The 131,716-nt window shown below is 39.9% G+C and overlaps 1 protein-coding gene across 1 annotated transcript; it reads left to right on the top strand.

Annotated features, from left to right (window-relative positions):
• The first annotated feature begins 13,253 nt into the window (after positions 1 to 13,253).
• Positions 13,254 to 110,362, top strand: spata17 (spermatogenesis associated 17). Its single transcript, XM_061963539.1, has 9 exons — positions 13,254 to 13,499; positions 16,586 to 16,675; positions 17,686 to 17,767; positions 19,099 to 19,149; positions 30,179 to 30,282; positions 49,541 to 49,664; positions 51,254 to 51,490; positions 59,079 to 59,209; positions 110,236 to 110,362. Exons 1-9 carry the CDS (start codon positions 13,432 to 13,434, stop codon positions 110,297 to 110,299), a joined length of 951 nt encoding a protein of 316 aa, XP_061819523.1. The 5' UTR covers positions 13,254 to 13,431; the 3' UTR covers positions 110,300 to 110,362.
• Positions 110,363 to 131,716: the final 21,354 nt, after the last annotated feature.

Genomic DNA, 131,716 nt, shown 5'->3' with positions numbered 1-131,716 from the left:
ACAATTAATCGAAACAGATTTTTTCTAATCAAATTAATCAATTTAATCAATTAATTGTCGCAGACCTGATTCAGCCTGACTTCAAAGCAGCGACTCAAACGAAGCCTGTGCAAGAATATACCACAACATGGTAGACTTATATACAGCAAAAATTAGTGAAAAACTGATGACACGTCATGGAAGAGTTTGATTATTGTATTATTTTATAAAAGAAGATATAAAATAGTTGATGTGGATACGACCTCAATAAAATTGTAAAAACAGGCCCCTCCGACCACCACCAATCATCCATTCACCAGTGTGAGTGGCACTGGGGGCAAGGGTGAAGTGTCCTGCCCAAGGACACAACGGCAGTGATTTGGATGGCAAGAGGCGCGGAGCGAACCTGCAACCCTCAAGTTTCTGGCACGGCTGCTCTACCCACCACGCCATGCCGCCCCCTTTACTTGTTTAAACCCTCCTACCAGCAAGCTCCCTGCGATAGCGTCTTCGCCATGTCAGCCATGTTTTGTTTTTTAGCGCTTTCATATGGAGTCTACTGACAGATATAAGTTAGAACTATACATTACTTTTTATTAGAAATGGCAACAGAGCAGGATTTTAGCATGCGTGTATATGAGCCAGTCTGCCACACAACGAGAAGATAGAGAAAAATAAGGAATGTGTTGACAACAACTTTGAATATCAACAACATCTGAATAATAATGGTCGACTCGCGGAAAGATCTCTGGGTAACCCTCTAAAATATTAGGAGAAATAAACTGATGTAACAAAGGGAAAATGTCTCATTTAAGTCTCAAATTTCAAACAGAACGTTTGGAGCAAGTTTGGAAAAAGGCAAGATTTTTTTATAAACATCTCCACCATGCCTCTATGGTTTGATTTAAAATTTTTGGGACTTATGGGAATCCCAAGTACACAAAAAAACAGTACCAACAGGTAATACACATTGGTTATGCAGATGAGGACCCCTTTAAATTCCAGAAACTAAGAATTCCAGAAACTTCAAATCCTTGAACTTTGGTGGAAAAGTGGCTATTTATGTTCATTCTTTCCTCTGGAAAACTAGTTTTCCCATGGTCAGAGATTGTGGCTCCAATATAACATGGCAATGTAAAGTGCCACTATGACGCAGACCACAATGTTTTTGACCAAACATACGCACTCATATCTGAACTGATGTCACAAAAAATAAGCACTAGCAGAGTCTAAAAAAAAACACACAGACCTTTGAAAAAGGAAATGTTCTTTATCTGCACCTATTTTAACTTTAGTTCAATACTCCTGCTGTAAAGTAACAATCCTAGAATAATTTCGCCACACCTAGTGTGTGTGTGACAATCATTGGTACTTTAACTTTACTTTAACTATCATGATCTATAAAGAAACAACTGGCGACTAACCGCTGATTATTGTAAAGCAGGCTCTAAGCACAAGTTAAGCAAGCATAAAGAAACAGGAACTTTGACAAAAGCAACATATGTTGTTGCAGATGTTCACAAGAGAAGTCATCCAATTCATCATTTCACATGTCACATGTATCTGAGCCAGAGCCGCGATACTTTTCCTGTGTGTGCATGTCGCTGTTTGTGTGTCATGGCTGATTGCTCTTGACTTCATTAATCTCTGCAGTGTGGTTATGATTAGCTCTGCGAGGCATGCCAGAGGACATCTGACACGCTCACACAATCACCGTTTGGTCTGGCCACCTCGTAGGTCTGCCTCTCGCACGATGCAACCAATGAGCTGGGAGCGAAGACGGAAAAACAATCTTGCGTGGGGCAAGGGCCATGTATGTACAGTTCATCTTTTTGACCTGTTTTTCATCCGCTTTCTCCTCCCACATTTTCCATCCGAAATTAAACCATTCCGCTTTCAAAATTTTCGGCAGATTCAAGACACAAGGAATATCATTTTTGTATTTTCCAAAAATGACCCATATTTCCTGGCATTCAACATTGTCCCATTCGAAAGGAATGGAACATTTTTCAATGGATTAAAATCGTTCCACCATCAAAACATTCTACTTATTAAATTGTCATGGGTAAAACATTTTACCAATGTTTTTCTTTTTCTCCTGTCCAACCACTCAGGCAAAGCCTAATGTTGATGTAGATGCCCATATATGCTGTACAGATTTACTTTACAAAAGAGAAGTGTGGGATACTTCTCTTGATGCCTTATTTGTATTTGACTTTATTACATGGATTTATATTAATGTTTGGCGCAGCTGGACCAGAGCAGGAAGGGATAGAAAGACGAAAAAAGAAAGACCGTGGGGGAACATGCGGGGACAAGAGGGGGATAAGACAAAGAGACAACAGCAATAACAACAGCAACAACAACAACTACAAAAACATAATAACATCAGAAAATACGATATGTACAATTATGATACGAAAAGTGATAGCAGAGAAGCAGTTAGTGAAGTAAATATCAATAACACAGAAATGACAAAGAACATTATTGCACTACAAATGGAGCAATAAAAATAACAATAGAAATAGCACTATTGATAATGAATAATAATAAAAAATATCTATATTACCAACAATACAATTGTTTCAAATGCAACGATACATATATGTAATGATAACTTGAATGATAAAAGAAAGCAGATAAATGGAGAGGAAGACAGAGAAGCAAACGGTATTAACCTTGTAGATTGTTATAGTATTATTAGGTTAAGGTTTGTCAGTGTGCCGTGTTTTACCCAGTTTTCCCTAGGGCAGGGGTCGGCAACCTTTACCAGTCAAAGAGCCATTTTGACCAGTTTCACAAATTATAGAAAACTATGGGAGCCGCAAAAAATTTATGAAATTTTAAATTAAATTACACTGTATACAGAGAGATTTTTTTTTACTTTGAGTTATGTTTAAACCAGGGGTCTCAGACACGCTGCACACACCTTTATATAAGATTTGAAAGCTGGTGCGGCACGCGGGTTTTAACTGAATGGCGCTTGTCAGCGTCATGCGTGCCGTGTTGGTACAGTATATAGCACCCACCATGAATAGCGTGCCTGGTCAGTTTCACGTTGTATGTGGCTTTTGATTGTTCACGTAGGTGACAGCAACGCATACTTGGTCAACAACCACACAGGTTACACTGACGGTGGCGGTATAAAAATTTTTTTAACACTCTTACTAATAATGCGCCACACTGTGAACCCACACCAAACAAGAATGACAAACACATTTCGGGAGAACATCTGCACCTTAACACAACATAAACACAACAAGATAAATACCCAGAATCCCATGCAGCCCTAACTCTTCCAGGATACATTATACACCCCCGCTACCAAACCCCGCCCACCTCAACCGAAGCACAGAGAGAGGGGGGGGTTGATGTGTGAGGGAGCAGGGTTGGGGTGGGGGCGGGGTTTGGTGGTAGCAGGGGTGTATAATATAGCCCGGAAGAGTCAGGGCTGCATGGGATTCTGGGTGTTTGTTCTGTTGTGTTTATGTTGTGTTAAGGTGCAGATGTTCTCCCGAAATGTGTTTGTCATTCTTGTTTGGTTTTGGTTCAAAGTGTGGCGCATTATTAGTAAGAGTGTTAAAGTTGTTTTATATGGTCACCGTCAGTGTAACCTGTGTGGCTGTTGAGCAAGTATGCCTTGCTGTCACGTACGTGTGGAAGCAGAAGATGAATATTGTATAACAAGTGTTGGGCTAGCAGGCTGTTAATATAGATGGTAGAAGGCACCAAATGTTGTACCATCATGGTACGCCCTTATTATAACTGTAAGGGTGAAAATCGGTGAATATTAATCCCGGGGGAGTTTTCTGCGAGTGAAACTGAAGTCCGGAAGTCTCACGGGAAAATCGGGGGGTTCAGCAAGTAAGCTGCTGAGCCGCATCAGAGTGATCAAAGAGCCGCATGCGGCTCCGGAGCCGCGGGTTGCCGACCCCTGCCCTAGGGGAACAACGTTAATATGTTTGATGAAACGTGATTATATGCATGAGTGTATGTATGCATATGTGCTTGTATATGTACAGTATGTGTATATGTATTTCTGTACCGTAAATTTGCATGTGGATGTATGTACCGTGAGTGTGTATGTACTGTATGTACTGTATGTGTTTATGAAGGTGGGAGCGTATGTACTTATGTATGTAGGTAAGTACCAATGTGTGTGCGCATGTATGTATTAATGAATGTACGTATGTATGTATATATGTATGAATAATTGTGTGTATATGAGTATGTATGTGTATTTGTATGTACAATATATTTGTCTCCCAGTGTGTGCGGGAGCCAGAGAGCCCAACCGGAAAGCAGCACTTAAGAGTCATATAGTTTGTTACTATGACTTGTTAGCATGCTATCGTTAGCTTTTTAGCTAATTTTGTAGTTACACACCTGAGAGTCTAATATTTTGTAATTTCACATAGGCTAACTGTTTAAATGCTAACTATTAGCATGCTTGTTTTTTTGTGCATTTTATTTGACAGATAGACAGACACTAAAGGCGAGTTCCAGTTGCACTGGGAAGTCGGAATTTATAAGTTCGAAAATTTCAACTGGAACGCCCGGAGGTCGGAATTCTTACTCGGAAAGTTGGAGAGGCTTCAAAGATGCCTGCTTTAAATGTAAGCACTAATAGAAAATTATGAAATATTGGATATTTTCACTTCTATTTTTGTTGCACTAAATCAGCCTATACAAAGAAGCATTGTCGGACGCATTGTTCATCCATTGTGTTTGAAGGTTGCAGAAGGAGAGCATATTTGTTTAGAAGTTTGTATGTTTGTATTCAGATAAGGAAAGAGCATGAAAAAGCTTTTGTCGATGTGGCAATCTTGAGTTCCGACCTCGTAACTCTGCTGTGATGTAATTCCCAGCTCCGACTTTCAGCTTCCAAAGTTAATGGAACGAACCATAACAGTCATATTATATTACTTGGCAAAGTTGACTATCTGCTTAACGTGCTAAATGTTAGCATTTGAATTTGGTTTCTGCTTTTCGGCAATTGTACGCAATTCCTACTGAAATATCCCACAGCACATCAACTGCCTAAAAAAAACCTTTCAATTTGTGTCATTTGATGCAATATGCAGCAAGTGACCAACAAATGTATTTCTGATCAAAGTATAACACATGATAATACATTATAGCATACAGAAAATAATGTCAAAAGTAGTCAAATACAAAGACAAATCAGAAACTATAAAATGCAAATCAGCATTATCACAAATTTAGGGTCAAATACAGTAAAGAGAAGTGATAAAAGCATCAGTGGTGAATAATATAGAGGGAAAAAAATGTGTAATGGTTGCTTATACACAAAATTGAGTCAACGAAAACAACTAAAATGTGCCCTTCACTAACGGAATTAATGGTACTAGCAAACAAAGAAAAAACAATTTGAACAACTTTTCCTTGGGGTAACTGCTTTCCGCTTCCATTTGCTTTTACTTTGTGACAAACTCAAATGCAGTGCTTGCAAACCTTACAAAAACACATTTTCTATGTAGAATTCTCTAATAGATATTAGTACAGTTAAATTTAGCCATTCGGCTTATTTGGTTTGAGAGTTATCCTTGAAACAACGTTTGTATTGCTCCAAACGACTTTTCAATCGATTCTAAGCACAATACTGTCATATAAAGTTAAAGTACCACTGATAGTCACACACACTAGGTGTGGTGAAATTACTCTCTGCATTTGATCCATCCCCTTGTTCCACCCCCTGGGAGGAGAGGGGAGCAGTGAGCAGCAGCGGTGGCCACGCTCGGGAATCATTTTGGTGATTTAACCCCCAATTCCAACCCTTGATGCTGAGTGCCAAGCAGTGAGGTAATGGGTCACATTTTTATAGTCTTTGGTATGACTCGGCCGGGGTTTGAACTCACAAACTACCGATCTCAGGGCGGACACTCTACTGCCACTGATTAGGTTTTTTTATTTTATTATTTATATTTATATACAATTATATGTATATATCATATTTATTTTTATTTTATTTTATTGTGACAAACTCAAATGCAGTGCTTGCAAACTTTAAAAAAACAACACATTTTCCATGTAGAACTCACTAATATACAATAGTAAAATTAAAGTGAGCCATCGCTCAACAAAACTCACTAAAATCATATTCAATCCCTTTTTCTAATATTTCCAGAATACACAAGATACTGTTAAACAGTAGGTGCAGTGAAGACTCACTGAATTCCTTAAAAAATTAACTAAAATGAACTAAACTGCCTTTAAAAAAATGGAATGAGTAATATACCTTCAATATTTTTTTTAAAAATCAATAAAATGATTTTTTTCAAATTCTTGCCTTGAAAAACACACACACACACACACACACACACACACACACACACACACACACACACACACACACACACACACACACACACACACACCGCATCGCTATGCAAAACTATTAGTGTGGTTGCGCGTCAACACAAGACAGTAGGCTGACAAACGGTTGAAAGGATGAATAAGAGGAATAATGATGGACAATAATGCCACATGTGTACTGTAGTAGCCAGTGTGTGAGAGAGCATGTGTGCCGATGAATCTCTCATGGTGACAGCGGGGCCGGCAGCAGTGAATGTCCTTCTGGGTGGGACACACACACGTGCACGCAGACACACACATACACGGAGTCACACATACACAGATGGAAACAACCACACTAATGGATCACCCCTGTCTGCACACAATCCGCCTCAAATAATGATGAACCACCACTGCATTTAACTATTTTACACAATGCTCAATTCATTACTTTGCTCCCCCGGCCCCCTTTTTTCTGTGCATATAGGTGAACTAATGCAGGTAATGCTACTTCTCCTCTGCCAGCACAATCAGTTTTTATCCATTAATAAGATATTACGATGGGAAATGAGGAGAAGTGTGAGGATAAGGATGGAGAGGGGGTGAAAAAAAGATTGGTTTAAAATGTAACAGAAGGTCCTTTTCGGCCTTTGGTGAGCTTTCGGTTTGAAGAAATGCTGCATTTTCTTAGGATTTAGGACTGAAATTAGAGATTGGAATCAGTTTTGGGGGGTGAATGTGTGAATATTATTGGTTGAAACATCATTACATAAATTAATATACTATATTAGGGGTCTCCAACCAGTAGCTTGTAAGCTCACCAGCTGATTTTTAGTAGCTTACCAAAGGGTAAAAAATATTTGCTTAAACTCAAAGTATTTTTGCAACTGTTCAATTCAGACATGATACCTCTATTTAATGAAAAATTACAACACAATAGTACAAAGACAGTGACTGAACTGTTTCAATAGAGATCTGCTTGCTACTTAAAGTACAATTAAATGTTGCCAGTCATAAAAATAAGACACAATCGCAAAATCTATCTATTTTGTCAAAGTAGATCTAATAGTAATACAAAAACAGAACTAGAAAGAAATGCATATTGAAATACAAGATGCAGGTGAACAACATTTTTTGTTGTTGATATTAATATGTGGATACCAAATTGTAATGTTCTGGTAAAAAAATCATATTCTTTTTATTTGGGTTGAAATAAGCTATGAAAATAAATATTACAAAAATGCGTAGCCCTTTAGCTTTTGTCATCTTGTAAAAGTAACTCAGAAGAAAAAAGGTTGACGACCCATACTATATAAACTTATTTTTTGGGGGAGTGATTTTATTTTGTTGATCTTAAATTTAGTTTTCTGTTGCCACATCTGAAAGGTTTGTCACAAAATTAAATGCTATTGAATAGCTGAGACGTGTGTGATTAAAAGTACACTTTTATTTTTTTTTTAACCTATAGTATTGTTTTTTGAGGGAAACAAGGATTTTATCTTGTGTTTACCTTTAGTTAAGGTATCTGTTACGATGCCTCAAAAGGCATGTCACATATGCCTGGGCCAATAGTCAATAAATCAAATAATTGAACGATAAATGAAAATGAACTCGATAACTTTGGAATCAATAAATTGTCATGTTCGTGTGTTTGTTTTCTTTGTCTCTCGCTTCCAACAAAAGGGTTCACTCTGTGCATCCCAAAATTAAATGAACAGAGTTAATATTCTTGTCAGTCGCTAGTGGTGACTCGCGAGTGAGAAGCACCGCAAGGTAACAAACATTAAGAGGAAAAACGATAATTGCGAAACCAAATGTCCGGGAAATATTTCTGTTACATCTTCGGGGATGCATAGCTGCGCTGGTAGCGTTCCTTCCAATACAGAAGACAAGCAGGAGTATCGTGGAGGTAAGATGAAGTATATTTAAATATTTTAAGACAGAATCAAAAATACAAGACTGAAAACGCTAGCAAGCGTGGAGCTAAACAAAACATAAAATGTCACCAAGAGTGATAAACAAGGAATGCTAGCGTGTACAAACTTACTACAGCGAGGAGAAAAAACAGGAGAACGTAAATGTTGCCTATTGCAAACATTGACCCAGCAACTATTGCTGGGTGACAGGAAACTATAAAGGGGAGTGATTAACCAAAACACCTGGTGGGAACACTAATTGCAAAACTAAGACAGGTGAGGAGAATCAGTGCCCATGGAAACCAACAGTAAACAGGGAAAGAGGGTGCACCCAGGAAACAGACTAAAACAGAAACATAACCAACATAAATCATGTCATGATCCGGGAAACGGATCATGACAATTTCAACTTTAAACACATGAGAGAGATGAGCCCATCACCAGGGACGAACGAGCCAGTATGCTAAGTTTGTTGGAAAGTAATGGCAACATAAAAAGAAGACAAAACAAACCACCTGACCCAGTTTATGAATAAAAACTGCACATGAAGATGTTCAATATTTATTGAAGTGCAATTTTTGCTAACAGAGATTGAGAGTCTGTTTCTTTTTTTATGTGAGTTTACTTATTAAAGATGTCATTGACCTTCCAATTGCATTGGTAAAAAAACGTTACATGCATAATTCGTATTACACATATTATAAAGAAACCCGTGCTTAATTTGGTCTCAAAATAATGCTTACAATAATATTGTTTATCAATAATTTGTGGGACAATAAATGGACCAGCAAAATTTGATATCGGCCCAGGCCTCGCCACATGGCTAAAGGATATTGCAATAGCTCATCAGACTCGCATGATTAAAAACACCCTTTATTTTGAGCTGAAATGCATTTTCCATCCTCCCTTTGCTAAGCACAGGAGAGAGGAGAAGAAAGAGTCATTATGGATTTCAATTAAGTGATCCCTGGGCAGAGAGGGATGCGTCAGAGAGGGGGGATTAATGTGCTGCGGACAGATGTTTAATAATAATGGCCGAACTGGCCCTGCCGAGAAACACACATCCACCCTACTGTGGCACGCGCACGTATAATCACTCATACACCACCACACACACAATAATGATTCACGCGCAGTGGGGGAACGGAGTGTGACAGTCTTACTCACACATATACTCATCCATAGACAGGAGGAGTGTGTGTCTTTATGACCAGTGCTGGCCACAGTGCATATGGCGCTCATTTAGGAACAATGGGCATGGAGAATGACTGCTTGGATGAGCTTCCTGACTGCGAGAGGTGACTGGAGGCGTGTTAAATGACATGCCCCGTATGGAGAGATGGAGCACGCGGCAGACAGAGCAAAGAGGATGCTGGGTAATTACTGACTCACTTTGGGGGAAACAAAACATTGTCTTTTCAGTGATCATGATAGGGCGAATAAAGCAAGCAGACAGTCTGATGTCAAGAAGGATGAGTGGAGGAACTTGATGGACGAGTGCAATAGAAGGAGAAGAAGACAGTCTGTCGGAATCTAGAAGTGGGTCATTAGACGGTGTGTAAACAGAGCATCTTTCCATGAAGTGCTCTCACTCTCCTTTTTTTGAATCACCCTCTCACCTGGTGACACCTAATCAGAGCAGACAGGACAAATGGCTTCCTGCCGTCATCACAGCCTTGTCAGAAAACGACACTTCGCATTCGGTGTCCGTGCTGTCTTGTCACAACAACGTACCTCCAGTAATTACCAGGGCGGCCGTCCTCCAGCCAAACCCCCTGGATGGATGGGATGAAGTGCCACGGGTTCGCCCCGCAGTCATAACTCTGCGTAGGACGTCTGCCTTCTGCTCCTCGCAACCGCTGTGGCCCTCGGACAGCAAATTAGCCTGGGAGGGAAAAACAGAGGCAAGAGAAAATGGCACTCAAGTATGAAGACACACACTCATCGACTTGCAAGATTTGTGGGTTTGTCTGCCTGCTCAGGAATAATCTATAATAGCTTCGCTAGACAGATAGCTTTGCGATCATTTCGACAGGTAAATATGGCTGAAGAGGAGTGGCAGGCAAAATGAGGGAGGAAGTGCAGAAAGAAATAAACTGATAACTGCATGATGAAGAGGAAAGATAAAGATAATGTCAGGAAAGAGGCAAAATGGATGATGGAATGGAATGGAAGAGTTGTGGCACTGGCAGATCAATACACAGATGCACAATCTGCATCCACAGAAGAGGAATTTTTTTCATCTGATTTTTTTTCTTCAAACTATTCCTGTTTTCTTGCTTTAGTTTTTATCAAATGCAAGGATTCATGTCGAGCAAAACAATTACAACAATAATTACTCTAGTGGTTTCAGTGAAATATCACAGAAGCAAAATCATTTTTAAAATGTGTAAAATTGTATAAAAAGAACACACGTGTTACACGGTTCTTTACGCATACTGTACATGTGAATGTGTTCATGTAAATAAATACATTTTAAACATAACCACAGTTTTTCTAGTACCACTCAAACTTTTAGAATCAACATTGCAACTTTTCATTGTTACATGAAAGTATACTCTTTGATTCCACTTGTTATGTTTTATTTTCAATAGTATTTTTAGAATATGCATATGTATATATTTTTAATTATTACTATTTGTTTTTTTCAACGCTTAAATCTCGAGATCCACTTCAGATCAATCCGTCGAAATTGACATTTTTTTATGTTTTATGCGCATTTTGCTAAATACATTTTGGAATATTTGATATGTAGTAATTGTAGCCTTTTATAGGTCAATAATTCATAACAACAATGATTTTGATTAAGTAATAATATAAATCATAAAAGTGTTAAAAATAAGTCTTTTTTTTTTTTTTTTTACTTTTAACGCTTGAACCTCAAGATCAACTTCGGATCTGTCCGTCGATTTTAAGTTTGTTTTTTTTATATTTATTTGTTTTATGCACTTTTTGTCATAGAAAACTTAGTTGTTTTTTACATTGCAAAGACAAAATAAACACACAAAATATGTAATAATTTACCCAAAAAATATTTCAAAGTGGAATGTTTGACGTGAAGTAATTGGAGCCTAGGATAAGTTAATCATTCATAACAACATTGATTTTCAATAGTATTTTTAGAATGTGCATATGTATATATTTTTATTATTATTGTTTATTTTTTTCAATGCTTAATTTCTAGATCAACTTCAGATCAATCTGTCGAAATGTTATGCCCATTTTGCTGAAATTTTTTTGGAATATTTGATGTGTGATAATTGTAGCCTAAAATTGGTCAATAATTCATAACAACAATGATTTTGATTCTGTAATAATATAAATCAACACATGAATTCTCAGCGATCCAAAAGGGTCCCACTCATAAAAGTGTTAAAAATAAGTCATACATTTTGTTTTACTTTTAACGCTTGAATCTCAAGTTCAGATTCAGATTTTTCCATCGATTTTAAGGTGTGTTTTTTTATATATATTTATTTGTTTTATGCACTTTTTGTCATAGAAAATACAGTTGTTTTTTTACATGGCAAAGACAAAATAAACACACAGCATATGTAATAATTTACCCAAAAAACACTTCAAAGTGGAATTTGATGTAAAGCATTTGGAGCCTTAGATAAGTTAATAATTCATAACAACATTGATTTTGATTTATTATTATTTTTTGAGCGATGCCAGTTTTAAAGAAAAAAAAAACCTACCAGCTGGAAGCGTTGTGTTATTAAAATCAACATCACAGGCAAATCATATTTTTGATGTAGATGCCCATATCAGCTGTATAAATGTACTTTACAAAAGACAAGTGTGGAATAATTCTCTAGTTGCCTTATTTGTATTTGACTTTATTAAATGTATTTATATTATTATTTGGTGCAGCCGGGCCGGAGCAGGAGGGGATAGAAAGAGAGAAAAAAGAAGACAGAGGGGGAAGTTGTGGGGACAAGAGGGGGGTAAGACAGAGAGACAACAACAACAGCAAACACAACGATAACAACAACAACAACAACAGAACAACATCAGCAAATATGATATTTACAAATTTGATAGTAAAAGTGATATCAAAGAAGCAGTTAGTGAAATAAATAATAATACAGAAATGACAATGAACATTATTACACTATAAATGGAGCAATATATATACCAAAATAAGTAGCACTATTGATAATGAATAATAACAATAATTGCCTCTATTATCAACAATACAATTGTTCAAATGCAACAATACATATATGTAATGATAACTTGATATACAAAAGAAAGCAGATAAATGGAGGGGAAGAAAGAGAAGCCAACTATATTAACCTTGTAGATTGTTATAGTATCAATAGGTTAAGCTTTGTCAGTGTGCCATGTGTTACCCAGTTTACCGTGGGCCAACAACGTTAATATGTTTGCTGAAACACGATTATATGCATGAGTGTATGTACGTATATGTACACTATGTGTACATTAAGTTAAGTTAAAGTAAAGTACCAATGATTGTCACACACACACTCGGTGTGGTGACATATTTGTCCTCTGCATTTGACCCATCCCCTTGTTCATCCCCTGGGATGTGAGGGGAGCAATGAGCAGCAGCAGTGGCCGTGCCCGGGAATCATTATATGTTAAGAAGCTAGCTGGACAAAAAAATTTAATAAAATCAACATTACAACTTTTCATTGTCACAATTCAACTGTATGCTCTTTGATTCCACTTTTTATGTTTTATTTTTAATAAGTATTTTTAGAATGTTCAGCGGGTCGATAAAATAATGAGCTGCAGGCCTTGGCTCCCGGGCCACACTTTGGACACCACAGGTCTAATATATACTTTATGATAGTATATTGACATTGAAGACATGAAACTAAATATAAGACAAACATTGGTAATTAGACACATGTGTTGTGAAACATTAAGGTTGGACTCGCCGCATATTCAGTAGATGCTGACGCGAGCCTTCATGAACGTCCATTACTTTGAAACACAACATCAGCAAATAACGTGCGTAGCTACTGCTAATTGACGTAATTTGACGGTAAACTTTACGCAGACCACAAATATTATAATTCATGTCGGTGCTTTTGAATATTGTTTGAGGAAACGTGAAGAAAACACACACAAAAAACTCGATCTTCAATTTTTACCGGAAGTAACTTTCAACCGGATCGGATCTTCTTTGTTGATTGACAGCTTGGTTTCCCTAGCAACAGTAAACGCAGCCCAGTGCAGGGGGGTGGCCATGGCGGAGCTCCTCAAGATTAGGTGTAAAATTGAAGAGTTCCGAAAACAACAGTTCTACAAACAGAGGTATCAGTAACGATTATTTTTTTTCTGAAGGCTTTCTAGTTAGCTACACGTTATTCGGGTGTTAAATAAGCTAAAACTAAGATTTAGGCTAAACACGCATAGTAAACTCTAGCTAAGTTACCTTAAAAAATTCACATACGGTTTTTTTGTGTACACCTATATGAATAATACGCGTAATTATATATTTACATATATCCACCTTAAACTTGATTCTACCGTAATGTTGATTAGTTTGCATTAGAGTGCACGTCCGGGTTGTGCAGCGACAGTTTATTTTGGTTAGTTGGTTGAGGTATATTTCTAACATGTACACAATTTCAGTAGGATACATAACACATTTTCATTTTTTCTGTACAGCATGTCCGAAAAGGAGTAGGAAAATGCAGAGTTTATTTAATCCTACTCCTTTTCTACCTCAGAGCAATTCCGGTATTAACACATGTTCACTTCCTGTTCTTCATTGGTACACAATTTACATCAATTAATTCTGAATACAACAGTTTTTTACATAACTAGTTAGTTAGGCTTCACATAATGATATGAATATTATATATTTTTAATAATGTTCAATATGTTTGTCATAATTCTACCTCGGACTTTGTAAATTTGAACAGTTTCTTAAAGTGAATCAAATTAGTGCTTTTTATTTATTTATTTGCGTAATCCATTCCACAATTTAATTTCACATGCTGATATATTATAGAAGTAGAATTGTCTCATATAAACTTATATATATCAATATGATAAGTAGAATTGTCTCACATCAACTTATATATATATATATATATATATATATATATATATATATATATATATATATATATATATATATATGATATTAATACAAGCGGTAGAAAATGGATGGATGGATGGATTAATACATATGCATATATTGATAAATATACAAATACAAATGTGATACACAAATAAATAATTTGTATAAATAAACGCATATTTGTAAATATATTTTTGAGATTTGAAAATATATACAAATAAAATTTATAAATATAAAAATGTGACATACAAATAAATCAAGAATTTGTATAAATAAACGTGTATTTGTAAATATATTTTTGAGATTTGAATATAAATATGCTTGATTTTGTATTTGTATTTGTATTGAATTTGCATATTTGGAACGCTTTTTTGCTTTTGTGTCGATGAGACATTCCTCCCACAAACCAGATGCACAAATAAATGTGACCTACACACTCCCCTGAACAACCAGCAGAGGGCACTGCAGCCAGAGCGGTCTCGGTCACAGAGCATTATAAATGATAAATGATAAATGGGTTGTACTTGTATAGCGCTTTTCTACCTTCAAGGTACTCAAAGCGCTTTGACACTACTTCCACATTTACCCATTCACACACACATTCACACACTGATGGAGGGAGCTGCCATGCAAGGCGCTAACCAGCACCCATCAGGAGCAAGGGTGAAGTGTCTTGCTCAGGACACAACGGACATGACGAGGTTGGAACTAGGTGGGGATTGAACCAGGGACCCTCGGGCCGTGCACGGCCATTCTTCCACTGCGCCACGCCGTCCATGCATTATATGCAAAATGCCCGGAGTTCTCTGCACAAAAACATTCCACGTCTTTACAGAGAGAACGCACAACGGGCCTGAGCTTGCTAATGTTAGCGTTGTATTAGCTAATGCTAATTTATCCAGTTAAACTGAAAGACCGTGCTAGCTGCTTATTTTATTGTATCAATGCCGTTTAATGACCTTGTCCCGATGTAGATACTGATCTCTTATGAGTGCAATGTGTGTCAAATAATCATCATATATCAATCATCATATGACCCTCCCTAGTGTACCTCTGATTGGCTCGCCAGTGTCTGACCATGTATATGACCGCTCTGGCTGCAGTGTCCTCTGCTGGTTGTTCAGGGGAGTGTGTAGGTCACATTTATTTGTGCATCTGGTTTGTGGGAGGAATGTCTCATCGACACAAAAGCAAAAAAGCGATCCACATATGCAAATTCAATACAAATACAAATACAAAATCAAGCATATTTATACTTCAACAATATATTTACAAATACATGTTTAATTATACAAATTCTTGATTTATTTGTATGTCACATTTTTATATTTATAAATTGTATTTGTATATATTTTGGGGCACCACGGTGGAAGAGGGGTTAGTGCGTCTGCCTCACAATACGAAGGTCCTGAGTAGTCGTGAGTTCAATCCCGGCCTCGGGATCTTTCTGTGTGGAGTTTGCATGTTCTCCCCGTGACTGCGTGCGTTCCTTCCGGGTACTCCAGCTTCCTCCCACCTCCAAAGACATGCACCCGGGGATAGGTTGATTGGCAACACTAAATTGGCCCTAGTGGGTGAATGTGAGTGTGAATGTTGTCTGTCTATCTGTGTTGGCCCTGTGATGAGGTGGCGACTTGTCCAGGGTGTACCCCGCCTTCCGCCCGATTGTAGCTGAGATTGGCTCCAGCGCCCCCCGGAATAAGCGGTAGAAAATGGTTGGATGGATGGATGTATATATTTTCAAATCTCAAAAATATATTTACAAATACGCGTTTATTTGTATAAATTGTTTATTTATTTGTATATCACATATGTATTTGTATTTGTATTAATATATGCATATGTATTAATATCATATTGATATATATAAGTTGATGTGAGACAATTCTACTTCCGTAATATACTAAAGGTTTTAAGTGTTGTATGTGTATACAAGTGTTTTAAGTTAGATTTTTCTCTAAGGTTATATTTCTCCTCTTGTTGAGAAGAATTGTTGTACATTGTAGGGTAGCAGGTTATAGTTTGCTTGGTACATAATTTTAGCTGTTTGCAAATGCACCAAATCATTGAATTTCATTATTCTTGATTTAATAAAGAAAGCGTTTGTATGTTCTCTATATCCAGCATCATGTATTGTTGTAACTGACCTTTTTTTAGCACAGTTAGTGAATGAAGTGTACTTTTGTAATCAGTTTAAGTTTAAGTGTATAATAAATCGTACTTCCGGGTTGTGGAGCGACAGCTTAAGTGTTAAAACAAACATTCAAAAGTAAGTCGTCGTTATGAAACTGACAATTGCATGTTGCTTTAGGTTAGCTGAGGCAAACAAACGGGCAGAATTCAAGGCTGTTCTCAAAATCCAGAGCTGGTTCAGAGGCCACAGGGTGAGAATCTACATCAGGTAATACATGGTCCACGTGTCTTTATTTGTCACATGACATATTGTACCCTTTTTTATTTCATACTGTACACGTCCCACCAATTGTAGCTTTGTCTTTTTCCTTCAGGGCTTATAAAACATCTAGGCTATGTTAATTTACAGGGAAAATTCTGATACTGGCTCACTCCCATAATCATAGGACTTCGGGAGCTTTGCAAATGGCCTTGAGGAATATATGTGGCTAGTTCTATGTGCTCCTTTCACGCACACACACACACACGCACACACACACACACACACACACACGCACACACATTGAGCGTCTCTATCTCCATGCCTGTTCTGTGCTGCGACCCCAGTGCTATTCTGCAGGGTCAGCAGACAAACTTCCAGACAGTAGGTTAATTCAGATTACTTTAGTTAATTGATCAAAGCGTTAAGTGGATGATTAGCAACAATTTTAGCTGCCTAAGTGCAACTCTGGGGTTGTGCTATCCCACTATAAGCATTGATTTTCTGGGTGTATAAATGGCCTTTTGGAAATGGATGGCCTCATTGGAGGTGGAGATCTGCAATGGACTTGCATTTAGAGTATGTTTGAAGATGAATACAAATGTGTGCCGCTGCTCTAAGGGTTGTGGGAGGGAAGGCTCATCGGACATGATAGAAAGGCCTGGAGGAGCAGCAATTTCCTGTGTGTGAAGAAGCATAATGATTCTCTGACCTTTTAATTCCATTACTTTACATCATAACCTTTTGTGAGCAAGCAAAATCGCCGTTTTCCTTGCTTTCAACAGTTTATTATTGATTTATTTTTTTTGTTCTCGTCAACACCTAATTTAAATACATTTTTAGCAGGATATTCATTGTTTTTTTTAGTTATTATCATTTGCATCTCAATAGGATTTATTGTGTTTTTAGGTTTTATTTGACCCACTATCAAAAGACATTCAAAATTTAATTTAAGTCCCCCCCATTTAATGTGCACAAAATAGCCATCTAATCCTCTGCCCAATATGACTTTATTGCAGGCATCTGCACGAGAAGGCGGTCATTATACAGAAGATATGGCGGGGCTTCAGAGCAAGGGCACTTTTCAGACAAATGGTGACGGTAAGCCCAAACCAGGAACAGCTAGAGATGTATTGATTAGGTTATGATAACAGGCATTAGAATTCAATTGCTATATACCTAAGTCCCTGCATCTGACCTTAAGAAATATAATTCACTCATTACACAACGGGGAATTAGCACTTACGATATATGATGTAATATGAGATATAATTTTATCTGCAAGGCAATTCCTGGGATGCATTTAGAATGAGTGTGGAGATAAATGGTAGAAGTAGTTAGTGTGGTGCACCTGTGTGTGCTTTAGTAAAACAAGGCCACATTTTCAGCATATTGCCTCCAACTGCTTCCTAATTGAACAGATTGTTGATACCGGATCCAATACCCAGCGCTCTCACATATAATTTTCCCCTGGATTGAGTTTTGTAAACGTATCACAACAAGCTATTTATCATGCCCCTAAATTGACTGTTTGCTAAAGCATAACTGCCAGCCACCGTTTGGGAGGCGTTCAAAAAAAAAAAAAACACTGCTAGTGTGGTGCGGGGTGGGTGGATGGCGGCGAGGGGCACTGGTATAAACGATGAAGGATGTGTCACATCGCATATATGGGCTAAAAAGAGGCTGTTTGGGAACAGACGAGTGGCAATTTGAATCTCTCACACGTTCCACAGTTCGAAATGAGCCCAGAGAGAGGCTTCGTTCCTCAACTGTCTTAATCCTTCCACAATTTTGGACTTTATCATGTTTAATGCGACTTCTGCAAAAGCCTCATCTCCGAACATCAAGCTGAATTTACAGCCTCCTTTCAAGTCTCCCGTCTCCTCTGTCTCTTGCCTGTCGGTATTAAAAAAAAAAAAAAAGATGTGCTGAAATATGGATCCCTTTATTGGCCAACTCTTCAGAGTGCTCCTGAAATGTGCCCCGACTGGTTGACGGTGTGTGTGACGGCCCGCATATTCTCTGGCCTTTTGTTAGTCTCTTCTGGCGAAGCTGTCATTGATTATGAAATCCAGAGGAGCGCGTTGGGCCGTCATACATCTCCATTAGCTCACTGCTTCACCGCCATAGATTTTCTTGGCCTTAGCGCGTGTTGGTGTATTAAGAGAGCACTGTCCTCCCCTTGATACAAAGTCCCCCTAATCACTCTCTTTTTCTCTCTCTCTCTCGCTCTCTTCTACCATACCCTCGTGACTCTTTGTCTTTTTCTTTTCTGGTGCTTTCCCCCCTCTCCTCCCGTGGAGTGGCCCTATCCATGCTGCCTGTGTGAAATGTATTATGTATAAAGAGCTCTTTATCTTTGACGCCTGCTGTGGACAGATCAGAGGGCCGCGAGACAACATGTAACGCTGTCTATTCCTTTGTGTTCACAGGCAGCATATTTTATCATGAAGATGAATTTCTACAACGAGATGGCTGTTAGGGTAAATATCGCCACAGTGTCTAGTTGAAACAAATAGGATGTCATGGTGGAGGGACATGCCATGTGCGTGGTGACGAGACACCGGATCAAAAGTGACCATTGTGACAAAATGTCCATAACAGCAACCAGGGTTTCCCCTTAATATAATTGAAAGTGATGTACCGCCGCAGCATTTTTATTACCGCCACACCTTGAAAATGAGTTGTTTTTTTTACTTGAAATAACATTTTAATAATATAATATATTGTAGCCCCAAGAAGAAATTACACAACGTCTGACACTATTTCTAACTTGTATTACTAATCTTATGATAACAAATGGAACAATTCCAACAGGTTTTACCTTCTGTGTACACACTTTCGTTTCCGTAAGTCCGCGCTTGCCTGCCGGACACACAACAGCTCTTCGTCATTCTCCGCCAATCACATTTCAGGCACGGACAGTGTGTTTGCAAACATGGAAAACCTGACATTAAATCCAAACCACATGAACATTAAACATTACCACCAGCAGGTCGTTACAGTATGAATGGATATATATATAGCCTATCATTTGCGCACTATTGACAAGTGATATACAGAAAACTTGAACAGCGAAAAAAGGCTTTAATTACCGAAAACAGTGCTGGCGAACCTCAATGTAAACAAGACGCACAACATTGTCTGAAACGTTGTCAGCATGTCTGTGATGTGGACGTAACCAGATATACCCGCGGAGAGCGATTTACACAATGCGCAATTATTAAGAGGACAGTGGCGGCTTTTAAGAAGAGAAAGTTCAACTGGAGCAGCGCGAAGCAAGTGTGACGTCATGCTTGCTGTCGCTAGCCTCTTTTGTCAGGGACATTGAGGGACAGAAGTCAAGAGTCTTTAAACACGACTACATTTTATAATAACACCAGAAGAAGATTAGATTTGTTTCTTGTAGTTTTTAATTTAAAAAAAAAAGGCATTAAAAGTCTCCAGAATGACACTTGAAAAATTCTCAAAGTACGTTGTCCAATAAGCAACAAAAATTTAAAATATGCCAAAACGATATACAAATATATCTTAATACTAATTAATAATAGCAGATTTGTTTTACAGTATGTATACATTTGTTTAGCCTTGTTATCCAATCCAGTCAACTTTATTTATATAGCACATTTTAGAAAACAATAACAGTTTCACAAAGTGCTGCACAGGAGTTAAAACACATATTTAGAAGCAGGATATAACTAAGAGTCAATTTTAAAAAACACTAGTGAAACATTTTTTTTTAAGAAAATCACATCATAGCAGATAAGGCTAATTATTCGATGATGTCATGGTGGCCACGTCCATGGTCACGCCCCCGCCGCCACAGGTATCTTGGCAGTCTAGGGGAAACCCTGGCAACTATCCTTCCATCCATTAATCATCTATCCATATATCTGTCCCAAAAATCATTCTAGTCGTGTTCAATATTATCTGTCTCCAGTGCCGGCCCAAGCCTCCATGGGGCCCTAAGCTAAATTTGATTTTGGGGCCCTCTATTTCTGCCAATAATATTGATTGTTGATCATTCACACACCTACTATAAACTCATTGTGGCTCTGGCAGTGTTGTTTACATTATCCTATTGTCAGCCTGGCATGTCTTTACAAATGACATGTCATTTATAAAGATATGGGGGTGGCCCAGTTAAGAACATAAATAATACCAATGAATGAACGAATGATGTCCAGAGTGCCACATATGGTTCCTAATCTTAAAATGTAGAAAACATTCAGCTACAAGAGTGGCCTGGGGTTGAACAGTCCAAGTGATAAAGCTTTGTATTTACAGTAAAAGTGTCATCTTGTCTCATCAGTCTTGTACTTATTAGTCTTTAATTACTAGTTTACATTTTTAGTTAATTGTTCATATTTAATGTTTACTTTGTACAAAGAGAGCGCAGTCTACTGAAGTTAAATTCATCAATAGTTTTCCCCTTTGAAAGACGCAAGGCAAATTCCTTCCATTTCACCATGTTGCTACAATGATCTTCACTGTTTTCATGCTGTTTCAGCAGTGCACCTATGTTGACCCAATCCCGCTGTCCCTCGGCTGCCAGTTTTAAGGACTTTTTGGAAAATAATTTGCAGCAAAAGCAATAGACTGCATCTTTACTTCTTGAATAAGTCAGCCAGCTACGCTTGACTTTTTCCCCATTGACTAGCTGTCTGTAGGTATAATGATAATGAAAACTTCGGCCATCATGCCGTTTGGGGAATGAAAAGTTCTCCTTAATAGACAGTGGTCCTCTGATCACCTGCTCAGTCCTGTCTGAATCTGAGAGGAAAGATATGGCGTCACATTAGTGCCAAAAATCCGAGCGCATAAAAACTGTTATCGCGCGCTGATTCTCCACTTCGTGCGCGCGCGTGGTGTCTTTTTGCGCGCGCGCGGTGCCTTTCTGCGCGCGCGCCGTCTCGGTCTGTGCGCTCTCTGTGTACTCCTGGCATCTCTCCTCGCGCTGTCATGTTTCTTTTTGGCACTTTGGGGGCAGGTATGCTTAGACGGCCCCTCCTTTCTGATTGGCTCTGAGCATTTTTCATAAGACCAATCATTCTCCAGCGTAGCAACGTTGTAGCCATCTTACCTCGGACAGCTAGCCTCAATCATTACATTGATGTCAAAGCAAGTTATGGTAATTTAATTAGTACATGTACCAATTAAATTACCATAACTTGCTCGATTTTCAACCAATTTACAAACGGTTTGCCTTGTTACAAATCTTATTACATGTAGATATGACATAGGATGCTGCACCTGTTGAAATCACCTCTTTCGCTATAAAAAAAATGACTTAATTGTGCAACATAGTTGTGTAGGGTCAGTGTTAGTCAGTTCTCTGATTATTTTAAACTGTTTCAGAATACATTATTAAAAGGCTATTTTTAACATTTTAAAAACAAAATTCAAAGATTATTTCATTAATTTTATGGCTGAATCAAAAGAAATTCCATAAATTAGAAAACAAATGTTCAAGAAGAAGTGAAAACTTTGCGCCTATAACAAGCTTGATACATATTGACGATGACCCGCCCTGCTATACTTCTGATTATCTCTGAGCATTTTTCGCCTGGCCAATCAGAAAGAAGGGGCCGGCTAAGTGCCCCCAAAGTGCCAAAACTAAACATGCCAGCGCACAGACCGAGACGGCACGCGCGCAAAAAGGCACCACGCGCGCGCAAAAGGGTGTCGCGCGCGCGCACGAAGTGGAGAATCAGCGCGCGATAACAGTTTTTATGCGCTCGGATTTTTGGCACTAATGTGACGCCATAGCAGGCGGCAAACGTCACAGGTGCAGCAGAGGTAGCTTTACATTTAAAGAGAAGCAGGAAGAATCACTAAGCCTAGATCAGCAGCAGCACTCTGTTGACCTAAAATTGTGTTTTTGTACAATAATATATCTTTGATCATTTAGAAATCATCAGTCAGACTCGTACATGCACAAAATAAAAAATAAGAATTTTTTGTTAATTGCTTTTGGGGGCCCCCTGGTGGCCGCGGGGCCCTAAGCAAGCGCTTAGTACGCTTATGCCTTGGGCCGGCTCTGTCTGTCTCCACATCTACAATACTTTTTTTTTTTTTGTGTGTCTGTTTTCAAGCTATCAGACTATACAGTATATATATTTTTAAAGCTATAAAGGCAGTGTTTAAATTAGATTATGCTGGAGCAGGGTTTAAATCTACGCTTGAGCATATCTGTGCGGAGTTTGCCTGTAATTCCCTGTGTGTGCGTGAATTTATTATTGGTACTCTCTGCCTTCCTCCCACATTCCAAAAACATGAATGTTTGGCTTATTGTTGAAACTAAATTGTCCATAGGTGTGAGTGTCTATATGTGCCTCCATCTCTCGCTTAAAGTCAGCTGGGATAGGCTCCTGTAACACGAATGAGGGCAAGAATGGATAGATGGAGGGTTGAAGATGTCAGTTTTAGGCAATTATGAAACATTTCATGCATTGCAATGATATCCTTTTATTCATTCATATTAGTCCAGTTCATTTTGCATGTATTTGATTGACTGTATACATTGTCTTTTGTTTTGTAGGGTAATGGTAATTGACAAGGTTTCGCTTATTTCGAAGATGCTTTAAAAAATTAAATTTGAAGTATATCACATGTGTACGCTTCCACAAAGTCTTAAAAGAAGTAAGAAGATGCATAGCTTATTTAATCTTACCCCTTATCCCAGTTTCAGCAATTACTGATTTCACTACCATGAACATTTGTTAACATGTACCAGGTCTGCCCCGTATTTAGGCAAAAGTATTGGGCCACTTAACTCTAAAACTTACACAAAGCAGTTCAAAGTGTGCAATGAAAGTATAAAAGCTTCTACTCTTCGGGATACATTTTTTATACCTTGACTTAGGAAAGGGCTTTCGGACAATGTTTTGCTTTAAATGGGTCATATTATCTACACCTTGTGGTCCATAACATATACTGTAATGGTGGTTCTATGGTCAAAATGTTGCATGGATTATGTTTGACGGACCGTTTTCAAGCTGCTTTCTGACTGTCTCTTTTTTGTGGGGGTTCTTATTTACGTGCCTCCACTTAAACAGCGTTTTCTGGCCGTCATCCATGTTGTAGATTTTAGCGTTTCCATATCGAGTCTGACAGATATAAATCCCAACTATACTCGACTTTGTATTAGAAATGGCAACATTAGGGGATGCATGTGCATTTATGAGCCAGTCTCCACCTCAACAAGAGAATAGAAAAAAAATTAACTTGTTGACTACAGTGCGGACTACAATGTCAGACTGGCGCAAACACTCTCTGTAAAATTGTAACTTCCGCTGAAACCACCAATGGGAAAAATGTCACTAATGAGAGCAAATTCCAAACGGATTGTTTAGTGGAAGTATGAAGGATGGCATGACTATTTTATAAAAATCTTCTCAACACCTCCATAGTTTGATATCAAATTTTCAGGACTTACGCAGATCCCAAATACACAAAGGCAAGTGCCAACAGGTAAGAAAAGCGGGTTTTGTATAATAGGGTCTTGCCTGTTGGCAGCTGTTTTTGTGTATTTTGGATCCCCAGAAGTTTGAAATTACACTATGGGGGTGTTGAGAAAATATTCAGAATAAAATATATTTTAGTTCAAAAGAAGCCGTTTGAGGTCTGTTCCGACTTGTAACGTATGTCATTGCCAACTCGTGGCGTCAGCGGCTCTCTCCTTAAATGTTTTCCAGCTGACATGTTGCGCCATTACTCCATTTTTATTTATTGTAGCGTGTTTGTAGTCCAAACAAAAACATGTCTGCAATGAACTCCAGAAGTAGAAAGTGCCTGGCTATTAGAATCATAAGATCCATTTTAAGTTAAACAAAAATGTGAGTTACGAGCCAGCTTCAAATACCTCCCTACCACTAGTTGACGTAGCAAATACTACAGTTAACCCTGCAAGATCCACCAAACATCGAGTGTCTTTCACGCTAGCATTAGCTAATTGTAGATGGCTATCTTTACAGATAAAACTTTGTTTTTATTGCTCTGGGTTGGAAGAAAGTCAGGGTAAATGGCAGTGCTGAGAAGAAGCAAATGATATCCATTGAATAAAATAATTGAAAGTAATTGAAAACATTAATTTTAATGGAGAAAATTAAATTGAGATATGAGTATTTTGAGTTACGAGCTCCATCACCAAAAATAATTCAACTTGTATATCCAGGCTCCAATGTACAAATTGGGAGTCTTCCTGCATAACAAATTGTGTTGTCCATTTATTTTGTATTATGTCAGAGGTCACTGATGTATGACCTTAACAATGGCTTATAGAATTGGCTCACCATCTCTCTTGCAGTTCTTTCCAAAATGTTTAATGTGGGTTTTACCCTCAATATCCTTCAAAAATGCCTTTATGAACCTTGCTATGTGTGTACTTAAACCCCAGAAAGAGTAATTGGAATCTTATTAAACGAACAAACTTAGAACAGAAAAGGGGCTTCCTTAATTGCATATAATTGTCTAAAATTGAATTATTAGAGGTATGAGTTGCTGCCTGCAAAACAGGTTTACTTTTGCATACTAATAAAGTAACCTTATTTAAAGGGGAACGACACTTTTTGGGGAATTTTGACCATCATTCACAATCTTTATGTAAAACAAGAATACAAGTTTGTTATTTTATACATTCTATATTGTAAATAAATGTAAAACCTCCATCAATGTTGTATATTCATGTTGTAGTATACAGACCCTTTCCTTGTTTATGTGTACATAATTTGGGCTTCCACCTCATAAAACCCACGAAAACAGGATTTCAAAAAATGTGAATACTGTGAAGAAATCACCATTTACTTCTCTGCCAGATTCATGAATCTTCTATGTTTGATAATCCGCAGAAGCCCACAGTCCGCTCTTCTGCTGGTGCTTCTTCTCCACATTTTGCCCTTCCACTGGACTTTCCATTGATATGCTTGGACACAGCACACTGTGAACAGCCAGCCTCCTTAGCTATGAACTTTGGTGCCTTACCCATCCTATGGAGGGTATCAATGATGGTCTTCTGGTCTTCTGCAGTCTTCCCCATATTGATCCTAACTGATCCTAACTAATTGAACCAAAGTGAAGCAATTTAATGACAACCTGTGCAGGTGCTTTAAGTTTAGTAGATGAGTAGTATGTGACACTCAGTTTAAAACATTCATGCCCTGTAAAATTTGGGCCTATTTCTTCACAGAATTAACATTTTTTGAAATCCTGTTTTTGCGGGTTTTGTGAGCTAGAGGCCCAAATTATGTACGAATACACAACTAAATGCTTGAAATTGTTTAAGTTGTGGGCCCTGAATCTATAATCTATGGAAGTTTAACGTTTTGAATGGAATTATGAAAATAAATACACTTTTTCATGATATAAAACTTTTTTGGAAAGGATCTGTATATGTAATGTAATATGTGTATTCATAATAACATGCGATTTTTACATATTATGCTTTTTTTAAGTATACGGCAGCGTATTAATTTTACAGACGCATCACAATGTTCGCTTTTCCCTTCAACAACAACTACTACTACTCATGCAAACTTCATGAGAGCTAACAACGATTATTTGCGACAAATGATGATCCAGAACTATCTTTTTGAGCCTGAACATAAGGAGGATGATCTGCAAGTTTTAGAAGCTTTGTGCTTAACAGATCCAGCTCTAGTTAAACACTAAGAACACTAAGAATCATGTATCACTATTACTAAGTGCTAAACAAGAAATAAAAACTACAAACGTAATAAAACAATCACTTACTGTACAATGTCTACTCTCACTGTGATGCCGACTGATGGGATGTTCACATCTTCCCGTTTAGATTAAGATGTATGGTAATCATAATAATCACAAAGGGTAAAAAAAAAAGAAAGGTGGCCGCAAACTAGCGTTTCCCGTGTCTTTCTCGCCATCTTTCAGTCCAAGTTGAACAATTACCAACTTCTCGGTTTATGGCTAGAACCTTCTACTATCCAGGTGTGATGCCTGATTTATAATCTAGAATTCACTTTTACCAAGTCAGAGGCGATGAAACAGCTCACTGGCTCAATATGTCATTAAAGCAGCACAAGCTATCTGTGTTGGGCATGCGATGAGGTGGCAACTTATCCAGGGTGCACTCCGCCTTCCGTCCGACTGCAGCTGGGATAGGCTCCAGCACCTCCACGAATCCAAAGGGACAAGCGGTAGAAAATGGATAGATGAATGGATGGAGCTATAGTTATCTCACTGTGATCAAAAATATTGTTTCCGCGTTAGCGATTATAATAACAATAGTACTTCGTCAATATTCAGGTCACAAGATGTAAAAAGTGTGTTGTTTGGATGTTTTTTAGGGGGCTTCATGGGCAGAATAGTGTACTCTCATTATCTGCATTGTAAGCCACCTTTACGGGTCATATTTTACGACTTAGAAAGCATAAAAAAGTAAGAACATATGTGTACCTATCTTACATAGAGATTGTGAATGATAAGCAAAATTCCCCCCAAAAATGCAGTTCTCTTTAACCTAACATGAGTGTCGTCCAACCATGCTTGATTGAGATATTGTATCTCTACACTTCACCTGCATGTCTGTAAGGTGTATTTTCTGCCATCTTAGATTTTGCAACATTTAATAACTCTGCAGTGTTGAATTGTTCCCAAATGCTGGAGAGCAGCTGCTCCTGTGCAGCCAATATATCATCTCACTCTGACTATGACTGATGTTTTGGCATTTTTACACAGGGAATTTGCACAGAAACCTTATATTTGTTTTTACAATTCCATACAGCATCTTCCTTTGCGTAACAACTTCATTCTGTGTCAACCCTTAGGAGGTTTTATAGACCAGCAAAAAAATAAAATCTACCAGCTTTTATTGAAGAGGTTGTTTCAATGAACAGCTGGACAAAATAGCTTGAACCTGATGTGGAAAGGCTTGGAAATGGAAGTTTTACACTTTTATTGCAAAACAAAACACTCGAAGTGACCACCCAGTGGTTTCAGTAAATGTCACATTAAAAGGACGTATATCCAGGAGTAGCGTTTGGCACAGCTGGTGCAGGTCAGGGGTTAAAAGATCAGGGGTTGCTGTCACCATGTGGAGCGGAGCAGAAGCTCCTTCAGGTGGAGGAAAAAGCGCTTTATTACACCTATAAAATATCACAGCTTCCTTTAGGATGCAATAGCAATTTTAATGGAAGATAAGTCAACGTGAATGGAGCAGGGAATTGGATCTGTGGCTGGTGATGTAAGAAGGATCTAAGTTTGAACCCCACAAGGGCCAATCCAGACTTTACTTAGCAAAGTTCCTATTTCACTTCTTGAGTTTAATATGAGTTTTGTCTGGATTGTGTCATGTCCTCTAAACGCAGAAGTCAAAGTGAATCTGAGAGAAAAATGGTATCAAGTATCAAGGGGTGTTTATGTACTTAACTGCAGAGAATACCATCCCTCGGCATTGTACTTTAACTGTAAACTCCACCAAATGCAGTGTCCATTTCATAGGGCAGCGTTGTTCATGTGGTAATCAGTAGCCTTGTGTGATATAAAGGATGTACGATATAAATTATATACATTTGGTCAACAATTGCACTTTTAATACTATCGTTATATTGTGATAATTCATGTTGATGACACATTCTAGCTGTGTCCTGCATATTTGACAGCAGCAAGTGTAGGAACACGTCCTCAAAGCATTGCAGCATTCTTCCAAGCGGCTAATGTCCTTTACAGTGCAAAGCCACTTTTAGTCAGTAATTCTCGCCTTGATGGCAGCAAATTAATTATGTTTCTTATAAGTGTCATCCCTGGAGGACAAAGAACAGCTAAACATGCTACACTACATACCAGGAAGTTATGCTAACTGAAAACTAGAGCTCTTGAATGTAAACACAATTTGGTGGATGGATAAAAACATCGACAGTAACGATAGTATAGTATCAGAATATGTTGGATAAAAACAGTAGTTAGATCGATATTAAATATTAATATAAATAAAATATTGCTGAAGTGATACCGCATACGTCAGCCGCCAAATTGGGAGCCTTAGTAACCCGTTTCGAAATGGTTCTATTATCATTTACCTAACAAATAATACATTGGGATGTTGTTATCGCATGATGATGCAATATGTATCACGATATAGAGTTTAGGCCATATCGCCCATCCCTATACAGCAATGGTACAGAAACCTGATTTGAATCTGGCTTCCGCCATCACTGCCATTGTGTTCTTGGGCAATGCACTTGACCCACTTTGTCTCCAGTGAATTAATGTTTAGTGTTATTTGGAGAGGGCTTTGGCGCAAATTGGACGCCAAGTTTCCGTCAGTCTACCATAGGGCAGCTGTGGCCACAAACATGTCGCTTAACACCACTAGTGTGACTATACTGAAATAATAATGGGTCTGAAATATGAAAAAGTTCTGTATAAATCCTATCCATTCTTATTAATTAATCTGCATGCGGTATGTGTTGTGGTAGTAACATTTACTCCAACACATGGCAGTATCAGTCATAGTAAAGGTAATTACACCCACTTTACAGGCGTCTATTTGAGGTGTGGCATTTATTTTTTCAATTGAATAATTTATTGGTGCACAGCATCTAACCGAGCAGAAGTCACAATCTGAGAAAACACTGTAATTCTTTCTAATACTTGTTTGTTTAAAAGTAAAAAGTCCTTGTATGTATTTTATGCTGCAAAAACTTTTGCATTTCCATGGCCACCACTTTGTATTTGCAAGAGTGTGTGCACATACGAATGAATCAGAAATGGAGTACCAGTGACCCTTAGCAAGAACGAATCAGTGAAGAGAGTCGGTAGTCGCCAGCCCTTTATTGCCACAGAAATATTTGCTGATGTGTGAATGGGAGCGAAAAGACACAGTGGGAAAAACAATCATCCCAGAATCCCCCAGTGACACTTCTTTTTGAATCATTCTCTCCCCTCCTGTGTATGGTGCCGTGCTAAGCTAATGGAGGATAATGTATTAAGGCCGTAATAGAAACCAATGTTTACATGCTGCACCTCGGATTTGTATCAGATTCAACAGCATCGATTTCACTTGTCAACAAAGGTCAGCAAGAACTTGAGAGGCGGCAATTACTTTATTTAAAATTATCTATTGACTAGCAGATCAATGCTAATTCTCATTTTGCTCTTTGTTGTTTTCCTTCCCGTGCTCCATCTATCCTTTCTTCTATTTCTTCTTCTTATAGTGTGATGATTCTTTTACTCGCTGTTGTTTTAATCTCCTAATTAGTCTGAAGGACATTCGCCCTTCTGCTTCAGAATGCTGTGCTCACATGTGTGGATGTGTGCGAGAGGAGGCTAATCTGCAGCCTCCACGATCAATCTGCAGCGACGCAGTAAAACGTATGGAGCGGCTGTGACAGCTGTCCATCCCACCTTGGCTTGTCCCTCCATCATGACAGGCAAAAAGATTCATAATGATACGATGTGTGATTTAAGGCTGTTGTTCACACCATTAATACAGTCATCTGTTTAATGTGTCTTCCGTGCTTTGCTTGTCTGCAGATCCAGCGAAGGTGGCGAGGATTTTATGTGCGCAAGTACATCCATAGCTTCTATTCGCGCAAGAGCTATCTGACAAGACTGTCCAGAAAAAATGAAGTAATCAGGTAAAAAAAGAAAATGACTATTTGACCTTTTTCTGCTGCAAGTTTACTGTACTGAAAGGTTTTGGTAGCATACTGCAATTGTTTGTATTTTATTATTTAATTGAATTTAGAAAAAACATAAAAAACCCAAAACCAGTGAAGTTGGCACGTTGTGTAATTCGAGAATAAAAACAGAATACAATGATTTGCAATATATATTCAATTGAATAGACTGCAAAGACCAGACATTTAACGTTCGAACTGAGAAACGTAATTTTTTTTTCGCAAATAATCATTAACTTAGAATTTAATGGCAGCAACACATTGCAAAAAAGTTGGCACTGGAGCATTTTTACCACTGACAGTGGTTTTCTGAAGTGTTCCTGAGCCCATGTGATGATAGCCTTTACACACTGATGTCGCTTTTTGATGCAGTACCGCCTGAGGGATTGAAGGTCCGTAATATCATCGCTTACGTGCAGTGATTTCTCCAGATTTTTCTGAACCTTTTGATGATATTACGGACCGTAGATGGTGAAATCCTTAAATTCCTTGCAATAGCTCGTTGAGAAATGTTGTTCTTAGACTGTTGAATAATTTGCTGCCACATTTATGTTATGGTTGGACTAAGGGGAGGTGACGGCGACAGACACTAGAAGGCAGTAATGTTCAATCATTTATTATATATATATAGTCCAAATATATATAATAATAAAACAATACTAAATATACGAACTAAGGAAATGGAGTGTGACAAAAATCCAAGAGTGTGTATGGTGTAAGACTATGTGTAGTATTTAACTGGAACGCTTTACCGTAAGTGTAGGAGGTGCGTGTTGAGAGGAGCGATGCTGTCAGACAAGGGTGGTCCAGGGGCGGAAGCGTGGTCGAGAGGCAGGAGCGAGTCGTCGTTGTCCGGGGCGAGCGAGGAGTCGAGAAACCAGGAAGCGCGGGGAAGGCAAGGAAGATCCGGGAGCACAAGACGCACAGCTTGACTCGGGGATGCACACAGGGAACTGCGGGGTGAGGGAGGACACGACAATCAACGCAGGGAAAGCACAGAGAGGACAGATAGAGAGCATAAAGCGAGTTGCATCAAGCAACAGTCCCTTGATGTGCGCCGCGGTCGTGGGCGTGTCCCGCGGTGTGAAACGCAGAGCGCAATGATGAGGGCGCATTCCAATGCACCCTGGCCATGACAGGAGCCCCCTCCTTATGGACAGCTCCCAGATGTCCTCTAGCAGGAACCACGAGAACACAGAGGTCAAAAGTCAAGGGAGGGTGGAGGGGTGAACTGGAGGTGGGTCGCCGTCCCAAGTGTCCCCGAATCCAGCGGGGACGAGTCTGGTGGCGGCGGCGAGTAGAACGCCGCAGCAGCCTGCGAGGTGGACGACCAAGGAACGGCCACCTTCTTGGACGTCCGGAGGGCGGACGCGAGTGGCGCCAGAACCACAGCAGCCTACGGGAAACATATCCATGTTTTGGGCATTGCTGTTGGCGCAGAAAGTGTCCCTGCCCTGGCCACAGAGGGCGCCGTGTGCGGGCGCCTGTTGGCTGCCTTTGCGGCCGGCCAGCTGGAGGTCGCGGTAGCGACGATGCAGGAGACAAGGCGCTGTGGAAAGGCCCGCCAAAGACGAGTAGGATGAAGACCTTGGAGCCAGAGTCGAGGAGGATGATGTTGTCGGAGCCAGAGTCAAGGAGGACGATGTCGTCGGAGCCAGAGTCAAGGAGGACGATGTCGTCGGAGGCGTGGAAGCAGCAGACGTCATCGGAGCCGGAGACGAGGAGGGCAGCTGAGGAGCTGGCCGAGGTGCTGAAGCCAATGCTGCTGGCCGAGGCGCAGAGGTCGGCGGAGCAGGCCGAGGCGCAGAGGTCGGCGCTGCTGGCCGAGGCGCAGAGGTCGAGGCCAGCCTGAGAGCTGGTGGAGACGCGGGGGCCAGCCTGGGAGCTGGTGGAGACGCGGGGGCCACCTTGGTGGCTGGTGCTAGCTCGGAGGCCAGCTTGGTGACTGGTGCTAGCTTGGAGGCTAGCTTGGTGGCTGGTGCTAGCTCGGAGGCTAGCCGGGGAACTGGTGCTAGCTCGGAGGCTAGCCAGGGGACTGGTGCTAGCTCGGAGGCTACCCAGGGGACTGGTGCTAGCTCGGAGGCTAGCCAGGGGACTGGTGGCTGTGGCTGGGCAAAACAGAAGACGGGGGGTATTTGTCTGGCAGGTGGTAGCCTGTCTGGGTGCAGCTGTGCTACCACATCAGAACAGCCACCAGTGCTAAAATGGAAGCGACTAGTACTATCCCCCCCTCCGAACGCGGATGCCAGACGCTACCAGCTGACTGAGGGACTGTCACTAAGGGTGGGAGGAGGGTGTCCAGGCGACGGGTAAATTCCTTCATCCCCATATTGGAGTTAAACAGTCCCTTGAAGGAGTGTTGAGGAGGGCTAGAAAATTTGTCCAGGGTGGAAGTAAAAGAAAAAGACATGCTGAGAGGGGAGAAAAGAAAAAGAAAAAAAGGAAGAAAAAAAAAATTCCACTGGGGGCGAGGCTAAAGTCACTGGGGGCGGGGCTAAGGAACTGTGCTTGCAGCTGGCGGCAGCTGCAGGGCGGAGACACGCGCAGCGCGTCCCTGGATGTGCGCCGCGGTCGTGGGCGTGTCCGGAGGTGTGAAACGCAGAGCGCAATGATGAGGGCGCATTCCAATGCACCCTGGCCGTGACAATGTATTCACAAAGTGGTGACCCTCGCCCCATCCTTGTTTGTGAATGACTGAGCATTTCATGGAAGCTGCTTTTATACCCAATCATGGCACCTACTTGTTCCCAATTTGCCTGTTTACCTGTGGGATGTTCCAAATAAGTGTTTGTTGAGCATTCCTCAACTTTCTCAGTCTTTTTTGCCACTTGTGCCAGCTTTTTTTAAACATGTTGCAGGCATCAATTTCCAATTGAGCTAATATTTGCAAAAAATAACAACGTTTTCCAGTTTGAATGTTAAGTATCTTGTATTTGCAGTCTATTCAATTGAATATAGGTTGAAAAATATTTGCAAATCATTGTATTCTGTTTTTATTTACGATTTACACAAGGTGCCAACTTCACTGGTTTTGGATTTTGTATATTCCCTTTAAAGCACTCACACTAGAACTTACTCACTGCATTTTTGTAAGAGATGGGCCTGGGCCAGGCACAATTGTTTAAGCACAAGAACTTGCACTTGTGCTGATGCAATTGCCTTTTATTAATGATAACCGCCACCTTGTCTAATAAAAATTAATAGAAAAACTATCAAAACCAACAATACATGACGTGCCCTCCTGCAAGGTTAGTAATGTAAACCATCATCCTTGCAATTAAATTTAAGGCAAAAAGTCGGTAAAGTTGCATTATAGAGTGGTACTATATATATATATTAGGGTTGTAACGATTGAACAATACTTCGATATATTGATTTATATTCCTAAATTTCATGTATATCGATCTGTGCTCTGAAAATGTGCCTTTCATGAGATAGGTATCGACCCAAGATCGTTTTAAAAGGGAATTGATCGATTGTATTGATAAAAAAAAAAGGAAAACATTGGATTTAAAAATTGCAGACTTTATATGACGTTTAGCACTTAGAATAATAAAGATGTTCATTGTTAAGTCTATTTTCCCCTCTGTGGCGTCATAAAAACAAAAATGGCAACTATCTACGGTGGTCGAGAAAGGTCATAACAAACGCAAACGCCACAATACAATAGTGTTATATTTGACATACGTGTCTCTGTGCCTTTAAGAGGCAGTGCTGTTGTGTGTGACATTGTGAGAGTGGCAGACTAGTGAACGGACTCCCTAGAGATTTTGGGTTTCTGTCTGCTGAGTTTCTAAACATGAGTTGTGGCGAACAGCAGCTCTTGCATACATGTGTTTTGACTCCCTGAGTTTGTTACTGCTTGTTAAAGCGTCTGAGAGTCTCTCTCCTTCTCCACTGCCGGGCACTGCCATATCATAACTTTCAGCTACAGCACGATTGCAAAACCCAAATAAACACAAACAACACAACACAATGATAAAACTGCAACACAACTTTAAACCACAAAAGACGCAGCCGACACAACGGCAGTGACAGCAGTGCAAGTTACCGACTTATTGAACACACAAGGAGAAGTAATTTCATGAGAATTAAATAAATAGAAGAAATGGATCATGGAGGGTATGGGGAATTAGGAAGCGAGGTACCAACACCGTCAGACGACGTAGATGATGCAGTTGATGTAGCAGTTTGGGATTGACATATGACCGGCAGCTAACCTTTACCACTCATGTAGCGAATGTTGGCAGCAAGCTGAAGAGCAAAGACCGACTTGGGCTACAATAAGAAGACCCTTCAAATCACCTACATAGCTATCGTGAGAGCATCGGTTAAGTATGCAACATCGGTGTGGCTGCCTTGGACCTCCAACTCTACAGTGGAGACACTGGAGAACTGCCTACAATACACGGGACGGGCGATTTACAGGGCAGGTCAAAACGACACCAGTTGAGGCGATTTTGGCGGAAGCTGATCGACCAACCATCCTGACCAGGGCAACACAATTGAGCACCATTGCGATGGAGAAATCCCTCAGGATGGCACCCAACAACCTGGGCCACCAAATAGCTGTCCCAGAAGTCAGATAAAGGACCCAGAAATCCAGCTGGCGTGCCAGGCCCACCAAACCTGGAGTTCCCTCTTCGGGTCAAAAAAGCCAACGCGCGCCCCCGATCTACTCCCGCCGTGGCTGCAGATGGGCCAACACATATCCGAGATGTCAGGGCACAAGTCTGGGGATGCTGAGAAAGATAAACTTTGAGCAATGAAGCAGCTGCAACAGGACTGTAGCACCTGCGACCTAACTATTTACACAGATGGGTTTGCAGCGAACAGTAACGCAACAGGCGCAGGAGGCATCATCGTCACCACTGGCCATCCAAGTGATCCCACGAGTCATCGTTCTCTCACTATACCAACCGCCAGATGGTGCTCCTCCTTCCAAGCAGAAATGAAAGCAGTTAAAGCTGTGTTACAAGCTGTCCAAGAAGAATAAGCCATTCAGAAAGCCCAAATAGTTAGTGACAGCCAATCGTCACTGCTGAGTATCCAGAACGCCAACCCCTCCAAACTACCTCCAACAATAATTACAAATATCATCAAAATCCTTTCTGGCCTCAAAGCATGGTGTAGCTGGATTACTTTCACTTGGTGTCCGAACCACTGTGATATTTCCGGGATCAGGAACTCGCCGATAGTCAAGCTAGAGGAGCCAAATCTGACCAATCTGAAGTCGATTGCCACTCTGATTCAGCCAAGGTGGCGATACGACGGGCGACGAGGGGCAGTCTAACCCAGCATGAACAGACCAGACAAATCTACGGCGATAGGCAAGGGGAACTTAACCGTCTGGAACAGATGACGCTGAGCCGACTGCCTAGTGGGCATCAGCCTGATCTGAAAAACGTGCTCGCCAAGATCAACCCAGCCGTAGACAAGATTTGCCAGAGGTGCGGCCTTGGTAAGGAGACTGCAGTGCAGAGCATGTTGTCTATGACTGCCGGCGCATTCACCCCCCCCGCCCACCCCCTCCCCCGCCGAGTCACCACCCCCTGATTTGCTTGCTACTGAGCCTCTTCGCGTTTTGTCTACATGGGAGAAGTGGAAGTTGGCGCCCGATATCCCTGAAGTTTTCCAACAACAATTGAAGAGCCATTGACAAGGTGTTCAACAACAACAGCAACAACACCATCAACAGGAATGAGGGAGCATACATGCTTCCGCAAATCTGAGATGCTGTCCGTCATTGGCGGCGTCATGGCGGACAACAGATACTGTATGTCCAGGTCGGGGAACTTAATTTAGCAGGTAAATAAAAATGTTGGATTTTGTACTTTTATTGAAAATTGCTTGAATGTTTAAAATGAAAACAGAAAGTGTTTCCTCTTGTTAATTCAACCTAAACTGTTAGTTGCACTTTATTCATATAAGATGTGAATGCATTGGCTATTAAGTGTTGTTCACATGCTTGTTTGTATTTACAATTTATTTATACCTAATTCCCTTAAAAGAAATAACATGTTAGACTTCACCTGCAGTGTCTAGTATCTAGTATTTTATCAATCAATCATAAATCGAACTTTATTTGTATAGCACTTTTCATACATATAAAATGTAGCACAAAGTGTTTTACATTTAAAAAATGTACCCACATTACATAATCGCAACTTAAAACAGTCAACCCCCACCCCGTCTGCCACGCACATGCACACATAATAAAAGTCATGCGAAAACATGTGTATTTTATTATTTCACAGTAACACTGGTTACATTTTTTTGCTAAAAAGTTACTGAATCAATTTCAAAACACTGAATCATTTTGGATCGCATCGTTCTAAAAAATAAGATTGTTCTTAAATCGTATCGGCAACCACAAATGTCAAATCAATTGGTTGTTAAAAGGAATCGTTACAACCGTAATATATATGTATGAAGCCTGAATGCTGTAATGACAGAGGTGGGAAAGACAATAATTCAGCACTTGTTGATGTGCCAAAACATGGACAAGTTTATTGTTTGTGAAACTTCTACGTAAGTGTAACTTGACAAGATCCTTGACTCTAGCAGAGAAATGTCCTTTATGTTGCTTTAAAGCAGGATTTACTAAACTTTTGGTCAGCAGTTTAATTTGTATTGGCTCATCAAGTGTCAAAAGCAAAATGCTGCATGTTAGCATGTCTACAAGTTATTTTTCATTAGTTTATATTCAACAGATATGTTGATGTGTTGACAATACTTACACGCTTGATTGGTTTTGTAACCGAGATCTTAACTCAAAACACTTGCATTTCAAATCAACATCGCCCATTGAAATGGTTGAAAATCAATGTAATCGGTGCTTGTCTTCCGAAACAGCAACATTCTTTAAAAAAAAAACCCTCTACATAAGAAATATTGTACAAAAACAATAAATAGAATGTACAACACAATGTAGTACAAATAACTACAACATTTGTATTAAGTAATATTGTACCACAGTGAGTAATGGTATGTGGGCTCCATTTAGTGGTACACCAAATAATCCCTTAATTAAATATTCAAATAGTATTATTGTTCTAACTGTGTGTATTGGTACAGTGACCAAAAATATTAAATATACCTGTTAAATAAAAACTCTGCTTTGTTTTTAATGAATATGTAGGTTTACTATGCTACTGTATTTTAATGTTGGTCATTATGGTGGTTCTTGGAGAGCCAAGTGTTTTCTGAGGGTGGTACTTGGTGAAAAAGTTTGAGAACCACTGATGTACTGCATTTACCTTTTGCAATTTCTCCTGCCAGCTCCTTCTTCGTCAAGCACACCATTAGCAGATTCTCCATATTTTCATAGCTAAATGTCCACCGTAGATATTACTTTAGCATCCTGCTTCATTATGGTGCAGACTAGCAGTGCAATGCTCTTACCACTTTGCCAAGTCGACTACACACTTGGTCATGATGTTGATGATTTATTTCTTTAACTCAATGAATATCAATCGCTTCTTGTTCTCAGCACTGTCCTTCATACTCACTTTCTTTGTCCCAATGATTGGATAATGAAGTTATGTAGACATTTAGCTATAAGCTAATGCAAGTGAGTAAGATGGGATGTTTTGGGCCGATCTTACAGGGTTCACTGTGGCATTTGCTACGCCAATTGGTACTTTAACTTTAACTAATGGCAGGGATGCTACATTTTTTAGCCGAGAGAGACACCTTTTATGTCAAAACACTCTTAAGTTTGGGGCACTCTTAAGTTGAGGTACCACTGTCTGTACTTCATATATTTAAGCGTGTCCCTCAAAAAAAGTTTGGCAAACCTTGATTTCAAGGATTGGTCAAAATCATTGTTAGATATGCTTTGGCGTTTTAGGTTTCATGTGATCTAATTGGTTACCTCTGACGTTAAGGCATGTATGTGTGGCAGACCAAACAAAAGATGGCGGCGCAAAGATCTGTCCTTGCAGAGAAGACATTACCTCAGAGGAAATGTAAGGGAATGTACGTGACATAGAGACAAAGAGAAAGCTCACTAAGAAGAGAAAAGAAAAATCCTTTTAAAGTGCTTGAGGCTAAAAGAGGGAGAAGTGAACGATGTGAAGAAATTAAAAATTAGCCTGTGATTTGAACCCCAGCTGCTGCATTAATAAAACACCCCGTGCTCCAGGGCTTACTGCTAGACCTACACCATCTTTTACTTTTGACACAAAAAAAAACACGCTTAGCTAATAGTCATTTTTTAACATTGCTAATATATGTTACCCCAGAGTAACTTTAGGGTTTTGCTAAAATTAAATGTAAATTTGTTAAGGTGCTCCTTGGATCACTGACTTTTCTCCATACTTACCCAAAAGCATTTTTAGCTTTTCTGCACACTCTTTGTAACTGTTAGAGGCATACTTGCCAACCTTGAGACCTTCGAATTCGGGAGATTGGGAGGGGGGGTGGGGGGTATATTGTAGCCCGGAAGAGTTAGGGATGCAAGGGATTCTGGGTATTTGTTCTGTTGTGTTTATGTTGTGTTAGGGTGCGGATGTTCTCCCGAAATGTGTTTGTCATTCTTGTTTGGTGTGGGTTTGCAGTGTGGCGCATATTTGTAACAGTGTTAAAGTTGTTTATACGGCCACCCTCAGTGTGGCTGTTGATCGAGTATGTCTTGCAGTCACTTTCGTGTGTATGCAGAAGCCACATACAGCATGTGACTGGGCCGGCACGCTGATTGTATGGTGAAAAAGCGGACGCGTCGACAGGTTGTAGAGGACGCTAAAGGCAGTGCCTTCACGGCACGCCCTTAATATTGTTGTCTGGGTGAAAATCGGGAGAATGGTTGCCCTGAGAGATTTTCGGGAGGGGCACTGAAATTCGGGAGACTCCCGGAAAAATCGGGAGGGTTGGCAAGTATGGTTAGAGGGGTTAGGGAGCAGGTTTTCAAAGTCTGATAAATAAGTGTTGCCACTTCACTTTAATAACAAACAAAGACAAATCCATATCTGCACAATCTCATAGTGTAATATGATACTGTATTGCAGATAAAATGAAAAACAGCCAAACGGAAAGCAGGATGAGCCAGTGTAATAATATTCAGTATAAACGACTAAACATGGGATAAAATGAGCGACTGAGGTTATGCAAAATACATATAATGCAGTCAAATAGGCTTTTGTAACGTTGAAAATGAATATACCAATCAGCAAATGATCATTTTTGTAATTGAATTTGCATATTACAGCTCTAAACAGTGCAAATTAAAACATGTTCAGTTTCTGTAGTGCTGTTTTCACACATTCACGAAGGATCGAATTGTGACTAGTTCCTCCTAATTAGGTTTAATTGACAACTATGATGTGCCACATCACATACACATACACAAAACCCCCTCCTCTGCTGTACTTTAATGTATCGAGGTTATTTTCCTCTCAAGTTAATCACATGTTTATTTAGTGCTGCCAGGGTCGCGATCAATTAATGCCGCACAAGCGTTTATTTGAAATATCCTTTCTTTGTGAGTCGTCGAGCCCTCAGATCGCACACTGTCTGATCACTCATCCCGCCAAGGTCTGCTTTTTTTTTCCACCAACGTCTTCCCTGACTCTGTCCAGCAGTCTGAATAAATAATTCAAAGCTGGATTTACGGTCCCTATTTCGCGCTGGCTGATCGTCTGTGCATGGTAGCAGTACAGCATTGAGGTTTTACATGGGTTGTGCAATCTGTTTGTGACTCTTAGGATCTATTTCTCTATCTGTCTTTACACATGTATTTCCCCTATACTCTGTGGTAAATAGGTTCTGTCCACACATGAAGACACATTTTCAGTCTGTCAAGCACATGCCAAAGCAACAGGTGGTGCTATAACCCTGAACTATAAAGTGTTTAGTCCAGTGGTTCTTGACCTTGTTGGAGGTACCGAACCCCACCAGTTTCATATGCACATTCAACGAACCCTTGTTAAGTGAAAAATTAAAAAAAATATTTTTATTTTTTTCAAATTCAAGACAAAGTTTTTTTTTTTTTACTAGTGCACAAAATGAACCGTGCACGAACATCACCTTGTTCAATGAACAAAACCAACACAGTGCAACTCACAACAAATGACACACTTGCAAATCAGATGGAAAATTAGAGGGAACATTGTTTGGGGGTATCCATAATACTTAGACTTCTTTCTTATTGTCATTCAAATTTTAACTTTACAGTACAGATACACCAATAGGCAGAAGTTTTTATTTACACGATTGATTGATTGATTGATTGATTGAATGAAACTTTTATCAGTAGATTGCACAGTACAGTACATATTCCGTAAAATTGACCACTAAATGGTAACACCCTAATAAGTTTTTCAACTTGTTTAATTAAGGGGTCCACGTTAATCAATTCATGAGTCTGGTGTGTCTTGACCGCTGCGGCGGAGGCTCTGCCGAACCCCTTGGGTCCGATCGAACCCAGGTTAAGAACCACTGCCTTACACACATCACCATGAATTGATTAACGTGGACCCCGACTTAAACAAGTTGAAAAACTTATTCGGGTGTTACCATTTAGTGGTCAATTGTACGGAATATGTACTGTACTGTTTCATATAATGTATTCTCTTCCTTTGCAATCTACTAGTAAAAGTTTCAATCGATCAATCAAAAAACCTGCAAATCAGATGGAAAGTTAGAGGGAACATTGTTTGGGGGTATCCATAATACGCTGATAGGGAGAAGTTTTTATTTACACGATAAGTCGGATGTCTCTTTACCTCCGTGGCGGAGGCTCCACCGAACCCCTGAGGGCGACTCACCGAACCCCTAGGGTTCGATCGAACCCAGGTGAAGAACCACTGGTTTAGTCTATCAGAAGGCTAAACAAAGTAATTTCTGAAAAAAAAAAGGTACAATTAAAGTACGATTTAAGTTACTCCTGAATAATCCCTTTAAATCTGAAAATAGACTGTATACAAAACCAGAAACCATCCCCAAAAAATATACATTTAATAAGTATTCATATGAGAGCAGAAAAAATATACAGTATATAATAGTAATAATTATGTTTAAAAAAATACACGAAACGCAGAAAAAAAAAGTCAACAATAAAGCATATTAAACAGCATCAGCTGGTTAATAAAATTATTTTCTTAAAATAACTACATGTAAAAATTTGATTTAAACACCTTTTTCAGATGTTTCTGAAAGATACTGTATATGTTGGATGAAAATCATACATTTGAGGTATTGTAAAACCTCTGTAGACCTTTGTTTTGAAAATACATTTTCATAGAAATAATCTGTTCCGGAGTCAAACTGTTAATGTGTATTTTTGTGGTGTTTTATTCTGTTTTATTAAATGTCCAGACACCATATGAGTTCAGACACCATATGAGTTCAACCCTTACTTTCTTCTTCTAATTCCACATTGTTTTGCGCACCCTCGTGCCTCCTCCCGCCGCCGCCAGTGCATCCACGTCCATCCTCATTCATCTCTCCTCTCCTTCTGCATAGCCCTAATGAAGTCAAGACCCCAGCGCAGTCCCCACTCTGCCACAGTTTTCCTCGGCATCCCAACAATTTATCACTTTGTCAGCGAGACACTTAAAGTTCCTGGGCTTTAATAAGGGCATGCGGTGGGACGATGGGGGCAATTAGGAAAGCGGAACGAGACTGTTTTGCATATTTACAAAATGTGCTGGAGTCATCGCCGCTGCCACCAACACGGCCTGTTGGCTACATGAATTATTCCTCTATCTGCCATAAACAGCTGGGTAATTATTACCGCCATCATCTGATAAATATTCTCCCTGTGATGCCGAAACAACAGAAGAACATTCGCAACTTATTGTATGCACACTTATATTTTATATACACATTTTAACTGATGTAAAAAAAATAAAAAATAAATCCAGACTTGATACAGTCGAGTTACTTATTCTGCTCTTTTGTGGCGTCTCACATCCTCCAGCTACTTCTTCTCCTGTCTCTCTTTTCTCTCGCCTTCTTCATTGCTCCCTTCCCCGTGTCCCTCTCAAGGACATTGATGAAAGGCGAGCTGCTACAGTGGAGTGGGACCTGCATTGCCTACTCTCCCCGCTTCTATGCGCCACTCTTTCTTTTGCCGTTTCTTTCTGATCCAGTTTGGGTGGAGACAAGTTCACTCCCTCAGTTTGATTGGATTTGTATATTGAGTGTGTGTGTGTGTGTGTGTGTGTGTGTGTGTGTGTGTGTGTGTGTGTGTGTGTGTGTGTGTGTGTGTGTGTGTGTGTGTGTGTGTGTGTGTGTGTGTGTGTGTGTGTGTGGTGCAGCATAATCTGGCTGCTGTGCTCTCCTTGACTCTTAAGAAAATTACTTTTGAGCAGGAAACAACGAAGGGAACTAAGGACAGCTTGAGAAGGTTTTTAAACTTTTTGCAAAATAAGCTTCCAAAAGCATTTCATTGCGCCAGTTTTTAGTACTTTGCACGATGAACTGATCAATTTATGAGTCACTTATGAGGAAATTGTGTTACCGGCTCAATACATTGAGCTGGCCATTGTCTCAATTGACTGGCTGACACCCCTTTCTCCTCCTCCTTGTCGCCCTATTGAGTCATTTAATTGGAGCAATTAAAGCAGCCAATCAGGTCAAGCCTCCATTAAATATTTAGAATTTGGCCAATTAGTTGCTCTGTTGCTGGCCTTGATGACCGCAAGTGCCTCGGTCTCTGATATCCCATCAGCCCTTGACTCCCAATTCTGAACCAGGAGGTAAATTATTGAGGGAGCGGTAAGAAACTTAGCTGTACTATATTAGCCATTAAATAAGTGAACAGGTCCCCGGTCAAATGTCAGTTCAGCTTTAGCTTATTTGAAAGTACTCGAAGATGGCTTGATTAGCTCGTTTATTCACCGTCTCCATAATGTGTTATAACTAGGGCTGTCAAAAATAATGAATTAACTCATGTGATTAATCAAAAAAATTCAATTTATGCAGGATAGCACCTTGAGAGGCAGCATCTTGTTTTCAAGAGGGTCCATACCCAAATACAAAGAATTATGCATTTATCATGTGCAAACGCAGAATAATAACACCATTTTTTGTTGACTGCACATGCTCCTTTACCTTGACCGTGGATGTTTACCTGTGTTGTTATACTGTCAATGATCAGGTCAATGCAAAAATGAGTGAATAAATGCCCACTGGTGTGGTTCCTGGCAAATTTCACTTCAAAATAAAACTTCAACGGGACTTCAGCTAAAACTGTTAGCAAGTAATTAATAACTCGTGAGTAATCATGATTAATCCAATGACTAATTTATTACAAACATTTAACATTAAAGCAATAATTATCATAAGATATTTTTGGCCAGTAGAAAGCAAATACTGTAATGTTTTTCCCATGTAAAACTCAAATTATTATTATTTTTTTATTGTCTTGGGAATAAAAACTCATCAAATGTTGCTGTGCTACTTCAACAACTTCCTTAAAACTAAGGGTTAGGAAACACCAAACCATGTTTTAACAACTAGCAAGAGTGATTGCCTTGCTTCATAATTTCAAGACTGATCACGTGTTGTGCATCAAGGACAAGACTGACAATTATTATCGCCAAGGAGCAGCAGGTAACAAGAGTATCACAAACAATTATTCCTCAGCTTCGAAACGTAAGAATATTCAAAATGAAAGGAATTTTTGGAACCAATCCCAGCTGCACACGGGCGGAAGGCAGGGGATACCCTGGACAAGTTACCATATGTTAAATACATAATAATCCTTGTGATTTACACATCGTTTCATCCATCCATTTTCTACCGCTTACCGTATTCCCTTTTTGGGGTCGCGGGGACATGGTTTCATATCATTTGAAAATATTGTAAATTGTAAGTAGGTTTGATATAATATTGATTATGATTAAAATCAGGAATAAGATTATAAATTCAGTGTTAATATTTTAGTGGGCCTCAAACCCCTCTGTAGTGGAAAAGTTGGGCCCCGAGGTCAAAAAAGCTAAGAACCCCTGATATAAGCAATAGCTATATGTATTTTGTAGTTTTCATCCATTGACATGGAATCGACATTGTGTCAGTCATTCCTAATTTAGTTTTTTTTTTCCCTTCCTTTTTATTTTGCTTTCCCCGTTCAATCGTTAAACTTTTTTGAAAACACACACACACACACACAAACACAAACGTAGCAAGTGCATGTGCAGCGTGCCGAACAGGGCTAATGAGGGTTGTATGTTGTGTCGGCTGGTTGGGTCGACACAGATCGAGGTGCCTTCAGCCGTTACAAATCTGTTTGGCTTTTGTCCACTACACAGCAATTAATAATGTTGGGACTGGGGGCAGGGAAACAAAGGTCACCCATTCAACACGACACACACACACACACAAACACACACACACACTCGTGTACATAGAACTGCTCATTCCTGAACGTAGATTCTATAAAAGCTCTTTAAAATTCTCTGCATCGATATTGACACACATACCGATTTATGAATTGGCCATATCTTTTTTTAATGCATAAATGAACTTAAATACGCATATAGAGTACACTATACAGTTCATTTACACTGTCACAGAGTAAACTGCAACATCATATTTTGCAGTAATAAGTAATATCCCTGTTAGCCAGGGTGACAAATAGAGGCCAAGCAACCTCTATATTCGCATACACACTATCATGCAAAGACTTAAACTACCGATTTTTACACATACATGCAAACACATATAGGTTTGCATGTGTTGGGATAATATTCTGCATATTTCATCTATCTTGTAATTTAATCTGATGCCGAGAAAGAAATGAGAATGCAAAGACGGCGGGGACTGTTGTGATTTCTTTTTAAATGCCACTAGCCGCTGAATTTATTAACCCGCCATTACAGACCCCACTAAGAATATTCTGGTTCGTATGCGGAGGTTTGTAATTGAAAATAGAAGTTGGCTAGAACAGTGGAGTGGAAGCATGTGAAAAAGGGATGAATTGTTGATGAGTTAGAGCCAACTCTTACTGGAATTGCTCTTGAGGAAATAGATTGGCTGTAGCAGTCCTGTTTCCACATAACCGTGATATGAGTGTTTTAGTAATTGTTTCCAATTCCCTCTTTAAAGTATTACCCCTTGTAACAATAAGGCTGTGTGATTGCCGGATGAAATTGCTGTGTATGGGCTTTTAATGCATCCCATTTAAGCAGCTTGGCTTAACAGATGTCACAGACAGACCTGTCCTGGCTGTTGTGATGAAATATATTCATCATCCTCCCACTTATACCCTCATGCTCGCTCACTTTCTCCCCCCACCCCTTGTTTTTCTCCCACGGTACCTCTGCTGTCCCAGCCTCTTATTATCGGGCACTTTTTCATTCATCTGAAGGACACTTCAGGGAATTACCACCAAAGGCTGCATTGAAAATGCAGTGGCACAGTCAAATTTGCTCATTCATCTAATATACAGGAAGTTCAGTTGGTTATTTGATGCTGCCACTATTTTGTGCGTTTTATTTGGCAATTGAATTTTTTTTTTGTTCTACTTCAGACCTCTTTTTTATTTTGGATGTTTTTTCAAGGCTTTAATAACTCAAATTAGTTGAGATGTGTGGATTATATATATATATCAATACATTTGTTTAACAGCCAATATATATCAATACATTTGTTTAACAGTTATTTTGCCATTAAAAAGGGATATGGATGTACTTCAGTCTAGCATACATACCCAAAAGTAAAGATGTCATGTATGTATGGGTATTCATACGGTTTTGTAAAAAATACCAACAAATTCATATTTTCCAACACAGTAATCCCTCATGTATCGCTATTAATTGGTTGACCACAATAAATTAATATCTGCAAAGTGGGAATCATAATTATAAATTGAATATTTTCATATCTAGAGTGAATGATGGCCCTGTGGTGAGGTGGCGACTTGTCCAGGGTGTACCCCGCCTTCAGCCCGAATACAGCTGAGATAGGCTCCAGCACCCCCCGCTATCCCGAATGGGACAAGCGGTAGAAAATGGATGAATGGATAGAGCATAAAAAACCTGTTTTTTTACCTTGTAAATAAAATTTTCCACATTATGAGAGCCCTCTAGACATGAAATAACCGTATTTTTCGGATTATAAAGCGCACTGTCAATGAACGCGTCTATTCGAGTCTATTTTCATACAAAAGGCACACCGGATTATAAGGCGCATCAAAGGGGTCATTAGGTAGGGCCCAAGCAGTGGCCCCACAGGGGCAATGCAGAGCACAGCAAGGGCTGTATTGCAATTGCTGTGTTTTTTCATCTATATGTTTGCAGATGAAAAATGTTATCTTTTGAGGGTCCTGCTAAATAATTAAAAAAAAATAGCTTTTCTGCACTCTTTTAAAAGCTACTAAAAAATAGCCCCTGCCACCACTTTCACGCATCGACATGAAAATCGCTAGAGAGGCACATAAAATAACCCATAATTGAAAACAAACAGGAAGTCTGCCATCTTGGTTTCTGTCGGCCATTATTTGGTCAGAAAACTTGTACTTTAACCAACTTCTCCTAGGGACTTTGTAAAGATGAGATGCGGTTAAAATGACAGATACTAGACATTCAGCCAAGGATAAATTGTGAAAAATGTTTGCCTACGCTGTAAAATGTTAGTGTGGCAAGGAGCCAAACTTTGATCCAATGGTTCGCCAAAAAACAAAATGTTAATACCTTAATTTTCACTAGTTCAGAGATTGATCGTAATTGGTAGAAATGATAACGATGACACATTGAAGTGCCCCATGGGTAAAACTTGTTAATGCCTATTCGTAGTGGGTGGAGCCTGGCAGTGAAATCTACCCCACATCATTACCAACCAAACTGTCATTGCTGCACCGTAGGTGATCAGAGACGGATACAAAACTGATGGGCGATGATACTTTGTGATACATTGTTTGCTTATGACATTATGTGGACTTTGATCTGATGGTTCGCTACAAAACACAAAACATTGATAACTCGGCCCACAAGTTCAGATCTTGATCCTAATTGGTAGAAATGATGTTAATAACGCCCTGTTAATAGCCATTCGAAGTGGGCGAAGCCTGGTGGCGAAAACTAAACCATCATTAAAGTTAAAGTACCAATGATTGTCACACACACGAGGTGTGGCGAAATTATTCCCTGCATTTGACCCATCACCCTTGATCACCCCCTGAGAGGTGATGGGAGCAGTGAGCAGCAGCGGTGGCCGCGCCCGGGAATCATTTTTGGTGATTTAACCCCCAATTCCAACCCTTGATGCTGAGTGCCAAGCAGGGAAGTAATGGGTCCCATTTGTAGAGTCTTTGGTATGACTCGGCCGGGGTTTGAACTCACAACCTACTGACCTCATGCTGCCTTAACTTCACTGTAGATGATCGGATCTTCCTCCAAACTGGCATGAAGCTTTAAGGTCTGGTTTTGATCATGCCTGATTACCATCTCTACCTTGTGGTGAAAAGTCATAACAGTTCAGCTTTAATATTGTGATTTTTTCTACATTGAAAACACTTCATTGTGGTATAGATAGCATGTGATGGTGGTTCTTTTGTCAGCATTTTGCATAGACAATGTAATTTAATACATTAATAATTGTGGGCTTTGTACCGAGGATGTCGTTGTGGCTTGTGCAGCCCTTTGAGACACTTGTGATTTAGGGCTATATAAATAAAGATTGATTGATTGATTGATTGATTGAAGACTGTGATGTAACGTCAAGCCGCTTTCTGACCATCTCTTCAGGATGCGCCGTTTTTAGGGCGGGTCATCAGTACGCTGCTGAAGAGATTTTCTGTTTTTTAGTTTTGTTTTTTTCATGTATACAGAACATAAATGCTACTTTTATTTTGATCACATTTAATAAATCGGTGAAAATTGTTCGCTGGTTTAACTTAATTGCATTGTTGAAGAACATTAATGGTTAATGCACATGTACAGTATCATTGATCTGGGATACATTGTAGTTGTCTATGACCATGCATTTCTACCATATTTTCCAGACTATAGAGCCCACTGGTATATTAGCCGCACCCATTAACCTACTCAGTGGCCTAGTGGTTAGAGTGTCCGCCCTGAGATCGGTAGGTTGTGTGTTCAAACCCCGGCCGAGTCATACCAAAGACTATAAAAATGGGACCCATTACCTCCCTGCTTGGCACTCAGCATCAAGGGTTGGAATTGGGGGTTAAATCACCAAAAATGATTCCCGGGCGCGGCACCGCTGCTGCCCACTGCTCCCCTCAGCCCCCAGGGGGTGATCAAGGGGATGGGTTAAATGCAGAGGACACATTTCACCACACCTAGTGTGTGTGTGACAATCATTGGTACTTTAACTTTAACTTTAAAGTTTGGAAGAAAAACTTTTTTTTCCATATATTTTCCGCACCGGACTATAATCCACAGATATACATATATGTTGTGTAATTAGATATTTACACAGAAAGATTTTGTAAATGTTTAATTACATACCTTAATTGTCTGCAATCGGTGACAATTGTAAACATGTAAGGTAATGCTAACAACACTAGCTTGATTACATTACGATAGCATGTACAAATATGCATGAAAACACTACTATCAAACATATGACGGTTTAGAAGGATGAATTGTTTTAGTTGTATTTTACAACTTACAAACATTGCTTGGAGTGATGATTGAAGAACCCATATAAGTAGAAACACATTGGATGACTAGTAAACGGAACGGCTTATACGTTCAAGACACGAAACATAAAGAAATACTGTGGACTTTCAACCCATAGCACCTGTAGTGAGCAAATTTGTCCAAAAGATGGCACCATAGCACGAACAATAAAACACCTTTTCGGTGTCTGTGTTGGTGTTATTACTATGTAAGTTGTTTGTGGAGAAAAATCCATAGATTGGCCGCACCTTTGTATACGCCACAGGGTTCAATGCGTCAGAAAAAAAATGGCGTCCTATTGTCCAGAAACTACGATAGTTTTGATTTGTTGTTGTTTTTTTCAGCAAAAAAGTTTACTTACTTACTTAGGACTACCCAAAGACTTTGACATTTTCTATAAAATATTTCCATAGTGGGATAAGGCACAGGCCAATGAAGAACACATTAAAGTTTGGTGTGCATCAGGTTACTTGTTTGGATCCTATATAGTTTCTTCTCACTTTTCATAGCATTGTGATTTTACTCTATTTACTCTGCTATTTATTGTTGAATTGTCAACCAATAAGGAACATGCCTGCGCACTTATTGTTCATTTAGGATACCTAACATGTAAAATGTTGTTTTAGGAAGGAGATGGATGAACTTGAAGAGCTCCAGAAGAGAGAGAGAAGCTGTCTGAAAAAGGTGAATGAGCAGAAAACCAAAATCTTCCAAGCTTACAGATGGCACCATCTCCTCAGCACCAAGCAGGTTGGTATGCAACGCACAAACATTGGCATACAGTCTGCATAGATTTGACAAAGATTTGATGAACCAGACAGAGTGCTGTGTGTTTTTTGTAATGTAAACAGACATTAAGCTCATATACTGATATACTGTAACCTTTGACCACAGCTGCTCTCATCTGAATCTCTTGCAAAAGCTATCTGAAGTGAAATGGAAACCAGATCAATTATGTCTTTTTAATGTATTATTTAATTGATATTCTATGTAGAAGAAAAGTTTAGTTTCTCCCTTGCACTCCTCTGTCGGGCCTGATACTGTACTGTATATACCGTACTCTTTCTCTGTGTATGGCTGGGGACTCTTTCCCTTCATAGCTCTGACCTTGTCAGCAGTGAATAGATGGCTCTCCCACACAGTTCATCCTTCTGCACTTCTCGGACCCCGGCCCACACACACACACACACGCACGCACACACACATACATACACAGGATTGTACTCACAGCTTACCAAAAAGCCCCAAGTCCCTCTGACAGAGACAGAGATGCTGTGTTCCCGGGGTCAACATCATTGCTCTTCCCATAGTCTGCACGTTGCTACTATGTGTGATAGTGTGTGTTTGTGTTTGTGTGTGTGTTTTGTTGCTGTTGTATTTGTGGCAAGTGACATGTTTGTGCCAATTTCTGTGTTCTATTTGTGTCTATTATAATGTTCCAGTCTTTAGCAGACAAGGTTTTTTAAATGCAGTAATTCTCAATAGATGAACTTTTGTCTTATATTTGTTTCGGTATGATTCTTAAATTCTGGGTTATTATTATTAATTGATATTTATTGTGTTCCATTAGGGGTGAATAGTGGTCCATAGTTGCCGTGCGTAAAATACAAGTTGCAGTTTAATATGGATACCACTGAATTCTGCGTGTTTATTAGAGCACTTGAGATTTTACCATGGGCCAAAAAATTGCAAATCTTGCATCAATTTTGATAAGGTTATGAAATGTTTTTCTCACTTTTAAAAAGGCACACTTGTCATAAAAACGGCAGGTAGCAGGAGTGAGCATGTACTGTAGGGGCAGACTTTGGGCCAATGTCCTGCCTAGGTATCCAACAAGACGTTGGTTGTTTATTTATTGTTAAATGCTAACTAAATACCTCTCTATTTTTTATCAATCAGTTTTGAAATGTGATATTTTGCTTAAAAAAAAAAGCAAAGACATGATGCTTCTCATTTTCCACTTAAGCTCTTTTCTCATTTTAAGTGTCCTCAATAACAAGTGATGTTATTAACATATAAAGTAGATCGAGTCCTCTAACTCAGAGCTTTGGTCTAGTAATTAACCTGCCTGCAAAGGGCTCACTGTGATGTGAATAAAACTTGTTTAGGCCTTTTGTAACAAATTCACATTAGAAGTGTACATGTGTATTTGTGCTTGAGCATAATATGACATTGAACCATCTTTGTTTTTTCAGTGTCTACCCGTATTTGTTTGGTGGGTGAAACTGGGAGACCTTGATGTAAATGTTGTCCTTTGCTCTTATTAGCTAACATAAGCATGCCGTCTACTGTAGCTCTTTGTCGTTCTTTAATGGAGTATGCCATCTCTTCCACCTTAGTGCCCAGGGGTCTTCAACTCTCCATTCAGACTGGCCCCCCATGAGATGGAGTCACTACTGAGGCAGGTCAAGTACCAGGCCCCCACAAGGCTAGTCCCCAGGGAAAGCACTCATCTCACACCTGCAAGCCTGACGCCCCCCACTTTCGCCATGACTCCTGGATCCCCGAGGAGAAAAAGTCGAGCCTGTTGCTCCCCCGACCCCATACTTCCTCCTATCACGAACACCAAACAGCAGGTAACATAGTAAAAAAACTATATTTCAGCAGGAAAATATAGTTTACGGACACCAGAAGCAGTTGAGAAAAGTGCATCTATTGCCGAATTTAGAGAGGTTGATTTTCCTCTGCAGTCCTGTAGGGGGGTGCAATAAAATAAATGTATAGATTAGGTACGTAGGTTGTAACTGAGAAAAATGATAGCGAGTGCTGAACAGATGAGCGAGTAATAGTTTTATTGAGTGTCATTTTAGTCATATGAGCCATTCAATTTCTTCCTTTTGTCCGATGGGGAATTGTTCTTATTGAAGGCAGAGCTCCTTTAAAACTCCTTTTAAAGAAGAATTGCATCATTAAAGCATAGCACACAGCACTCTCAGGGGTTACTGTAAAGCATGGGTGTCAAACTCTGGCCCGCGGGCCAAATTTGGCCCGCCGTGTAATTTCATTTGGCCCTTGAGGCAATATCAAATTAACACTAGAGCTGGCCCGCCAATTATATACAGTGGCGGTGCCGCGGTAACACCGCATTCACCGCTAATTCTCATACTTGACAACCCTTCCGGGAGACTGCCAAATTTCAGTGCCCCTCCCGAAAATCTGCCCCGAGCTGTTGTCACGTCCGCTTTTCATCCAGTCCAACGACGTGCTGGCCCAGTCACATAATATGTGCGGCTTCTGCACGCACCAACACAAGTGAATGCAAGGCATACTTGATCAACAGCCATACAGGTCACACTGAGGGTGGCCGTATAAACAACTTTAACAGTGTTACAAATATGCGCCACACTGTGAACCCACACCAAACAAGAATGACAAACACATTTCGGGAGAACATCGGCACCGTAACACAACATAAACACAACAGAACAAATACCCAGAATCCTTTGCAGCACTAACTCTTCCGGGACGCTACAAGGTGTGTGTGGAAAAAGAACCAATTAACCTCCAAATGGAGCTGATTGAACTCCAGTGTGATGACACGCTGAAGTCAAAGTATGATGCTGTTGGCGCCGCACAGTTTCCACAATTCATCCCTGACACAATGCCTCAGCTCCGCATCCAAGCTGCTCAATTGCTCTCCATGTTCGGCAGCACGTATCTACGTGAGCAACTTTTCTCCTCAATGAAGATGACGAAAACGTCTCACAGGATATGTCTGACTGATGAACACCTTCATTCAATAATGAAGGTTGCCTCAGCTCAAACCCTGAGCCCCGACATTAATGAACTGGCATCCAAGAAAAGATGCCAGGTATCTGGCTTGGGCACATCAGATTAGAATTAGACTTCGACTTCGACTTAGACTTCCTTTTTATTGTCATTCAAATTTTAACTTTACAGTACAAATAAGAACGACATTCTGTTACATTAGCTCATGGTAGTGCAGGAAAAATAAGATTAGATCAGTGTGTTGCAAACTGAGCAGTTTAAAGTCCTGAATGGTTGGTTTATTCATTTTTATTTTATTTTCAAATTTATTAGCCTGTGGAAAAAGTTAATGTTGATATTTACCTCAGAAGGCTGCAAATAGAAAAGAGGCATTACATTTTTATTTAAATTGTATTTGATATGCCATTGATATTTTTTTATTATTATTATTATTATTTGAAACTCGATTTTGCACGTCACTATAAAGTTATATAAGACTTGCTTGTTCAATATTCAATGCAAAACTTGTTTGGGTCCCTATTAAAAGGTTAATTTATTCAACCTTGGTTCCGCGGCTTTGTTCAGTTTTAAATTTTGGCCCACTCTGTATTTGAGTTTGACACCCCTGTTGTAAAGAGACATTTAGTGTCTGCATTTTACTGAACATTGAATGTGAGTGTGAAGTTGTGTTACTCTCAAACTTTTGCACATACAGACGTGTATATTAAAAAAGGACTTTGAAAAGGAATTTCATGTTTCCAGTATTACATTATTCAACGTCATTTTGGTCAAAATTAGTTTGGTTTTCTAAAATATTTCCAATAGGAAATACTTATGATATAAATAATGTAGTTTGTACTATATAATTAGCATTTTAACTGGCATACAAGTGTAAAAATACTATTCATTTTAAAAACACACTGCCTTAATTTAAAAAACAAAGATGTTATGTAAATGTGGGGCACAAAACTTTTTTCTCCTTCATTCCATTTTTAAGATTCTTAATTTTGTCACATGTGTTAGTTAAATTCCCACAAACAGAAATCATAAAATACTTCAATTTATGAATCCCCATGTAATGCGCTGTAAACCCAACCACAAGCTCCTATATACAGATGTCTGGTACAGTTCCACAATCCTAAGGTTTTGTGTGACTTTAATTCTGAATTTAGCTTATATTACAAAACCCAAAACCAGTGAAGTTGGCACATTGTGTAAATCGTAAATAAAATAGAATACAATGATTTGCAAATCCTTTTCAACTTATATTCAATTGAAAACACTGCAAAGACAAGGTATTTAATGTTTTTTTAGCAAATATTAGCTCATTTGGAATTTGATGCCTGCAACATGTTTAAAAAAAAGCTGGCACAAGTGGCAAAAAAGACTGAGAAAGTTGAGGAATGCTCATCAAAAACTTACTTGGAACATCCCACGGGTGAACAGGCTAATTGGGAACAGGTGGGTGCCATGATTGGGTATAAAAGCAGCTTCCATTAAATGCTCAGTCATTCACAAACAAGGATGGGGTGAGGGTCACCACTTTGTGAACAAATGTGTGAGCAAATTGTCAAACAGTTTAAGAACAACATTTCTCAACCAGCTATTGCAAGGAATTTAGGGATTTCACCATTTACGGTGCGTAATATTATCAAAAGGTTCAGAAATTCTGAAGAAATCACTGCACGTAACATTGAATACCAGTGACCTTCAATCCCTCAGGCGGTACTGCATCAAAAACCGACATCACTGTGTAAAGAATATCACCACATGGGCTCAGGAACACTTCAGAAAACCACTGTCAGTAACTACAGTTGGTCGCTACATCTGTAAGTGCAAGTTAACACTCTACTATGCAAAGCCAAAGCCATTTATCAACAACACCCAGAAACGCTGCCAGCTTCGCTGGGCCTGAGCTCATCTAGGATGGACTCATGCAAAGTGGAAAAGTGTTCTGTGGTCTGACCACATTTCAAATTATTTTGGGAAACTGTGGACGTTGTGTCCTCCGGACCAAAGAAGAAAAGAACCATCCGGATTGTTCCAGGCGCAAAGTTGAAAAGCCAGCATCTGTGATGGTATGGGGGTGTATTAGTGCCCAAAGTATGGGTAACTTACACATCTGTAAAGGCACCATCAATGCTGAAAGGTACATACAGGTTTTGGAGCAACATATGTTGCCATCCAAGCAACATCTTTTTCATGGAAGCCCCCGCTTATTTCAGTAAGACATTGCCAAGCCACATTCTGCACGTGTTAAAACAGTGTGGCTTCGTAGTAAAAGAGTGCGGTTACTAGACTAGCCTGACTGTAGTCAGGCTAGTCTAGTAACTAGCCTGACTACTAATAGCCTGACTACTAATGAAAAGAAATTATGAAGCCTAAAATACAACAACACAGACCCTCGACTGTTGAACAACTTTAGCTGTACATCAAGCAAGAATGGGAAAGAATTCCACCTGTAAAGCTTAAAAAATTGGTCTCCTTAGTTCCCAAACGTTTACTGAGTGTTGTTAAAAGGAAAGACTATGTAACACAGTGGTAAAAATGCCCCTTTGCCAACTATTTTGCAATGTGTTGCTGCCATTAAATTCTAAGTTAATGATTATTTGCAAAAAACTATGACGTTTCTCAGTTGGAACATTAAATATCTTGTCTTTGCAGTCTATTCAATTGAATATAAGTTGAAAAGGATTTGCAAATCATCGTATTCTGTTTTTATTTACCATGTACGCAATGTGCCAACTTCACTGGTTTTAGGTTTTGTAGTTGTTATATACCCAATCGTTGGTGATTGACAAATTACCAAACAGAAGTTTGATAATGACAACAGACGTAGTGAACAGAATGCAAATGAAAACTATGGATGAGCAGTAGTCCCTGTGTCTTTCTTTCTTTTCTCTATCCCCTTTATGACTCCAAACCCAGTGTAAAAACTATCTGGTGGTGATGGATAAGGGTGGGAAGTGGTCAGGCCAGGCCACTGATTCCATAGTGATAGGAGCAAGGACAGGATCCCCCACACCCACCACTTCCTCGGTCTTTCCCCCAACATTGATTTTTAGCAAACAAGGTCAAGAACACGTAACAGCTTGGTGATCTATCCCGTCTAACTGAGCAATTGGGCAGGTTACAAAATTAAACAACCGCGGCAGCAAAAATACTGCCATTAAGAACCGTGGCTGTAGGCAACCTCCTGATGTCATATTTTAATCAACTTCACAATATGGCAGTAGCTGAATGTGAAGTATCATGAGAAGACGGCATCCAGAAGATTTAGCTATGCATGAGCTCTAAATTGTTGGTTGCGTAACTCAGCTGTTGGTGTTAAAGATTTGTCATAATGTTGTTTACAATGAACATCAGCAATCTGTTTCTGCTAGGAATTAAATTATTAACTGGTTTTACTATTAACCGCTATACAAAAAACACCCCATTTGCTTCGTCGCAAAGACTGCACTGTGTTTCAATCATCCTCACTTTCCATGAACAGACATTATGCATTACTAAGTTACACCGGCAGTGCACCTGCATGTACGCACCTATCAAGAGACACGCGAGTATGCTACATTAGCTTAAAAATGGCAGCAGGACAAAGCAGCACACTTTTCCCACCCTAAAAAAGCTAAAGTCAGCAGTGTGGTAACATTTCGGATACTTTAAAAAATGACCAGGGAGTCACTGAAGACAATGGGTCAAACCTGCAAAACCTGCCAAAATAGGGTTGCAGCTAAAAAGTCTATTACCGTACATCCGCCTATATTTGCATGCCATAGTAAAGGTAAGACATATTAACCAAGGTAAATTATGTTAGTGGCAAGTTACTTGAATAAATAATTGAGTTGATAGGGGAAGTTGAATAAAAACATGTCACTTACATCCAATAGCATAGCATTGAGTCAGTTCATTGTAAACAAACAGCAACAGGTACTCCTGTCAAGGGCTTCTTTTAGGGACCATTTAACAACAGAGAGTGTTTCTTCCTGTCTGTGTTGAATAAACTACAGGCATTGTAAGTTAATATAGTATGTGTAAAACACCAACATAACATCAGGAGTTTGAAAAATAGCAGCACTATACCATGGGATCTAATTATGTGCATTCCAGTTATTATTAACACATAAAATACATTATTACAAATTAATAAATGGACATGGATGACAGTTGATGACAATACCACTTGAGTTTATTACCCATATGAGTAATATTTTCCCCGGGATCAATGAAGTGAATTGTATTCTTATATTAGTAATACATTATTTTATGTATGTATCATTAATTATTTATTGTTTATATTGTATCATTTTTCTGTTATTATGTTATTGAATACTATTATTTTCAACAGTAATAAAATACACATCCAAATATCTAAGGAATGTATATGTAATTTTATCACATTTTTGGTTGTAAAATTAACCAATGCATAATAATCGTGAATCCGGGATTATTACTCAAACTATAATAATACATTCACAATGTATAATCGTTGCATCCCTAGTTGCTGCTTTGTTGTGTAATATGCTTGTTAATGAATAACCTTGGGCTTTAAAGGAAGCTATTTGGGGTATAACAATTCGTTTTAACAACAATTTGATTTGACATTTCTGGATGCCAAATACAATTTAAATGATCTCTTTGTTTTTTAGAATGATTTGATCCGAAACAATTCAGTTAGTTGAAATCGATTAAGTAACCTTTTAGCAAAAAATAAGACAAATCAACCAGTGTGACTGTGAAACAAATACTGGATACTGGACATTAAAGGTGAAGTTTCTTAAATTCTTGTTATTTCTTGTAAAATAATTATGTTGGACTATGGATACAAACAACCAAGTAAATAACAATTAATGGCCAAATGCATTCAAATCTTATTTGAATAAAGAAGTGCAACCAACACAGAAAACCTTTGCTGTTGTCATTTTCAACATTCAAGCTATTTTTACTAAAAGTACATCAACCAAAATTTTAACAGTAGATTTATCTGTTAAATCAAGTTTCCCGATTCGGCCATACAGTTTCTGTTCTTCGACCCGGCGTCGCCGATGACAGACAGTGTCCAAGGTGTTCGGAAGCATGTATGTCTCCTCATCCCTGTTGATGCTGTTGAACCCTCGTTTCCTAATTTCGATAACGTCCTTGATCCATCTCTTGTATTTATTTCTCATTAAATAACTTTTGCTTGGCTGCCAGTTGCGTGTTGTTTGTCACACCTTATGTTGTTGTGTTGCGGCTTGAAATTATTGTGTTGTCGTTTGTATTTTTTGTGGCTTTTACAATCGTGCTGTAGCTGAAAGTTGTTGTGTTGTATTTAATGATATTGTCTTGTGGCATTTGCTGTTGTTGGACCTTTCTCAGCCACCGTAGTTTTTCGCCAATTTTGTTTTGATGACATCAAAGACAGGCAAAATAGACTTAACGTTTAACGTCATTATTAAAAGTGTTTAAGTTCATATAAAGGCTGCCGTTCTTAAATCCAATGTTTTCTTTTTTCTTGCATAGATAAAATCGATGGATTCCCTTTAAACAGAATCTTGGATAGATACCTATATTCCGGAAGGCAAACTTGCCGAGCACAGATTGATATACCTGAAATTTAGGAATGCAAATCGATCTATCGATACATTGATCAATCGCTATACGCCTAGGACCTACCTATCTACATATTCCTTTCCACTATTCGAGCACTCCAAATCATTTTTAAGTGCAATAATTAAACAGCTGTCTATATTGAGTTTTCAAATTGCAGAAATAACAGCCTTTCTACAATTATCGTCTCCCTCCAATCAATCCTGTCCTCTTTAGGCAGGTTACTGTAGATACATAACCACTCACACCCGGTACCCCTGTATATTTACATTATGTTGACTTTATTTATTTATTTATTTTTTAATATGATGTTTTATGCATTTACTTGGCTATAACTAGTTGTGTGAAATCAGTCTTGATGAAATTATTCATTCCAACTGTCTATCCATCCATCCATCTTCTTCCACTCATCTGAGGTTGGGTCGCGGAGGCAGCAGCCTAAGCAGAGAAGCCCAGACTTCCCTCTCCCCAGCCACTTCGTCCAGCCACTCCCGGTAGATCTAGAGGCGTTCCCAGCCCAGCCGGGAGACATTGTCTCCTTAACATGTCCTGACCTTTAACTGTACATCCAATATTTGTCTTTACTATACATTGTCACCACTCTTCTTATATCGCTCATTTTCATCAGACTTGCTCGGATTTACTCTGTCCGGCTTTTTCTTTTTCCCTCATCACTCTTTCCCTCCTAGCTTCTCTCATGGTCTCAGTGTCACAGGAGGAGAGCTGAAGAGGATTGGCCTCTGCTTTTAGCTGTAAACCATCACCACCTGTGGGAGAGGGATCAGACAAAGACAGGGGCGGGAGTGAGGCTGAAGCAGAAAGAAACAATGATCATTATCTGATACGTGTGCGTCTCTGTGGTTATTTCAGGTCCGGATCAGAGACCCTGGGGATATGTGGGAGCAAGGCGTGTGTTTTCCTGAGTTGTCTTCGCATCTGCAGACCTCATACGGGTACCTGGAGGATCCACAGAATGAGATACGACTTCACAGTGGCACACTGTGAGTCACACAAGTTAATTTGTCTATATGTATTGTAAATAATACTTGTAATATGAGGTTTTAGGTATTTTGAGTTGCGTGAAAAATTTGCATAACCGATTGAAACGGAATTCTGCACATACGTACATACACACAAGTTAATTATTATTTGCAAGAAAAAAATAAAGTTTATGAGTTTAGACATCAAATATATTGTCTTTGTAGTGCATTCAATTGAATATGGGTTGAAAAGGATTTGCAAATCCTTGTACTCCGTTTATATTTACATCTAACACAATTTCCCAACTCATATGGAAACGGGGTTTGTATATTCTCAATATTCAGTGTTTTATTGTTCATAGTAGGGCTGGGCGATATGGCCTTTTATTAATATCTCGATATTTTTAGGCCATGTCACGATACACGATATATATCTTGATATTTTGCCTTAGCCTTGAATTAACACTTGATGCATATAATCACAGCAGTATGATGATTCTGTGTCTACATGAAAACATTATTGTTCATACTACATTAATATATGCTCATTTTAAACTTTCATGCAGAGAGGGAAATCACCACTAAGTCAATTTACCAAAACTGTATTTATTAAACAGTTATTAAGCAGTGGCACAAACACTCATGTAATTTCCAAAACAGAAAGTGCAAGATTGTCAGAGACATTTTAAAACAAGCTATTAGTGCACTTTTGTGCATGATGTCACTAAGACGACATATCAAAACAACACTTAAAAAAAAGTGCAGTTTTTGTACAGAACGCCTCTACAATAGTTTAAAACAAATAAAGTGCACTTTTGTGCATGATGTCACACAAGATTTTTCAAATAAAAATTAGCTGCATAATAGGAAATCAAATAGTATATGTCCTTCGCTATGTGGTAGGTTACTGCGGACGTTATCTCCTTCTGTTGTTGACAATTTTTTTCATACGGTGTTGATCTGGAAATGGTTGCTTCGGCATTTTGTGGGTGTGGCACCGAACGGAGATGTTGACATGCAGAGTTTCAAGCACTCTTCATTCTCTAGCGGGTGACTTTTCAACTGATGCTACAAATTAGCAGTGGTGCTACTTTTTGTATCAACACTTTTACCGCATACTTGACATAATACAGTTGTCTGTTCGACATCTTTCCGCTTGAAGCCAAACCACCGCCAGACGATGGACCCCGTGCTGTTTTTCTTGGGAATTAATTCTTCCTCCATTTGTTACCAGATTAGCACCTACTTTCTTTCGTATTACCACTCGCACCGCTCCGTTAGCACCACAGCTAACGTTAGTCATGTCTCTACCTCTCTGCTCCGCGAGAGCGTATGACGTTGCACGCGCGACAGTATGTGACGTATGTAACAAGGTGCGCTTGTTTTATGTCACTGTGAGAAGCAGAGACAAGAAAGAATGAGAACCGCCTGTAGTGTAATGCCCGCAGCTAAAAGCAACTGCGTAAGAACGTATACTCGAATATCACGATATAGTCATTTTCTATATCGCACAGAGACAAACCCGCGATATATCGAGTATATTCGATATATCGCCCAGCCCTAGTTCATACTTAATATTGTAAATCCCACATTCTATATTTGTATGTACATTCTGACTGTCAAATAATTCAGTAAAAAAACTAAAAAGACCATCTCAAAAACGGAATGAACTATAGTTTTTTTTACTGAATTATATGACGGTCAGAATGTACATAAAATATAGAACGTCCGATTTACAATATACCAACAATAAAATACTGAATATTGAGAATATATTAACGTTGCTCCTCTACTTCCCAGACCACCTCATTGGTCTCAGACGTGTCGTTGCCCCGCCCACTCTGCCCCATCCCTCGTCTGCATGAAGCAGAGTTTCCTATGGTTACTGTAGGGTTTGGTTAATCTATTAATGCTCAAAAGTGTATTCCTCCCTCCGTGAATGCATGTCTGTCTTCTTCGTTTCGTTTACCTGAACATCATTATCCAGCACCATCTGCTGGTCACATTTTGTATCACAGTCAGTTTAACTGCGTATCATGACACGTAGTAACTCGTATGTCACTCATAAGCGCACATTTTAACTATTGGAATAATTTCTGTTGTTTGAAAATATCCAGTGGGCCGCATTGAAGTGTTTATAATGTTGTATTATGCCCAGGTAGAACAGTTAACTGCTTTGTTATGCTGTTTTGCAAGACCCGTATCACGTGACGTAAACTTGACACCTCATTGGCTGGTTATAAGACAGGATCGATTGCTTTATTCTTATTTTACCGGAAAGGAGTCTTGCTTTTAGAAGCAGCAAAATTGAATTTTTTTCATACACTGATTTTCTTTTTACTCTGAATTTTTATACACTGAATTTTAAAACACTGTTTTTTCAATGAAATTGTCAACCTAATTTGATGTAAAAAAAAAAAAATTCAGTTCACAAAATTCAAACACAAAAAATTCAGTTACATAAATTCAGTGTCAAAAAATAAACTTTTGTCATGAAGATACAAATTAACCCCCATATTTTTTAACTCTCTGTTTGAATGACTGGAACACCCAAGAACAGAACAGAAATATAGCATTTTCTGCTCAAACTCTACACTCACTCTCACTTATTTTAATGCTACGCTCAAGTTGTTTGATCATCATGTCAATTAATCCGCGAAGAAGAAAAACGGATGTGTCGTCATGTGCAACCCAGCTATTAGGAGTGCTACAAATTCCTCAATGCAAAACACAACCACAAATATATTTTTCATTTTTATACATTCGTGATCATGCTTTCGTATTCTATCTGATTGGATTGTGCTGGAATGATCAATTGTGTGGCCATGTGCAGATCAGTTAGTCAACACATTAACTTTTTTAAACCAATTTTTTAAACCCAAAAATATAAGGAGAACACCACTGGCTAGCTTATGCGACTATTAGTGGTTTAACAGAAGATAATATTTTTTCTCTCTATATTTTTCATAATTACTGATTGTATTGAATAAAAATGGCTTGTCGGTCCAAGGAATTTGTCTGTCAATCCGGCATGTGTCTCTTTCACGTACACACAGGTTAGCAAGTACACTCAGAAAAAAGCAGTCCAAGAGAAGCAACTAACAATTTGCAGTCATGTTGTTACTGTACTCGGGCTGTATATTTAATGATGGATAATGTTAATAGGTAAACTTTGCTAAAATTCTATCATTAGCTGACCACACATAAAGCTAATGTGTGTGTTACATACGAGCAAAGTTTATGTTGCCTTGTGCTAAAAGCCGGATTGGAAAGGTAGCGCTCTCCATGCATCTGCGTAAAGGTTGCAACCTGCCCCTTTAAGTAACAAATGAACACATAATTATTATAAACCTAAAGGGTAAAGGCCTGGTGATTTTGATACTGCTTTAGCACACATTTCTTATTTCAGAGGCTTTTCCACGAAATTAGAAATGGCGTGCTTGTGTGTATGTAACAAGTGTAGCTGCAGTGTATTTGTGACTTTGTTAAACACTTGATTATAACCTCATTACTGCTCACGGGCTAATCTACTCAGTTGTGTGTGAAGCGCTCGTATTAACCCTCAGTTTGATCTTCCTCACGCTGTAATTTCTCTGGCAACGGAGCAAAACGCCAGCCACTTTTCTCGCCTCTGTACTGTTCTTTTGTATTTAGTACAGTTTCAATCAAACAAGAAACTGCACACACAAACAGAGAGACTTTTATGGAATATATATTGAATATCTTTTAAACCAGAGATTTGTTGTGATGAAACCAAACTTCATAGCTATGACCTTCACAGTTGCTTTGTGGAAAACGTAGCTTTATTATACTAAACAACTAACTTACCACAACCATCATTGACTGAATTCTTCAAATATAAATCGTTTGCCTGTCTTGTTTGTTTGTTACATGTTTCCATTGACTGACCAGACAAACCGAAAGTATGCAGCATTAGTTGGACCACAGCAATAACCTGTTTTCTCAGCCAGACAATGTCAAGAGCTTCACATAGTTGTCACACACTTGAGGTACATTGATAATTAGATAGTTGTGTTTATTTATGTAACTCAGTTTGAGATGTAGTAATTAGCATGTTAGTGCATGTGGTTACATGTAGCTCATCTGCCTTACATTAGGAATATTTTTGAATTTGTGTGTTCTCCTTGTGTAAGTTTACATTTGGTACTAAGGTTTCCTCCCACAGTCTAAAATAATGCATTTTAGGTTAATCCGAAGCCCTAAATTGTCCACTGATGTAAATGTGAGTGGCTACAGCAGGGGTGTCCAAAGTGCATCTCGGGACCATTTGCAACAATTTGTTTAATGTTAGTGTTTACCTAAAATCCTAATTGCGAATCACAAACCTTAAATATTTCACCCATTTGATAATCGCAATCAACAAATTGAAAACCACAAAATTGTGTAGAGTATTGATATCATACTTGCCAACCTTGAGACCTCCGATTTCGGGAAGTGGGGGGCGGGGGGTGGGGTCGGGGGTGGGGGGGCGAGGTTAAGAGGGAGGAGTATATTTACAGCTAGAATTCACCAAGTCAAGTATTTCATATATATATATATATATATATATATATATATATATATATATATATATATATATATATATACATATATATATATATTTATATATATATATATATATATATATATATATATATATACAGGTAAAAGCCAGTAAATTAGAATATTTTGAAAAACTTGATTTATTTCAGTAATTGCATTCAAAAGGTGTAACTTGTACATTATATTTATTCATTGCACACAGACTGATGCATTCAAATGTTTATTTCATTTAATTTTGATGATTTGAAGTGGCAACAAAAGAAAATCCAAAATTCCGTGTGTCACAAAATTAGAATATTACTTAAGGTTAATACAAAAAAGGGATTTTTAGAAATGTTGGCCAACTGAAAAGTATGAAAATGAAAAATATGAGCATGTACAATACTCAATACTTGGTTGGAGCTCCTTTTGCCTCAATTACTGCGTTAATGCGGCGTGGCATGGAGTCGATGAGTTTCTGGCACTGCTCAGGTGTTATGAGAGCCCAGGTTGCTCTGATAGTGGCCTTCAACTCTTCTGCGTTTTTGGGTCTGGCATTCTGCATCTTCCTTTTCACAATACCCCACAGATTTTCTATGGGGCTAAGGTCAGGGGAGTTGGCGGGCCAATTTAGAACAGAAATACCATGGTCCGTAAACCAGGCACGGGTAGATTTTGCGCTGTGTGCAGGCGCCAAGTCCTGTTGGAACTTGAAATCTCCATCTCCATAGAGCAGGTCAGCAGCAGGAAGCATGAAGTGCTCTAAAACTTGCTGGTAGACGGCTGCGTTGACCCTGGATCTCAGGAAACAGAGTGGACCGACACCAGCAGATGACATGGCACCCCAAACCATCACTGATGGTGGAAACTTTACACTAGACTTCAGGCAACGTGGATCCTGTGCCTCTCCTGTCTTCCTCCAGACTCTGGGACCTCGATTTCCAAAGGAAATGCAAAATTTGCATGGTTGGGTGATGGTTTGGGGTGCCATGTCATCTGCTGGTGTCGGTCCACTCTGTTTCCTGAGATCCAGGGTCAACGCAGCCGTCTACCAGCAAGTTTTAGAGCACTTCATGCTTCCTGCTGCTGACCTGCTCTATGGAGATGGAGATTTCAAGTTCCAACAGGACTTGGCGCCTGCACACAGCGCAAAATCTACCCGTGCCTGGTTTACGGACCATGGTATTTCTGTTCTAAATTGGCCCGCCAACTCCCCTGACCTTAGCCCCATAGAAAATCTGTGGGGTATTGTGAAAAGGAAGATGCAGAATGCCAGACCAAAAAACGCAGAAGAGTTGAAGGCCACTATCAGAGCAACCTGGGCTCTCATAACACCTGAGCAGTGCCAGAAACTCATCGACTCCATGCCACGCCGCATTAACGCAGTAATTGAGGCAAAAGGAGCTCCAATTAAGTATTGAGTATTGTACATGCTCATATTTTTCATTTTCATACTTTTCAGTTGGCCAACATTTCTAAAAATCCCTTTTTTGTATTAGCCTTAAGTAATATTCTAATTTTGTGACACACGGAATTTTGGATTTTCTTTTGTTGCCACTTCAAATCATCAAAATTAAATGAAATAAACATTTGAATGCATCAGTCTGTGTGCAATGAATAAATATAATGTACAAGTTACACCTTTTGAATGCAATTACTGAAATAAATCAAGTTTTTCAAAATATTCTAATTTACTGGCTTTTACCTGTATATATATCAGTGACATGCGGTGAGGTTCATGACTGGTGAGGCACTGACTTCATCACAGTCAGATTTACAAACATATGAACCCTAAAGAGTATCTTATTCACCATTTGATTGGCAGCAGTTAACGGGTTATGTTTAAAAGCTCATACCAGCATTCTTCCCTGCTTGGCACTCAGCATCAAGGGTTGGAATTGGAGGTTAAATCACCAACAATTATTCCTGGGCGCGGCGCCGCTGCTGCCCGCTGCTGCCCGCTGCTCCCCTCACATCTCAGGGGGTGAGCAAGAGGATGGGTCAAATGCAGATGACAAGTTTCACCACACCTAGTGTGGTGAAACTTATATCATATAACTTATATCATTGGTACTTTAACTTAACTTTAACTTTACACATACAAACTGTAGCACACAAAAAAGCACATTTAATAAAAAAACGTTATTATGGTCTTACCTTTACTTATAAGTGCGGGAACAGTGGTGTTCGTGTTGGAGGAGTTGTGAATTAATGAAATATGAAATCCGTGCTGCAGTCTGCAGGTGTACCTAATGTTGTGTCCCTGCAGCGTCATTGGTACTTTAACTTAACTTTAACTTTACACATACAAACTGTAGCACACAAAAAAGCACATTTAATAAAAAAAAACGTTATTATGGTCTTACCTTTACTTATAAGTGCGGGAACAGTGGCGTTCGTGTTGGAGGAGTTGTGAATGAATGAAATATGAAATCCGTGCTGCAGTCTGCAGGTGTACCTAATGTTGTGTCCCTGCAGTCATTCACGGCTCCTCCGGCGCGAGCAATGTTGTTTTTGCACTTTTTGGCTTCTTGTTAAGTGACTTTTTTTGGGTGGATTCAGTCTTGCACGTGGAGGGTTTGGGTGTGGGCTTTGGTTGGTGTGGCGTTCCCGTCGGGGCAGTCTGCGGCGGAGGTGTGTTAACCGGCACCAGGAGGCTGGATTACGCGAGCCTCACACAGTGCGTCTTCGCAGCAGTTTTATGATTGCTCAGCATAAGAAATACTTTACACACATACAGTTGTTGACAAAATACACTGTACATTATATACCTCAGCTAACTAAACTATGGAAATGTATAATATAATTCATATAGCAATACGTTCTCACTGCACATCAGACCAGCAGTTAGCCGAGTCCGTAATCCATGGTGAGGCACAATTGAGTGACGTGCCTCAACTGGCTGCTGATCACCGCACCGTCTCTTCTCAGTATTTGAACGGCAAATGTGAAAATTCAGCGATTTTGAATACAAATAATCTAAAACTGGTGAAGTTAAATGGAAAATAACATTATAGTATAATCACTGGATACATATAACAATTTAATTTATTTTTTTTCTTTTTACATTTTTTTTCTTTCCATGATGGCACCTGCCTCTAGTGACCGCATGTCACTGATATATATATATATACATATATAAGAAATACTTGACTTTCAGTGAATTCTAGCTATATATACATTTATATTATTATGTATATATATATATATATATATATATATATATATATATATATATATATATATATATATATATATATATATATATATATATACATATATATATGTATATATATATATATATATATATATATAAAATACTTGAATTTCAGTGTTCATTTATTTACACATATACACACACATAACACTCATCTACTCATTGTTGAGTTAAGGGTTGAATTGTCCATCCTTGTTCTATTCGCTGTCACTATTTTTCTAACCATGCTGAACACCCTCTCTGATGATGCATTGCTGTGTGGCACGCACAAAAGTGCTTTCATCAAATGCACTAGAGTCTGGAATCTTCCATCTCTCCCTAGCATGGCCCAAAACCGGTCAATCTTTGCTTCCTGAGGAAGAGCTTCACTGCCAAGCACTCGGTAATCCACTACTTCTTCCCGGAGGCTATCCAGGTCCAATCGCAGCTGCGGCTTGGAACTTACAAGCGTATTTCTTCATCTTACTCGTCGTCGGCGTCGCCACGGCTGTATCTTCCTCGTTCTTCTGCTTCGTCTCCTTGTTGTGTGCGCAGTTGTGCACTGCACTCTCTAAAAGCCGTAGATGTTATTGTCACATATGCATGTGCAGTAGATCGCAGTATTGTCCTGTTTAAGAGTGTCACAACATTGCTGTTTATGGCAGACAAACTGCTTTACGGTAGACGAAAACGTGACTGCTGTTGTTGTGTGTTGTTACCGCGCTGGGAGGACGTTAATGAAACTGCCTAACAATAAACCCACATAAAAAACCAAGAACTCGCCCTCGATCATTCTACAGTTATAACGTGATTGGGCAGGCACGCTGTTTATATTTTGGGAAAGCGGACGTGAAAACAGGCTGTCCTCACTCAGGTGCGCATGGAGCTAGAGGGGGCGTGGCCTCCAGCTCCGCCTGAATTTCGGGAGATTTTCGGGAGAATAATTGTCCCGGGAGGTTTTCGGGAGAGGCGCTGAATTTCGGGAGTCTCCCGGAAAATCCAGGAAGGTTGGCAAGTATGATTGATATCGGCAATTTTGTCTCGTTATTTACCCGGTCGATACCCGAATTTGCAGTATACCTGTTTTGGCAAACTCTACATAAGGCCAAAGCCTTCACCCAAACAGAAGGGCCTTATGTCCAAATGTCAGTTTGACTCCTATTTCCCCCCAGAGGACAGAACTGGAATTACAGACAACATTTCCCAACAGCTGAAGACCATCAGTAATCAGGAAGGCTCTCTCACCTGAAGCAATCAAATCCACTCCTTTTAAGTCTGCAGCTCCAGCTCAGACTTCAGGCCAACAAACACTGCTCGAGGAGAATTTGCCAAATGCAGTAGTGCCTAACTGTTTACAGAGACCAGGGTGGCTGACGGTGAGATGACTTATATTATTTTGATGTTTGATTTGATGTGTTGAATTTATTTTAATTGCCAAGTGATTGTTAAAATGTTTAAATGTCAAATCCAAGCTGTGAAAGGTCACTATATGTACATTTGGAAACACTTTTATGTTAAAAAATGGTTTATTGTAATTTGTTTATATTTGGTCCCTAATTGCTTTTGTATTTGACAACCTTTTCCAAAGGTTTTTCACCTTACAATGGAAAAAAAGAGACAATCAAGTCCAAAATAAAAGGATAAACAGAGATTGGTCTCATCATTGGATTAAAACAAAGAGTGAAGTCCCAGTGTAACCCCTGGTCAAAAAGTCAAAACCCTTTTCAAGTTAGGGGAGAAAACAAACAATCAAAACACAACTTGACAATACCCCACTTTTAATTCTTGATTTCCCCCCCCCCCCTGCTGGCCCCACCATGGACTGGACTCTCACACCACTCAGTATCCATTGCACCGGAGGGGGTATCTGAGCCGAGGATCTCGTTGTGGCTTGTGCAGCCCTTTGAGACATTCGTGATTAAGGGCTATATAAGTAAACTTTGATTGATTGAATGGCCTGCGGCCCATTCTTGAAAATTAGTATTACTGAAAAAAAACATTAAAAAACTGAAAACCGGTCCAATGTAATGAAAATAAAGTTAAAATGTTGACCACAAATCTGACCTGCAGTCTACTTTTTTTTCTTTAAAAAAAAAGTCAATAACGTATATTGTATTGGTTTTAAAAATGAAAAATATCAAAATGACCCCCAAATCCTTTAATTATTCAATATGGCCCTCAGTGGAAAATGTTTGGACACCCTTAGTCTACTGTATACTGTATGACCTGTGATTGACTGTTGACCCCAGCTCACCCATGACTCTGAACAGTATAAGTGGTACAAAATGATTGACTGAGTTGTCTTTGGGAGAATGTGTTTTAAAATGCTAAACTATGTGAGCCTGCCAGCTTTAGGGTTAACATCCATACAAACACATACAGTATGTAAGTATAGACTATAGATTGGGGTTGCCAGGGTTTCTGCCAGAAGTGTATCACAATATTTCACTCGAGAATAAAGGAGGGAAAACAGAGACTTGGTGCAGCCAAGCTCTTTCAATTTGAGTTGCACAAATTTGTCAAAAGTGACAGCAATTTAATAAATCGCCGCTCTCCATCATACGCATATGTACACCCACCCACACACGTGAACACAATTCCCAGTTATGCCCTCCATTGCCCCTTTTCCATGTATACGTAAATGAGGTGTATGCACGGCCGTGTGTGTGTGTCTGCATGTTGAGTGTGAGAGTGTGTGTGCGTGGGCCCCGCGGTCTGGTCCAGGCATTAGGTAATTGACTGTGTCTTTGCTCAAGGCCTTTCATGGATCACCGTCCTTTATTAGCTCACTTCCCAGCACACACACGCATACGTATACGTGCATGCACACACACACACCAAGTTCCCAGCAGTTCCACCCCAACCTCTTACCCCCCCATCGCCACCAGCACCCAGACCCAATTGCCCGGAAACAAGGAGTGAAACAAGCGAGGGAGAGAGAAAAGGAAGGAGAGAACAGAGACACGGGAATGAAGTAACACGGCCCCGGGAAGTGGAGATAAATAAGAATGGGGATTGAGTGGGTGGGTGAACGGGGGGGTCTCTTGCAGCTGACAACTGGGACTGGGGGAGTACGATCGGTTTTGATCACTCGGTCTATGCAGGCTTTCTAATGTACAGAATGAGTAGCATGTGGGCTATTTAACATAATAGCAAGATTAGCACTGATGCCAATGTATCAGACATTGAACCCTTACTATGACTTTACCTAACTTCACAAATGTTTCAACAAATAACACATACAGTCATACAAATCCACCGCCTTTTTTCTTCGTGAGAATTATGAGTCATTCTTCATCTAAAGGGGAATACAACAACATCCTAACAGTCGGCATCCCAGTGTCAGCAGACATTGCACAGTAAGTGATGTTTTATTATCTTTCTGACTCTCATGAAGTCTGCAGTGAGTCATAATCAATGGTGTAGTTAAAAAAAAAGCGAACGTCGTAATGCGTTTTTGAAATGAATGCGTTGCCATATGCTTAAAATGATCAAAATACGTAAAGGTTAAATGTTATTATAAATGTGCCTGTTAATACATCACATATATACTGCATGTACAAACCCCGTTTCCATATGAGTTGGGAAATTGTGTTAGATGTAAATATAAACGGAATACAATGATTTTCAAATCCTTTTCAACCCATATTCAATTGAATGCACTACAAAGACAAGATATTTGATGTTCAAACTCATAAACTTTTTTTTTTTTTTTGCAAATAATTAACTTAGAATTTCATGGCTGCAACACATGCCAAAGCAGTTGGGAAAGGGGATGTTCACCACTGTGTTACATCACCTTTTCTTTTAACAACACTCAATAAACGATTGGGAACTGAGGAAACTAATTGTTGAAGCTTTGAAAGTGGAATTCTTTCCCATTATTGTTTATGTAGAGCTTCAGTCGTTCAACAGTCCGGGGTCTCCGCTGTCGTATTTTACGCTTCATAATGTGCCACACATTTTCGATGGGAGACAGGTCTGGACTGCAGGCGGGCCAGGAAAGTACCCGCACTCTTTTTTTACAAAGCCACGCTGTTGTAACACGTGCTGAATGTGGCTTGGCATTGTCTTGCTAAAATAGCAGGGGCGTCCATGAAAAAGACGGCGCTTAGATGGCAGCATATGTTCTTTCAAAACCTGTATGTACCTTTCAGCATTAATGGTGCCTTCATAGATGTGTAAGTTACCCATGCCTTGGGCACTAATGCACCCCGATACCATCACAGATACTGGCTTTTGAACTTTGCGTCGATAACAGTCTGGATGGTTCGCTTCCGCTTTGGTCCGGATGACACGATGTCGAATATTTCCCAAAACAATTTGAAATATGGACTCGTCAGACCACAGAACACTTTTCCACTTTGCATGAGTCCATCTTAGATGATCTCGGGCCCAGAGAAGCCGGCGACGTTTCTGGATGTTGTTGATAAATTGCTTTCGCTTTGCATAGTAGGGCTTTAACTTGCACTTACAGATGTAGCGACAAACTGTATTTAGTGACAGTGGTTTTCTGAAGTGTTCCTGAGCCCATGTGGTGATATCCTTTAGAGATTGATGTCGGTTTTTGATACAGTGCCGTCTGAGGGATCGAAGGTCACGGTCATTCAATGTTGGTTTCCGGCCATGTCGCTTACGTGGAGTGATTTCTCCAGATTCTATTATTATGGACCGTAGATGTTGAAATCCCTAAATTTCTTGCAATTTCACTTTGAGAAAAGTTGTTCTTAAACTGTTTGACTATTTGCTCACGCAGTTGTGGACAAATGGGTGTACCTCGCCCCATCCTTTCTTGTGAAAGACTGAGCATTTTTTGGGAAGCTGTTTTTATACCCAATCATGGCACCCGCCTGTTCCCAATTAGCCTGCACACCTGTGGGATGTTCCAAATAAGTGTTTGATGAGCATTCCTCAACTTTATTAGTATTTATTGCCACCTTTCCCAACTTCTTTGTCACGTGTTGCTGGCATCAAATACTAAAGTTAAGGATTATTTGCAACAAAAAAAACATTTGTATCAGTTTGAACATCAAATATGTTGTCTTTGTAGCATATTCAACTGAATATGGGTTGAAAATGATTTGCAAATCATTGTATTCCGTTTATATTTACATCTAACACAATTTCCCAACTCATATGGAAACGGGGTTTGTATATAAAACCTTAATGGAGGTGTTTGGATGTTTTTTATGTGTTTTATAGGCAGACTAGAGTGACTCCCATAGACTCCTTTGTAAGTGGACTTTTGATTGTATTTATTTACTAGTTGGACAGCATAAGAAAAAGATATTGTGAATGATAGGCAAAATTCCCCAAAAATATGCAATTTACCTTTAAATTGCACGTTGAAAGCATTCAGACTTCAGCACTTCTTATCAAAGGGAGTGTTTATTCTTACGCTTAACAGTGATTAACCTCTTTTAACCTTTGTGTGCCAGTTGAGAACCATAATTGAGATGCATCCACAACACGTTTGTCATTCGAGTGTAAAACGATATCTCCATTCACAAGAATAGAGTTAAAAAAAAGTTATCTGTCCACATAAAATCACATTCACTGGCTATCAGTGAAGGTAATAGCCAGTGAATGTGAATGTGCGGCATTGCTCGGTTGGTAGAGCGGCCGTGCCAGCAATTTGAGGGTTCCAGGTTCAAACCCCGCTCCTGCCATTGTAGTCACTGCCGTTTTGTCCTTGGACAAGATACTTTACCCACCTGCACCCAGTTCCACCCATACTGGCTTAAATGTCACTTAGATAATGGGTTTCACTATGTAAAGCACTTTAAGTCACTAGAAAAAGCGCTACATAAATATAATTCACTTCACTTTTTAATGCACATTTTGGCTAATCAGAAGCCTGAAAGTGATATATTAAAACTAGTGCTGTCAAATTAGTGTTTTTTTAAAAGAAGATTAATCACACTTAATTTTATATTAATCATGATTAATCACAGGTTATTACTTGCTTGTATAATTTAAATCATCTCAAAGAAGACCCTGGTATTTGATAACAAATGCAATTATTTTACCAGACTGTCATACGAGAACATTTTTTAAATATTATACTTGATTGCACCCAAATGTTTTCCTTAAAACTTGGTAGCAGTTTTATCTAAAGTCCTGTCAGTGTTTATTTCAGAGTGAAATTTGCCAGGGAGCACACCAGTCAGATTGACCTGATGACTGACAATATAACAACCAGTACCGCCTTGATAGCCATCCACAATTAAGATAAAGGAGCATACATGGACAAAATAAATTCTGATTAAGTTGCAAAAGTACATGATTAATGCAATATTTTTTTGTGTGTTTTGTCACAGAAGTGTCATGATCCGTTGCCCGGGTCATGTTTTGTTTAGTTTAGTATTTCCTTAGTTGTTGGTTAATTCTGGTTCAGCACCCTTGTTTGTTTTCTTTGTTGCCATGGGTGCTGATTTTTGTCACCTGCCCCTGATTAGTGGTTGGGAAGCTCACCTGCTCCTGGTCACTAATCAGAGAGCTATTTATTCCTGCCTTGTGCCATATTCTGCCCGGCAGTCTTATTCGCAACACGCACCAATGGTACTACTTGCTTCTTGCTCTTGTTGTTGGCTAGTCTTTTGTTAAGCCTTTGCGTGATTTCTATTTTCGTATTCTTGCCGGGTTATTGGAATAAATCATCTTTCTTACCTGCACGCTGCTTCCTGACGTCCATCTGCATCTTGGGGAAACGACCACCGCACACTTACACAGAGACCAGAAGGCCTGAATGTTTTTTTTTTATACCGTAATAATTATACAGATGCAAGAAAAGCATTAGTCAACATGAGTCAACAATTTAATGTTCTGTTGTTAAATAAGGTTTAAAAACATAAGATAATGTCACACATTTCTTCTGACACAAACCAACCAGTTTCACCCTTCCACACGCAAACGCTGAGGCCAGTTATTTTTTAATCTTTTTTATTTTTTTTAATTCTCCTACCTCTAACTCCCTCTATGGGGATTAGATGGAGACTGGCTCGGCCACTCCAGGACCTTGAAATGCTTCTTACAAAGCCACTCCTTCGTTGCTCGGGCGGTATGTTTGGGATCATTGTCATGCTGAAAGACCGGGCCACGTTTGATCTGCAACGCCCTTGCTGATGGATGGATGTTTTCACTCAAAATCTCACGATACATGGCCCCATTCATTCTTTCCTGTACACGGATCAGTCTTCCTGGTCCCTTTGCAGAAAAACAGCCCCAAAACATGATGTTTCCACCCCCTTGCTTCACACACAGTATGTATGGTGTTCTTTGGATGCAACTCAGCATTCCTTCTCCTCCAAACACAACAAGTTGAGTTTTTACCAAAAACAATTATTTTGGTTTCATCTGAACATATGACATTCTCCCAATACTCTTCTGGATCATCCAAATGGTCTCTAGAAAACTTCAGACGGGCCTGGACATGTACTGGCTTAAGCAGGGGGACACGTCTAGCACTGCAGGATCTGAGTCCCTGGCGGAATAGTGTGTTACTGATGGCAGCCTTTGTTACTTTGGTCCCAGCTCTCTGCAGGTCATTCACTAGGTTCACCCGTGTGATTCTGGGATTTTTGCTCACCGTTCTTGTGATCATTTTGACCCCAACGGGTGAGATCTTAGGGGTGGGGGTGCAGATTAGAATATTTTAGTTGGGACAAGTAGATACATTTCAATACATTCTTTGTCCATTCCTGGCCCTCACATGTTGCCTTGCAGATGGAAAGCTTCTGCAAGATGTTATCCAGTATGTGATTATAAGATCAGAAATTGTTACTGTCTGAGTGGCCTGCCCATCCTATCAATCATGACGGGCAGCTTCTGGGTACCTTTAAAAAGACAAATTTGTCGATGTACCAGGGCAACACTCAATCCAATCAGCAGATGCCCTGTTATCATAGTTCCGATTATGTAGAGAGCTTTGATGTCCTCATCGTAAAGAATTGGCAGACACACAACCCTCCAATGAGTTCCATGGTTAACTTTGAAAAACAGTGCGGAGAGAGGCTAAAAGAAAAGTTGAAACAAGTTGTATCAAAAGCAGAGGGAAGAGAAGTTCCCACCTTTGTTGAGAGCAAGCAAGAAAAAAAATATGCAAGATAGACTAAAGTTTCTGACTAAAGCCTTTACACTGGTTTAACATGTCCATATTCCACATCACATATCCATACAATATTTCACATCCACACTCTTCATATTTCCTGTTTCCCGAGACTTTTCTCAAGATATTAGTGCTTTTGCAGGATGGTGTTGAGGAGAAAGTAACAATGCTGTTCCCACCCTTTTCCCAGTTATATCATAACACAGTGATTCATAGCTCTTCTAACTACATATTCATGTTCATTTCCTTCTGTTGCTTCATCCTAGTGTGCCTCTCTACGTCTATTGGCGCTATCTCTTTGCTGGCTCTGTGGTAATTAGCGCTCAAGTCCTATCGTTGAAAGCACCCACAGCTACAGCAGAGTTTTTGTCACAGCTCAGAGGGCCGATGGAGTGGACAGCTCAGCCTTGATACTCATCATCTTCATACTGTGCCAGGCCGTGCTTTGCGTCCTCTCCACCCCCCAAGCCACATTATCTGGTTATGCTATCCAGCCATGCTCCTAATTATTTTCAAATCCAGGCCGCAGCCCTATCAACCACCCTGCCACATTACCCTGCTCTGTAATCATCCCCTTAAGCCTTGCTTTGTAGCCTCCAGTCCCATCATTAGCATATCCCAATTCTTTGCTCGCGCTGCCTCTCTGGCTCGACCATTACAGCTCTGGAAATAGCCCATGACTCCTGGATCTTTTATTTACCATACCCATCTGTGTCACAGCAAGAAAGTCTGTCAGTGGTAATGTGGCGTGGCCTGTCACGACTTACAGGCATCCACACATAATCACAACGATGACAGTCCCCACTTCTCCAGGAATTCAATGGCCTTGTCTTAGACCAAAGGGGGCTGTGCAGTCTTTGCCCTTTTATCTATCGTCGACGTGTCCTTGCCCTCATTACTCAGGTCCTACGTCTAATATCAGCTTCTTGAAAGTAAGACCCTCTATCTAATGACACCCTTGTTGTATCATACTAGGCAAGGCAAGTTTTATTTCTACAGAACATTTCATTTATATATAAGAAACATCTAAGTGCTTTACATAAAACATTAAAATGTTGGCACATTAAAATAAAAATCAATGAATATAATCCTCAAGAGGAAATAACACACTGATAGCTGTTTTAGGGATCAGCAGCTTTCCATGTATTTTCTCTAGTTGGGAGTCTAATTCTTGTTGGATGGAATGCGAACATGTCTAGTAACATAAATGAAAACACATGATACAGCTGTTCTTTTTTGTAGTTTTTAATGTAAACATGGAAGAGGTGGGTGTGTCCAGTCTTGTCTGATGTCATGTCACTATTACTGTGTGTCGTTCGGGTGTGGTCATGTTTGATTGCTAACGTTGAATAGGTGAAACAGAGTCTTGTGACAGTGCTCGTTAAAAGTTGTCTCTAACAAGCCAAAAGTATGTTTTTGCAAGTAGTAATCAATAGATTATAAATAAATATGATGATATAAATAAATGTAGTGATCCGAAATAAACTCAATGTAACAGAGTAAAACTGGTGGGGGTTTTTTCACAAAAATACGAAGTAAAAGTAAAACATTTTGCATTAAAACTACTCTGACAGGTATAATTCATCTAAAAAGTCACTTAAGTAAATGTAACAAAGTAAATGTTATGCGTTACTACCCACCTCTGAAAATAACACCTGGATAGTCTTCTTTAAAGGGGAACATTATCACCAGACCTATGTAAGCGTCAATATATACCTTGATGTTGCAGAAAAAAGACCATATATTTTTTTAACCGATTTCCGAACTCTAAATGGGTGAATTTTGGCGAATTAAACGCCTTTCTATTATTCGCTCTCGGAGCAATGACGTCACAACGGGAAGCAACCCGCCATTTTCTCAAACATCGAGTCAAATCAGCTCTGTTATTTTCCGTTTTTTCGACTGTTTTCCGTACCTTGGAGACATCATGCCTCGTCGGTGTGTTGTCGGAGGGTGTAACAACACGAACAGGGATGGATTCAAGTTGCACCAGTGGCCCAAAGATGCGAAAGTGGCAAGAAATTTGACGTTTGTTCCGCACACTTTCCATACAAAAGCTATGCTATGACAGAGATGGCAAGAATGTGTGGATATCCTGCGACACTCAAAGCAGATGCATTTCCAACGATAAAGTCAAAGAAATCTGCCGCCAGACCCCCATTGAATCTGCCGGAGTGTGTGAGCAATTCAGGGACAAAGGACCTCGGTAGCACGGCAAGCAGTTTGTTCCCGCAGACGAGCGAGCTAAACCCCCTGGATGTCTTGGCTCACACCGTCCCTTATGCCACCGAAGATGATCAAGAGAAGAATATCGACCCTAGCTTCCCTGGCCTGCTGACATCAACTCCAAAACTGGACAGATCAGCTTTCAGGAAAAGAGAGCGGATGAGGGTATGTCTACAGAATATATTAATTGATGAAAATTGGGCTGTCTGCACTCTCAAAGTGCATGTTGTTGCCAAATGTATTTAATATGCTGTAAACCTAGTTCATAGTTGTTAGTTTCCTTTAATGCCAAACAAACACATACCAATCGTTGGTTAGAAGGCGATCGCCGAATTCGTCCTCGCTTTCTCTCGTGTCGCTGGCTGTCGTGTCGTTTTCGTCGGTTTCGCTTGCATACGGTTCAAACCGATATGACTCAATAGCTTCAGTTTCTTCTTCAATTTCGTTTTCGCTACCTGCCTCCACACTACAACCATCCATTTCAATACATGCGTAATCTGTTGAATCGCTTAAGCCGCTGGAATCCGAGTCTGAATCCGAGCTAATGTCGCTATAGCTTACTGTTCTATGCGCCATGTTTGTTTGTGTTGGCATCACTATGTGACGTCACAGGAAAATGGACTGGTGTATATAACGATGGTTAAAATCAGGCATTTTGAAGCTTTTTTTAGGGATATTGCGTGATGGGTAAAATTTTGAAAAAAACTTCGAAAAATAAAATAAGCCACAGGGAACTGATTTTTAATGGTTGATCCAATATAGCAGTCATTTTCAAAGTGTGGCACAGGCGTGAAAAAGTGTAGATTTCCAATATTCTAACATACCTTTTGACTTATATCTTCAAAGTTGTACCCTATTTTGATTGAATTCAGGGTTGTTTGATTGTTTGTCAACTTCGGTCAAGTTTGAAGGGTTATATGAGAAAATATTATTATATTTTTTCTGTACAAGGCCCCACATTAATGTATTAGGAGTGTGTTGCCCACATTTAAACTTGCTTAGTAATCCTTACTGGGAACAATCTTTTTTGTGTTTCTGTAGCTTTAATGCTAATGGACTGAGTTTTGTATGCCTGTCTCAGACAGTATTTGTCTCCAAGAAGTTCTGTTGTGCACTTAGTTCATTTTTTTACATATACACTATATCAGCCTTTATCCAACACAATATATGCCATATATCATATACAACAATGTAACTGTACAACTTAAACAATTCTTCATTGACAATTTTTCCACAAAGGATTCGGACAGGAGGACACAAACATCAGCATGTGAGCTTCAGTGCTAACATTAAAGTCAACATGTAAAACACTATCATACTAGATTAGTCTAGAAAAACAAAGAGATCAAACCTACAGCTCCAACGTTTGTAGCTTACTGATGGATAGTAGGCATAGCTCCAGATCTTATGTTAACCCTTTGGAGTCCTGGATATAATGTTTCTGTTTTTTTATACTTTTGTTTAGTTTTATCTTTCACTCTTAGTGATTATCTTCTCTTGGTTGGTTTCCTTTTTTTCCGACTACAACCTTGTGACTTTGTAGTTATTTTCAATGTAGACATAGTGTATTAACCACATTGGGCCAAAAATCACCCCAAAAAAAACAAAATCTGCCAAAGGTGTAAACATATCAAACCTGTATTGAACTCTTCTCAGAACTTCCATTACAAATATAAAATGTATAATTTAAAATAATATATATCCTACAGGGCAGCACGGTGAGGGGTTAGTTCATGTGCCTCACAATACGAAGATCCTAAATTCAATCCCGGGCTTGGGATCTTTCTGTGTGGAGTTTGCATGTTCTCCCCGTGACTGTGTGGGTTCCCTCTGGGTACTCCGGCTTCCTCCTATGTCCAAAGACATGCACCTGGGGATAGGTTGATTGGCAACACTAAATTGGTCCTAGTGTGTGAATGTGAGTGTGAATATCTGTGTTGGCCCTGTGATGAGATGGCGACTTGTCCAGGGTATACCCCGCCTTCCGCCCGAATGCAGCTGAGATAGGCTCCAGCATCCCCCGCGACCCCGAAAGGGACAAACGGTAGAAAATGGATGGATGGATGGATATATCTTACAAATTCAGCAAACAAAGTTAAATGCAGTGAAATACTTACTACAGAAATTATTTACCTCCAAAGCCAGACGAGGTCTCCAACAGTTACAATTTGTTATACACACGACAAATAATGTATCCCATTTCCAAAATATTGTTTTTGTCTTCTCAGGGCAGTCAATTGGTCACAACCGGACTGTTCAGTTTGTCTTAGAAGACATTTAGTTGTACCTGTCTTCTAAGTAGGCTTTATTAGTTCATTGGTCAGATATAGTCCAGAAGCTGGTGCCTAAGCCCTGACTATTTATAATCCAACACAAGGAGTTCCGCCTAGGGATGGGAATTGATAAGATGTTTTCGGTTCCGATTCCACTTTCAATTCTGCTTAACGATTAGGTTCCTTAACGGTTTTCTTATCGATTTTTATTTGGGAAAAAAAAAGGAAATAAAGGTGGATTAGCCTCAATTTTGTTTAGTTTAGTTTTATGATCTTGGAAAAGCCTACAGTTAGGTCACATATGTAGAAGGTACTTAAAAAAAAAAAAAAATTAAATTAATAATTTTCTGTAGAATTTAACAAAATAAATCATGTGGAAATAACACAAGAATGTAACATGTGATATTAACTTAATACATGCAAAGTGAGATATGTCAAACCTTTATTGGTTATAATTTTGATGATTGTGGCGTATAGTTTATGAAAACCTTTCATTGAAAATCTCAGAAAATGGGGGGTTTCAAAAAGTGTAAGCCAAGATCATCAAAATGATAATAAAGGCTTGACATACTGATTTTACACGTAATTCATTCATTCATTTTTATTTATTTCCTTCATTGATGTGCATCTTTGATCGATAGACAATTATACCACAATTATACATTTACACACCAATGCCTGAGAAGGAGCAGGATGAAGAAAAATTTTATATTTTCCTGCCCCTGTAATGAGTTAATATCACATATTAGTTTCACATTTGAAGTTTATTGCTGACATAAATGGACTTGTACACAATATTCTAATTTAATTTATAAAGGTTTCACCTTTGACTGGGAGGAAAACATGCAACTTTTCTCGAACTACAAATAAACATTCACCCAACAAAAATTAGGAGTGTCTACTGTAGCGAAGAGACCACAAACTTAGTTGCTGCTCGGTGACATTCGTCTACCGCCAGACGTGAATTGTAGATGGAACTGCCCGCCTCGGAGCCAGTCAGAATCTGTTTCTTGTCATGTTCATCTAATTGAGAAGGCATTCATTTAAATTTAACAAAAAATAGCGCTCTGCGAAGAGGTGGCGACTTATCCACAGTGTACCCCGCCTACCGCCCGAATGCAGCTGAGATAGATAGGCTCCAGCACCCCCCGCGACCCCGAAAGGGACAAGCGGTAGAAAATGGATGGATGGATGGAAATAATACCACTAACATTATGGGAGGTGAGACTTAAACCTAGACTTAGACAAACTTTATTGATGCACAAGGGAAATTGTTCAACACAGTAGCTCAGTTACAAAGGATGGAAAGGATAATGCAGGTATAAAGTAGACTAAAAATTTACCTTAGTAGCAATATAAAATATAACATATATGTAATATTTACATATTATATATACAGTATATAACATATACTGATATATTGTATTATAGGTTTATATAATATATACAATATATAACACATCCCAATTACCATGTACAATATTACAATATATGCAACAGCTGCAGCAAAAAAAAAAAGGGCAGCATAAAGTAGAGAGTAGATCCAGCAGAAATTATACATTATAAACAAAGAGAGGTAGCTAGCATAGAAGCGTTCAGGTAAAAGGCAGATGTCATCTATTGCTGTATGGCGAGTGATTATACAGCTGGATGGAGTGCGGAATGAAGGAGTTTTTGAATCGAACACTGTGGGAACGAAGCTGAAGGAGCCTGTTGGAATATGAGCTCCGCTGTCCCTCAATTGTCTGGTGGAGTGGGTGGGCAGGATTGCCCATGATGGCCAGCAGTTTGTCCAGTGTCCTCCTGTGTCTCACTGACACAAACGCCTCCAACTGCTTGCCAATAGTTTGGCCGGCATTCCGGATCAGTTTGTCAATCCGGTTTAAGTCCCTTTTTCTGGTGCTGCTCTCCCAACAAACCACTGCAAAGTACAGGGCACTGGCCACAACGGACTGAAAAAAGATCTCCAACAGTTTGCTGCACACATTAAAGGACCTCAGCTTCCTCAGGAAAAAGAGTCTGCCCTTCTTGTATACAGCTTTGCTGTCGTCCTTCCAGTCCAGTCTGCTGTTCAAGTGGACTCCCGGATACTTGTACTGCCCCACTACTGCCACCAACCGGCCCTGGATTTTGATGGGCTACACAGGTCATTTTCTCCTTGAAGTCGATGACCAGCTCCTTGGTTCATACTTGCCAACCCTCACAGATTTTCCGGGAGACTCCCGAAATTCAGCGCCTCTCCCGAAAACCTCCCAGGACAAATTTTCTCCCGAAAATCTCCCGGAATTCAGGCGGACCTAAGTGACGTGTCGACAGCCTGTTTTCACGTCCGCCTTCCCACAATATAAACAGTGTGCCTGCAAAATCCCGTTATAACTGTAGAATGATCGAGGGTGAGTTCTTGGTTTCTTATGTGGGTTTGTTGTTAGGCAGTTTCATTAACGTCCTCCCAGCACGGTAACAACACACAACAACAGCAGTCACGTTTTCGTCTACCGTAAAGCAGTTTGTCTGCCGTAAACAGCAATGTTGTGACACTCTTAAACAGGACAATACTGCCATCTACTGTACATGCAAATGTGACAATAACATCTAGGGCTTTTAGAGAGTGCCGTACACAACTGCGCATACAACAAGGAGACGAAGCAGAATGCATCATCAGGGAGGGTGTTCAGCATGGTTAGAAAAATAGTGACAGAATAGATGGACAATTCAACCCTTAACTCAACAATGAGTAGATGCAGAGCCGGCCCAAGGCATAAGCGTACTAAGCGCTTGCTTAGGGCCCCGCGGCCACCAGGGGGCCCCCAAAAGCAATTAACAAAAAATTCTTATTTTTTATTTTTTGCATGTACGAATCTGACTGATGATTTCTAAATGATCAAAGATATATTATTGTACAAAAACACAATTTTAGGTCAACAGAGTGCTGCTGCTGATCTAGGCTTAGTGATTCTTCCTGCCTCTCTTTAAATGTAAAGCTGCCTCTGCTGCACCTGTGACGTTTGCCGCCTGCTATGGCGTCACATTAGTGCCAAAAATCCGAGCGCATAAAAACTGTTATCGCGCGCTGATTCTCCACTTCGTGCGCGCGTGCGACACCCTTTTGCGCGCGCGTGGTGCCTTTTTGCGCGTGTGCCGTCTCGGTCTGTGCGCTGGCATGTTTCGTTTTGGCACTTTGGGGGTGGGTATGCTTAGCCGGCCCCTTCTTTCTGATTGGCCAGGCGAAAAATGCTCAGAGATAATCAGAAGTATAGCAGGGCGGGTCATCGTCAATATGTATCAAGATTGTTATAGGCGCAAAGTTTTCACTTCTTCTTGAACATTTGTTTTCTAATTTATGGAATTTCTTTTGATTCAGCCATAAAATTAATGAAATAATCTTTGAATTTTGTTTTTAAAATGTTAAAAATAGCCTTTTAATAATGTATTCTGAAACAGTTTAAAATAATCAGAGAACTGACTAACACTGACCCTACACAACTATGTTGCACAATTAAGTAATTTTTTTTATAGCGAAAGAGGTAATTTCAACAGGTGCAGCATCCTATGTCATATCTACATGTAATAAGATTTGTAACAAGGCAAACCGTTTGTAAATTGGTCGAAAATCGAGCAAGTTATGGTAATTTAATTGGTACATGTACTAATTAAATTACCACAACTTGCTTTGACATCAATGTAATGATTGAGGCTAGCTGTCCGAGGTAAGATGGCTACAACGTTGCTACGCTGGAGAATGATTGGTCTTATGAAAAATGCTCAGAGCCAATCAGAAAGGAGGGGCCGTCTAAGCATACCTGCCCCCAAAGTGCCAAAAAGAAACATGACAGCGCAAGGAGAGATGCCAGGAGTACACAGAGAGCGCACAGACCGAGACGGTGCGCGCGCAGAAAGGCACCGCGCGCGCGCAAAAAGACACCACGCGCGCGCAAAAGGGTGTCGCGCGCGCACGAAGTGGAGAATCAGCGCGCGATAACAGTTTTTATGCGCTCGGATTTTTGGCACTAATGTGACGCCATATCTTTCCTCTCAGATTCAGACAGGACTGAGCAGGTGATCAGAGGACCACTGTCTATTAAGGAGAACTTTTCATTCCCCAAACGGCATGATGGCCGAAGTTTTCATTATCATTATACCTACAGACAGCTAGTCAATGGGGAAAAAGTCAAGCGTAGCTGGCTGACTTATTCAAGAAGTAAAGATGCAGTCTATTGCTTTGGCTGCAAATTATTTTCCAAAAAGTCCTTAAAACTGGCAGCCGAGGGACAGCGGGATTGGGTCAACATAGGTGCACTGCTGAAACAGCATGAAAACAGTGAAGATCATTGTAGCAACATGGTGAAATGGAAGGAATTTGCCTTGCGTCTTTCAAAGGGGAAAACTATTGATGAATTTAACTTCAGTAGACTGCGCTCTCTTTGTACAAAGTAAACATTAAATATGAACAATTAACTAAAAATGTAAACTAGTAATTAAAGACTAATAAGTACAAGACTGATGAGACAAGATGACTCTTTTATTGTAAATACAAAGCTTTATCACTTGGACTGTTCAACCCCAGGCCACTCTTGTAGCTGAATGTTTTCTACATTTTAAGATTAGGAACCATATGTGGCACTCTGGACATCATTCGTTCATTCATTGGTATTATTTATGTTCTTAACTGGGCCACCCTCATATCTTTATAAATGACATGTCATTTGTAAAGACATGCCAGGCTGACAATAGGATAATGTAAACAACACTGCCAGAGCCGCAATGAGTTTATAGTAGGTGTGTGAATGATCAACAATCAATATTATTGGCAGAAATAGAGGGCCCCAAAATCAAATTTTGCTTAGGGCCCCATGGAGGCTTGGGCCGGCACTGAGTAGATGAGTGTTATGTGCATGAATATGTGTAAATAAATGAACACTGAAATTCAAGTATTTCTCTTATTTATATATATATATATATATATATATATATATATATATATATATATATATATATATATATATATATATATATATATATATATATATGTAATACTAGACTTGGTGAATTCTAGTTGTAAATATACTCCTCCCCTCTTAACCACGCCCCCGCCCACCCCCGACCACGCCCCCCACTCCCCACCTCCCGAAATCGTAGGTCTCAAGGTTGGCAAGTATGCCTTGGTCTTGTCTTGTGAGTTAGCACCTGTTGTATTCATATGACTTGCTAGCGTTACTGCTGCCTGGGATGAGATCGTAGCAGTTAAAAAATGCGACTTTCATTTATAATTATTGCATGTTGTGTGATTGTTCGGTTGGTGCATACACGCCACATCTTGTATACTTATCAATCTGGGACGGATCAGAGACATGATTGTTTTCCCCGTTTTCTTTTTCTGGTAAAATAACTGAATCATTAGTGATTTTGTCTTTACCAACAATGGCAGCTCTAAGGGTTAACTATGCAGAATGTAATTATTGCTGTTTACCAGCTTCACCATCTAGTTGCATGAATAATGAGTAGTTTTAAAAGCAGCTATGGGATATGTCCATCATAATTTTGTGGTTGTGTCATTAGCTGGGTGGCCATAGGTAATGCCTTTAACCATAAAAGATAGCTAATTAGGAGGCCACGTGCTCATCAAATACACTAGACTGAGTGGTCACGTCTGTGTTTGTCTGTGCTTGCAGCATATCCTTCTGCTCGCATTAGACTGGCACTCGTCATCATTTTGAAAAGTTAAGATCTGACCAGGACCATGGTTGCAATGCACACTACAACTCATTTGCACTGCCATGCAATGCAGTGAATGCATAAACATACCCAATAAATGTTAGCCTACCTACTGCATAATCCAATACAAAATGTATGAAAACAAAAAATGCATTTACAAAGATTTTTTTTTAATTCCCACCATGAGACAAATACCAATTTAGCGAAATGCTTATATTATGGTTGAAGTTTGCGGTAGTTTGTTATTGTTGGTCCAAAGCTTCAGCCATTAGAAAGTGTCCACAATGCATGCTGGCTTACTCTAAGAAGTCGTAATGTATCACCGCATCTAATGTATGGTGGATTTTTTTATAGGGAGCAATTTCCTTGAATATGAAATACTAGTATGGATAATGTATATTGGCATAGGGCAGGAGGAGGGGGCAGCTAATGCTTGAAAGCATGTCTACTTTTACTATGTTCCCGACAGTATATATGTTTCCTGCGTTATCACGTCTGTCCATTTTTCATCGGTCATTCTGCATAAGTGTACAGGTTACTGCGGCGGAAAGGAAAGAACGCTAATTCTCCATAATAATTTTACAGCGTGCGTAAAACTCTGCAGCCCCCTTCATTTGCACAGTCGTAAAACATTCCCACCGCTGTACTCCTCCTGTACTCAGGAGTGTGTGTTTTCCAATTAGCCTGCACTTCGCCTCCATTATGGTGGCTTTTTATTCTGAGAGGCCTTCAGCAGCCAGAATAACGTTAATGGATACACATGCAGGATTCAAAATCTGGATTACGATTAACTCCTTGTCACTCGAGAGAATGTACGGCAATCAATGTAGCTGTTGACATGACTGTAGAACCGATCAATTTGGGTCATTTACATCCGTTCTTTATGTAATCTTGTTCAAAACTGTGAATACCTTCATCCATTTCCCATTTATCCTGTTCAGGATTGAAGGTGTTCTGGATCCAAGATAACTTTGAGCAAAAGGGCTGGTCCCGTGTCAGTCATTATATTCATATTCATACTTCGAAATGACTCAAGATTATGTTCTATCGAGCACGGTAAAGGTTTACTGGTTTGAGCTGAAATTATGTATAATTACGAGCGCTGTCAAAGTTAACACGATAATAACGCGTTAACTATATATTTTTTTTAACGGGCTATTAACGCACACGTGTCTTTTTGACCCTCGGGCGGTGCCGTAGAGGGGGCACGTGTGCCGTACCAGAATATAATGAAGCATATGTAGCACTTGGCTTCACGGCGGGATACAAGGAAAAACGGGTGTGCTGGTTCCTTTAATGTTAATAAGCTTACAATGTTATGTAGAGGTATAGTTAGACATTTTTTTTAGACAAATTATACTATTCATAGTCACGGTGGAGAGTGAAAGGGGGTGCAAAATATTTTTTTCTCTCTTGGGCAGGGGTGCCCACACTTTTCAGCAGGCGAGCTACTTTTTAAATGACCGAGTCGAAGGGATCTACCTCATTCATATATATAATTTATATTTATTTATTTATGAAAGAGACGTTTTTGTTAACAAGTTGAAAGGTGTTTAATGATAATACAAGCATGTTTAACACATATAGATTCCTTTCTTTCCTGAAGACAAGAATATAAGTTGGTGTATTACCTGATTCTGCTGACTTGCACTGATTGGAATCAGACAGTAGTGTTGACAACGTCCACATTTTTTTAATGGAGGAGAAAGAAAGTCCTCCTTTCTGTCCAATACCACATGAAAGTGGTTGCTTTTTGGCATCTTATTTGTCCAGCTTCCATATTCCTTTTCATACACTTTACAAGAAATACATTGGCGGCAAACTCCGTGGCTTGTGAGCTTGTGCACGCCAGCTTTCCGAGACTCTTATTTTGTTAGCGCAGGCAGGATAGAGCAGCGCTTTTATTGTGAAGACAGGAACTATGTGGTCAGTCTTTAGGCTTTTGACAGGAGGTATGGTTGAAATAAAAAGTGTTTCTCGCCTCCCCGACGGTCTTTTTTTCCTTCACACTGAGCTCGCAGCAGCCAGCGTCATCTCACAAGACCCTCGGGTGCCGTGAATGTCAATCAAGTGACGAAAGTGACGTCATAGTGAAAGATTTCTGATCGCTAATTTTTAGGACTATTTTTTCAATGCACACACCCTCCGCGATCGACCGGTAGCTCGTGATCGATGTAATGGGTACCCCTGCGAGGGGGTCGTAACAGAAAATATTTGAGAAGCACTGTTGTAAACAAACATAGTATTGGTCTGAGAATTCTTCACTGTTTCATGAGGAAGACATCTTGTGTTGCTATTTGCTCTAAATCAGTGGTTCTTAACCTTGTTGGAGGTACCAAACCCCACGAGTTTCATATGTGCATTCACCGAACCCTTCTTTAGTGAAAAATAAAATGTTTTTTTTTCAAATTTAAGACAAAGTTATATGTTTTTGGTAACACTTTAGTATGGGGAACATATTCTAGTTAACAAAGACCTAATTTAGAGTTTTTTGGACACTAGGGGAACATATTCTAAGTAACAAAGACTTAATTTATAGTTATTTGGTTAGGGTTAGGGTTAGGGTCAGGGTTAGCGGGTTAGGCTTATAATGAGGCCATGCCAAATAAGGCATTATAAAGTACTTAATAATGACTAGTTAACAGCCAAAATGTTACTAATTTGCATGTTAATAAGCAACTAATTAATGGTGAATATGTCCCCCATACTAAAGTGTTACCATGTTTCTTTCTGGTGCACAAAATGAACCGTACATGAACATCACCTTGTTCAAAGAACAAAACCAACACAGTGCATAAACTCACAACAAATTACACACCTGCAAATCAGTGTGACTTCTGCTGTTGCCGTATCCATAATACGCCGGTAGGGAGAAGTTTTTATTTACACGATGAGTAGGGTGTGTTTTGACCTCCACCGAACCCCTGAGCCCGACTCACCGAACCCCTAGAGTTTGATAGAACCCTGGTTAAGAACCCCTGCTCGAAATGTTCTGCAAACATTCTGTGAGGATGGGAAAAAACATCAAGATTCAATACATCACACCTTATCACCCACCTGAGAAGCCAGCATCCCTACGACAGTGTTTTGTGAGCCTATTTAGATGCCTGATCTGCTAAAGAAGTTGCCCTAAAGCCAGACACAAAGAAAGGTGTGCACAAACCGCAGTTACATTTTTTAAAGTATAGCTACAAATAAGGTTTTGGTACCGGTCTTGGGAAACAGGAAGTTATCTGTATCGGTATCCGCTTGAAAAAATGTGTCATGCACTCTTATTATCTAGTCAGAGTATACATTGAGAAAGAAGACCTGTAAGATACAGGATGTCAATGTGTTAATGGGCCGCTTGTGCCTGTGTATGGATACGCTCCACTGAACCATACTGCATGTACAGTGAGGTCTTTTCACTACCTATCTGTATCTCCTGTCATCATCCTCTCATTCTTCCCCTTCCTACCTCTCACACTCTTTGATCCTATTCTCATAGAAAATGTATAGTGCATGTACTGTGTGTGCTATCAAACAACACCCACCTGCATGAGCCAGATGACAGCCAGCTCATAAACAATGTGTGGGTAAATTAACTTTGCATCTTTGCATTTATATACTGTAAATATGAAAGTATACTCTTCGCAATGTCTACTTGGATTTGCATTGGCAGATGACCTGTCTTTTTGAATACTTTTGCATTTGCGAATAGATGCTTTGTCCAGCACATGTGTGTTTCTGTGACTTACTGCCAGCCAGCACATGTTGGGTGGGGTTGGACTGTCAGTGGGATCAGTGGGATCTGTAAAGCGAAGCAATCACAAACACTTAAATTTGCAAATGGCATTGATGTCCTGTGTTAAGCAGTCTGTGTTGACTGATGAGCCTGTTAACCCTGGCTGAAACAACTCCAGCGCAGGGGATTAGACGTGCACGCTGGCCTTGCCGGCTCCTATCCCATTTTGCATTGGAATTGTGCATATTTAATCTACATTGTGTGGCAAGGAGCAAAGAAACCCCCAGCCCCACATCCCACCTCATTCTCTTCTTTCCAGTTTCTCATTATTGATGTGTAACAGCACCCTCAGCCTGTGGGCCTTAATTCAGCAGCCCCAAATCTTAATCTAAACCTCAATTTCTGCCCCCAACTTTACCTGACGGCAATCTACAACTGAAAGAAACCAATTTTTCCTGCTTTCTTTTCAAGATTTCTCTTCTCTCTGATACATCTACGAGTGTGTTTGCTGTATGCAAAATATTCAAAGTATCTCACAAAAGTGACTACACCTCCCTCACATGTCATCAATCATTTTATAACACTATATCTTCTCAAGGGACAATACCGAAATAAAACTTGAATGTACTTCAGAGTAGCCATTGTACAGCCATACTTGCCAACCCTCCCGAATTTTCCGGGAGACTCCCGAATTTTAGTGCCTCTCCCGAAAATCTCCCGGAACAACCATTCTCCCGAATTTCTCCCGATTTCCAGCCATATATATATATATATATATATATATATATATATATATATATATATATATATATATACACATATATATATATATATATACACACACATATATATATATATATACACATATATATATATACATACATTGATATATACAGTATATAATTTATATTTATTTATTTTGCCGTTTTTGTTTACATGTTAAAGGTGTTTTAATGAATATACAAGCATGTTTAACACATATAGATTCCTTTCTTTCATGAAAACAAGAATATAAGTTAGTGTATTACCTGATTCTGATGACTTGTATTGATTGGAACCAGACAGTAGTGATGATAACGTCCACGTTTTCAAATGGAGGAGAAAAAAAGTTCCTCCTTTCTGTCTAATACCACATGAAAGTGGTTGGTTTTTGGCTTCTTATTCGTCCAGCTTCCATATTCGTTTTTATACACTTTACAAGAAATACATTGGCGGCAAACTCCGTAGCTTGCTAGCTTGCTAGCTTGTTTGAGCTGGCTTTCAGAGACTCTTATTTTGAAAGCGCAGGCGCGATGGAGCGGCACTTTTATTGTGAAGACAGGAACTGTGCAGTCAGTCTTTAGGCTTTTGACGGGATGTACGGTTGAAATAAAAAAGGGTATTTTTTCCTTCACACTTTTGATTGATTGATTGGAACTTTTATTAGTAGATTGCACAGTACAGTACATATCCCGTACAATTGACCACTAAATGGTAACACCCGAATAAGTTTTTCAACTTGTTTAAGTCAGGTCATGTGACCACCTGGCTCTGTTTGATTGGTCCAACGTCACCAGTGACTGCATCTGATTGGTGGAACGGAGTGAACGTTACCAGTGACTGTATTTGGTGAAACGCAGGCACTATGAAGGTCTGTCTGACAAACCAAAACAAACAAAGCGTGCATTAACAGATCGATCAAAATTAGTAGCGAGTAGCGAGCTGAATGTAGATAAAAGTAGCGGAGTAAAAGTAGCGTTTCTTCTCTATAAATATACTCAAGTAAAAGTAAAAGTATGTTGCATTAAAACTACTCTTAGAAGTACAATTTATCCCAAAAGTTACTCAAGTAGATGTAACGGAGTAAATGTAGCGCGTTACTACCCACCTCTGTGGTTTACGTTGTATTGCGCACCCTGACAGCAAGTGTGGGAGTCTTTTTTTTATTTTTTTTATTTTTTTTATAAACCTTTATTTATACATTTCAAAATGTACAAAGCAGTTGAAAATAATAATCAAAGTAAATACAAAAACAGTACAAAGCATCGCAGGGGGTTGTGAATTCAAAGTAACTAAAATAGAATACAAAATACATATATACAATAAACAAAGTGCAAAGCCATAGGCTCACTCAATTTCAGTAAATAACTTAAATTTGGAAAACAGCATCATCGTTTTCACAGCTTTTTGGTTGTTAAAGGTAGAAAGTGTTTTAATGTAGAGTTCTAAATATTTCTTAAAGGCACAATAAACTGATCGGGTATTGAGAAACTTACATTTATGAATATAAAACTTAGCCAATAGTATAATGATGTTGCAAAGGTAAAATTCCTTTTAAAAAATGTTTTCATACAGTGTAAATCCAAATAGCACATCTTTAATGCAAGTGTGGGAGTCGGTTCCATACTTGCCAACCTTGAGACCTCCGATTTCGGGAGGTGGGGGTGGGGGCGTGGTCGGGGGCGTGGCTAAGAGGGGAGGAGTATATTTACAGCTAGAATTCACCAAGTAAGGTATTTTATATATATATATATATATATATATATAAGAAATATTTGACTTTCAGTGAATTCTAGCTATATATATATTTATTTTATAATATGTATATATATATATATATATATATATAAATAAAAAAAATACTTGAATTTCAGTGTTCATTTATTTACACATATACACACACATAACACTCATCTACTCATTGTTGAGTTAAGGGTTGAATTGTCCATCTTTCTTCTATTCTCTGTCACTATTTTTCTAACCATGCTGAACACCCTTTCGCAGGTACCCAGAAAGGTGGCGAGTACCACCAAAAAAACTGAATCTCTGAAGACAGTATAAAAATCTGTGTTAAAGGTGTACAAAAACTGTTTGTATAATAAGCATGTTATTGTTTACAAATGAGGGTTAAGAGTTCAGTACTAAAAAAAAAAAAAAAGAATGGCTTAAGTACAGTTTTTTAATTGAGCTGCTGCATTTTTTGGTTGGGTTGTTTATTTCTTTTGAGTAACTTCTCCATTTCTAAAAGGGGAGGAATGTAATAGAGTGATCTATGTTTGTCTGTTGCCATCTCCTGGTGAATTTTGGCTATAGCGTACTGGGGTTACTTTTTGGTTGGCCAACGATTTACGTGGTGTTGCGCACCTGACGTCAAGTGTGTGAGTCTGTTCTGAAGTCTACAGTAAAGAGACGTACTTCATCACCTCGCCTGGTTATTGCCTCCAACTCAATATATTACAACAACATTGCTGTTTACAGCAGACGAACTGCTTTACGGTAGAATAAAACATGACTGCTGTTGTTGTGTGTTGTTACCGCGCTAGGAGGACGTTAATGAAACTGCCTAACAATAAACCCACATAAAAAACCAAGAACTCGCCCTCTATCATTCTACAGTTATAACGTGTTTGGGCAGGCATGCTGTTTATATTGTGGGAGAGCGGACGTGAATACAGGCCGTTGACACGTCACTCAGGTCCGCATGGAGCTGGAGGGGGCGTGGCTTCCAGTTCCGCCTGAATTTCGGGAGATTTTCGGGAGAAAATTTGTCCCGGGAGGTTTTCGGGAGAGGCGCTGAATTTCGGGAGTCTCCCGGAAAATCCAGGAGGGTTGGCAAGTATGGTCGGTTCTGAAGTATGAAGTAAAGAGACGTAACTTCGTCACCTCACCTGGTTATTGACTCCAACCCAGAATATTACACTGCACATACCTATGCTCCTTCAAAGGCTGTGCTACTGGCTGCAAAGCATTGCACTTTCAAATACAACAATGTGTAGAGAGGAGTGTTATGTGTGTATATGTGTAAATAAATGGACACTGAAATTCAAGTATTTATTTTTATTTAAATGTGTATATATATATATATATATATATATATATATATATATATATATATATATATATATATATATACATATATATATAATAAAATACACATATATATATATATATATATATATATATATATATATATATATATATATATATATATATATATATAGCTAGAATTCACTGAAAGTCAAGTATTTATTTTATATATATATATATATATATATATATATATATATATATATATATATATATATGGGCAGCACGGTGGAAGAGGGGTTAGTGCATCTGCCTCACAATACAAAGATCCTGAGTAGTCTTGGGTTCAATCCCGGGCTCGGGATCTTTCTGTGTGGAGTTTGCATGTTCTCCCCGTGACTGCGTGGGTTCCCTTCGGGTACTCCGGCTTCCTCCCACCTCCAAAGACATGCACCTGGGGATAAGTTGATTGGCAACACTAAAGAATTGACCCTAGTGTGTGGATGTGAGTGTGAATGTTGTCTGTCTATCTGTGTTGGCCCTGCGATGAGGTGGCGACTTGTCCAGGGTGTACCCCGCCTTCCGCCCGATTGTAGCTGAGATAGGCTCCAGCGCCCCCCGCTACCCCAAAGGGAATAAGCGGTAGAAAATGGATGGATATATATATATAAGAAATACTTAAATTTCAGTGAATTCTAGCTATAAATATACTCCTCCCCCCTTAAACCCTCCCCCCAATCTCCCGAATTTGGAGTTCTCAAGGTTGGCAAGAATGTGTACAGCTTGTACAGCAGTGTAGATGTATTATTTTCATAACACGACTCAACACATAGCCACCACAAGGAGGTGGTAGCATAAGTTCTGCCAGCAATGGAAAGCTATGGTTCGTTGAGGAGAAACATAAATCCCAACATATACTGTGATGTAGGAATGTGACGGGATATAAAGTAGTCTAACATGATAACAAGCCCAAACACACTTCTAAGATGACAAACGCCTTGTTTAGCAAACTGAAGGTGACAGAGCGCAAGGTGTCTCACCTACACCAGTTCCTCCAGTGATGTTATCATAGAGGGGTGCAAGAGAAGCCCAGTATCAACCTGTGGAACTGTTGTACACTGACTCCTAAAGCCCTATTTACACTATGCCGGAAAAGGTTATCCAGGGTCAATCTCACCTAACTGTATCCGTGTCCACACACAACAATGCCACCGTTTAAGACCCCCACACCCCTCCGTCCGCCGGCGCAACGTGACCTAGTACGCATGCGCAGAGAAAAAATCAGCTCCAAGCTCTCCAGTAGATGACTTTACTTCACCGTAAAGTTATTTAAAAGAGCTATATTGTAAATAGTTTGCTGTACATTTTACATTTGTTTGCTGTGTTTTGTGTGCAAGTTTTTAAATTAAAATGTATCTTCTTTGAACAATATCCAGTGTTGTGGTATTTCAAGTAACTAGAATCCAGTGTGCTGTGGGGCTCTATTGTAGTGAGCCATCATACATTAATCAAATCTTTAATCGACATGAGAAAGTACACAATGCGATAAAGAACATTTTGCAACAATTACAACAAATAATCTAGGGATCTAAATATCTGGTCAGGACACTCCTCACTCTTTTGCCTTCATTTTCCATTTTTGCAATCCAGCCTGTGCTTGGAGGCTGAAAATGGTGGTCGTACTCCAAAGCGGCAGCCACGGACTGCTCGTTAAGTGGCTCCTTCATGGCTTCACAGTAGTTATGGAGTATAAAACAAGCATACACAACGAATGGTAGGTCAGTCTAGTTAATGTCAATGGGGCGGCGCAGTGAACCAAAGCGCGCCTTCAGTCGTCCAAACGCACACTTGATGACCATGCGGGTCTTGCACAGAGAATACCCAAAGTATTGTTATTGTGGGTTGACTCCGCCGATGTGGCGTCAGGGGATAAGCTGGGTCACCCAAAAGAAAAACATGGACCGGATCTTCATCTTCCAACAGTTGTTTGGGACACGAGGGGATGGTTCCATCTTTCAGCTGTACGCTAATGGCGAAGTTAGCGAAGATGCGGGCATCATTCCCCCCTTCCTGGCCATTTCACAGTCACATCCATGAAGCAATATTTGTAGTCACACACTGCTTGTATCACATCCACGGGCAGAAGGGACAAAGTTTTTTGGTAAGTAGAATCACAGCTGACCCTGACATGAAAGTTCTCTTGTCGTCTGAGATGTGTTGTATCCCAAATAGCTGCAATCGCGGGTTTCCTTCACTTAAGGTATTCATGTGTCCACAAGCGTCTGTACATGTAGAAGAAGGAGAAACACGGGCATGTCTGGATGACTTGCCTCCATCTTTCCAGTAGTTAGCTCTGGTTGTTATGAAGCTGGTGCGTTCTTTCTCACGTCACTTCCTGTGTGGGGCGCGGTCTTTCTGACTTCACTTCCTCGCCGAACTCAGTTTGTAAACAATCAATGAGTCTATACAAAGCTAAGAGCCGGATAATCAAGAAATACGCGGCGCACTGTGTAAAAATTTGTCCGAGGAGAGTTAACTTAAACGATGGTTTAGTGTGGCTGAAACGGGGCTTAGGCTAAATAATTGTTTCTTTAAAGGCCTACGGATACCCACTACTACCGACCACGCAGTCTGATAGTTTATGATGAAATCTTAACGTTGCAACACATGCCAATACGGCCGGGTTAGTTTACTAAAGTGCAATTTTAAATTTTGCGCGAAATATCCTGCTGAAAACGTCTCGGTATGATGACGTCAGCGCGTGACGTCACGGATTGTGGAGGACATTTTGGGACAGCATGGTGGCCAGCTATTAAGTCGTCTGTTTTCATCGCAAAATTCCACAGTATTCTGGACATCTGTGTTGGTGAATCTTTTGCAATTTGTTCAATGAACAATGGAGACCGCAAAGAAGAAAGCTGTAGGTGGGAAGCGGTGTATTGCGGGCGACTTTAGCAACACAAACACAGCCGGTGTTTCATTGTTTACATTCCCGAAAGATGACAGTCAATCTTTACCATTGGCCTGTGGAGAACTGGGACAACAGAGACTCTTACCAGGAGGACTTTGAGTTGGATATGCAGACACGGTACCGTGAGTACGCTTCCAAACATTTGATCGCTTGCCCGTACGTGCGTGCCGCTATGTGCATGTCACGTAAATAATTCAATGTATACACCCTGATGATTATCTTGTGTGATGACTGTATTATGATGATAGTTTATATGATAGTATATATCTGTATCATGAATCAATTTAAGTGGACCCTGACTTAAACAAGTTGAAAAACTTATTCGGGTGTTACCATTTAGTGGTCAATTGTATGGAATATGTACTTCACTGTGCAGCCTACTAATAAAAGTCTCAAAAAGTCTCACGTATGTAACTTTGGGGACTTTGGGGAAATATATGTGCTGTATGAACTTTGGGGAGGTGAACGGTACTTTGGGCTGTGGGATTGAGTGTGTTGTGCAGGTGTTTGAGTTGTATTGGCGGGTTATATGGACGAAAGGGGGGAGGTGTTTGTTATGCGGTATTAATTTGTGGCATATTAAATATAAGCCTGGTTGTGTTGTGGCTAATAGAGTCTTGTGTTTATTTACTGTTTTAGTCATTCCCAGCTGAATATCAGGTCCCACCCGCCTCTCACAGCATCTTCCCTATCTGAATCGCTCCCACTGCCCTCTAGTCCTTCACTCTCACTTTCCTCATCCACAAATCTTTCATCCTCGCTCAAATTAATAGGGAAATCGTCGCTTTCTCGGTCCGAATCGCTCTCGCTGCTGGTGGCCATGATTGTAAACAATGTGCGGATGTGAGGAGCTCCACAACCTGTGACGTCACGCGACTCGTCTGCTACTTCCGGTAGAGGCAGGGCTTTTTTATCAGCGACCAAAAGTTGCGAACTTTATCGTCGATGTTCTCTACTAAATCCTTTCAGCAAAAATATGGCAATATCGCGAAATGATCAAGTATGACACATAGAATGGACCTGCTATCCCCATTTAAATAAGAAAATCGCATTTCAGTAGGCCTTTAAGGGGTTATCCGGCTTAGTGTAGACATGGCCTAAGTTATATCCATGGTTCTCTATTTGGTTGTTTGAAAAGGTATAATACCGTGGTTGCTGAAATTTAAGGGCTGAACTCACTGTTCAGTGCCCGACAGTCAATATTGTTGTGTCCTCAAGTGGACTTGCTGTTGCTTTTTGTTCAAGTGTTTTTTACTGTTAAAATATTTGTCTGTTCTTAATTGGTACAACAAGAGCTCTGTATCCATCTCATTCCACTCTACTATCCCTTTGATCAACACTTCTTTCTTTTCCTTTTTAATTACCTCTTTCTTCCTTCCCCTCTTTTCCCTCTTCATTCTCAGACATGGTATCAGTAGCGCGAAGTGAACAGTGCTTCAAGACGGACCCCGTGCTGTGTGCGTAATTTCTTGTTTGTACATATTTCTAGACATCTTTTGCCACTGCACGGGAGGGGGAGATATGCAGAGAGGTTGAAGACGACAAGAGCAATTGGAAAAAATGGAAAGACACAAGGGGAGGGCCGGGAGGGTTGGGGGCATACGAGAAAAAACAGGATGATAACAAAAGCAGCTCAGATTTCACAGACGCGTATTTCATCAATCATGTGAATAAGTCGAAGTGATTATGCATGGCGGTGGCAGGCCAAGAGGAGTGGTGGTGGGTGATTACCATACACCATAAAGGCTGCTTTCTTATCTCACACACACTGATTAGTTTCTGTCAGCCGATAGCCTCTCACTCTTCCCTCCTTCATGTACACACACACACACGTATAAATGCATAGAAACACATGCCAACACACTACTTTATAATGCATTAATTTTGTTTTTTATTATACCTTGCAAAGTGGCAGAGGGCTGGTCTCATGAGCAGGAGTAGCATTGTAAAAATGTTCATCATTCAAATGTTGTTGTTTTTTTTCCAACTTTAGACACCTTGACACTCCTGCTATTCTACTTAAGACAATTAGTATGGAGCCGCAAAACATAACACAGTTGATAGAATATTATAGCATATATCCCGGTACACTTAAATTTACACATTTATCTAGACCTCCATTTTACTTCTTAAGGAAAAACACAAACTTCCATCTCAAGCCTTGTGTTGCTTTGGAGATTTGGGATACCTGAAAGAAGGAGGACTCTAAATGTAACCCCGAGTTTAAGCGGTTTTCCCATCGTTAAAGAAATAATTGTGCGTAGGTTAAAGTCTCAAAAAGGAGGAACTAGCATCAGATGTAATATTTATAATTATAATGTAACTATAATTAGTTAAACATCCTTTTGCTAAAATTTCTGTCATCAATGGATAGAACAACCCAAGCTTCACCCTCTTCATCACTTCCCTTTTTTGGACTGGCCCCTGCCTTCAAGAACACTTTTTGGCACATGGACTCATTGACCCATTGCACTTGTCTGCACTTTTGCTATAAAGAAAGTGAGGAGATCTTCATCAGGGCTCACTTTTGCAGAAGCTCGCTCTTGCAAAGGCACCCGCTCGTGGTGTAAATCTTTTTTGATATTGACCAAGTGACAAATGCTTTTTTTTTTCCGGCAAAGGAATCTTTCCATGCAGAATTAAATTTTTTTGTTTTCTTTTTTGGGATGTACTCATGGTTAGCTTAAGACAGGAGTTGCCCACTCAATAAGCCACACACACACACACACACACACACACACACACGCACTTCCTGGCTCTTCCTCTCTTTTCCTTGCCAGTCAGGACACATTCACAGCCTTGCAGACATTTAGAAAATGCGCTTTTCGCCTACTCCGAAATGTGGCCATATTTTCAGAATACTGAGGACCCAGGAGGTTCCGACTTTTCCCGTCGCTATATTTCTTATTTCATATATTACTGAGAACAAGCATCCTCTGCAATGGACATTTGATTCGTGTCTCTTCATTTTATCAGCGTTTATGTCATCATCTGTGGCCCGGATCATGTTTTGTTATTTTATGTTAGTTTTTGGACTCCCTCAGTTCCTGTTTTGTGCACCCTTGAGTTTGTTTTGGTTTCCATGGTTGCTTATTGTTTTCACCTGTCTCCGATTGGTGTTCGGGACGCTCACCTGTTTCCCGAGCACTAATCAGAGGCATTATTTAAGCCTGCTTTTGCCGGTCAGTCGGCCTGGCTTCTTTTTTTGCTTCATGCTACAGTTACGTGAGTATTCTTTGTCTCTAGTCTATGCTAAGTGTTAACCTTAGCGTCCAGTGCGATCGGCACGTTTTTTGTTTTCTGTTTTTGGTACTCGTTTGATTTTCGCCAATAAATCATGTTCCTACCTGCACGTCCTGTCCAGAGTGGTCCGTCTGCATCCCGGGGGAACGAACCTTGCAGGAAGCTGCGACCCCCCACACGTAACAGTTACTAAATTCGAAAAAAAAGCCCTGTCTATACAACAGGAGCGCTCCGCTGGTTTTAAAGGCCTACTGAAACCCACTACTACCGACCACGCAGTCTGATAGTTTGTATACCGTATTTTCCGCATCATAAGGCGCCCTGGGTTATAAGCCGCGCCTTCAATGAACGGCATATTTCAAAACTTTGTCCACCTATAAGCCGCCCCGTGTTGTAAGCCGCATCTAACTGCGCTACAGGAATGTCAAAAAAACAGTCAGATAGGTCAGTCAAACTTTAATAATATATTAAAACCAGCGTGATGTGGGCGCGCATGGAATCGTATATCAACATGGACAGAGCTGCGTGAAAAAAGCCACCCGGCCTCTTCGCGTAAACTTAAGCTTACCTTAACCACTCGCTCATCTTTTCTTCATCCATCCCTTCGAGTTAGCTTTTATGATGACGCCGGCTGGAAAGGTCTCTTTTGGCAAGGTCTTCCTTTTGAATATCACCATGGGTGGAAGTTTCTGGCCATTAGCATGGCAAGCTAGAACCACAGTGAAGGATGACTTCTCATTCCCTGTGGTGCGAATATTCACCGTACGTGCTCCCGTTGTATCCACAGTGCGGTTCACAGGAATATCAGTTGCTGTGAAATAGTAATCCGTGTGCGGATGGAGAGATTGCGTCTTTTCATGAACCGGATCCCTGTCGCTTAGTAGGAGCCATTTTGTGGTCTTTACAGATGTAAACACACAAAGGAAATGAAACGTACGGTAATATCCGCGCGCTTTTTCTTCTTCTACGCGGGCGGGTGGTTGCTTACAGTAGAAGAAGAAGCGCTTCCTGTTCTATGGGGGCGGGTGCTTACCTTGGCGGTTGCTTGCGTAGAAGAAGAAGCGCTTCCTGTTCTACTGGGAAAAAAGATGGCGGCTGTTTACCGAAGTTGCGAGACCGAAACTTTATGAAAATGAATCTTAATATTAATCCATATATAAAGCGCACCGGGTTATAAGGCGCACTGTCAGCTTTTGAGAAAATTTGTGTTTTTTAGGTGCGCCTTATAGTGCGGAAAATACGGTATCAATGATGAAATCTTAACATTGCAACACATGCCAATACAGCCGGGTTAGCTTACTAAAGTGCAATTTTAAATTTCGCGCGACATATCCTGCTGAAAACGTCTCGGTATGATGACGTCAGCGCGTGACGTCACGGATTGTGGAGGACATTTTGAGACAGCATGATGGCCAGCTATTAAGTCGTCTGTTTTCATCGCAAAATTCCACAGTATTTTGGACATCTGTGTTGGTGAATCTTTTGCAATTTGTTCAATGAACAATGGAGACAGCAAAGAAGAAAGCTGTAGGTGGGAAGCGGTGTATTGCGGCTGACTTCAGCAGCACAAACACGGCCGGTGTTTCATTGTTTACATTCCCGAAAGATGACAGTCAATCTTTACCATTGGCCTGAGGAGAACTGGGACAACAGAGACTCTTACAGGAGGACTTTGAGTTGGATACGCAGCCATGGTACCGTGAGTACACATGCAGCTGCGGCTTCCAAACATTTGATCGCTTGCCCGTACGTGCGTGCCGCTATGTGCATGTCACGTACGTAACTTTGGGGACTTTAGTCTGAATCTGAGCTAATGTCGCTATACTTTGCTGTTCTATCCGCCATGTTTGTTTGTATTGGCATCACTGTGTGACGTCCCCGGAAAATGGACGGGTGTATATAACGATGGTTAAAATCAGGCACTTTGAAGCTTTTTTTAGGGATATTGCGTGATGGGTAAAATTTTGAAAAAAACTTCGAAAAATAAAATAAGCCACTGGGAACTGATTTTTAATGGTTTTAACCCTTCTGAAATTGTGATAATGTTCCACTTTAAATAAGAAAATCGCATTTCAGTAGGCCTTTAAGGGCTTACTGCCAAAAAGCTATAGTCAAAGATCCTCTAAATGACAATGCTCTAGTGTTTTTAGGACTCTGCTGAAATGATTTACTGTAAGTCTCTTCCATTTTTTTGAACAGAACTTGTGTGCCATACTGGTGTCATTCCTGGCCCATATTAGGCCGCCAGTAGAATAGCCCTGCTATAGACAGCTAGTCACCACCTTCAAGAAAGTCATGCAAAACTAAATCAATGGGTGGGAAAGTGTTAACCAAATAGAAGTTAAGGTTCATTGACTCTTAATCACCTACTTGAACCAAAAGTGTCATTGTTTTGGTACTCTAGGTCAATTTCCAGTAAAGCAAGCCTCAACATGAGAGTAAAAATCAATAGAAGGAGGTGAGGCTGGTAAAAAAAAATAGCTTAGTATGAAAGGCCTCTTTGTGTCTCGAGAAAGGAATTAGAAATTACTCGTTTCTTTTTCAATCCCCCACTTTTATTCTTGCTTAAATGTTGAACGTCAACTTATTTGATAAGCAGACTCGAGCTGCATGGCGCTGTCTTGAGTGGTGGCTGCTTGCAAGAAGTGTGCATGGGACGCATTAGGGCCTCCTGACAGGGGCCCGGCTGAAATAAGTGAAATTAATGGAGCTCCTTTCATGTCGGACAAGGCCGCGGCACCCCTTTCACGCAGCGTACAGTCGCCGAAAAGTCAATACTTTTTTATTACTCCTCGCTTGCCCTACATTCTCTGCTACAAGTGCTCTGCTCACTAATAGGTTTCAGTTTGCCCAGAAGGAGAGAGAGAAAAGGCGAGAGAAAGGGAGAGGAGTTCATCCCAAAGAACACTGAAACAAATAAATCAATCTAAAATATTGAGCAGCATCATGACGAGGAGGTAGGCGTGTGGGACAGTTGAGCAAGACAAAAAGAGGAACGAGGGTAAATGGTTGGTTGGAGCACACCTGTTCCCAGGGGAGCATAATAATATCTGGGAGCCCGTTAATGGGGAGGAGTGGTTTAAGTGGTCTGGGGGCCCTGGCCAGTTTACCCCTAGGGGGTTTTCTCCAGCAGCTATTTATATTTCCTGGAAAAGTATTTGATATATATGTGTACTGTATGCAGTGTTGGGCAAATTACTTCCAGCATTACTAGTTACTCTTATTGTAATGTTTTATATTACAAGTTACTCTTATTTGAAAGTACTGTATTAGTATTAGCATAATACTAATACAGTACTGTCTCTTGACTAATTGTTATGGTCATGTTATGATTTTGTTTTCTACATATAAAGTCCTTCCTTGTGGTCTGCATAATATATAATGTTGGTTATTTGGTCAAAATGTTCCTAAAATTATGTTTTACAGACTCTTTTCAAGCTGTTTTCTGACCGTCGATACAGGATGCACCGTTTTGTGGGCGGTCTTATTTACGTGGCTCAACTCCGACTGCCTCTGCTCCCCGACATCTTTGTTGTAGTTTTTAGTGCTTCCATAGTGAGTCTACTGACAGATCAAGTTTGAACTATACACTACTTTACGTTTGAAATGGCAGCAGCTGAGGATGCAGGTGCATGTACGAGCCCCACAACAATAGGATTGCGAAAAATAAGTATCTTTCTGACCACAGCGTCTGATTACAATGGGGGATCCAAGCAAAGCCATTTAGATACATTTAGGGCTGCAACAACTAATCGATTAAACCGATCAAAATCGATTATAAAAATAGTTGGTGATTAATTTAGTCATCGATTCGTTGGATCTATGCTATGCGCATGTGCAGAGGCTACAACATTTACAAACAGCTGAGAAACAATAATCAAAATAATAGGGGTGTAACGGTACGTGTATTTGTATCGAACCGCTTTATGATCTAACAGTTTGTTTTTTTCTTTAAAAGGCATGTTACATGCTAAAAGTGTGCTTTTGGGGGGCAGCAAGCATGGTTTAAATGATTTCAATTCATTTCAATGAGAGACTTTGTTTTGAGTTAAGAGCTCTGTCACATTAAGCTTGTAGGATGAGGTACTACTGTAGCAAATGACACAACCTCAGTATTAATTCAGTGTAATTATTCACGACATGACCAATGTTCCCTCTAATTGTTCATGTGTGTGAGCAAACACAAAAACTCCCTGAGCATTCAGTGAAGCACATGTGAGCAACATCACACGTGGCAATACCAGCAGCACACCTGTCTCAAACCAATCTTTTATAATAACACTCAAATGAGAGGAGTCATTTTCATGAGATTATTTTGTAATATTAGTGATTTGGCCCACTTGTAATGAAATTAAAAGAAATCTTGTTTTTCATAAGCTATGGATTAGTATTGTACAATATGTCTGGGTGGGGGTCCTGCTTTGGAAATCATTTGTACCCCTTTCAGAGATCACATTTAGTTCCCCTTAAACATCCTCATGTTGCACAATGAAATGTAAGCATAGGATGAAGTGTGCATTCCTGTAACTTTCTCTAGTAACAGCATTCCATGATTAATTTAAATAAATTAACATTAATAATAAATGACCGTAGAATAAGCACACGTATGACTGAGGAGTCATAGTGTAACTTTGTGTGGTGTTTGAGTTGTCCGACTTTTTGTGTGGCCATAAACGCACCAGTGGCATAGTGCTATGCGTGTTGGTGACAGATGACAAGTTGGTTTTGGCCTGGTTTGTATGGCAGAAAATGACTAGTTTTTTTAGATAGAAGTATTTTACTCATGTTTTTGGTGTGGTTATGGCCGAATATAAACAGTTTTGCTCAATAAAGTGATCGATATAATTCCTGTCCTCGAAGCATCTCGATAGACGTTACAATAATTGAACGGTGTTCAATTGAACGGTGTTGACGAACACCGTAAGGGCCGCTTGTTGTCACTGTCACTCAGAGTTGCATTGCCAAATTACACAGAATAAATGTGTTTATTTTGTTTAGAATTCAGATGGGATTTGATTTGGTGCGTGGCATATATTTGCTGTGCGCAGAGGAAGCTTGAGCAGTGCGCAATTGCGCAGGCGCGCACCTTAGAGGGAACGTTGGACATGACCATAACAAACACAGTGCCAATCAAAACTGAGCATTATCTTTATAAAAACAGAATTTTTCTGAACACCTCTTGTACGTTTGCAAGGTTTCACTTTTTTGTACGTTTATTTCATTTGTACTGACAATTTTTTAAGGCAAACTATAGGTTGCGGGTCCAACATGCCAAAACTGTTCATGGTCAGCTTAATGTACCGTATTTTTCGGACTATAAGTCGACGTTTTTTTCATAGTTTGGCCGTGGGTGCGACGTATACTCCGGAGCGACTTATGTGTGAAATTATTAACATATTACCGTAAAATATCAAATAATATTATTTATCTCATTCGTGTGAGCGATGAAGCAAATGTCAGCAATCGTCACACACACGCCAACCAATAAGAATTTGGCGGGGGAGGGTCATGGCAGAAGTGCATTGTGGGTTTTGGAATGCTAACTGCTATATTCTATACCAGGGGTCACCAACCTTTTTGAAACCAAGAGCTACTTCTTGGGTACTGATTAATGCGAAGGGCTACCAGTTTCCATCCATCCATTTTCTACCGCTTATTCCCTTTGGGGTTGCGGGGGGCGCTGTTGCCTATCTCAGCTACAATTGTGCGGAAGGCGGGATACACCCTGGACAAGTCGCCACCTCATCGCAGGGGCTACCAGTTTGATACGCACTTAAATAAATTGCCAGAAATAGCCAATTTGCTCAATTTACCTTTAACTCTATGTTATTATTAATAATTAATGACATTTATCTTTGTGGAAACACTGATCATCTTAATGATTTCTCACAATAAATATATATAGAAACAGATAAATATCAATATGCAACACTTTATTTTTATATTTTTTCTAAATGCACATTTTTCAAATTGAACATTTTCAAATGATCACTTCTAAGACAGTCTTGTGAAATCACAATACCCCATTTTAACTAGCTAGCCACTAACATTTTTTAACAAATCATGAATTACTTTGCACCATGTTTGTACAAATAATAACTCATGTAAAATACAAAAGTCAACTCTCAAATTTTTAAATAAATCATGTCAGACTTTGAACTGGACACCAAATCTGTTATCTGTTTCTTTGTCAGTTAGTGAAGACCAAGTCTTTAAAATATTTTATTGGATTTTCAAATTCTATTTGAGTTTTGTCTCTCTTAGAATTAAAAATGTCGAGCAAAGCGAGACCAGCTTGCTAGTAAATAAATAACATTTAAAAAATAGAGGCAGCTCACTGGTAATTGCTGCTATTTGAGCTATTTTTAGAACAGGCCAGCGGGCTACTCATCTGGTCCTTACGGGCTACCTGGTGCCCGCGGGCACCGCGTTGGTGACCCCTGTGCTATACGCTACTACCGGAGCTATTAAAATGGATCACATCAACGTTGGCGGTAACTTATAAAAACTGAGAAGGACTGAACTAAAATGGCACCGAAAAGGAAATCATATACTGCAGATTACAAGCTGGACGTAGTTAAATATGCTGCAGAAAACGGTGATCGAACAGCAGAAAGAATGGACGCTAGCGGGGCGCATACCAGGAGCGACACTGAGGAGGAAGGTTTCATGGGATTTAGCGATTAGGAGTGACAGATTGTTTGGTAAACGTATAGCATGTTCTATGTGTTATAGTTATTTGAATGACTCTTACCATAATATGTTATGTTAACATACCAGGCACGTTCTCAGTTGGTTATTTATGCCTCATATAACGTACACTTATTCAGCCTGTTGTTCACTATTCTTTATTTATTTTAAATTGCCTTTCAAATGTCTATTCTTGCTGTTGGGTTTTATCAAATAAAATTCCCCCAAAAATGTGACTTATACTCCAGTGCGACTTATATATGTTTTTTTTCTTTTTTATTGTGCATTTTCGGCCGGTGCGACGTATACTCCGGAGCGACTTATACGGTAGTTGGAGTGTGATTATCCTCTCATTTTTTATGTTTGCATTTCTTTCCAGGTCTGCAATTAAACCGTGTGTTTCTTGTGTGTGTGCGTGTGTGTGTGTGTGCGTGTGTGTCGGTACTGTATGTATCCTGTCTGCCAGTATGCTTTGCACTGTTGTGCTAAACTCAAGTGGCAGTGGGGTTAGCCTCTTTCAGAAACAGCACAGCCACAAATTGATGTGACACTTTGAACCCCCGCTCTACCTCCCCGCAAGCCCACCTCACCCCCCCCCCCACACACACACACACACACACACACACACACACCAATCGGCCTCCAGTTAAAGGGAGATTCCACCAGTCGTGTTTTCTTGCTGCATCCCAGCTTTCACAGCTATAGTTTGTGCACAAGGGTAGGTTTGAGGGTTGGTGGTTCAGGCGTGCTTTTTTCCCCCCCGTGTCAGTATGTGTGTGTGAAAGAGCTGTCACAGAGCGCTGGCATCACCGTCCACTTTGCCATCTCTTCCACAGCTTGACAAGTCTCTGCTCCCTGCCCTGTGGCTAACGCACACAAAAACGCCAAGTGCCCCTCTCTCACTCCTCTGTCACACATGTGGCATAATGATATGTGAGCACAGCACACACACACACACACACACACACACATGTAATGAATGCATGTACGCATGAACGCACCTATCTAGAGTATCCAAACTAATGTAGCAAATAATTACCACTAAGAAGAGAATGTAGCGGATAACTTCAGTTTTAAAAAACTAGAATTCTGTGAACTTTCATGATGTGTTATAGAACGTGTTCATGTGATAGGAATCATGTGGCTCCGTAAGTTTGTCCATTGTGCGCGCTTGCCTTCATGGCAGTTATCGGCGTCAGATCACAGAGGGCTACTGTTTGTTACAAGGACAGGCTTGTCCCGGCCCCCGGGCGTCGGCGCCACGATGATTGTCGTGGCAATGTAGTGTGAGTGACAGGCGGGATCACATGTGCTAGCCGCGGAGCAGGAAGCTGGAACAGCCTCAGTCTCTGACATTAGTTTGTCCTTCATCAAAACTTTGCACTCGTTTACAACTAACGCTCACTCTGCTACAAAATCTCTTTCCGGTCTCCTTTTTTTGTTACCATCTGTGGTCTTGTTGTAATGTGATCTTGCATTTCTACATCTGTGTCTCCACATTTGCCAAGCAAGATGTTTCCTCTGGCTTCGGACAGTCGCTTATTTAATCTAAGATATCAGTTAGGAAGGAGAACAGGTCAGACACACAGGATTTATTGGTAGTTTTATGTCAGGTAAATCTGTGGTGTGTATTTAGAGTACGAGTTAACAGCTTTTTGTGCAACACAGCAGAAAAGGAGGTCAGTTTTTTTTAACCGACTCAGGCATTAATCATTAGCCTGCTGCCGGTAATATTGTCCATTATAGCCATGATTAAGAGCCTCACTTACAGTGAGGAAACTTACTACACGGGTACTTCGGTTTTCCTTAGTAATTCATTCCAAAAGGTCAGACAAAGACCAAATAATACAAAAAACAAATACATTTTTATTAGGGATGTCCGATAATGGCTTTTTGCCGGTATCCAATATTCTGATATTGTCCAACTCTTTAATTACCGATACCGTTATCAACCGATACCAATATCAACCGATATATACAGTCGTGGAATCAACACATTATTATGCCTAATTTGGACAACCAGGTATGGTGAAGATAAGATACTTTAAAAAAAAATTAATAAAATAAAATAAGATAAATAAATTAAAAACATTTTCTTGAATAAAAAAGAAAGTAAAACAATATAAAAACAGTTACATTGAAACTAGTAATTAATACAAATTTGTCAAATTAACTGTTCAATCAATCAATCAATGTTTATTTATATAGCCCTAAATCACAAGTATCTCAAAGGGCTGCACAAGCCACAACGACATCCTCGGTACAGAGCCCACATAAGGGCAAGGAAAAACTCACCCCAGTGGGACGTCGATGTGAATGACTATGAGAAACCTTGGAGAGGACCGCATATGTGGGTAACCCCACCCCCCCCACCCCCCCCCCCCTCCTCTAGGGGAGACTGAATGCAATGGATGTCGAGTGGGTCTGACATAATATTGTGAGAGTACAGTCCATAGTGGATCCAACATAATAGTAAGAGTCCAGTCCATAGTGGGGTCAGCAGGAAACCATCCCGAGACGGGTCAGCAGCGCAGAGATGTTCCCAACCTATACACAGGCGAGCGGTCCACCCCGGGTCCCGACTCTGGACAGCCAGCACTTCATCCATGGCCACCGGACCTGTGCGTCTCCCCCTCCACAAGGGATAGGGGGAGAAGAGGAGAAAGGAAAAGAAACGGCAGATCAACTGGTCGAAAAAGGGGGTCTACTTAAAGGCTAGAGTATACAAATGGGTTTTAAGATGGGACTTAAATGCTTCTACTGAGGTAGCATCTCTAACTGTTACCGGGAGGGCATTCCATAGTACTGGAGCCCGAATAGAAAACGCTCTATAGCCCGCAGACTTTTTTTGGGCTCTGGAAATCATTAATAAGCCAGAGTTCTTCGAACGCAGATTTCTTGCCGGGACATAGGGTACAATACAATCGACAAGATAGGATGGAGCTAGATTGTGTAGTATTTTATACGTAAGTAGTAAAACCTTAAAGGTTAGTACTATTAGTGGACCAGCAGCACGCACAATCATGTGTGCTTACGGACTGTATCCCTTGCAGACTGTATTGATATATATTGATATATAATGTAGGAACCAGAATATTAATAACAGAAGAAAACAACCCTTTTGTGTGAATGAGTGTAAATGTGGGAGGAAGGTTTTTTGGGTTGGTGCACTAATTGTATCTTGTGTTTTTTTATGTTGATTTAATAAAAAAAAAACAAAAAAAAACCGATACCGATAATAAAAAAAACGATACCGATAATTTCCGATAATACATTTTAACATATTTATCGGCCGTCATTTATCTCAAATTTTTATAGCATGTTATAGAGGATACAGAATTAATGAACATTTAACATTCTTTTTGCTTTTTATTGTAGACTCTTGTTGGCAAAGACAGCAATGAGTGGAGAAGGAGAGAGAAAGGGAGAGGCACATTTACGCCATCTCTGTACTGTGCTAATTCTGCAGTATTTCTCACCTTCTTTATTAAAATGCTGGAACTTGCAACTATCTTTGGCTACATAATTTATTTTGCAGCCATACCCAATGAAAAAAGTACAAAGTCACCAATTTGTGGGATTATTTGTTTAATTCCAATGAATTATAAACAACCAAATAGCAATCAATCAACATTTATTTATATAGCCCTAAATCATGAGTGTCTCAAAGGGCTGCACAAGCCACAACGACATCCTCGGCTCAGATCCCACATCAGGGCAAGGAAAAACTCAACCCAATAACATAACATAACATGTTATGTGCAATGTTTGGTCGCATGATAACCAAGACGGCTAACATTTTTACAAAAAATGTTGAAAATGGAGGTACTACTGGTTTATACGATGGTCTGTTATGAACCCTCAGGTTGTCAAGAGCAGGTTTGCTTTCTGTTCCCAGAGTCAAAACAAAACTTGGAGAGGTAGCGGGGGTGTATATTGTAGCGTCCCGGAAGAGTTAGTGCTGCAAGGGGTTCTGGGTATTTGTACTGTTGTGTTTATGTTGTGTTACGGTGCGGCTGTTCTCCCGAAATGTGTTTATCATTCTTGTTTGGTGTGGGTTCACAGTGTGGTGCATATTTGTAACAGTGTTAAAGTTGTTTATATGGCCACCCTCAGTGTGACCTGTATTGCTGTTGATCAAGTATGAAATGCATTCACTTATGTGTGTGTAAAAGCCGCATATATTAAGTGACTGGGCCGGCACGCTGTTTGTAAGGAGGAAAAGCGGACGTGACGACAGGTTGTAGAGGACGCTAAAGGCAGTGCCTTTAAGGCACGCCCCCAATATTGTTGTCTGGGTAGAAATCGGGAGAATGGTTGCCCCGGGAGATTTTTGGGAGGGGCATTGAAATTCGGGAGTCTCCCGGGAAAATCGGGAAGGTTGGCAAGTAGGGTTTCCATGCTCTTCTACTGTGGAACAAGCTTCTTGAAAACTGCAGGTCTGCCGAAATGCTCAGCATTTTTAAATCCAGATTCAAAACAAATTAATTAGCCACTTCCTACACCTATAGCATCTACAAATGTGTTGTTATTTTAGCGTGTACTTTTTATACCTATGAATGTTCTCATTCATCCAGGTCGTTGTCATTTCAGGGCGTTCAATCAACCAAATGTGGGTTTTGGCACCAACCGTTGGACTAGATCTTACCAATCTAAGTCTATGAGCATGAACTGATGAATCCAACTCGGATGAGCGGCGAAACGTCTTGCAAGACAAACCAAGCAGTCCAGTTGCGAACGATTGAATGCCCTGAGTTGTACTTTTTATCTATTTATGATTTTGCTTAATTTACATTTTTTTATTTTACGCTTTTTTGGCTTATTTTCTGTTCCTTTTATCATTTGTATCATATTTGTGTATTTTGTTGTCTTACCTATTTTATTCTATTTTGTGCTGTGATTTTTCTTGGTTTACTATAATGTGCTGATTTTTGTTTATGTTTTAAGTAAAACACTTTGAACTGTCTTGTGCATAAAATGGGATATACAAATGTGAATGTTAAAAGTAAATATTAAATAATGTTTCTGAAATAATTTGTATGTAATTGTGGGAAATAAGTATTTGATCCCCAACAAGCAAGCATCCTGTCCCTCACGCACCCTCACAGTGCCCATAAGGCACACAAATACAAAGACGGCAGAATTTGCGCAACAGTTCGGAAAGGTAAAAAATACAACGTAACAGTCAATCGTCCTTGCTTTGGAGCTCCATGCAGGATTTCACCTGGTGAAGTAAGGAGGACTCTTAAAAAGTTAAAAGTCAGCCAAGAATTACACATGAGCAGCATGTAAATCAAGGCTCCTGGGAACGGAGTCGCTGAGAAAAACTGGTAACACACTTCACTGTAATGAATTAAGATCCTCCAGTACCTGCAAGGTCCTCCCACTCAAGAGGACACATGTACAGAATTGTATCAAGCTACACTACAACTTTTCACCAAACAAATGGGCAAAGAATAAATGCTAAGTTTGATTGTTTATTATAATAAACACAAACTGGAAACATGCCCTCTGTAGTGCAAAAGTTTGGCCCCTACATCAAAAAGGTTAAGAACCCCTGATCTCGACAACAGAACCTACTTATAACACGCTGAAGGTGTGCTCTGGGAGGCGCTGCGGTGTTGTGGAGTTTTGTCTGAAACGATCCAGACGAAAGAAAAAACATATTACAAGATGTTTTTTTCATATCGTAGATGTAGATGTATCGTAATAATACTTACTTACATTAGTATTATTACTCATTGTAATAATACTAATTATATATTGCTAGAACTGCTGTATTATTCATTCACTGATGTAATTGTGTTACAAAAAGAAGACAGTAAATGAATATATGTATTTGTAAACGCTCTGAAGTGGAAAAGGGGTAGGATTAAATAAGTTTTGCTTCATCCAACTACTTTTCGGACATGATGTGAAGAGAAATTATATGAAATTATGTGTGATGTATTATACTGTAAGTGTGTTACATGTTCGAAATAAACTAAACTCAATCAATCACCATCTTTCAGTGCAGAGTGCGATTCTATGAGTCAACACACGTTACGTAAAAATCACGTTACGCATAAATCATGTAGCCTACTACCATCTCAATACACAAAGTAGAAAATCCTTACATGTAATACATTATATTGTGCCAAGCAAATACCACCCCATATGTGTCTGATACAGTACCAGAAACCGCAATTAGCCGTGCTAATGTTGGAACCCTCTTTCCTCAGCGTATCAGCATATAGAGAACGCAATGAGCACTGACACTACCCATATCCACATAGGTTTTATTTGTCGATAATATATGTTGCCCTGTCAGTTGGATGACACATCGACATATAGGCTAACGGGCATATATTTCCCCTGTTAGCCTGTATGTCGGTGTGTCATTGACCGGGCTAGCATGCTAAGCATTCGTTGCACGAACATATCAACTTTGTTAGACAAGATCATAAACTGTATTGGACTATATAGTTTACATACGAAATGTCCATTTCCATTTATTACAATAAGAGGAGGAAATTAGCAAGTTTGGCGTCAGATGAAAAAATCTTCTCCGCCTTCAATCGTCTCCATCTTTCAAAGGCATCCCCGATACAAATCCTCGTTTTGTTCCTGGCTTTGTCATGAATAAGTTGAGAATCGTAACGACGCCTTTTAGATTTACTAAGGTCTGACATGTTGAGTAACTTTACCAGTGGCAGTAGCTAGGCGAAGGTGGCAGTGCGTAACTGGCAATGTGGATGTGACACACTCATGGACTTTCTAATTGGTCAAACGGTAGCGGCCGAGGCATCGAAATGAAAACAATAACAATATTTTAGGGCTGAAAATCTCATTTTGAAATGAGTTTATCCCGGCTGAACTACCGTTATCAGTTATAGAGGTTTTCGAAAAGAACATGATTTATTAATGCCTTTGGACATATCAGGGCCATTTAATGATGACTTGACATAAAATTATTACATATGGCACCTTTAAGTCATCCAGCAGCGACAAAATTGTAAAATAATACTGTTAGATAGACAACAGGTCTAATATTTGTATTTGTGACAGTCCAAATATGTTGACACACAGAAAGACACATTTTCTCTCTCGTTTATATGTTTTTGCAGCTCCAAGGCCGCCTTTCTCACGGACATGTCATAACTGTCCATTCATAACTGAATGTTATAGACGCGCTAAAAATAGACAAAAACAGAAGCCACAGTTTTAGCTTTGATTAATAACAATGTTAAGTGCTAATTGATTATATTTCCTCTCAGTATTTTGGGCGTTTTAATAATCATCATATACAGTATTCTGCGTATTCATGAAGACAGACAGGCTAAATGGATAGCGCTCTTTATTTTGCTCATTTCAGAGACGCCAAGTTTATTAGATTAGCTTTGTGTGTGCTTTCAAGTTTGCACATGATTTAATACACCCACACATTTAGTAGATCAGGCCCTAAATTTTTTATTTGGATCAAATGATTATTTCCCTCAATCAAATACAAATTATTTTTTATACATTTTGTCTCTGTATTCCAAAATGAACTTGACATACAAATTCAGTGAACAAATAGTTATTTTCCCCTCAATACCCCACTATTTTTTTGCAAAGAAAATACTCTGGTATTCCATCACCTACTTTAGTATGTTGTTTTATGCGCTTAGGGGTCTCAGTAAGTGATTCACCCGTAGTCTTAGGCACTGACACACATAGGGAGCAGGCAGACTCTGGTCTAGTCTATTAGCATGTTGTGACTCATTGTCTGGTGTTTAGGGCAGTGAGGGTACAAATTACTGCACATGAGGAGAACCAAACTTTAAGCAATCCAGATGTTATATACTTAAAGTGAACACACTTTTTTTTGGGAAATTTCCATATCATTCACAACCCTTATGTGAGACAAGAAGACAGGTTTTTCCTCTTTTTTTTTTTTTTTTTTTTAATTCTAATTTGTAAATAAAAGCTTGCCTGAGTTAGAACAAACAAGGTAATGGGGATTCAATCTACTCCGCCTGCAAAGCGCTAAAAACCTCCATTAATGTTTTATATACTGTACATCAGTGACGTGCGGTCACTGGAGGGGCCTCATCTGCCATCATGGAAAGAAAAAAAATGTAAAAAGGAAAAAAAAAAATTAAATTGTTATATGTATTCAGTGATTATACTATAAAGTTATTTTCCATTTAACTTCACCAGTTTTAGATTATTTTTATTCAAAATCGCTGAATTTTCACATTTGCCGTTCAAATACTGAGAAGAGACGGTGCGGTGATCAGCAGCCAGTTGAGGCACGTCACTCAGTTGTGCCTCAACATGGATTGCGGACTCGGCTAACTGCTGGCCTGCTGTGCAGTGAGACCGTATTGCTAAATGAACTATATTATACATTTCCATAGTTTAGTTAGCTGAGGTATATAATGTACAGTGTATTTTGTCAACAACTGTATGTGTGTAAAGTATTTCTTGTGCTGAGCAATCATAAAACTGCTGCGAAGACGCACTGTGTGAGGCTCGCAGTAATCCCGCCTCCTGGTGCCGGTTAATGCACCCCCGCCGTAGAATGCACCCCCCGACGGGAGCGCCACACCAACCAAAGCCCACACCCAAGCCCTCCACGTGCAAGATCGAATCCACCCAAAAAAAAAGTCACTTAACAAGAAGCCAAAAAGTGCAAAAACAACATTGCTCGCGCCGGAGGAGCCGTGAACGACTGCAGGGACACAACATTAGGTACACCTGCAGACTGCAGCACGGATTTCATATTTTATTCATTCACAACTCCTTCAACACGAACACCACTGTTCCCGCACTTATAAGTAAAGATAAGACCATAACAACGTTTTTTTAATTAAATGTGCTTTTTTGTGTGATACAGTTTGTATGTCTAAAGTTAAAGTTTAGTTAAAGTACCAATGATTGTCACACACACTATGTGTGGTGAAATTTGTCCTCTGCATTTGACACATCCCCTTGCTCACCTCCTGGGAGGTGAGGGGAGCAGTGGGGAGCAGTGGGCAGCAGCGGCGCCGCGCCCAGGAATCATTTTTGGTGATTTAACCCCCAATTCCAACCCTTGATGCTGAGTGCCAAGCAGGGAAGAATGCTGGTATGAGCTTTTAAACATAACCCGTTAACTGCTGCCAATCAAATGGTGAATAAGATACTCTTTAGGGTTCATATGTTTGTAAATCTGACTGTGATGAAGTCAGTGCCTCACCAGCCATCAACCTCACCGCACGTCACTGGAGCATTGGCTATACCAGCGTTGAAGGATCTCAACAAGGTTGCTGCTAGAGGACAACATAAAGATCCCATTTCCATTCCGACTCACGTTTTACACTAACAGAGGTAGAGGAGCATTCAGAAGAAGCCAAGAAACAGGTTGACAAACATTTCTTAACCACCAGCCATCATGCAATCTCTAGAGCACGCCCTTCCCGTCTGTATATGTGGTTTGTTTCGTTTATCATGTTGGTCTCCGAATATCATCTTGAATGGAAGCTTCCCCTTAGAAGTCATCCCATCACTGAGGTGGAAGAGAGAGGCAGAGAGTCCTTAAAGTGTCTCATTTAACAGAGAAAGGGTGAATAGTAGGGATGTAACGATATCAAAATCTCACGGTACAATATTATCACGATATTAAGCTTATGGTGCGATATTATCGTGACGTATGTCCCCCAGAAAAGACTTCAAACTGTTAGTGTGTAAAATGAAGTTGCAAGAATGTTTAGGATAAACACACTTACTGTAATTGAACATAAACATAATGCTCAAATGTTCTAATCATATTATTACTACAACAAGTATAAATATAATAATATATACATGAAAAATATTAGGACTGTGAAGTGATTTTTTTAAATCAGATTAATTACAGTCTAAACCTGTAATCACACACAGGTTATTATTTGCTTGCATAAATAAAATTTGCTGAAGAAAATACCCCATGCACAAATGCAATTTAGTAGTCAGAATGTCATACAGGAACGTTTTTTAAAATGTTTCATTGAACTGCAAGTCATTGATTTTCTCAAAACCTGATGAAAATAAGCATAGTAAAAATTAAATGCACATTTTGAAAGTATTTGCAGTTTGTAACAATCTTGCAAACAGGGTACAGTTACTAACAGATAATTAAGTAAAGGCACTCATAAACAACTTAACTTTGTGCACCCTTTACTCTTCTTGAGTTCGTTCACAAAGTGGTGACCCTCGCCCCATCCTTGTTTGTGAATGACTGAGCATTTCATGGAATCTACTTTTATACCCAATCATGGCACCCACCTGTACCCAATTAGCCGGTTCACCTGTGGGATGTTCCAAATAAGTCTTTGATGAGCATTCCTCAACTTTCTAAGTCTTTTTTGCCACTTGTGCCAGCTTTTTCTAAAACATGTTGCAGGCATCAAATTCGAAATGAGCTAATGTTTGCAAAAAATAACAAAGTTTACCAGTTCAAACCTTTTAGTATTTTGTCTTTGCAGTCTATTCAATTGAATATAGGTTGAAAAGGATTTACAAATCATTGTATTCTGTTTTTATTTACGATTTACACAACGTGCCAACTTCACTGGTTTTGGGTTTTGTAAATACTTTTGTGCAGTTATGTAAATTCATATTAAAGATTTTCACAAACAACTTTTTTAAAAAGATTCTTATGAAATACTTTAAACAATTCACATTTTTACCATTGTTATAAACTATATGGCTGTCAAAAATAAAGAGTTAACTTCTGTGATCAATCACAAAATCACTGCAATAATCTTATATAAACGCAGATTAATCACACTTTTTATTTTGACCGCATATGCTCCTTTACATTAACCGCAGATGGTCACCTTAAAGGTGGCACAGGTTTTTATAAGGACGATGATCAGTTTAGTGCACACGTCAGTACAAAGATGAGTGAGGAGAATCCGACTGCCGCTGGCAAACTTCACTTCAAAATACACTTTAGTGGGACTTTAGATAAAACTGTTTTGGAGGTTTTGAAGTGCATTTAACTAAATCATTTGAACAATATTGTTTTATGACATTCTGACCCTGGGCTCGGGATCTTTCTGTGTGGAGTTTGCATGTTCTCCCCGTGACTGCGTGGGTTCCCTCCGGGTACTCCGGCTTCCTCCCACCTCCAAAGACATGCACCTGGGGATCGGTTGATTGGCAAAACTAATTTGGCCCTAGTGTGTGAATGTGAGTGTGAATGTAGTCTGTCTATCTGTGTTGGCCCTATGATGAGGTGGCGACTTGTCCAGGGTGTACCCCGCCTCCCGCCCAAATGCAGCTGAAATAGGCTCCAGCGCCCCCCCGCGACCCTGAAAGGAGAAAGCGGTAGAAAATGGATGGATGGATGGACATTCTGACAACAAAATTGTATCTGTGTCCAAATACTGGACTCTTTTTTTTTTAAGGAAATTTAATTTATGCAAGCGAGTAATAACCTGTAATAATCATGATTAATCTAAATTCAAGTGTGATTCATCTGATTTAAAAAGTAATCCTATGGCAGCACTTTGGTAAACAAAATATTTGTCTGCATGAAAATTGCCTGTCAAGCACATGCCAAAAGCAACAAGTGGCAACATAACACGAACTGTCAGACCACTTTTAGCCAATCAGAAGCCTGAAAAAAGTTATTTCCAGAAAAGGCTCAACAATAATGGTGAATCAAGAAAAATAGGATTCATACTTAATGAGTGAAAGTGAGTGGAATTACTTCTGAATACATTATAATTAGGAATGTCCGATAATGGCTTTTTGCCGATATCCGATATTCCGATATTGTCCAACTCTTTGATTACCGATACCGATATAAACCGATACCGATATCAACCGATATATGCAGTCGTGGAATTAACACATTATTATGCCTAATTTGGACAACCAGGTATGTTGAAGATAAAATACTTTAAAAAATAAAAATAAAAAAATAAAATAAGATAAATAAATTAAAAATATTTCTTGAATAAAAAAGAAAGTAAAACAATATAAAAAAGTGACTTAGAAACTAGTAATTAATGAAAATGAGTCAAATTAACTGTTAAAGGTTAATACTATTAGTGGACTATTCGTGCAGACTGTATTGATATATATTGATATATAATGTAGGAACCAGAATATTAATAACAGAAAGAAACAACCCTTTTGTGTGAATGAGTGTAAATGGGGGAGGGAGGTTTTTTGGATTGGTGCGCTAATTGTAAGTGTATCTTGTGTTTTTATGTTAATTTAATACAAAAAAAAAAGAAAAAAAGAAAACGATACCAATAATTAAAAAAAAACAATACCGATAATTTCCGATATTACATTTTAACGCATTTATCGGCCGATAATAATAATAACATCTCTAATTATAATACAGTAAAATTACCACTTTTAAGTTACTTTCAAGTGACCCCTTTGTGCCTATAAAAGCTTACCCTTGTTTCCACCCCACAACTTTAATTGTTTTGTTTCTTCCCTCTCTTTCGAGTCTCTCCAGCCCACTCCTCCTCTCCGTGTCGCTGGCAGTCTCTCAGGCCTGCGCTCTAAGGCCTGGAAGGCTTAGCAGAGACAGAGCATTTAGTAATGGCTTCTTAATGGGCTTGTCGACAGCCACATTAGAGCGTGGTGCAGGCGGCGGGCGAGGCCGGGCAGCGATATGCCAAGCCAGATGCCGTGCCAGCTGTGGCGCTCGGCTCGCCTCGTTCACACTCTCATTTGTAATCACATTTCTCAGACGGATGGATACCATGTGCGCAAAAGCGAGCGGATACGCATTTGTTGCCCTTACCCGTGCCGTCATTGCCTGCCAGGATGGATCTGTTTAAATCTGCTGCTCTACATTTTCTCTGTGGCGTCTGTCACCGTCATCAAATGCACCGCCTGAGAACACTTTACAAAGAAAATGATCATTTCCTCTTGCAGGGTTGGACACCAGCATCTGCTTAAATGTGTCTTTGGAGTTCTGCTGCCGCCTGGAACATGAGCTTCTTTACTGGGCTGTGAGTTCAAATGGACGAAATCATCATTGAATCTGTTGAAATGAGTACTTCTGATAAAAGAAATGCCAAAACCTACACAGTCTTGAATGAAGTGTGGAATACATAAAGTACCGGCCAAAAGTCTTAGTCTTGCATAGACTATGCTTCAACAAGCAAGTCTAACGAGACAGTAGAGTGAAGACCTCTGCCAAGGCCAAACTGGAGCGTCGTATTTGTTAATTAGTCAGCAGGTTACTTCCCGGTTTATGGAGGATGATGAACAGATGGGTGCTGCTATTATGTTTCTGAAGTGTGGACGGGGAAAATAGGTTCATATACCTCCACCTTTATCCAGATCCTCCTCAAAATGTAAAGGCTTCTTCCTTGGCCCATGCACTAGCCCTCTTCCATATGTTTTCATATATTGCTAATGTACTTTTCATATAACCTTGATGTTACAAAGTTAGTGGTAGTCTAAGACATGGGCTGTCCAATTTGTTTTTATGGTGTCCAGAGTTTTGAGCACTGCTTGTCACAGTAAAACATAAATAGACTTAGACTTAGACTTAGACTTCCTTTTTATTGTCATTCAAATTTGAACTTTACAGCACAGATAAGAACGCAATGTTGTTACATATGTTCATGGTAGTGCAGGATAAAAAAACAATAAGGTGCATATATAAATAAATAAATATATATAAATAATATATATACTATATATATAAAATAAATAAATATATATAAATAAATAAATAGATTACTGTACAGATAAATATATTGCACTTTTTCACATGTGTCCACGTTTAAGGATGTATGTTATATTGTCTTTTTTATTCCAGCGAGTTAATCCATTTTGGGGGGAGTTGAGGGGATAATTTAATTATGATGCGTTCAAGAGTCTTACGGCCTGAGGGAAGAAGCTGTTACACAACCTGGAGGTTCTGCTTCGGAGGCTGCGGAACCTCTTTCTAGAGTCCAGCAGTGAAAACAGTCCTTGGTGGGGGTGGGAGGAGTCTTTGCAGATTTTCTGAGCCCTGGTCAGGCAACGGCTTTTTGCGATATCCTGGATAGGAGGAAGAGGAGTCCTGATGATCTTTTTCGCCGTCCTCACCACTCTCTGGAGAGACTTTCAGTCTGAGGCATTGCAGGCTCCAGTCCAGACAGAGATGCTGTTGGTCAGCAGGCTCTCTATAGTGCCTCTGTAGAATGTGGGGAGAATGGTGGGAGGGAGCTGTGCTCTTTTCATCCGACGCAAAAAGTGCATGCGCTGCTGAGCTCTTTTTACAAGAGCTCCAGTGTGTAGGGACCAGGTTATATTGTCAGTTATCTGCACCCCCAGGAACTTGGTGCTGCTTACTATCTCCACCGCTGTGTCGTTGATGTAGAGTGGAGCGTGGCTGGACTGGTGCTTCCTGAAGTCAACTATGATCTCCTTGGTCTTGTTGACATTCAGGACCAGGTTGTTGGTTCTGCACCAGTCAACCAGATGTTTCACCTCCTCCCTGTAGTATGCATGTCGTTGTTGTCACAGATGAGGCCCACTACTGTTGTGTAAATGTAGAATCACCTCATGATTCTTTCACGAATTTGAGTATTTCATTTATTTTTTTATTTACCAACAAATCTACTTTGAAATGACAAATCAGCCACCCAGAAATTCAAGTGTACCCCTGTATTTTATTTTTTTAAGAAAAGGATTCGGATGTGTGCTTTTACTCATGCTGAATCCAAGCTTAGTGAGTACAGAAGAACTAAATAATCTGTTAAAATTTAAATACATTTATTTTTTTACATGCGATATTTCTGGTTTGTGTTTTCACAGGCCATAAAATAATGTGGCAGGTTAAAATTTGGCTTTTGGCCCTTGTGTTTGACACCAGTGTCTTTAGACTTTTTTGCACCATACTTAATATGTAAACTATATTTAATATTTTGTACATTCCACAATGCATTATTGTTTTAAATTGAAAATTAGAAAAGCGAACAATCAAACCCCAAATGAAAGTATCTTTTGCACAAGCACATACAAAGTAGGGTTGGAGGATATCAGCAGTAATTCCCACAGGGCTGCAATCTATTTGTAAAGGTGGTGATTTATTTGGGGTGACGCAAAGACGTAATCTAGAGTTTGCATATTTGGCCATGAAGCATTTGCAAAAAGTAATTGGTTTGGAAATATAAAACAAACCTTCGACCATTTATTTTTGTCTTTCTTTATGTAATATAATGCAACAGAGCTGTCTGTGAGTGCTTTCAGATGGAGAGGGGCCAAAAGTGCTTGTTGAGAAGAGCAATGCTGTATGTCAGACTTGGGCATTCGGCGGCCCGCGGGCCACATCCGGCCCTTTGTGCGTACCTGTCCGGCCCGCGTGAGGCCAATCATAAATTACAAAATACGTTTTAGAAAGTATCTATGTCGAGTGTGCAATACCACGGTGCTGCTTTTGTTTTGAAAAGCGTTATTTGTATTACTTCCGTGTGGACGTATGAGCGTGTGTGATTGTGAGTGAATGTGAACAGCAGCAATCACAAATTACAAAATACATTAAAAAAAAAACATCTTTGTCGTGCATGCAATACAACTGTGCTGCTTTTATTTTTTAAATTGTTATTTATGGACGTATGTCCGGGTGTAACCTGTGAGTGAAGGTGCATAGCGACAAGTGATGCCCAGTTACCCCCGAGATGTCAGCTCACGCTAAAAAAAGAAAAGTTGATGACGAAATGTCGTGTTTACAACAAGACATGGACTGCCAAGTATTTCTTTACAGACATTAAAGGTAAAGCCGTGTGCTTAATTTGTGGTACACAGGTTGTTGTGTTTAAAGAATATCATTTGAATCGCCACTACACGACGAAGCACGAGGAAAAATACCGGAATCTGTCTGATGAAGCGCGCGCAAGGGAGGCTGATGCGTTGATGGTAAAACTGCAAACCCAACCAGTACTTTTTGCCATATTTCACACCCCCAGAATGCAGCCGTCAGGACAAGTATTGTCATTTCTCACAAAATCGCCAGAAAAAGTAAGGCGTTTTCTGATGGAGAGTTTATTAAGGAGTGCTTATTGGACTCTGTTGCGCTGATATGCCCGGAAACTTGGAGCTTCAGCTGAAGAACAGAACAGCGGACTTTGACTGTTTTTCGCTGGCTTTGGATGAGAGCTGCGATGTACGTAACACCGCCCAGCTGCTCATCTTCTTACGTGGGATAACTGCAGACTTTCAAATTACGGAGGAGCTGGTAGCCCTGCAGTCAATTAAAGAGACAACCACAGGTAATGACTTGTTCACATAGGTAAATGCGTGTTTGGACATGTTAGGACTGAAATGGGACAAGCTGGCAGGTGTGACAACAGATGGTTGTCCAAATCTGGCGGGGAAAAATGTTGGACTTTTAAAGAGGATCCAGGATAAACTTTAAATTAACCCTGTGCAGAAATTGACATTTTTGCATTGTATTATACATCAGGAAGTGTAGTGTAAGACAGTGTTAAAAATAAAACCATCAAAAGCAATCTGCTTTTGTATAAAGTTAAGTTAGGTTGAATGAAATTATTATTATTATTATTATTATTATTTATCTTACAGTATATCAAAAATAATATTTAGCAAAATGTAATTGAAATATTGTCGATGTGGCCCCGCGACTCCAAAGGGAATAAGCGGTAGAAAATGGATGGATGGATGGGCCCTCCAGCCGTGCTCGGGTTGCTTATGCGGCCCCCGGTAAAAATTCATTGCCCACCCCTGCTGTATGTGCTTTAATTTTTTGACTCTCAAGAAGTTTTTTATTTGAAAAACAGTATCTATAGGGCTCTGATTACTCGCTAAATATAGCAACAAAGTTGGCAACACTGAACCCTTCTGTGATCTTTTCTGTACCCTCTTCTTCATTGGCTCGTTTCCACTAGAAGTTCAGGAACTTTTAATTCCTGGAACCTCTGGTTCCTGGATTTAGAGGTTCCTGTAGAAGTGTGTGGTTGTGTTTCAACCACATTTCACAGTTCAGTGTATTTTCTACAAATCAGGCTGATGACGTATGGAGGAGTGGTTTACCATATTTCTATACTGATATCATGTAAATAACCAGACAACATTAGGTCACTGCTCTTTTCCTAAAAAGTAAGTAATTGAAATACAAAGCAATAATATACAAAACAATATGATTTATAAAATCAAGTGTACCGAATTGCTCATAAAAAGTCAAGCTTTTGTCCGCAATGTCAAAACATGCAGTCAGAAAGTCGTCATATTAGTAAATGCTGAATTCATGAGGGTTAGGCGATTTCTTTTGGTCAATTTCAGCTGAAAATAACAATATATAAATAATAAATGTCAGGGTTTCTCTCACGTCGACAACACAAACACATTGGCTATAGCGTTAGCATTAGCATCCTGTTTACTCGGGTTAAGGCTTATAACTACACAAATGGAGTGTCACTGACTACTTTTACAACATGTAATAAAGTAAATAGTTAATATTTGATGTTATTTACCTTTGTTCCACTCGTGTGTTGCCTCCTTTTTTTCCACATTTATCCAATTAAGTCAGAGTCGTAAGCAGCTGATGTCGCCGCTTTGAGTCCGGCTTCTTACTCCTCCATAAATACCGCAGTTTATCCACTTCCCGTAGCATCGCGTATCGAAATTAATTTTGTAAAAACTAATAAACAACAATAAGCTGCGTATAGTTTAAAAGCTACGTTTGACTAAAAACAATCCAAAATAGTTCCACTGATAAGCGTTCTTCAGCACTAAGATGCCCCACAAAAGTTCCTGCATTTTGAAAGCTCCTTTTGTTTTTCTTTCTCTCTGTTGTCAAGTTTGTTGTAATAGAAATACACAAGAAATAAGAAATAAACAAGTCGCCGCGTATATTCCAATGGCGGTCGTGTGTTTGAAAGAGAAGTTTGAACTGTGTTCAACCAATCAGCGTTTGACAGCACAGCCTTCTGGTTGCTTGGAAAAGTCCCACCTAGCTAGGAGGAACTCTGAAAGGTTCCTAAAGAACTAAATTTACCCGGGTAGTTTTTGGTGGAAACACAGGGGGAACTTTATTTACCCGGGTAAGTGGGGAAGTTGTGTTGATCTGTCACTTCATTTCTGTTTGTGCTTCCTTGTTTTGTGTTTATTTCCTATCAGTGCTATTATTTTGGTTCTATTTCCCGCTTGTCCCGCTGAGCGCTGTTTTTCCCCTCACCCGCTGTTGATTGGCAGCCGGTCCACACCTGGTGCCAATCAGCAGGCTTCAATTTATGCCAGCCTCGTGCGCTCCTCAGTGCTCGAGGATTGATTTTTGTTTGTGGACCTTACATGCACGACTGCTTCATTTTCTGTTTACTTATATTCAAATGATCTTACCTGGTCTTCATCCTCCTGGTTCCTGCATCTTGGGGTCACAAATACTGCAGCCATGCGAGCTCCCGACAGAAGTTCCTGAAAAAGTTCCTGTGGGGGAAAAAGGGTCTATTGTCTTGCTTACCAGGTGCGTTATAATGTGTTAATGAATCAGAATCAGAATCAGCTTTATTGTCATTATGCAGGGTAACGAGATTGAGGAAAAACAGTGTGGTTGGTGGAATGGGTTATTGCACCGAAGAGAAGGCAGTTATGAGGGACAATGGGGCAGACCGTTCAGGGTGGTTATGGCCCTGGGAAAGAAGCTGTTCTTTAGCCGGTTTGTCTTGGTTTTAATGCACCTGTAGCGCTTCCCAGAGGGCAGCAGGTGGAACAGGTCAGAGCCAGGGTGGGTGCTGTCCTTGATGATGGCATTGGCTCTGTTGAGGCAGCGGGAGGTGTAGATGTCCATCAGAGAGGGGAGAGGGCAGCCGATGATCTTCTGAGCCGTCTTGACCACTCTTTGCAGCCTCTCCCTGTCTGCTGCAGTGCAGCTGCCGTACCATACTGTAATACAGTAGGTCAGCAGGCTCTTGATGGACGAGCGGTAGAAGGTCAGCAGCAGGTCAGGCTTCAGGGTGTACTTCCCGAGGACTCTCAGGAAGTGTAGCCGCTGCTGAGCCTAATGAGGTACTAGGTACCAGCAGATTTATTTGAGGTAGTCCAAATGTGGCGGCGTATGTTTGGAAAACACTGATATGGCAAAATGCCTTCCTATAAACACCAGCCATAATTTTTGGGACATTTGTCATTAGAATTATACAATTTGATGCAACTATAGGGATGCATAGAAATGTATATATTTAGCAATGTTGATTGTGTACAACTATAATGTATTATACACCCTTGCTCCTGGTGGGTCGTGGCTAGCGCCTTGCATGGCAGCTCCCACCATCAGTGTGTGAACGTGTGTGTGAATGGGTGAATGCGGTAATAGTGTCAAAGCGCTTTGAGTACCTTGAAGGTAGGAAAGCGCTCTACAAGTATAACCCATTTACCATTACCATTTACTAGCCGTTTCTCATATCTTGGTTACTTTAGTCATAATGAGGAAGATTCTTGATTGTCCCTAGTGAAGTGTACAGAGATCCATAACATAAAGTTTAAATACAAATGTTCACCTTTTTTACATCTAAAGCTGTAAAGCAGCAGCAAATGCTTCTCAAGAACACATAGTGTAGAAATGACGGGAAGAAGGAGAGAAGGCAGGAGACAAAGGAAGGCTTCAAGGATACAAGTCATTCGGCAGTAAATTACGGCGACTGCAGGAAGTAAAGAAAGGAAGTAAAGCTAAAAGGTTGGTCAAAAGTGGGAGGAGTGATTAAAAGACTACATGGATGATTGAATCAATTAATGAATGTTAATGCACCTCAGTGTCACTAACAAAGCTCTACAGGTCTCCAGCAGGGGGCGCCAAGTCTTGGTGCCTTCTTCATTCATTGGCATGTGTGCAGTTTTTCTTGTTTAGGTACAAAAGTCAAAAGGTGGTTCATTGTTTCCACATCTGATCCAATCTTGTTGCTACTAAACCAAGTGTTCCTGCATCAGCGATGAGCAAGTGTGATTTGAAGAATAATGTATGTGTGCGTGTGCTTTGGAGCTTCAGTGCACGTCACATGCTACGTGAAGGTGTGTGTATTGGCAGCTGATAGCATTTCGCCAGTTGATGCCTTGAATATAGACAGCCGTCCCTGGCCGCTGTATCGACAGCTGCCAATTGTCACTGCAGTGACTGACAGTCTTGTATCGATGGACGGGACCTGCTGCCACAGAGATGGAGAAGGAAACAAAAGGAAACAACTGGTGGAGAGAGGCAGAAGAGGCCGTAGAGAGAGCAGAGAAAAGGTGCAGGGAGAATGCTGACTGGCAAGCCAAGGGAAACTTTTTCACGGTCACAGACAAAAGGAAACAATAGTAAGTGTCCTTACTTGGCCTTAATCAGTCTCATGTACCTTACTGGGTCACCTTATTACCATTACTCTCAGCTAGTCTTTTGATCATCAATTGTTTGTTGTGCAAACATTATGCAAATTATTGTATAGCACAGAGTTTCAAAGTGTGGTAGAGCAATATTCCCCTTAGGTTATTTTACCATATTTTAAAATACACATCTTTACTTTTCTCAGGCTGCTCGGCCTGCCTTGAAGTCTTCTGGCACCTCTTTTAGGAGGCTCGCTCTTTGAAAAGCACTATAGTTACAGGAACACCTTTTTTATCAAGAGGAATTTATTTTCTCTATTTGCTGTTTTAGCCACAACTGAACTGTTTCCCCAACATAAGTACCCTAAATGGGAGGGTTGCATCATCTTCCAATCATCAGCATCACCCAGAAGGTAACATACACACACAACACACTTTTGTTTACAGTTCAACCTTTGTGTCAATCCGAATTATACCACTTAACCCTTCTCCTTCCCCCAACGTACCCACACTGTACAGATGATTGGAATTTGACTAACAAGTTTTCTGTCTGTAAATTTGGGTCATGAAAGTGAATTTGATAGTCATTTCCTATAATATCAAATACTTTTTGTGTAATGAGTACCGGTAGATAACTAACTACTTGGAACACCTCTTCCAGCGCCATACTCTATTTACTCGACTCTTGGTGTGATGTCATCTATAGAACTACAGCCCATTTCCCCGCATAGACAGAAACTATGAATTTAGTCACTCAAATGCATGTTTTTGTCGCCCTGGTCCATGACTACTTCAAAACTGATATGTAACATTATGAGCAATGGAGAAATATAAAAGAATCATCAGTTCCGGACTTCCCTGTTCTTCCAGCTTTGCTTCCATAGACACCATAGCCTGTGTTTCCTCTTTCAGCATTTCCTCAAACATCTTGAGGAAAACATCACTAGAAAAGGATAGGAATAGAATGCTAGCGGCTGATCTTCTTTTTGGCTTTTTTTTAACAATGTCTGCTCTTCTTTGTTTGTTTTCCACAAGTTTTGATTCAGTTTTTCTGCCCTTGAAAGTGCTCCTGATTTCTGAAATCACATTTGACTTTTTTCATTCAAACTCTTACCAAAACCTTTTTTTTTTTTCAAAGCCAGAATCAATAAAATGAACGCTGCAAATTATTCTCCTTACTTCAGAAGCCCGACAAATTCACCCATTGATTGTATCCCAGCCCAACCCACTATTTCATGAAGATGGTGTGTACACAAAACAGAGCACAGTAAATTAACCAGCTTTAATATGCAGTGCACCAGTAAATACGGGCTTGTGTGTTTATGTTGCCAGCATAACTCAACATGTTTTCACCAATTGGGGAGTGGGGAGTTATGGACCAAACAAGAGCCATTGCTTTGCTTTAGATGCAAGCTTGTTTTTACGTACAACTGTAAAAAAAAAAAAAAATAACAAAGAAAAAAACGCTTCTTCTTCAATTGTTTGGCAGTTGTCAACCACTGTCCAATACACTTTATCGCCACCTACAGGACTACAGTCTGTGCAGGTACCTTGTTGGAAGAGAGGCTTGTGCTGTCTCAATGACTCTTGAAAGGTACACTGACGGGGGTCAAATCCCTGACTAGTTCTACCATGTAGGTTTCAGAGTAGAGGCCAGTCAAAAAAAGTCAGCACATGGTCCTCCAGGACTAGAGTCTGTGCAGGTACCTTGTTGGAAGAGAGGCTTGTGCTGTCTCAATGACTCTTGAAAGCTATACAGACGGGGGTCAAATCCCTGACTAGTTCTACCATGTAGGTTTCAGAGTAGAGACCAGACAAAAAATGTCAGCACATGGTCCTCCAGTTTGGGGGTTGGGCATAGGGTTAACCCTCCCACCCAATAAAAAAAACACTCTGTTACGGAAACTGCTACGACAAAAACTCAAACATCCCCTGGCTCTAGAGTAGACCCGGGCTCTAGAGTAGTCTTGAGCCAGGCAACTGGTAGAATGACTAACCCTAGTGAACGCCTCCTGGAGGAAGCTAGAGCTACGGCAGACAGTCTACTCAGGCCCAAAACTAAGATTCGTATCGGTGCGTGGAATGTATGTACCTTGTATGAGACATCAAAAGTTAGCCCACGTATTGAGGGAATGGAACAAGTACAATCTCAACATTCTAGTATTCAGTGACTGCCGCTGGACTGGATCTGGACGCCTGATGAACGACGGCTCAATCATCCTGTACTCCGTACTCAAGAAGAATCCAATGGCGTATCCCTGGCCATTGCCAAGGAGCAAGTTACTGATAGGCTGAACATCTATGCACAACAGACAGGTCTGAATATCAACACCACAAAGACACAAGGTATGTGCATAAACACCACCAACCCCACACCTATCACCATCAAAGGTGTGCCACTTGAATTTACAGGGGATTTCACATACCTGGGAAGCTTCATCAGCAAGGACAATGGAGCGAAAAAGGTCTTGTGGGGCATTCGCAAGACTTCAGCAAATCTGGAAGTCCATACAGTACCATCTTCGGAGATTCCAAGATGCAACAGCTATGTGAAATACTGTATGTCCTCATGTACGGCTCAGAATGCTGGCGAGCGGTAAAAGGAGACATGAACAAAATCAATGCCTTCTACAACAGTTGCCTTGGAAAAATCTGCTGAATCTTCTGGCCCAACAAAATAACAAAGGAGCTTTATGCCAAAAGAGGAGGTTGAGATGTGTTCCTTGAAATCAAACACAGGCGACTCAGATGGCAAGGCCACGTTCTAAAAATGGAGGAGAAGAGGATATCTAAGGTAGCATTAAGATGGATACCACCTGGAAAACGTAACCCTGGGTGGCCAAAGAGCCCCTGGCGGAGAACAGTTAAAGGGGAGCTGACAGAGATGAAGCTTACATGGAGCAGGGCAGGGAGAACAGCAAAAGACCGAGATGAATAATGTTGAGTCGTTGGAGCCTTATTTCCCATCCGAGAAGAGAAGAAGAACTAGAGTGGAGCAACTTTACAAATATATAGTCATTTCCCCCCAAAAAACTCTCTTTTTTTATCCATTTAACACATACTCGAATATTTAACGTTCTGTTTCCATGATCTTTATGTACAGTATCATACTTGTAGCTAAGCCAACTCTTCTACTTTTTAGCATTATTGGTCAGCCTTTTTGCTCCTGCTCTTTAATTGTCAGATGTGCTTTGTATACCAAAATGTCTTGTATACATACCCACTTGCACTCATGTTGTAGGTCTGTGTTGTTAATGTTTATTTTCTTCCTCACCTCAGGAAACTTGTGGATAATTCCATTAGTGGGAGGGGTGCGTATGTAAATTAGCAGAGACAGCTGCTGGTGGAGGGAGCTTGATGGAATGATCCTTGTGGGGAAGTTGAGGGTGGTACACATGACCATATGCGCCACTATAAAGTGTTATGTATACCTGCACTATCCAATACAGGGGCTGTATCAGAAAAAAAGTTTGGATTGACACTGTCAGAGAGAAATGCATTTACAAAATGGTGTTGGGTTGCATCATACTAGGAATACTGTACATGTATGTATAATATATAGTATGTACGATTCAGTACAGTTTGACAAAAGTGCACCCACAATTTGAAATCTGTTAAATCGGGGGTTAGTAACCCATGGCTTTAGAGCCACATGCGGCTCATGAGCGGCGCCCTGGTGGCTCCATGGAACTTTTTCAAAAATGTAAGGAAATGGAAAAAAAATGGGCTGAAAAATATACTTTTTGTTGTGATATGGTTTCTGTAGGAGGACAAACACTACACAAACCTTCCTAATTGTTAAATAGCCCACTGTTTAATATGTTTAAGCTTCACTGATGAGAGTATTTGGCGAGCGCCGTTTTGTCCTACTAATTTCAGTGGCCCTTGAACTCACCGTTGTATGGTCTCTGACTCAACAGTTTGTTTACATGTATAACTTTCTCCAACGCTGCTACAGAAAGACGTGTTTTATGCCACTCCTTCTTTGTCTCATTTTGTCCACCAAACATTTTATACTGTGCGTGAATGCACAAAGGTGAGCTTTGTTGATATTATTGACTTGTTGGAGTGCTAATCAGGCATGTTTGGTCACTGCATGACTGCAAACTAATCAATGCTGACTAGGGATGTCCCGATCCGATATTTGGATCGGATCGGCCGCCGATATTTGCCAAAAAATGCGTATCGGCAAGGCATGGGAAAATGCCGATCCAGATCCAGTTTTAAAAAAAACTCCGGACCGTGTTTTCCAACGCACCTATTTAAATAATACATTCCACTTTTTTGCTGCTCCCTAATTTCCGTTCCGCATTTTCCAGCACACCTTCAACACATCCACAGGTCTGTGGATTCTCACGCAGTTGCTTTTAGCTGCTGGCATTACACGACAGGCTCTTCTCACTCTTTCCTGTGTCTCCCTCTCACAGACAGCAAGCGCACCTTCTTACACACGTCACATACTGTCACGTCATACGTCACGTACGTATACGCCCTCCCCAAGCAGGTAGCAGCATGGCTAACGTTAGCTGTGATGCTAGCGCAGCCGTGCGAGCAACGCTCCCTCTAAGGGGATTTGCCGTGCGCCTGTGCAATTGCGCACGGCAAATCTATGCCACGCACAAAATCAAATAAAAAAATAAACGCATAACAATTTTCGACACACGGACACGACAGAGAAAACAGTTTTCGTCATCATTGTTCAAATATTGTAACGTCTGTCGAGACGCTTATCTCCATTCGGTGCCACACGTCCACACCATCAAAATGCAGAGGCAAGCATTTCCAGATCAACACCATGTGAAAAAAATAGTGAGTTTTTTTAGTTGTGATTTCCTTCTCTGCATGAAAGTTTAAAAGTAGCATATATTAATGCAGTATGAAGAAGAATGTTTTAATGTAGACACGTAGAATCATCATACTGCTGTGATTATATGCATCAAGTGTTCATTCAAGGCTAAGGCAAAATATCCACATATATATGGTGTATCGTGACATGGCCTTAAAATATCGCAATATTAAAAAAAGGCCATATCGCCCAGCCCTAGTTCAATGATGCCATTTCTGTTTGTCATGTATAATTTTGTCTATTTTGTGTTTATTCTTGAATAAACAGGTCAGTTTCTTGTTACCAACCATTGTGTATTTTTCAAACTCCCCTAATTCAGCTGGCTAGTTGTTATCAAGAGTACTAAAACCCTTTTCAACATGATTCTGACAACTAAGTAGGCTAAATAACTTTAAACTTTAATACATGCTCGGATAGGCCAGTATCGGTCAGTATCGGTATCGGATCGGAAGTGCAAAAACAATATCGGTATCGGATCGGAAGTGCAAAAACCTGGATCGGGACATCCCTAATGCTGACATACTATTTAGGCTAGCTGTATGTACTTATTGCATCATTATGCCTTGTTTGTAGGTATATTTGAGTTCATTTAATTTCCTTTACTTATGTCCTCTGTGTATTTAGTTTATTTGTTCTTGTTCCATGACACATTTCTGATAGTTGTTTGTCTGCCATGTTGTTCCAGACCACAACAAATGTTAGCCAGCTTGCCAAAGATTGTAATAAAACCATCAGAAAAAGACAGCCTGCCGTTTCCTTTAACTTGGACACACACTTTTGGCCATTCTAAGACAGCCATTTCCAGGAGTTATCTCACTCTTTGAGAAGTTTTACTAATGTTTTCCAATGTTGTAAAAATGTGCAGAATAAATATTACATTTCAACATTTCTGTCAACGAAGATTTGCGTCAGCCTGCGACAAATAGTAATTTTGATAGTAGGCTAAT

This window comes from Nerophis lumbriciformis, linkage group LG06 (genome assembly GCF_033978685.3).
Source record: "Nerophis lumbriciformis linkage group LG06, RoL_Nlum_v2.1, whole genome shotgun sequence".
Taxonomy (NCBI): domain Eukaryota; kingdom Metazoa; phylum Chordata; class Actinopteri; order Syngnathiformes; family Syngnathidae; genus Nerophis; species Nerophis lumbriciformis.
This window is presented reverse-complemented; position numbering and strand designations above follow the sequence as displayed.

Bases quoted from the DNA above. Each gene is read 5' to 3' on its own strand.
- spata17 (XM_061963539.1), top strand. From the start codon at position 13,432: ATGGCGGAGCTCCTCAAGATTAGGTGTAAAATTGAAGAGTTCCGAAAA. The intron at 13,500-16,585 runs GTATCAGTAACG...ATGTTGCTTTAG, and splicing joins CAACAGTTCTACAAACAGAG to GTTAGCTGAGGCAAACAAAC. The intron at 51,491-59,078 runs GTAACATAGTAA...TGGTTATTTCAG, and splicing joins TCACGAACACCAAACAGCAG to GTCCGGATCAGAGACCCTGG.